This window comes from Ylistrum balloti, unplaced genomic scaffold (genome assembly GCF_031769215.1).
Source record: "Ylistrum balloti isolate Yb309-2 unplaced genomic scaffold, AGI_CSIRO_Ybal_v1 Utg370042, whole genome shotgun sequence".
NCBI classification, from domain to species: Eukaryota; Metazoa; Mollusca; class Bivalvia; order Pectinida; family Pectinidae; genus Ylistrum; species Ylistrum balloti.
The window spans coordinates 1,900,198-2,044,376 of NW_026782099.1; the positions used below are offsets into that span (position 1 = coordinate 1,900,198).

At 36.7% G+C, this 144,179-nt stretch overlaps 8 protein-coding genes and 1 pseudogene across 8 annotated transcripts in view; 5 read left to right on the plus strand and 4 right to left on the minus strand.

Moving 5' to 3' along the window:
- Positions 1–1,361: 1,361 nt before the first annotated feature.
- Positions 1,362–10,208, plus strand: LOC132549091 (ankyrin repeat domain-containing protein 17-like). Its single transcript, XM_060213008.1, has 2 exons — positions 1,362–1,460; positions 6,472–10,208. The coding sequence occupies exons 1-2, from the start codon at positions 1,423–1,425 to the stop codon at positions 8,288–8,290; spliced, it is 1,857 nt and encodes a 618-aa protein (XP_060068991.1). The 5' UTR covers positions 1,362–1,422; the 3' UTR covers positions 8,291–10,208.
- Positions 10,209–15,219: 5,011 nt separating this feature from the next.
- LOC132549094 (uncharacterized) lies at positions 15,220–15,996 on the plus strand. The gene has a single exon (XM_060213010.1). It carries the CDS (start codon positions 15,220–15,222, stop codon positions 15,994–15,996), a length of 777 nt encoding a protein of 258 aa, XP_060068993.1.
- Positions 15,997–31,163: 15,167 nt separating this feature from the next.
- On the plus strand, positions 31,164–33,451 carry LOC132549093 (putative ankyrin repeat protein RF_0381; annotated as a pseudogene).
- Positions 33,452–34,114: 663 nt separating this feature from the next.
- Positions 34,115–62,400, minus strand: LOC132549092 (uncharacterized). Its single transcript, XM_060213009.1, has 5 exons — positions 61,690–62,400; positions 53,323–53,463; positions 46,718–47,298; positions 38,628–38,661; positions 34,115–36,047 (listed from the first exon to the last, which is right to left on the minus strand). The coding sequence occupies exons 2-5, from the start codon at positions 53,434–53,436 to the stop codon at positions 35,721–35,723; spliced, it is 1,056 nt and encodes a 351-aa protein (XP_060068992.1). The 5' UTR covers positions 53,437–53,463; positions 61,690–62,400; the 3' UTR covers positions 34,115–35,720.
- Positions 62,401–67,430: 5,030 nt separating this feature from the next.
- LOC132549171 (brevican core protein-like) lies at positions 67,431–72,691 on the plus strand. Its single transcript, XM_060213090.1, has 5 exons — positions 67,431–67,479; positions 67,559–67,650; positions 69,117–69,210; positions 69,672–69,894; positions 72,629–72,691. Exons 1-5 carry the CDS (start codon positions 67,431–67,433, stop codon positions 72,654–72,656), a joined length of 486 nt encoding a protein of 161 aa, XP_060069073.1. The 3' UTR covers positions 72,657–72,691.
- A 3,153-nt stretch (positions 72,692–75,844) lies between these two features.
- Positions 75,845–103,860, plus strand: LOC132549142 (protein eyes shut-like). Its single transcript, XM_060213064.1, has 16 exons — positions 75,845–75,946; positions 84,284–84,522; positions 85,714–85,854; positions 86,092–86,227; positions 86,455–86,616; positions 87,256–87,398; positions 88,199–88,351; positions 89,103–89,143; positions 90,787–90,906; positions 91,785–91,898; positions 95,063–95,176; positions 96,840–96,953; positions 97,095–97,208; positions 99,395–99,528; positions 99,660–99,998; positions 103,171–103,860. Exons 1-16 carry the CDS (start codon positions 75,845–75,847, stop codon positions 103,858–103,860), a joined length of 2,856 nt encoding a protein of 951 aa, XP_060069047.1.
- Positions 102,277–119,073, minus strand: LOC132549076 (cap-specific mRNA (nucleoside-2'-O-)-methyltransferase 1-like). Its single transcript, XM_060212979.1, has 22 exons — positions 118,996–119,073; positions 117,904–118,070; positions 117,343–117,504; positions 117,139–117,231; positions 116,670–116,741; positions 116,019–116,113; positions 114,533–114,605; positions 113,551–113,743; positions 113,264–113,382; positions 112,904–113,000; positions 112,117–112,249; positions 110,544–110,729; positions 109,739–109,795; positions 108,976–109,033; positions 107,911–107,979; positions 107,347–107,487; positions 107,086–107,214; positions 106,610–106,701; positions 106,330–106,446; positions 105,985–106,103; positions 105,183–105,291; positions 102,277–104,703 (listed from the first exon to the last, which is right to left on the minus strand). Exons 1-22 carry the CDS (start codon positions 119,015–119,017, stop codon positions 104,550–104,552), a joined length of 2,457 nt encoding a protein of 818 aa, XP_060068962.1. The 5' UTR covers positions 119,018–119,073; the 3' UTR covers positions 102,277–104,549.
- Positions 119,074–123,364: 4,291 nt separating this feature from the next.
- Positions 123,365–124,672, minus strand: LOC132549143 (uncharacterized). Its single transcript, XM_060213065.1, has one exon. It carries the CDS (start codon positions 124,670–124,672, stop codon positions 123,365–123,367), a length of 1,308 nt encoding a protein of 435 aa, XP_060069048.1.
- A 1,899-nt stretch (positions 124,673–126,571) lies between these two features.
- LOC132549105 (N-acetylated-alpha-linked acidic dipeptidase 2-like) overlaps positions 126,572–144,179 on the minus strand; it is a 19,768-nt gene continuing 2,160 nt past the window's right edge. Inside the window, exons 2-18 of the mRNA XM_060213023.1 lie at positions 140,952–141,252; positions 139,374–139,499; positions 138,969–139,155; positions 138,250–138,346; positions 136,612–136,701; positions 136,180–136,265; positions 135,973–136,092; positions 135,573–135,658; positions 135,300–135,363; positions 134,888–134,955; positions 133,895–133,992; positions 133,371–133,461; positions 132,351–132,440; positions 131,880–132,045; positions 131,363–131,444; positions 130,629–130,721; positions 126,572–127,967 (exon numbers count right to left, since the gene is read on the minus strand). Of these exons, the coding sequence (XP_060069006.1) occupies positions 127,748–127,967; positions 130,629–130,721; positions 131,363–131,444; positions 131,880–132,045; positions 132,351–132,440; positions 133,371–133,461; positions 133,895–133,992; positions 134,888–134,955; positions 135,300–135,363; positions 135,573–135,658; positions 135,973–136,092; positions 136,180–136,265; positions 136,612–136,701; positions 138,250–138,346; positions 138,969–139,155; positions 139,374–139,499; positions 140,952–141,252 (2,065 nt within the window). The 3' untranslated portion in view covers positions 126,572–127,747. The remainder of the gene's footprint in view (positions 127,968–130,628; positions 130,722–131,362; positions 131,445–131,879; positions 132,046–132,350; positions 132,441–133,370; positions 133,462–133,894; positions 133,993–134,887; positions 134,956–135,299; positions 135,364–135,572; positions 135,659–135,972; positions 136,093–136,179; positions 136,266–136,611; positions 136,702–138,249; positions 138,347–138,968; positions 139,156–139,373; positions 139,500–140,951; positions 141,253–144,179) is intronic.

Below are 144,179 nucleotides of genomic sequence, written 5' to 3' on the forward strand. Positions count from 1 at the left end.
TGTCTGGCATATTATGAAGACTACTATAATGTTTAAAATAGCATGCCATTGGTTTACTACTGGTGTCCATTCTATGTTCCTGATAACAGCTGCATTTGGTGCATAACGATGAAGACCTGGTTAAAATCTACGCACACGGTTTTCAGGAGGCGTAAGAGACGTGTACCCTACATCGCATTTTTTTAAAGACTTTGATTTTGGGTGTCAGATTAATAGAATAACAATCTTTGCTACATAAATAGAATGACAATTTGGGTGACAGATCAATAGAATGACATTCTTGGTGACAGATAAATGAAATGATATTATGGGTGACAGATAAGTAAAAAAACCAATCTGGGCGATAAATAAATAGAATGACAATTTGGGTGACAGATCAATAGAATGACATTCTTGGTGACAGATAAATGAAATGATATTATGGGTGACAGATAAGTAAAAAAAAAACCAATCTGGGTGATAAATAAATAGAATGACAATATGAGTGACAGGATGACAGATAATTAGAATAAACTTGAAAACTTCAGAATTCATTTCCTCAATGTATAGGATTATCTAAAGTTGATATCTCGTTTGAAGAACGTAAAATACTTTAAACACAATGCATGCAGAAAACTATTTCACTAATTACATATTGATTTATCAATGAAATATGGGTTCCAAATGATTTATGGACGTACATGTATTAGGGAACTCGTGTGAAAACAGAAGATAAATGACTATTAGATACTTATTAGACAGGCAAAACTGTGCATGCTACAGAAATTCTTGAAAAATAAATTATCTAAATACTTACATGAACAAGGTGCATATGTTTCTCAGTGGATGAAAATATAATTCTTCACATCTTTTATTTATTTTAAGTATGTATGAAAAATGTGTGTTTATTGATTTGGCGCAATTTGTATTGATGCCTGTATTTCTATATTCTATACGGACGGCCCATCTACACAGAGAAGATCTGTAAGGTGCAAGAACTGTTGGACAAAAAGTACCAACAAGCAGCATCATGAACAACAGATTGACTGTTCATATTTTTTTTTATCGTTTCAATGTTACCAGTCACTCTCGGTTTGCGTTCTATTTTCTAATCTGTATCGCTCATGAGATTTGACGCTCAGCAGGAACACAATGCGTTTTTTAAGTGGTGCGTTATCTAATTACATTTTATATTAAGCCCTAGGCCATGCTATAAATCCATTCCCGGTACATTATTTTTTAATGAGTCACGGTGTTGGTGTTGAAAAAAATACAGCATAAAAATCTTATTAAAAATATTGGAGTTATTCCCCTTAGTCCGCTCACGTGATACGGAAGTAGTTCTGACTGCAATAACAACATAATGAAGCAGACAGCAGAGAAATGGAGAATGTTTTGACGTATCGGCTAGATTGGAACGGATGAGGGGAGGAGAGGAGTTGGATGTGCAAAGTCTATGCTCTAAACGAAACCATGACCAGGTTGTTATATATTTTTGAATAATGCATGTATTCATTTGTATGCAGGGAAGTATTTGTTGTCATAGGGGAGCGATCTGTCAAACCAGTTACAGTACTGAGCATGTATATTTGGTATATTGTGTAGTGATAGTCTGCTGGCTAGCGTTTGCTAAATCTCTGCAGTCGTTCCCTTCCCAAGCAGTAATTCAATTTAGAACATACTTTAACTTTCCACAGAAGTGTCAGGTTTCAACAGCTATCTCGCGCGAGCATGCACGGTACAAAATATTCAACTGTATAAGCTAAAATGATTGTTTGGGAAGGGGAGCAGAGTGAGGGATAGGTGCAGAGTAGGGCATTTATTACACACAAAAATAAAAACAGCTCATTCAACTGAATACAATCAAGTATATGAAGAATTAATATTACGGTAATCAAATCTATGATTGTGGTTACTGTAGATAATATATTAACTAAAGTTGGATTCTACTTTAATATGCTAGGCAATCAATCAGTATTCCAGGATTGAATCCACAGCTGTACATAGTTCTTCTGACATTCTATCAACAAAGCCTTAAGTTGTTTTTTATCAACACCTATGTGAAATAAAAGGAGACAGAATGTCTTGGAACTAAATCTGTACTTACAGTATATTAACCAAGTTCATTTTCCCCTGTTATTGGCAATCTACAGCTTCCTCAAGCTGATTTTATTCCAAAGTATATTACTTTTCAATGTACCAGCCATAATCAACCCATAGGTATACCTCAAGCTTGACTTTTGTACCCTGGTATATACACTGGTACATATACAGTCTTTATACCTTGCGTGGTCGTTTATAACTTCGCTTAACTTTTCTGTTATGATGCATTCCTTTCATTTTACTGGCAATACCTGCATACTCAAACTACATGCACAGGAACCTCAAGCTTGAATTTGGAGTCAGGGTAAAATGTATGTTCCCTTTCAATTTAGTGGCATTGGCCAAGTACCTTAAGGTTGACTCTATCATGTATCCTATTTTACCTGGTTGATCTGTCAAGGATTGTGATATAGGTGTATCTAAGTCTGTGGATCTAGTTATGTATTATTTTGTACTTGTATCCCAAGACTGAAACTATGTATAATCAGAAAAATAGTAACATAAATGTGAAATATTCCCTTTGTCAAATTTTCAAAGCAAACTGCCTATGGTCACATTGCAAATATTATATTTACTTTTCTTTTTCTAGTTTAAACTACCAGTCATTTACCATATCCTAAAGGAATGTATGTAAAATCACATTTATGTTATTCAAGTTATTGGTCAATCTGTCCAAGGGCCACAATATACTTTACTCTTGACCTTGACCTTGCTAAATTTTGATGACATTCCTCCCAGTTGCTAAAGAATTAAACCACATGTACATGTATCTCCCTGAACTAATGCATGTGGCTGCATATATTTCATCTCATCAAATACATATAAGACAACAATCATCACTCTAATGTTTAAACCAATGTGTTTTTTTTTAATTCTATTGATATAGGTTGCCACTGGTCTGTTAAATTCTGAATTCAGACACAGCTTTAAGGATAGTTTATATATAGGAAAGATGATTAATTAAATAAAGATGAAAACTTCCAGTAGGGTAGGGACTAAAATACAGTTAACATGCAGATTTATGTATAACTATGCACATAAAACATTTCTCTCGAACAGAAAGATTTGAAAAGGCGTGAAAGCTTGGAGACTACCATTTTAGGGATTACAACAGTAATCACCTGAGAACAAAATACCAAATTTAATATAAGCTGTAGGTGATTTAGCTGAAGAATGCATGTCATAGTGGCATTTTTGATGTGAAATTTATTGATATTAGCTTGATAGTTGTTTGAATTGAAATTAATTTCTGTTATTAATTTGGATCACATGGCTGGTCTTTAAAAACATGGATACTCCATTTTCAAATGATTAAAAAATAATGATGAGTTATTCACTGGGACAGCAAATAATAGTGACAGTATTGAGTGCTATGGTCTAGATTCAGGGTTGAGTATACAGTCACTGAATTATAATGGTGTTAAAATGAGTGAAACATTTATGTTTTTATCATATAAGTGATCGCGTACTGCATGATCATGACTGACCATGGTAATGTTGATAATTGTTTCTTGTATTTTTGTATTAAGTTTTGAAAAGTAAATTGAATAAGGAAAAAACACTGCCTGAAATTTGAGAAAATTAGAATAGATTTCAATATTTGGAAGAATGTTTTACAACTGGTGATGACAATGTGTACATATTACATAGTAGTTCACTATACCTTAGTACACTGTACATTACATAATAATGAAATTCACTTATGACTGAAAAGTATTCAAATTATGTTTATAATTTCTTAATAACAGTGTTTTACATATGTATTTAAATGAGTGCCATAAACAACCTTATTCCTTAAGCATATAAGCCCTATGTTCCAAAAATGAATTTTAAAATTCTCAATTGTGATGATTGTTTAAAACTTTTGAATAATGCAGAAAAACATAATGGCAGATTTTACACAAAATAGATAAAGAGAAAGGACGTATGACAAAATCTGTTTATGCCTTATGTAAAAGTGGAATTAAACTGCATTCTGAAATTGGTAAACATCCGACTCAGTTTCCTGTATTGTTTTAAAAAGAAGGAGTGATAGTAGGGGTGGAGGAAGGGAACTGGCCATGATTTTTTTTTCTTTATTAATCCCACCACCATTAAGATTGCTCTATGTCCTTGGTCATTCCATCCTAAACAATTCATTACTTTGTGAAAATTTCATGTGTATGTGCCCCTTCGTCCCTAGTTGTGCCCTTTTTTGATCAGAAAAATAAAATGACTGACAGGTGACCATCATGGATTGTGAAAAAGAAAGTTTGTTATCACTCTTTCTTTAGAAGCACTGGACGGATTTTACACATATTTCATATGTAGATTTTCTTGGTCCCTATATGTGCTGTTTTGATCTTGGGGTAGATCAGAAGAACAAAATGGCCGGGATATGGCCATCTTGTGTTTTGATTGTAAAAGTTTTGTAATCGTTTTTTTCTTGAGAAGTATTGCATAGATTTTATATGACCAATGGTCCTTAGCTGTGCCCTTCTGATTTTTGGACTGACCGGCGGCCATCTTGGATTTAAAAGTGAAAAGATTGTTATCGCTATTTCTTGAAAGGATTATTTTTAGAATGTCGTCTAATTAAGAACACACACAATGGAAAGTAGAGAACAGAAGGGAAATATCCAACTTTTACAAAAGAAAATAAAAATGAAACGATGCTGGTCGCACCTTCCGTCGGAACACTTGCATGTATATGTATATGTACAAGACTATGCTACAGTTACCTCCCTTGTACCAGCTGCTGGAAACTTCAATACGACTAGCTAAAAATCACATTTTAACAGAATGTCGGTCGATAAATATATATACTGCATGACTAAATTCACTGTCTACTGTAACACCGTGCATGTTAATGTTTTGATGGATTGCCAAGTAGAATACACACAGCTGTCTGATCTGGTTGTCTGATATGGCTCACACAAACAACATGAAAGAAGACCTCAAATATGTACATATATATATGTATACTCATACATACATACAAATGTAATATACAGAGTAGAACACCATGTACCTACATGACTTGCATATACAAGTGGACTCGTGTCTATTGTCAATATCTGCCTAAGTCATTACACATTATTATCACCTCAATAAAATACATGTTGTTATTATGTAACAGACATTTCAACTTCCATTAATCAATATGTTTATTTAGGTTCTGGAATCAGACAGTCTCCAGTCGATATATACTTACATGTATGACTAAAGGTTTAAAGTTTTGCACAATACGTACACTTGTACGTCCAGACTATAAATGTCTGTTGCCGGCAGCGGACAGAGACATCGGAACTTGTTACAGGTATATTTGGATTAATCCCAATGTGTCCAATACATATCTAGACGTATTGGAGGGTTATGTCATCATTCGGCCAGAATGACCCTTCTATTGTGTATATAATGTTAAATGACAGTAACTGTATACAGGGATGTTGTTATCGAGTGTTGACCTACATTTTACAGAATTATTACGTAGTAACCTCCCCATCCCCTTCCCCCCAGAAGGTATACAGATGATGGATATGCGCATTAAACCTAATTGTGTTTTAGATGGTGAGTAGTGAACAATAGCTTCTTTTAAATGTTTCTTATATGTGATTCCATTACTGGTATTGTTTCGTGATAGTCTGTTTTAGAAATTGTTTTTTTAAGTTTTGTTGAGTAAATAGTATTTAGTAAGCATTCTCAATCCAGTCTTCACACAAGAAATGCGACTACCGGTCCAGCAATGTGTTGTCAGTATAATGTGTTGACAGGTGTAAATGCAATGTTATATATGACGTTCTCAAACGTGTTTAAACAAGTTTTTGTCTTACGTCTTTCTCGTCGTTGCCTCACGTTTGACCTGTTGAGTGATCGCCCCTGTGATGGGTTCTGTTCACAGACCTAGACAAACTGGTTTTAAAAGCGGTAAAAGTAGTTACTATTGTGTTCCTGTATAAAACGATTGCTGATAAGCCCGTTGTCAGTGAAAGGTAACCGGACGGGACGTTCTGCCGGGTGTCGTCGGCAGTATAATTAACTTCAGTATGATTAACTTCAGTACCATTAATCCTGTCGAGGCTTACACAACACATCGCACCCTCCCAAAAACACAGCCATTCACCAAACACATTCGCCTCACATACATGGAGGCAAGTCGTCCTTAATTTCTTACTAACAACTCTCCCAAGGTCGCATGTATGATTGTTATATCATTGTCTTCATAGTAAAATAAGTGAAGTAGTATAAGTTAAGAAGAGAGTTACTTGTCACCTGTCAGCAGGATATAAGAATAATTACGAGTGTTTGTCCCTACATTCATCCTTTGTCTTTACTAGCTATGATATTGTTTAATCCAATCCTTCAGATATGATGTTGTTTAAACTTATATGTCCATTGTTATTATTTCAGCCTCCAAGAGGCCATTGCCAACGGCAATGTGTCCACAGTGCGGCATATCTTAAAGAGCAACACATGTTCTCAACAGGAACTCAAGAACTGTCTCTTCTTTAGTTGTGGTAGTGGTAAAGTTGATTGTGCTGCATCCATCTTAGAGACAGCCATATCTCCAGATCTGCATAATGAGGATGAGTTTACTCCCCTGACTCTTGCATCCCGCGGCGGGCACAGTGCTGTAGTAGATCTCCTTATTCGATGGGATTGTGACGTTTCAATTCCAGGAGGACCACTGACCAACACCCCTTTACACTATGCCTGTAGCGAGGGTTACAACGAATCTTGCAAACTGTTAGTTGAGGCTGGTGCCGATCTGAATTCTAAAAATGCCAGGTCTGACACCCCTCTCATCCTTTCTTCTATGAACGGCCACATAAGTATTGTCAAGTACCTTCTTGAGAAGAATGCATCTGTGAGGCGACGAGGTTATCACGAGAGAACCGCTCTCCATTGTGCTACCGAGAATGGTCATCTCGAGATATGTCGTCTACTTATCAATGCTAACTCTGATCTAGAGGAGGAAGATACATTTGGAAACACACCTCTGATCTGTGCCGCAGAAAAGGGATATGTCGAGGTTCTGAAACTGCTTCTTAATCACAAATGTGAGGTGAACAAGATGAGCCATAGTGCTGCCACGGCACTTCATTTCGCCGCACAACACGGAGATCTGAACTGCTGCCGACTTCTCCTAGATGGTGGAGCGGAAATCGACGCTCCGGATATTCGTCGATTTACTCCGCTTATGATGGCATCTCTTAATGGCCATGACCATATCGTTGATTATCTAGTGGAGCGAAAGTGTAATGTGAATATGGTAGCATATAATAAAAGGACGGCTTTACACCTAGCGGCAGAAAGAGGAAATCTTCAATGCTGTATTTCGCTGCTCAAAGCTGGTTCAAATATTGATGCGCAAGATTCATTGGTGTGTACACCTATTTACAATGCAGCTATCAAAGGCCAGGCCGCAATCGTGCGATTTCTGATCGACAGCGGCGCAGATCTGAACAAGCGTCCCAGCAGCGGCAATTCTATTCTTCACTTTGCTGCCACAGGTGGCAGTCAGGAGTGCTGTCAAGAGCTTCTTAACACCGGCTTTGATATCAATGCTCAGAATCGGGATGGCGTTACACCTTTGATAGCAGCTGTAAATGGAAAGCAAATTAAGGCTGCAAAATTTCTGCTAGATAATGGATCTGATACTAATTTTCGAGATCTTCATGGTATGACGGCACTGAATGAGGCAGTCTTTTACAACTGCCCGCAGCTTGTTGCTCTTTTACTGGAGTATGGTGCAAATCCCGACTTGGAGGACTATGCGGGGACTCTTCCTCTATGGTTTGCGGTAGATGGCTTTAGCAACGAGTCGGTGAAGCTGTTACTTGGTGCTAACTGTAAATTTGACATACAGTCAACGCTTAGTAGCTACTGTGGTCCATGCAATGCCATCGAACATTCAGTACATAAGAAGAAAGCCAGAGTGCTGAACTGGCTGGTATCGGCCTACTGTGAGGAAGCCCTTAATGTTCTGAAGGAACACTTGCCCAAAATAGAAAAGATGACATCACTAAATTCAAATATGTTGGAGCTTGTGCGTGAAGTGACGTCATCACCTAGACCACTGATGGAACACGCCAGGAAGGGAGTGCGCGCAACACTGGGAAAAGGCACCGGTATCACAGAGAAAATTGAGTCACTCAAGGTGCCGAAATGCATTAAAAGATATCTGATGTTTTCTGACATGGAAAACGACACGGAATCTTCAAAATGACAACGTATTTCAAGCGCACACAATTGTAATATGTGTGGAGTATATAGATATGAATTAGAACCGAAAAAATATCTATGGTGCGAGAGGGAATTTATAAGTTAAGACAGTGCTGTAAATATTGGCAATAGTACATTGTTTAAACTTTTTTTCATACAGCTAACTGCTTATTGTTATGTATTTATGGTTTATTATTAAACAGATGTGTTTAAGACATAGAACATACAGATGATTCGGATAGATAGCAAACACATATGTAAAAGGATTGTTATGTTTATTGCGTTTTAATTACTGGATACTCAAGTAATCCTATTTTTATTTCGTTCGTTTTTAGTTTAGTACATCAGATATACTTAGCAACAAAACTATGTTAAGTATTTCAATCATAAGGCAGTTTTGGATTTCTGCCTTAACTTAAGCATAATTTATCACGGAATTAGTTAAGTGTGTATAAATCAAATTCTTTGTTCCGATTATTTATGTTTTACTAGTCACTGGATACGGTAAGAGAGAACCGTGGTTCACATGGTGGAGACTGAACAGAAAAATGCATTATTTTCTATTTCAAATGTAATACCGCAAATGCAGTTATAGAATACAACGTGTCGAACAGTACATGGTATAAAAAGTGCAAAAGTGGTAAATTAATTTCAGTTACATGATGTCACTACGAGAATTAAACAGAAGTGACTGAGCTACTTTCATACAGAAGGTAAACAGAACCTATTTGGTTGAAACAGTACTTGCTTGCGTGTTTAGGTATCATAATCAGTATAAAGAGTACATGTCACGTTATGTTCAGTATACAGATAGTATCAGTGGTATTGTAATGTAAGTCGAATTGTTTGCGTTTCCACGCTCACGGTAATATTGCATGCGGTCATGTGAACCAAATAGAGAAAACGCAGAATGCAATAGGAGTTACGACGGATTTAAACGTTGTGTATTGTTTTGTTTTTGTTTTTGTTTTGTTATTTATGTCTTTTGTATAAACAGAAATGTCTAGTGAACATTTCTATTTATTGTTTTACTCGACATCTTTTAATTGAATTAATTGCTTGTTATTCAAATGTATCAAATTAATTTGCCAATATTAACAATTAGAAAATACATGGTTGTAGGTAGCCTAGTTATGTAGAATCACGGAGTTAAATATAATTAAGTCCGTGATACAATGACGATTTACTTTATTTTTTATGTAGTCAGACAAATTTTTAAAGTAAATATTTTAAATTTTTATTTGATTTTAAAATGGTTATTTGTTTATCAACAAATGTGTCAGGAAAAAAACGATTGATTTCGATTGATAGACTTAATCTGATTACCACTGCCACTGCTGTGAGGATCCTTATCGGGCCGACTTTATAGCCCGTTGTTCTCAATCGGATTACAAACACATTTTTCTCTAAGCTTATAGCGACTTTTTTATGATGGCGATGGTTTGATTTCTGAATTTTTGAAAAGTGGTTCGGATCTTTTTTTGTCATTAAATTAGAAGTTAGAATTGCTACCTTTTCAACTGGTGATCCGGACAAATGCTGTAATAATATGTGATGTAAGGGTATGTACAGATACAGAAAGAGTTTTTGACAAAATTTATCAATTTTTGAGGAAATGTTTTAGCTCTGAATGAGTTCCAAACTATGCTTATTTATAGCCAGTAATTGGCGAATCGGTAATGAAGATGCTGGGCACAAACTTATCCTGCGGTTGACCAATGAAGGTGATGGGCACAAACATTCTCGACGGTAACCACTGAGAGTGTCGGGTTCACACTGACCCAGTAAGGACCAATAAAAAATTCGGACTCGGACAGTCCGGTAAATATGAACAAGTGTATTAACTAAGACATTTTCTTGCCTGTTATTACGAGTTAGCAAAGGATATGCAACTTTAATTAAAGCAACATATATAAGATAAACTCTTAGCATTCCTTATTTGTTCTACTTTCATGTAAACTCATCGTTAGATATGGCAGACGTTACTTTCAATTCATTATGACGTTACATAACATAACAATACTTTAACCTTGTTCCTGATATTGAAAGTGTCGGTTTATCATCAATTTTGGCTCTTTAATGCATGGCCTTACATACATACCTTTCACTTTTGTATGTCCCAAGCCTTTACATTTGTTCTGGAGCTAGGTTAAATACATTAAAAAAAACAACAGATTGAAATGCATGGAAAAGTCGTGATGTACACTTAACTTAGTGGTTGGGATTTTATCACATTTCACTTCCGGATCGTCAAATGTTGCGCCAGGTATCATGCCATTCATGCTGGTTATTATTACACAGACATGATGGGTAAAACACTGACTCGAATATTAAATGGTAAATGATTTTTATAGCAGTTGATTTGTAAATACCTCGGTATTATGAATATTCCTTAAACTAACGGTATATTAACGGTGATCATGTCGCTGATACTGACACGGTTATGTTGTATGTTGCCAATCCGTTGATTAATGTTGCTAGTTGCGTGTGCCCTCTTCATTGTAAAGACTGATAACACGGTTCCACTTCATCCTTGTAACAGTTTTTATGTTTGTGCCCACTCCAAAGTAGAAGAGCTATGGTTGATGTGAAATCACATATTTGAAACCTAGAAGATGTTTGATGCGTACAGATATATACATTGTATGTAATTATCTGACAATGAATTAATCTGCCAAAAACAGTATCCCTATTTTTGTCACTAAAATATGCACTCTAGATTTTCATTGTCTTACGCTGATGCTTGTCTGAAACGTTTAAATGATTAACATCAGTTTTTTCCTGCAAGTAGGACTTGTGTGTATTTTTGTTTTTGTTTTTTGTTTTTTGTTTTATTTTTTTGACAGCTTTCGTTGTAATTAGAATAAAAATGTAAACTGTACTAACAACGTCACAGCACGCAGTGTTGTTTATATTTATTATGATTTTAATTTGATGGTAAAATGATTGAAAAGTTCTATAGAAAAGTTATCGTGTTTGGCAGGGAAAAATAATAAATAACTTAAAGAAATCATCGCGTTTTTATTCAAAATTGAAGCAAGTATTTTTATGTGGCAACATTGATTTTATCTCGTGAAACTTGTTTCTATACTCTAGCGATCGTAGAGGCGCACTAATATATATCCATTTTAGCGAAATCATGGGGTGGATAAAATAGATAAAAATTATGCATGCATATATGATGTATGGTGGGTTTTTTTTTTTGTGAAAACTGACCCCTTACATACCGTCTTTTCGAAAAATATTTGACAAAATTAGATACAACACCTGTTGATATATAATATATTCTGAAGAGCTGCCAAACAGCGAAATGCCTTGAAAATCGGTATTCTCATTTAATATAAGTGAATTTGTATAAGTTTGTTCAAATTTCTTCCAGCAACAACGCGTCAGATTACAAAACTGCTGTCCGACGCGTGGTAAGGTATTTAGCGTAAGTTCGTTTACCTAGCTTTAGCCCACTAACATCAGATCGCCCAATATCCGTGGCCCGTCCGTCTATAAACAACTCTCTCTCTCCTGAAAAGTACCGAATGGAGGTTTATAAAATTTCTTGTGTAGATTCCTCTTTGGGGCCTGTATCCTTGCCGTGCCCGTTTAATTTTAGGCTTGATTAGAAAAACAAACAAGGATGACAGGCAACCATTTTGGATTTCGACAGTGGAAGTTTTTTATCGCTGTTTCTTCGGAAAATCTGGATAGATCTTTTCAAATTTTATATGTAGGTCCACATTGGGCCCTATTTGCGCCCTTTTAATTTTGGGTTTCCGGTTTGTGTCTAATTGATTTTAGGACTTATATGAAAACAAAATGGCTTACAAGGGTGGGGATCATCCTGGATTTTGCAGATAAGTATCGCAAGACCTGCAAGGGAATCTTTAACTTTCATATAATGAATAGCAAAAACAGTGTTGAGAATAAGATAAAAAAAGATCATACTTCAAAGAACAAACTGAAATCAAACGATAGTGAACTCCAAAATCTCTCTGTGATCTCTTCTTCTGTAGTTTAATAACAATAACAATTCAAAGAAATATCAGAAAGCCACCAGCTTAGTTGGACAGCCCTTGTCTTTCTGTCCTCTTAGCTTACTGAACTAGGCTTGTCATTAAGGTTCTGGTTGGGAAAGGACTTTGCAGCACATAAACGACTTAAATAATCGACTTAAAGCTGTACTTGCTGATAATGTCGGATTTACTATAATCAATATTTTGAGGTGTGTTCTTTTTTTTTTTTTTTTTTGAAAAAAATGCACCATGAGTGAAAAACATGGACAAATTAAACTCTCAGCATATGTCTTCTGAAGGGCAGATTGCATTTTATGATGTACGACATTACAACAGTTCGTAATGTACAACTCTTGGTTTTTCAACTTAAATAAACAACTTTTATCTAAATCTTAAAAGGATTAATATTAACATACAGTATTGATATTTGCACTTATTCGCGAATACAATCTCTACAAATCTTTCGTCCTGTAAGATTCTTCTTGAACATTTATACATAGAATGATGAAATAGGAAAAGTAGAACTTATTTTTACGAAAGCGTTGATCTGGTAACCAGTCGATTAAAAACTTTAATACTTGATGTAGCAGGTTCTTCTACTAACACACTACTTTGTTTCCTTGTTATATGTAATGCACTATAGGAGTGTGTTGATATGATGTACTTAATTGTTAACTTGTAGCAATATTACTTTGGCGTGTAGAAACAGTGACGTAAATAAGCATGTAAATAACGTCCGTATTTATTTAAGTTTCAGGATTGAATCGCATGAAACTAAGCTGACAAGGGCTTAAATGATACACAGTTGTATCATTGAGATGATGCGAATTAAGTAAGCTTGTTGCTCGGTAAAATTATTGCTGTAGTTTTAAAGTCGTTAATTTCATTGTAGGTCAGATGAATATAATGTAAGATACCAGTGGTAAACAAGATATAATATATATGATCATCCATATCATAACATCTTAATTGGTAATGACCTCACACTCACCTACCGTAGTAGCACGGTGTTATCATGAAATTAAATTCAGTTGGAAATATTATCACGATAGACCCAGTATTATGAGACAGTATAACTTTCGGTGGTCGCATTTCGATAGAAGAACCTATAGCTGTAACTGTGTTTTAGAGTTTGATGGGATTTTCTTCGATTACATGGTAGTATAAGCTGGGTAGTTGAGTGTTGTAATGCTGGTGTTGTCGGTATCGACGACATAAGCTATGTTGTAATTGGTTAGATTTTGTTACTTATTTAATTATATATATTTATTCTCTGTGTAAGGTTGGATTTTTGTATAAGCAGTTTTGATTTATATCTTATGTATCGTTTTGAGCATCAGTATTAAAAAATACCATAAAAACGCCTTTAATTAGTCGTTCCTGTTATCTTTGCCTTGTATATAACGTCCCTCCAGCACGTTTTACATTGTTAGTGAAGCTAAGGGCCTAAATATTGAAAACGAGACAAGTACCCGAAAGAAAAGTCAAACCTAGATGAAGGGGTGGACTAGCCCCATAATTCAATCACTGACACAAAATATAGATCACATTCGTTGACACGCACACTACACACACACACACACTGCACACACACACACATGCACACACATATTCACACACACACTGACACACACACACCCTCTCACACACACACACACACACACACATCACACACACACACACACACACACACACACACACACACACACACACACACACACACACACACACACAAACACACACACACACCCTCACACACACCCTCACATACACACACACACATATATATATATATATTATATATGACACAAACATACATACATAAACATACATTAATAAATGTATACTGACACAAACATACATTCATAAATACACTGACAAAAACATATCTTCATGAATTTATATTAACACAAACACATATACATATATGTGTACTGACACGAGCACGTCCACAGAAATTTATATTGACACAAACATACATTTATAAATACATTGAAAAAAACATATCTACATGAATTTATAATGACACAAATACATACATGTAAATACATTCATAAATGTATACTGACACATGTACATAGATGTATACTGACACAAACATACATTTATAAATACACTGACACAAATATAATATACATAAATTTATAATGACACAAACATATATATATATATATATATTAATTTATGATAACATGATTATATATTTGGTGAAATCTATTTTGTGTGTGAATTCTGTTCCTTTGCTGAAGCCACGGTATTTTATGTTTATGAGGTAATCCATGCATAAGAATGTGTGGCATGCGGTCAGTCCTGTCTTTATGTACATAACTTGATCAATAATTATTGATATACATTTTATCAACATGTAATTGTTTTGAATGAAATATACTAATCTTTTAAACACACTCTGTTACAAATGATTATAATCCCGATAAACAGTTCGGTGCCACCAGAAAACTATTTCTACATTGAAGTAACACTACATTATTAAACCAAATCTAATCTCCTAGCACTTAACTCATATGCTTATACACAAATCACGGGGTCAGATGTTCTTTTTTCTATTCCGAAAAAGGATTTTAGAACTCAGCTAAGACTTTGAACTCTATCGTGGCAGTGGTTATTCCTATTTCGGAAAGTGCCCTGATATTTTGATGTCGGCAGCAGGTAAGATAATACTGGTACTGCGTTTGTTTGAAACGAATAGCTATTAATATTGCTAAGTGATCTTCTGTTCCTGGTTTACATAATTATGTCGAGTGTAATAGGTCTTGGTTTGTCAAACACGTTTAAGAAAGCTATCATTTTTTATATTTTAATTTATTTTCCAGACAGAGACTTAATAAATATGAATGTGAACTTGTCCCTCCCGTTCCGTAATGGTGGATAGTCGGCATTAGCCTTAAATTTTTGGAAAGGTGACGTCATGTCCGGGGATGTTCAGAAAGTGTTGCCGAAGCTTGGAGACAGAAGGTTAGCTCTTGCTGGGAGACAGTCTCATCGTAACCGCAAATTAACATCAATTGTTAATGAAAAACTTAAACGAAAATATAAACGATATGAAAGAGTAGTAGAAAAAGATGCTAAGAGCTACGAATACAAAGCCTGGCAAAATACCATGCCCATCAAGGACACAATGCTACGCATCAGAGGCGCTCAAAAATGCCTTAAAAAGCGACGGGAATCCGTATTCCTAGAGGAAGATCCTGAAAACAAAAAGTTTGGTATCTATGACGGAGTTTCCCTGGATGCTATGAAATATGAAATAGACCAGATTCATAGGGACTCCCATCCAAGGGAAAGACGACTCCGGAAAGTAGAACGACTTCTGGAGAGTGGGAAGCATGACGGTCGCCTGGTGGATTACGATGATGTCAAAATTTCCTTAGATGCGATCTTAGAACGACCGTCACTCATGCGTAAAAACGAAACATCTCTGGCTTTAGATAGTTTCAATAATTACATGCGCCCTGCAAGTGCCCATGCCTCTCCAAACGCATACTCTCTCAAAAAAGGATCCAACGAGGCAAAATTGCGACTTCCACCTATCGTTGTCAGTCGCGAAAACTCGAATCTAGGAGCAGGCTTCGACCGGGTCAAGTCTATGTCACTACCCACCCTGTTCGGGGATGGAAGGTCGAGTACATTTGCATATGACCCCGCCAAGTTTAAAAGGAAATTTAGTAGCTTTCGTCACCATTAAATAATCTGACTCGTAAACGTGAATAAGGAGAGACAATATGAAGAGGATGGCTGACAGTTTGTTTTTTTATTATATATACCCCATTCCAACCACCAATCAGGAGGAAATTTGACATTACTCGACAGACCGATAAAATACATCAAGACACTATCGTGGTAATGACGTCGATGTAAAACAAACAACCATTGAGGATTATCGTGTCACATATTCTTGGATCTTGTTATCAATTTTCCTTATGACTGACCATGCCCCAAAACATTATAGATGGATGTCGATGTGGCCAGAACACTGTTTATAACAGAAATGGCTGTTCACCTCTCTTCGCATATATCTGCGCAAATAAGTTTAGAAATATGTCGTTGATGGAATTTTGTCATGATTTATATGTGAATCCATTGAAATGTGAAATTTTCTGAAAACTTTTGTATTACAGTTGTGAATGCTTCAATCGATCAGTCAACGTTTAGAGTTGACGTTATATAATGTATGTTATTAGTATTACAATTTCGTACTACGTCATTATATCATGTGTACTGTTAAGATTATATTTTCCACTGTTTTCGAGTATGGATAAAGACGCTTTAGTGCAATTGTTGTCTCCCTTTCATGCCTTTGGTAAAAATATGTTAAATAGAATAAGGTCCCATGAGAGTAATAATATGTGTTTTAAAAGTAGTTAAAACAATTTTAACGTTGATACCTGTAATTGTAACTAGCAGGTTAATGCAGGAATGATCACGTAAATATGGTTACTGTTACATGCAGGTTAATGACAGAACGTTCACGTTGATATGGTTACTGTTACATGCAGGTTAATGACAGAACGTTCACGTTGATATGGTTACAGATTAATGACAGGACGTCCACGTTGATATGGTTACTGTTACATGCAGGTTAATGACAGAACGTTCACGTTGATATGGTTACAGATTAATGACAGAACGTTCACGTTGATATGGTTACTGATACATGCAAGTTAATGACAGAACGTCCACGTTGACATCGGTTACTGTTACATGCAGGTTAATGACAGAACGTCCACGTTGACATCGGTTACTGTTACATGCAGGTTAATGACAGAACGTTCACGTTGATACGGTTACAGGTTAATGACAGGACGTCCACGTTGATATCGGTAACTGTTACATGCAGGTTAATGACAGAACGTTCACGTTGATTTGGTTACTGTTACATGCAGGTTAATGACAGAACGTCCACGTTGACATCGGTTACTGTTACATGAAGGTTAATGACAGAAAGTTCACGTTGATACGGTAACTGTTACATGAAGTTTAATGACAGAACGTTCACGTTGATATGGTTACAGGTTAATGACAGAACGTTCACGTTGATATGGTAACTGTTACATGCAGTTTAATGACTGAACGTTCACGTTGATATGGTTACAGGTTAATGACAGAACGTTCACATTGATCTGGTTACCGATACATGCAGGTTAATGACAGAACGCCCAGGTTGATATGGTTACAGGTTAATGACAGGACGTCCACGTTGATATGGTAACTGTTACATGCAGGTTAATGACAGAACGTTCACGTTGATATCGGTAAATGTTACATGCAGGTTAATGACAGAACGTCCACGTTGATAAGGTAACTGTTACATGCAGGTTAATGACAGAACGTCCACGTTGACATCAGTTACTGTTACATGAAGGTTAATGACAGAACGCTCACGTTGATACGGTAACTGTTACATGCAGGTTAATGACAGAACGTCCACGTTGATATGGTTACTGATACATGCAGGTTAATGACAGTACGTCCACGTTGATATGGTTACTGATACATGCAGGTTAATGACAGAACCTCCACGTTGACATCGGTTACTGTTACATGCAAGTTAATGACAGAACGTTCACGTTGATACGGTAACTGTTACATACAGGTTAATGACAGAACGTTCACGTTGATATGGTTACAGGTTAATGACAGAACGTCCACGTTGACATCGGTTACTGTTACATGCAGGTTAATGACAGAACGTCCATGTTGACATCGGTTACTGTTACATGAAGGTTAATGACAGAACGTCCACGTTGATACGGTAACTGTTACATGCAGGTTAATGACAGAACGTTCACGTTGATATGGTTACTGATACATGCAAGTTAATGACAGAACGTCCACGTTGACATCGGTTACTGTTACATGCAGGTTAATGACAGAACGTCCACGTTGACATCGGTTACTGTTACATGCAGGTTAATGACAGAACGTTCACGTTGATACGGTTACAGGTTAATGACAGAACGTTCACGTTGATACGGTAACTGTTACATGCAGGTTAATGACAGAACGTTCACGTTGATATGGTTACTGATACATGCAGGTTAATGACAGACCGTTCACGTTGATATGGTTACTGATACATGCAGGTTAATGACAGAACGTTCACGTTGATATGGTTACTGATACATGCAGGTTAATGACAGAACGTTCACGTTGATATGGTTACTGATACATGCAGGTTAATGACAGAACCTCTACGTTGACATCGGTTACTGTTACATGCAGGTTAATGACAGAACGTTCACGTTGATACGGTAACTGTTACATGCAGGTTAATGACAGAACGTCCACGTTGATATGGTTACTGATACATGCAGGTTAATGACAGGACGTCCACGTTGATATGGTTACTGATACATGCAGGTTAATGACAGAACGTTCACGTTGATATGGTTACTGATACATGTAGGTTAATGACAGAACGTTCACGTTGATATGGTTACTGATACATGCAGGTTAATGACAGAACCTCCACGTTGACATCGGTTACTGTTACATGCAAGTTAATGACAGAACGTTCACGTTGATACGGTAACTGTTACATACAGGTTAATGACAGAACGTCCACGTTGATATGGTAACTGTTACATGCAGGTTAATGACAGAACGTCCACGTTGATACGGTAACTGTTACATACAGGTTAATGACAGAACGTTCACGTTGATATCGGTAACTGTTACATACAGGTTAATGATAGAACGTTCACGTGGATATGGTTACTGTTACATGCAGGTTAATGACAGAACGTCCACGTTGACATCGGTTACTGTTACATGCAGGTTAATGACAGAATGTTCACGGTGATACGTTTACAGGTTAATGACAGGACGTCCACGTTGATATGGTAACTGTTACATGCAGGTTTATGACAGAACGTTCACGTTGATATCGGTAACTGTTACATGCAGATTAATGACAGAACGTTCACGTGGATATGGTTACTGTTACATGCAGGTTAATGACAGAACGTCCACGTTGACATCGGTTACTGTTACATGAAGGTTCATGACAGAACGTTCACGTTGATACGGTAACTGTTACATGCAGGTTAATGACAAAACGTCCACGTTGACATCGGTTACTGTTACATGAAGGTTCATGACAGAACGTTCACGTTGATACGGTAACTGTTACATGCAGGTTAATGACAGAACGTCCACGTTGATATGGTTACTGTTACATGCAGGTTAATGACAGAACGTCCACGTTGACATCGGTTACTGTTACATGAAGGTTCATGACAGAACGTTCACGTTGATACGGTAACTGTTACATGCAGGTTAATGACAGAACGTCCACGTTGATATGGTTACTGTTACATGCAGGTTAATGACAGAACGTTCACGTTGATATGGTTACAGATTAATGACAGGACGTCCACGTTGATATGGTTACTGTTACATGCAGGTTAATGACAGAACGTTCACGTTGATATGGTTACAGATTAATGACAGAACGTTCACGTTGATATGGTTACTGATACATGCAAGTTAATGACAGAACGTCCACGTTGATATGGTTACTGTTACATGCAGGTTAATGACAGAACGTTCACGTTGATATGGTTACAGATTAATGACAGGACGTCCACGTTGATATGGTTACTGTTACATGCAGGTTAATGACAGAACGTTCACGTTGATATGGTTACAGGTTAATGACAGAACGTTCACGTTGATATGGTAACTGTTACATGCAGGTTAATGACAGAACGTTCACGTTGACATCGGTTACTGTTACATGCAGGTTAATGACAGAACGTCCACGTTGACATCGGTTACTGTTACATGCAGGTTAATGACAGAACGTTCACGTTGATACGGTTACAGGTTAATGACAGGACGTCCACGTTGATATCGGTAACTGTTACATGCAGGTTAATGACAGAACGTTCACGTTGATTTGGTTACTGTTACATGCAGGTTAATGACAGAACGTCCACGTTGACATCGGTTACTGTTACATGAAGGTTAATGACAGAAAGTTCACGTTGATACGGTAACTGTTACATGCAGGTTAATGACAGAACGTTCACGTTGACATCGGTTACTGTTACATGCAGTTTAATGACTGAACGTTCACGTTGATATGGTTACAGGTTAATGACAGAACGTTCACATTGATCTGGTTACCGATACATGCAGGTTAATGACAGAACGCCCAGGTTGATATGGTTACAGGTTAATGACAGGACGTCCACGTTGATTGGTAACTGTTACATGCAGGTTAATGACAGAACGTTCACGTTGATATCGGTAACTGTTACATGCAGGTTAATGACAGAACGTCCACGTTGATAAGGTAACTGTTACATGCAGGTTAATGACAGAACGTCCACGTTGACATCAGTTACTGTTACATGAAGGTTAATGACAGAACGTTCACGTTGATACGGTAACTGTTACATGCAGGTTAATGACAGAACGTCCACGTTGATATGGTTACTGATACATGCAGGTTAATGACAGGACGTCCACGTTGATATGGTTACTGATACATGCAGGTTAATGACAGAACCTCCACGTTGAAATCGGTTACTGTTACATGCAAGTTAATGACAGAACGTTCACGTTGATACGGTAACTGTTACATACAGGTTAATGACAGAACGTTCACGTTGATATGGTTACTGATACATGCAAGTTAATGACAGAACGTCCACGTTGACATCGGTTACTGTTACATGCAGGTTAATGACAGAACGTCCATGTTGACATCGGTTACTGTTACATGAAGGTTAATGACAGAACGTCCACGTTATACGGTAACTGTTACATGCAGGTTAATGACAGAACGTTCACGTTGATATGGTTACTGATACATGCAAGTTAATGACAGAACGTCCACGTTGACATCGGTTACTGTTACATGCAGGTTAATGACAGAACGTCCACGTTGACATCGGTTACTGTTACATGCAGGTTAATGACAGAACGTTCACGTTGATACGGTTACAGGTTAATGACAGAACGTCCACGTTGACATCGGTTACTGTTACATGCAGGTTAATGACAGAACGTTCACGTTGATACGGTTACAGGTTAATGACAGAACGCTCACGTTGATACGGTAACTGTTACATGCAGGTTAATGACAGAACGTCCACGTTGATATGGTTACTGATACATGCAGGTTAATGACAGGACGTCCACGTTGATATGGTTACTGATACATGCAGGTTAATGACAGAACCTCCACGTTGAAATCGGTTACTGTTACATGCAAGTTAATGACAGAACGTTCACGTTGATACGGTAACTGTTACATACAGGTTAATGACAGAACGTTCACGTTGATATGGTTACTGATACATGCAAGTTAATGACAGAACGTCCACGTTGACATCGGTTACTGTTACATGCAGGTTAATGACAGAACGTCCATGTTGACATCGGTTACTGTTACATGAAGGTTAATGACAGAACGTCCACGTTGATACGGTAACTGTTACATGCAGGTTAATGACAGAACGTTCACGTTGATATGGTTACTGATACATGCAAGTTAATGACAGAACGTCCACGTTGACATCGGTTACTGTTACATGCAGGTTAATGACAGAACGTCCACGTTGACATCGGTTACTGTTACATGCAGGTTAATGACAGAACGTTCACGTTGATACGGTTACAGGTTAATGACAGAACGTTCACGTTGATATGGTTACTGTTACATGCAGGTTAATGACAGAACGTTCACGTTGATACGGTTACAGGTTAATGACAGGACGTCCACGTTGATATCGGTAACTGTTACATGCAGGTTAATGACAGAACGTTCACGTTGATACGGTAACTGTTACATGCAGGTTAATGACAGAACGTTCACGTTGATATGGTTACTGATACATGCAAGTTAATGACAGAACGTCCACGTTGACATCGGTTACTGTTACATGCAGGTTACTGTCGGGATGTTAATGTTAATACCGGTTACTGTTACAACAAGGTAAATGTCGGGATATCAATGTTTATACCGGTTACTGTTACAACAAGGTAAATGCCGGGATATCGATGTTAATACCGGTTACTGTTACAACAAGGTAAATACCGTGATATCGATGTTAATACCGGTTACTGTTACAACAAGGTAAATGTCGGGATGTCAATGTTAATACCGGTTACTGTTACAACAAGGTAAATGCCGGGATATCGATGTTAATACCGGTTACTGTTACAACAAGGTAAATGCCGGGATATCGATGTTAATACCGGTTACTGTTACAACAAGGTAAATGTCGGGATATCAATGTTGATACCGGTTACTGTTACAACAAGGTAAATGCCGGGATATCGATGTTAATACCGGTTACTGTTACAACAAGGTAAATGTCGGGATGTAAATGTTAATACCGGTTACTGTTACAACAAGGATAAATGTTACAACAAGGTAAATGCCGGGATATCGATGTTAATACAACAAGGTAAATACGATGTTAATGTTACAACAACAAGGTAAATAGTGATATATGTTAATGTACTGTTACAACAAGGTAAATGTCGGGATGTCAATGTTTATACCGGTTACTGTTACAACAAGGTAAATGTCGGGATGTCAATGTTAATACCGGTTACTGTTACAACAAGGTAAATGCCGGGATATCGATGTTAATACCGGTTACTGTTACAACAAGGTAAATGTCGGGATGTCAATGTTTATACCGGTTACTGTTACAACAAGGTAAATGCCGGGATATCGATGTTAATACCGGTTACTGTTACAACAAGGTAAATGTCGGGATGTCAATGTTTATACCGGTTACTGTTACAACAAGGTAAATGCCGGGATATCGATGTTAATACCGGTTACTGTTACAACAAGGTAAATGTCGGGATATCAATGTTGATACCGGTTACTGTTACAACAAGGTAAATGCCGGGATATCGATGTTAATACCGGTTACTGTTACAACTAGGTTACTGTCGGGATGTTAATGTTAATACCGGTTACTGTTACAACAAGGTAAATGTCGGGATATCAATGTTTATACCGGTTACTGTTACAACAAGGTAAATGCCGGGATATCGATGTTAATACCGGTTACTGTTACAACAAGGTAAATGTCGGGATGTCAATGTTTATACCGGTTACTGTTACAACAAGGTAAATGTCGGGATGTCAATGTTTATACCGGTTACTGTTACAACAAGGTAAATGCCGGGATATCGATGTTAATACCGGTTACTATTACAACAAGGTAAATGTCGGGATGTTAATGTTAATACCGGTTACTGTTACAACAAGGTAAATGTCGGGATATCAATGTTTATACCGGTTACTGTTACAACAAGGTAAATGCCGGGATATCGATGTTAATACCGGTTACTGTTACAACAAGGTAAATGCCGGGATATCGATGTTAATACCGGTTACTGTTGCAACAAGGCAAATGTCGGGATGTCAATGTTTATACCGGTTACTGTTACAACTAGGTTACTGTCGGGATGTCAATGTTTATACCGGTTACTGTTACAACAAGGTAAATGTCGGGATGTCAATGTTTATACCGGTTACTTTTATAAACAGGTCACCTTGATGCCGGGATGTCAATGTTTATACCGGTTACTGTTATAAACAGGTTACCGTGATGTCGGGATGTCAATGTTTATTCCGGTTACTGTTATAAACAGGTTACCGTGATGCCGGGATGTTAATTATTGGCGAAGTTCATTACATAAACAACGGTAAGCCCGGTATGTCGGTCGGTAGCTGTATCGTTTTGTTTACTTGCTTAGTCTGCCATCATTTCATGAATGTCCTGATGTTACTAATGCAGTTATCCATTATTTGTACATGTTAATATCGATAATCGTTTTAAATTAATGTCGGTAACCGTCATGTGTAGATTACTGTCGGTACTCGTAGCTGCATTATCTCTCGTTATTTAAGTAAGAAAATACAATGCATTACTATAGCGACATCAAAGTCGGTAATTTGGTAAAAAGACTGAATACATACAATATTTTATGTACAACATCATGCTTATATCATAATGTTAGCCTGTCCACCATGTCTTATGTTGAAATACGGGAATACAGATATTCTAATACACAAATATCGCTTATTTATCAGCATTTTTCTCCTCTCCAGAGGTTAAAATTTACCTCTACGAAGAAAGATCATGAAATTTCAAGTTGTAAACCCCGAGTTTGCATCCTACATGTAATAATGAAATACATTCTGCTTTTATGCTTCACGGATTTCCAATTAATTGAAAGGAAAACGTACAAGGAGTTCATTGTCATGTGACTACTAGATACAAAGTACAGACCGAAGACGAAATCCGATGTCTAAATTCGATATTCTTAGATGATGAAATAAATTCTTTGATCGACTGAAATAGACACGCTACAAAATGTTTTCACAAACAAAATTTAAATTATGAACTTTTTGAAATATTACACAAAGGTTTCAAATTGCGGGTCTACACTAGTTCAACTCCTTAAACATTTTGTAGATGCTTGTGCGTACATCTTACGCACTATAAACGTGTTAATTAATCTACTTATGTATATAATTAGCATCTCCTGTGTTTCTGATATCTTTCTTCAACATGCCTGTTGCTGATGATATGATCTTTTTGTACATCTGATCGGTAAAGAAACTTGCGTCCAACTTATATGTTGTAAAAAGTTAGCCGTGTGCATGTCACATTCTGTCAGCTTTAGTGTTATCATCATTTTTTTATAATTCTAAAATTTATTTATCTATATCCTATCGATTACATGTACATTAGTGTCTTAAAGCAATGCTACCTTCCAAGACTATTGTCATGTTGACATTTATACACCTAAAATGTACACGTACTCAGATATACTTACCTACAAAGTACGACCAAATTAACTTAATCAGGTGTTGAACATTCCACGTGCTGTGTGTCACCAATAATCGTTATGACGGAGGTAAAATGTCTATAACGTCCTGTTGTACTTAGAGTTGGGGATTAGTGTTTAAATCCATGTTATTATTCCGTTGTAAGAACATTACAATACATCTATATTACTGGATTACATTCAGGTGTTTTCTTAGGGATTATTAGGAATCATTACAAATTACAAATATATAAATAAACAAATGACAGTTATAATAAAACAAAGATCCAGAAAAAAAAACAGAGTACAGTGCCGATCATGTTAGAAAATTAATTTGAAATATGACCATGATATTTAAGATATCATTTGACGTTATCATGTAGAAATATAATAGATTTCAACAACTTTCCCAGGATTCCATGCTTTATTAACTTAATCCTTAGACTACTTCTATCGATGAGGTCAACTGCTTTTTAATCATTTACTTAATATCAACACAATCGATTTATACTTTCAAATATTCTTTCAATCAATGACTGGAATACGAAAATTGCATCTGCCGTAGAACAACCCTCATTGAAACTAAATTGAGGGTAAGAAATAATGTTATTTTCTTCATCTCACTTTAAAGCACGTCTGTTGAGAATAGATGTGAACAATTTACCTAGGTAACTGACCAGAGTTACACCTCTGTAATTACCTGTGTCCATAACATCGCCAATTTTATAAATTTGTTCTGTACAACTACGTGAACTCATTTCAGGAGGAAAAAAATCGGAATCAGATACTTTTGGAAAGAGTTTGATGATACATGGGAGAAGAATTTCCTCTGAAAGTCAAAGAAAATTCTTTAAAGATAAAATTTTCGCTACAACTTTTATCCCGTTTTAGTTAACGAATAGCAATATGTTCTCCGTCTTCTGTGAGAGGTTGATATACCTCTTGGAACACAGTAGACTCTACATTTTCGGTTAATACATTTGAACTAACAAGATTCTTGTTGTTACCCCAACCCAGAACCTGGAAATGTTGTGTAAAATTATTTATGTCGATACCCCACTGTGGTAAATTACTTCGCTTATTTGAAAAATGTCTTTATAACACTTTTGGGTTAGACTTTGTGAAATATTCGATCGTATCGCTTTATGATGTTTGTATTGCCTTTCAAGTCCAGATTCTAGTTTGTTGTACGAAGATATTTTACTTATGAGTCTAAGTTTCAACATACTTACATTTGTTACATTGATACAGAGCTTATTTTGAAATCCGTATATTTCGTTTAAATTGTTCCGAAAGCCAAGGTTTGTCTTCAGCTTTTCCTTTGCCTTTGGGTTTTTATAATGCGGAGTATCTTTCTTCGCATTTTACGTCCCAGTATGTCTCGACTTTTTCACTAATAAGGCCACAGGAAGCATTAAAAGGCAAGTCACAGGCAGCATTAAGGTTTTTCACTAAATCAATGACACTATTTCATAAAACACAATCATTATTTCCGTTCCATCTGACTTTTGTGAATAATTACCCCGTACACGGTTTATCAATACAATTAACATTAACACTAATACAATTAAGGTTAAAAGCTAATGGTGAATGATCAGACAAATTAATACACGTGACAACTGTTCACAATCGACAAGTAAATAATCAATATTACTTGTATCCATTGTAAGATTTCATTCTTTATCACCTGGGTGACGCCCATTAACTATACACTTACTGGTAGAATTGTATGATGTTGATAATCACCTCCAGTGAGTATTTTACATTTTTGTCCATGTTCTTACTTTCTCCGATTGCTTTCTCATCATTATAGTCGAAAATATTTATATATCTTAACAATAGCTTAGAATGAAATCTGACCTCGTTCCCGTACGAGCATTAAGGTCTCCGGTAACAGTCGTATTTTGGTTTGTTTCGTTACGAAAAATAGAATATTCAATGTTTTGAAAAAGATTCCCGTAAAGATTATGATAAAATGCATTATTTTCAGGAAAACAGTAACAGAAGCATGAGAACAGACTCTAATGTATGATCAATTTTTAGCTGGAATATACAGTCGTCAATATTTTCATAAAGTTGATTTTTTTGTGATAAATTTCCTTTTGTAAAAACATTCCACACCCTCTCTTTCAGTGGTAGTTCTAGGTGTAACATACACACACAGCCAAGTAAATCAACCTTGACAGTGTTCAATATCCAATATTCGGAAAGACACGTTATATCATACTTATACATGTATATGGTTTCTAAAATGTCAGAGTATTTCAGTTTGCGGGTAAGTCCTTTTCCTATTTTCCACGATAGGACTGGCAGATCACTCCCCTCATTTTCCTACCTAATAATGTTCTGTGAGCACTGTTGGTTTGCGGATGAATTCCAAAGTGTCCGAGTTCCTCTGTTGGTGTGCTGTTAATTGTTGTAACACTCGTCTGTTTCTGATTAATTGAGTGTGCGTTAGTGCCTCTACCATTCTGTCATGACGATTAACGACCAATGTTATCAACACGTGGCGGTAAACTTTTCGTTTTTGATATAACTCATTAAAACGCGTCTCAAGATTTAGCCTTGCTTCAGTGTCTTTAACTATGGGAACTGTGACTTTAAGTGTAACAGCTAAGGCTTTGAAATACGCTTACTCTTCCGGAATATCTGGGTTTATTCATTTTGTACTTTTTCTCCGTGTAAATCTTTAGTTTGAATCTGAGTTTTGATAAAGATTGCCTTAAACATGTCGGTATTTTATATTGTATTAATTCTGATAAGATTCTACAGTGACAAGAGGCAAAATAAACCAAACGGATCCAGCATCAAAGTGTTTATTTAGTACATAGATTATGTAGACTAAGTGTAGATCTGTGCGAGGTCATTAAGAATACATTCGAGTTTATGCTTTAGACATGGAAAGAAAACTGATCTATGCGCTTGTCTTATTTCACACGGCGGGTGTTGACTTTTACCCTAGTTTGCCATAGAGTAATTGAATTTGAGTTTGAATTAAGACTCTGTTGACAAGTCGATATTGTCATTATTATTCTAGGTATGTCCGCCGGTTGTTAAATATTGATATTCAAACTAACAATGAACAAAACTGATGATGCAGTCTCTACATATGTACTTAATTTTCTGTTTCAAAAGGAAAGCATGATAGGTATGTATTTTATATGTAGAATGTATAACAAAGTCTTTGTCAGAGATGAATTACTTTCTTAGTTCTACCTGTGAAGACTATTTCACGGTCTTAAATTACGTATGGTTAGGATATAGGTTTACAGTCTGGATATAAGTTGTTGATCTGGGTCTTTGTCACTACCACACTGTCTATATGATTACGGTACGTACGTGTGGGGACATCATATACATAGTAATAAAACAACGTCAGTCCCCAGTCTTCAGGTACATCTGCACGGCCAAAGATGAGCACACAGTGGGATTAAAACAACCACGGACACAAGCAGGACCACATATCGGACAAGATTTAAGTATAAAATAAAGGGACGTTAATTATAAATCGAGGGACAAGAGTTAACTACAAATTTAAGGATCAGAATTCAAAGTATGAATTGAAAGGCCGCAGATAGGAGACGTGTCTGGATGTTCTATGCGAACTAACCAGGAGACCGAGGGAGGCTACGACAGTGGGCTGTTTCATTAATCAGTCGGTAGGTACGTTAAGAGAGGAATATTCATAACATAAATGTATGTGTTGGTGAAGCAGTCATTTGCCTGTAACATTGCCGCAGGCGGAAAAGAGCTTTTGGTGTTTTATGTAAAACGGTCAGTGGTAAACACTAGCCAACTACTAGACAAAGTATAGAATCTTATGTCTAGACAGTCACCAACCTGCATATTACGATGTGTCCTCCGTAACAGAAAATTCGAAGCTTACTTCAGCAACATGATAACTATATATTACCTACTGCACGGAAAGTGTTTCCTCCTCGGGGCTCGGTAAAGGTGGTTCGGAAGTAAATCACTGTGATGGTGTGCATTTATACTTACCAATTAATTATGAACGAAGACTCTCCAGATCAACAAATATCCTCTATATCTTGGTTTTGACAAGGAGAACGACTCCAATATCATAGTACAATAAGCAGCTAGTAGTACCTGTTGTATAGACACATATGGTTTGTATTACAAGTCGATATTCGGGGTAGTGTCCCTTTCTTTTTAACGTGATGTAAAACTGTATATGGACGATGTGCTTTATAGACATATTATATAGCCGAAGATAAGATGTCAACATCGATATAGATATAAGGGCAAGCTCCTACTAAGGGAGATGTTAACTTCACCACCACCTTCACCATTATCACGTACATTGTATGTGGGACGGTATCTTTACCAAGAAAATCACGTACAACGCTTTTATCCTTTGTTGACCATAAAATTGCAATTCAACCTCCTCTTGAACTCTGTAGATCTCGCTTTCAAACTTAGGCTTTTTTATTTTTATAAAAATAGCGACATAAGATATTCATTGTGTATATATACGACAGTAAGATACACCTTTGTCACTTGACATATATTAGACAGCGTGTTATACATGAGCGAGAAGACACAGAGTTAACGTTGCGTGACAGTTGTATGCACGAATGTATTCCAAACACGTACGTTGCCCAAAGTTAAACAAAACAGTGTCATCTAATTACGCCGGGATAACTACACATATTCTTAAAGCTACGTATACATGTAAAGTTACCTCACACGTATTGTTATATGAACCACTTCCAAAACACTGCTGCAACAGGGGTTCTTAGACAACAGTAAGTGAACACAAAGAAAGTGAAACAAACATCAACATTTATAACTGGTTACTCAACCCTCATATTCGCTGCCAAATGAAATGGTAATATATTTGGAGGTATATTGAACAAAGGTAAGTGGATGTTTTACAACAGGTAACCACTCGGTACCTTTCGTTATACAATGTCTTTCAGGAAAATATGACGTTTTGGCGAATAATATGAAGTATTATTGCTTCCGGTGCTCATTGCCGCTAAAAAACGGATGTAAAGTAAGCATTTCAACTGTACGTAAGAAATGACTCCAAATTACATATGCAATATGAATGTTAAGCAATACTTACCAGATATTCCGCAAAAAAGGACATCTTTATTGGATTGTAATGTTAATTGTGAGAGATATATACCAGTATTGTGCTGATTATCTTTATGATAAGAAATGTACCTTATAGTGTGTCACTAGAATTTCTGACAGGCTTCCTACTGATGATATCACATATACAAAGAAATCTTTCAAAAGTAGCTCAGATTTGTTTATTTAAGTATTTCGAGATATATATAAGGAATAATTTGTCAGACAATACCTGTCCAAAATGATGCTATTGGTATCGCTATACTACGCCACATATTGTGGTCCTATTGGAATTGGTTTTATACAATATTTTAAGTTACACTAATTAGGTCCTCTTGGTATTGCCTATATACAATATTTTGTGCTAATATGCTTAGGTTCTGTCTACATTGACTTTATATAATATTTGGTGCTAAACTAAAAACTGAGAGAGACATCAATGAACTTTGGGAGAAAATGTGATAAATAGAATATGCCTACTTTTTGATGAATAACGATCATCTCGTGGAATGAAAACTTTCACTCGTTCAAAAGCTCAGTTTCCACCAAACTCGATGAAACATAATTGTCATCCATGAGAATTTCCTCTATATACTGGTTACATTGATATAAAATACCTTTTTTAAAAAAGCAACATCATTACAAAAAAGACACCATCATTTAAAAATAGACATCATTAAATTTATGCAACATTATAGTGTCGTTACAGATTAACGCATATGTACATCCTTATCCTAGTGTCTACTCTCAGCCATATTGTTATGTTTGCCGGTGATAAGGTCGTTTCCGCCAATGTTCACATCGTTTGGGAACGTTTTACCTGTCGACGACAGGTTAGTTGTTTATCTATTATAATGTACAAGACATGTCAAGATATATATTGTTGTTTAAAAGTAGCTTTACATACTCATAGTTTGTCAATATTTTTGACTGTAGACGGTGAAGATGCAGAAGCCTTCCGGACGCCTGGAAGTGGAGGACTACAAGCTCCTTAAAGACGATGCTGATGATGTCATGTTATTTAACGACCTGTATCGGTTAAAATTGTATCAGGGTAGTGAAGTCACATTAGAAACAGGTACATACGTAGACGTGTTCACCAGTGCCTACATGTAATAGTCTATAATCTCACCACTACTCCTTCATATCTCTGATTTTGTATTCCCTATACTTTCCTTGTCTTTTTAATGAATAAACAACTAGAAACTCAATTTATATCACCAACAATGTCATCCGATGTCAGTACGTGTTTGGTACGCAACCTTGATGTTTTCAAAATGACACTTAATCAAGATTGGTACAACGAGGACAGGTACCCTATCAAATAGCTGCCAATATACCTGTCCTTATAATGTGACGTCTATGCTTACACTTTCTGCAATATTAAATGGAATTCAACGTCTATTGTTTCCTGTCGCTGTTGAGGAGACTTTCAATAATTCCACGCGTGTTATAACTATTTCAGAAGATTGAAGACACGATTTCAGGAGTAAAACGAATCGTTAATTTTGAATAACACCTTAATTTAGGATAAAATTATGTTTAGCGGAAATTCATGACAAAGTACAGCGAACATATGATATTTATCCTTGAAGTATTTCTGACTCAGTGCTGAATTTTAATTGATAGGTCCATTGCTATTGATGTTACGTTGTAATAGGATAACTAGAGGTATGAAATTCAATCATTTTTGAATACCAGATTGATGATCCCTTTAATGACAATAAGGGAACTAAGTCACTTTGATACAGCCGTATACCTACTGCACAGCTTCAGAGTGACAATTAAGATCGTGTTGTCGATATCACTTAAGAAATAATATTGTGAAATACATTTTATGCGACTAGGAGTTTTCGACTCTAATTAGTCTGGCTGTCGGTTTCGAAGTAACTCGCCTTGTTCTAATCTGAGAGCGCGACATTGCATGTATTGAGATAGCTTTACATAGCGGTTCGTGTCGATGAAACAGAAGACGATTGTTCATTCGGAACACCTGTTCCTATCATCCTTGTACTTTATTCAAGGATCTCCGTATGGATCTTTCTATTTTCCCTTCGTTTTATCGATATTGAGTTTGAGATAAGTTTAGGTTAACACCTTGAGGTTGAGATCGATAGATTACTCTAAAGAAAACATACTCGAACCGTTATTTAATATTGTGTTATTCCTGGGATGTTCTTCATTGTGGGTATTATGAAAGTATGGTAAGTTTGTTTTGTAATATGTATTTACATAAATTGATGATACAAAGATATCAACCAATTCTGAATTTAGATCAACGAAAACAGCTACACTGTATCACATATTTCTAGTGCCTATTTCCATTGTACTCTCTCATTGTGCGTACACTCAACAGTGACTTTGTGTGATTAAGTCGAATGTTCTTTATATAATAATAGTCAGATTCCATATCTGTTTTTAGGTTGGGAACAGAAAGCCTTTACCGTACCAGAAATACATAGAGCTGCGTTTACTGGAGACATTAAGGAGTTGTCGTCTCTGGTCAAACACAAAGGAAATGTCAACCTTCAGATTCAAGATGGACCAAAGATGTTACAATTCCTAGAAAATTTCGAGAGAAACTATGTCGGCTATTTTGTTGGCACTACCCCCTTAATGGTGGCTAGCGAACGGGGCAACAATAAAGCGGTGAGGATACTCCTCCAGAATGGTGCCCTTGTCAACACAGCCGACAGCGTGGGGCTCACTGCATTTGCCTGGGCATGTTCATCCAACCGGAAGTCGACATGTGAACTACTACTTTCAAGTCGTGCTATGATCGATCTCAGAGAGGACCGTCATGGTATGTCACCATTGCTATTAGCTAGTCGTCGTAATTTGACGGATATGACGAAATGGTTATTGAGCAGGGGTGCAAATGTTCACTCACGAGACTCGAATGGAATGTCAGCTCTCCATTTTGCTGCATGGAACTACAACATACCCCTGATGGTATGTTTGGTTAATCGCGGTGCTATGCTCAACACCAAGGACCGGTCTGGAAAAACCCCTTTACATCTGTTGACCTCGGAAGATAATGTCTTCGAGCCAATGGAACTTGAACAACACATACACGAACAAGAAAGATCAAGTATTGAACAACTTCTGGAGCGAAATTATCAACTAAGTCAAAAAGGAGTTCGTATCATATTAGACTTACAACGATCAATACCTCGCGGCTCTGGACAGTCGCCTTCCTTGGAGGAATATATGGCACTCCAAAAGCTTGTTAGTCTTGGAGCTAATGTGAACGTGCAAGACAAAGTAGGACATACACCATTGCACGTGCTTGCATCTCGCCTGCCAAAGGCAGTGGTGGTCCAGGGATATGTTATATGTACTGCGCCAAAGTTAAATCAGTCTCTACTGGTTCAAATGACAATGCTTCAGCGATTCGGAGTCAACATAGACCGGGCCGATCTTCAGGGACATACGGCAGCCGATCTCTGCGCCCAAGGAGAAAATTGGGTGGCAGTAAAAATGCTGCGGAAATATTCAGATAATGTTAAAGATGTTCCAAGACAAATGAAAATTGGAAAGGAAATTTGGAGAAAGGGTATACAATATTGCGAAAAAGAACAGGAACTAGAAAAGGCGATAGAGAATATAACGGACAATATAACTGACAACTGTGCCATGACACCAAGACAGCACATGTTTGCTGACATTAAGGCCATGGCGAGAAGAGAGATACACGTGTTTCTAACAGACACTTTACCCAACGGTCTTCGTGCCTGGTTCCTCTAACAACTGATACAGGACTGTTACTACCTTAGGGGTCCCCCCTTCTACCGTTAGAAAGTTTTTTATAACTACTATAATACAGCTTAGGCGTCGTTCTTATTGGTAATAATTACAAACATTGTGTACAAGATTCAAAACAGAAAGCGTGAATATTTTGTCTCAATGTAGCTGCATTGATCCATGCTTAAAATGTACAAATACAGCAAAGTTTTTTATTTTGTAAAATGTGATATAAATAACTGAGGATGTGACATGTTCTTATGTGAATCCTTTGTCTACATGAGTATACATCTGTATATGATCTTACGTCTCAGAAGTTAGCTCTATGTTGTATCGCCAGAGCGCTATGATATATCATTGGTCCTTCTTATTGGAGAATGCAATTTAAGCAACAACAAAAAATAATAAACGCATTTTTCAGTAGATCGATTATCAAGAAAACATCTACTGTACAATCAGTCTCCAGGCATTACAGATTAATGTGATGTACAATGTTATAACAATTTAGTAATATACAACCTGTGATTACCTCTGCACCACGGACAAACAGACACAAAAGCACCAACTCCGTTATGTTCTTTATAAAAAGGGAGATAATTGGATGTTTGATTTTTTTTTCTGTGATAATCATATGAAACATAATAAGCTCAGTCAAACTTCTTCAGCGACAGGGGATTGGCAAGGACTGCAACTCTAGTAGGCAAAGCTAGTCTTTGTCTTATTCTTCACAACAATCTCTTAATAAATATTGATCAATGATTTTGTCTCTCTGGCGTACACGTAGTGGAAATAATAACTGCAACAGATCTGGCACACAAAATCTACAACACATAGGGACGATATGTTCAGCAACACATTTCAAATAATAACTACTTGTTTGCTAGACAACAGTAAAACGTAAAATATAAATTACAATTACACGTAATGATAGACAAAATACAAGATATATAAGTTTATATTACACATTCCCTATTGCTAACATAACAACATACAAGTATTTTGATTCCTTATAAACAGGCACGTGTTATTGATAAGAACCGGTTATTTAATCAGTAATTTTGGTTATATATCTAACAACTTCTTTTGCTTTTCCATAATTCATATAAGATTTATTACGTTTTCATCTACTGACATCCAAAATGCATTCTTCATGTTAACAGTTTCAAACGTAATGCTGAATGGTTATACATGTCCATCATTTTTATACAAACATGTATCATAAATCCACTTCTTTCAGGTGATTTGAGAGACAGCGTAGTATAATAGAGTGATCTCCCTTTTAACATGGCATGAAGTTCAGAAAGGACGGTCATCAGAGTGCACACAGCAATCTTACTCCAGGCCACAAGATCCTCATAATTTGGTTTCCCTAAACCCGTCTTACAAGTCATGCAACCATCCTACTTCAGATGACACAGCCCTTCTATATATATCACACAATAATCATAGACAAGGTTGCACAGCGTATCTTATCCAGATCACACAGCCCTCTTCATTCAGATCACACAGCCTCAAATAGAGGTCACTAAACCGCTCTAATCATAGTCAGATCACAGAGCCTCTCCTTATCCGGTTAATATAGCCCATCTAATCCTGGTCACATATCTCTTAATTCAGGTTAATACAGATTAACGGATATGACAGCTGTGTTCCACACTAATGGAAATTATTTGCTTTGATTGTAACACATTTATGTTTAAAACCAAACTCAGGTCACTTTATTGGTAAGTTAAATTAAACAAAAACGTTTCTATTGGGTCAGAGGTGTGACCAATCAAATTCAAAGTCATTTTCAACCAATAAACTTCTTCGTTGTATCCAGGGAGTATTTCTATATTCATCCGGTGTTTGTTCATCTGCTTCCGGAAAGTCTAGATCAAACCCAATGCCACTATCATTGGTATAGGACCCGGCTGGGTTCTTACTGCCGGGCGATGCTTCTACAGCGTTCAAGGCGGAAATGGCGACTATCTCTTCAACGACTTCGTCCTTTTTATTATCTTCATTGTTGAATCGTTCGTGAGTTGGGCATATTTTGGACTTACACCAAGACCAAAACCCTCGTGTACAGCATGACCACATCCTCTGTGAAACAACACAAACAGAAATGATAAATCGAAAAAGTTTTAAAATGCACTCTTTGTGCCAATGTTCACTGATATCGTAACTTTATTGGAGCACTGACTTGAATAATTAGGACATAAACTCTGTCAAAACTGTTTTTATTTAATAATATGTTTTCTGTTTCCAGTCCGTTCACTGGATTCCCGTCTCTAAGGGATCGAAACTTATCGCTATTGGTTAAAATTAGTCATATACAAGGAACACTTATAATAAGTTCTTCTCGAAGAGGTCTTTTATGTATTTTAACAACGTATACACCTTTGAATGTTACTTATTCATTTTCTGTACGTTTATTTGTTATCTACACAACCTATATATTGGATTTAACATTACATAATTCATCAAATGTTATATACATGTATATACACGGTTGGATCTGTCTAAATCGGGCACCATTTAGACCGAATAATTTGGCCGGTTTGTAGAGAGTTCCGGATTGTAGATAGTCCATTTTTATGAACTGTTGGAATTGGTACTTAATTATTTGATAAAATTATTTGGATTGCACAGAGTCATGTTTAGACACTGTATATAGATACTAGTTACTCATTATGCCTATCAGGTCGATATTAAACCGTTACTCGTTATTACCTCGCTTTATCTTAAGTGTCGCTTGTACAATCTTCAGGATTGCAGGTTGTAGACACTGCTGATGAACTTAAATTCCCGCAGTTTGTCGAAACCTGCATGTCTTAATTGATACACATCTACTTGACATTACTATGGAAATTGTACAAAAGACACACAAGTGAATAACATCTTTTGATATAAATATAGTTAGCTTCTGTAGAGCCAAGCAATCAATTGAATTACATCGCCCTTTGAGGACTCAACTAAGATGCTGAATTGGCCTCAAGTTTGAAGGTAAGGGGGCGACTGAAGAAAATCAAAAGTGATCGAAAGATATGTCAAAGGTCAAAATCTTGATGGGAAGGTGCACTAGCCCCATCATTAAATAAATTTCCAGATTTTCATAGATCTCAGGTTTTAAAGAACGTGAAGTGCATGTGTATAATCTGGACCGTACCGTTTTTCGACTGAATTAAATAACAGTCTAAGAAATCATGCAATCTTTAAATTTGTGGACTTTCTTGAATTTTGGAATAAGCACAACCCCCAACCCCAACCCATAACACATTTGACTTTTTATGATATTTATATTTACAGAAATAATTCCTTTTCATCTGAAAAGGTACATTATTTCAACATGCATGAAGAGGAAAAATAGCAAGGAGACACCCGGTTTATTGTTGTTGCCATAGAAGTCGCACAGATATTTGTTACTAAATGTGATCATCCGAGAGAAATAAGGACATAAGATATCCAGAGATATAATAACATTTATATACTGTAAATATTTCCATGCTTTGGGAGCCAAAATAATTGGCTGTGAACATAGGTACATTCTCTCTGTGAGAAAACCAGCGATCCAGTCTGATATATCTAGTCCTAATATGTTGGCAATCTTAACACACACATATCCACAGGAATAAAGAATTCGTAATTACGCGTCACGTAAAATCGCTGTTCAACAACATGTAACATTCACGCGACAACCTGCTGATAATTGCACTTTAATATCTGCACACATCACACCGTTCACCACGGGAGTCCAGGAAGATATTTCAAAATCCATCTTCTAAATAAATTGATCAGATTACTTCACTGCTGTCTGAATATTCAAACAAAACGTTTTTGTGTAGAAAATAATCAAAACAAACGACATTCACGAAAGAAGCTTGCAGAAAATGAGGCCACATATGTCTTTGTGATAAAAAAAATAAATATCTGCTTGTCTGGCATGCCGCCCGGGAAGGCTGGAAACAGTCGACAGTTGTAAGAGCAAAAGTAACTCATACGAGAGACGCAGCATTTGTCATGTCTGCTGATCAGGAAGAATCTCTTATTGTACAGGGAGGCATGGGTAACACAGCTTGTACTGTGAGACTAAAGATAAACCCATGGTTATTTGACATAATGAAGATGAACCGTTTTACTGGGTGGAGTGTGATAAGGGTCAAAACTGAGATGAGCTGTACATAACACACCATTGTGGTAACACTTCCGACGACGATAAAAGTGTTCCTAAAACATTATATGCGTATTTAAGATAACATTTACGAAAAGGAAAAGCTTTAGGTTGCAGAAAAGTGTGTAAAGAGACGAGATTACAAATGAAGGTAGTCCAAGCTTCAAAAGGCGATGCAGCTACTGTGCACACAGCATGTATGGGTCATAGTACGGTGTTAAAGAATGACCTCAAAATGTTGAGAAAGGTAGTTGGTTAATTCTTCACTAAAACGTGGGCGAGAGGTAGTACATTATGTAGTTAGCCTGTTGTTATGATCGGGGTATCTTAATTGAAAGTACATTTACGTGAGGTTGAAAGACAGGGAGGGAGACATGGTATCCTTCAGGACAAGAAATTTGGGGTTGGGGTTGAATATTCCCATTGGTTTGCATGTTTTCATTGAATCAACAGGACGGTTACCTATATAATGATTTTAACTGAATATAAGAAAGGAAGGTGTGAATACTTACTCCACAACAACGGGATATCCGCGTCCTGTTATCACTGAAACAGAGAGACGAAATTATAACAATACAAAGACATATTCCATACGATTCCATACGATATAAGATGGCACTTGCAATAGCCGTCCTGATTAACCTGATAATCCTATCTATACTGTATACGTAGTTTCTACAATAACAACTGCCGTGTTACAAAACAGCTGATTACACAACTGGAACAGGATTATATTGTGGATTAGAAAAAAATGTATTGTATAAGGAAAATCAATACTTGGTCGGCATTCGGTAAATAACTGAATATCTGATACAATGCAATAACACGATTTTTGACGTTTTATCTGTTATTTCGTACCTTAAATTGAGGAAACATTATATACATACGTTGCATGTTTAGAAGGTAGGAAAACCCACATTTAAAAGATGACTTTGTTAATTTGATTAACTGATTTGCTCGTTCATATAAACTAAGATCATCAATATGATATCAGTGTCACAGATTTATATTGACTGATCAATCGTGCATTATGTTAGTTGGCTTATCGTCTGTACAGCATATAAAGGTTGATAAGTCGTCCGTGCAGATAAAGGTTGATATATCGTCCGTACAGATAAAGGCTGATATATCGTCCGTACAGATAAAGGTTGATTTAGTGTCCGTACAGATAAAGGTTGATATATCGTCCGTACAGATAAAGGCTGATATATCGTCCGTACAGATAAAGGTTGATATATCGTCCGAACAGATAAAGGTTGATTTAGTGTCCGTACAGATAAAGGTTGATATATCGTCCGTACAGATAAAGGCTGATATATCGTCCGTACAGATAAAGGTTGATATATCGTCCGTACAGATAAAGGTTGATAAGTCGTCCGTACAGATTATGGTTGATTTAGTGTCCGTACAGATAAAGGCTGATATATCGTCCATACAGATAAAGGTTGATATATCGTCCGTACAGATAAAGGTTGATAAGTCGTCCGTACAGATAAAGGTTGATAAGTCGTCCGTACAGATAAAGGCTGATATATCATCCGTACAGATAAAGGTTGATTTAGTGTCCGTACAGATAAAGGCTGATATATCGTCCGTACAGATTATGGTTGATTTAGTGTCCGTACATATAAAGGCTGATATATCGTCCGTACAGATAAAGGTTGATATATCGTCCGTACAGATAAAGGCTGATATGTCGTCCGTACAGATAAAGGCTGATATATCGTCCGTACAGATAAAGGTTGATATATCATCCGTACAGATAAAGGTTGATATATCATCCGTACAGATAAAGGTTGATTTAGTGTCCGTACAGATAAAGGTTGATATATCATCCGTACAGATAAAGGTTGATATATCATCCGTACAGATAAAGGTTGATTTAGTGTCCGTACAGATAAAGGTTGATATATCGTCCGTACAGATAAAGGTTGATATATCATCCGTACAGATAAAGGTTGATATATCGTCCGTACAGATAAAGGTTGATAAGTCGTCCGTACAGATAAAGGTTGATATATCGTCCGTACAAATAAAGGTTAATTTAGTGTCCGTACAAATAAAAGTTGATAAGTCGTCCGTACAGATAAAGGTTGATATATCGTCCGTACAGATAAAGGTTGATTTAGTGTCCGTACAGATAAAGGCTGATATATCGTCCGTACAGATAAAGGCTGATATATCGTCCGTACAGATAAAGGTTGATTTATCGTCCGTACAGACAAAGGTTGATTTAGTGTCCGTACAGATAAAGGCTGATATATCGTCCGTACAGATAAAGGGTGATTTATCGTCCGTACAGATAAAGGTTGATTTAGTGTCCGTACAAATAAAGGTTGATTTAGTGTCCGTACAGATAAAGGTTGATTTAGTGTCCGTACAGATAAAGGTTGATATATCGTCCGTACAGATAAAGGTTCATTTGTTAATCCGTACAGACCGTTCATATATAAAGTATTTATCATCCGAACAGTTATAGGTTGAAGATTCAGGCTCGTGTGTAATTATATTATCAACATCTTGTCTGTAGCATGTTATACATGTGTACGACGCATGTCGGTGGCGCGCGTTCTGTCTACATACACACATAAATACACCACCAAGATTGGTTGTAAACGACCTTCTTTCTACTTCTACTAGAGCATGCTGACCACCATTTTTTTGTAATTTGCTATCTATAAAATGTTGCAATAACTTATTTTTATCCCCTTTACCCAGGAGTTCGGATGTAGGTCGGAAACACATCAATACTCTATACTCTCGATTCGTATGATCACTTAATTCAAGGCACCATAGGTAAACGATGGAATGTAAACTCACACATAAGTAGGTATTAATTACGGGGAAGATGTAGCAGTAAGTTAGGCCCTTGCTAATATAAAGAGGCACCAAACACATACCTATCGACGGGCTATCCCCCAGTCTAGTTATCAACAAGAAGCTCGTGTTTCCATATTATATATAATAAGTGCGATAATATTCATCCAAGGCTAGTACATTGTTAAGGTAAATCGGTTAGACAACCGGCTCCTAAATTAACACTAGAGCCAAATTCGTTTTCAAGCACAAGTCCAAAAATTAATGTGTAATGAAATAATGTAATGTTTACATTAAAGGGGAGATTCTAGTGAAGTATTGACACCGTGTTACTGTTTTGTCTGGGTATATTATATATATAATACTGTGTTACTGTTTTGTCTGAGTATATTATATATATAATACTGTGTTACTGTTTTGTCTGAGTATATTATATATATAATACTGTGTTACTGTTTTGTCTGAGTATATTATATATATAATACCGTGTTACTGTTTTGTCTGAGTATATATATATATAATACTGTGTTACTGTTTTGTCTGAGTATATTATATATAATACTGTGTTACTGTTTTGTCTGAGTATATTATATATAGAATACCGTGTCACTCTTTTGTCTGAGTATATTATATATAGAATACCGTGTCACTCTTTTGTCTGAGTATATTATATATAACACTGTGTTACTGTTTTGTCTGAGTATATTATATATATAATATTGTGTTACTGTTTTGTCTGAGTATATTATACACCATACTGTGTGACTGTGTTGTACCGTTTTACGTTTGTTATCAATGTTACACTGGATTTATATCATATTGAATTCAATAATCAATGGTTAGATTGTCGTACATTGTGTATTAGTTTGTCATAAATCATTCATTACTTAGTTGACCATGTATAAACAAAAACCTGCGAGACTTCCGGAAAGTAACCGGAAGCTCACTACCGGAAGGGTTATCTAAATAATAACTATAAAATACAGTCTACCACAGGAAGTTGTTGACAGCGTTAATTATCCATCGTCCCTTCCACGTAAGTGCTGATCAGTGCCACGCCACCTGGCGGTACGACTTCGCTACACATCTTCAGCGTGAGGTAGCTGCCGTTTTACACGTGTTTATCATACTGATAGTAGAAACGATACGCACGCCTGGTATGTATTAGCGGATTTAAACAGAACTGTCGATTAATCATTTACAGCATGAAACAAACATCAATGTGTATGCATCACACGTGTTGAGTCTTACAACTTTGATCAAAACAACTAACCTCTATATTTATATACTAGTACGTCCAATGTACAATATAGTATATTTGTAATGTTTACCACGCCAGATCTAAATAACGTGGGATGTAAAGGTAAACATTGAAGTAACGATCTTAAGTGACCAAGATGGTATCTCCGAGACCTGCACACTAGTCTGTCATACCATCATAATGCATCCCAGTGGTGCTGTACCGACGTTCATCAATATGACCGATTCCTAATACATCACAAAAATAAATGTTAGAGTGAAAATTATTGCAGCCTCGATCTTAATAGAAAATTTCATCTAGAAACAGTGACTGGGTATGTCGAATTTCGTGCATTTCAAACAGTAATCTTGATCAACAAACTGTTTCAATTAAAACAAACCAGGTAGTGTATAAAGAAGCACTTAACTGATTCCGACGCCGCTGAGATTCGGTATCCCATAACAACTCCCCGCTCATCTTTCTCTCTTTCCTTCCGTAAACCATCTTGTCAGATTTGGGGATAAATACAATCTCCAAGTTCTACCCACTAAACATCACGCCTAGGTGAAGCTAAATATAGAACCATCAAAGACTTAATTGAAAGTAAGCCATGTGGCTGTTTGTATCTCCTACGCGAATCCAATCGAATTAAAATATGTTGGTCAATCAACGATATAAATTTTCCACAATATGAATATGTTGGTGGTCCGTTCGTGTGGCATGAGATGAAATGGCACGGTTAGATAAGTCACTTGATGGACTTAACGATAGCTATCTTCTTTTGGGCCGGGCCCTGCACTAATGACAGCAGCAGACTCTGTATGGGTACCATCCGGGCAGAATCAGACAGCTAATTGTTACCTCGATCTTCTGCCAATCAGCATACCAACACGCTCATCGTAGTAAACAAAACACTTCAACGTAGAACTTCATGTAAACAACTAATACGGCAAGTATCCCTGAAACTAATTTCGGCAAAATGGACGACCTGCCTGGTCAGTATTAATGGGAATTTGTACAAACTAATTAAACTACACTCCGATATCTCATGCACTTTACCTAGTAAAACCGTTAAACATATATTTAACATAGTTACAACATGTACCATGATAATCCGATCTCCTGTAGTTTACCTAGTAACACGGTTAGACGTATCCTTACCATAGTTACAACATGTATCATGGTAATCCGATCTCCTGTAGTTTGCCAGCCTGGTTACAAGGTCCATGACCATGGTAAGTATACGTCTAACCTTGTAACCTGGCATAGTACAGTTACCAGTTGTCATGGTTTCAATTTCAATTATTTTATTACGTTAAGCCTTACAGTCAATCAGTCAACAAAGTTAAGAAAGCATTTTACAGCCTGGCGAATACAAAACATATAGAAAACGAGATGTACATTATACAATTAGTTTAGTTCCTTAAACAACTGGTTCCTTAATTTCTTGGTTTAACATGTACTACTTATTTCAATTTCCCCTTCATTTACCAGCTAGCATGGTAAGACGTGTTATTACTGACTATCTTGTGTCCTGGCATTGGTTCTACTATGTTAGATTGACTGTACGAAGCAGAAAATATTAAATACTATGAAATTTAACCATTGAACATTATTTCTGTACTGTCTCTGTTTCTAGATTTCTATTGAACAGTGCTATCCACTCTTTGTCTTTTGAAAAGTTCTTTCTAACATTTATTGTAAACCATTTTATGCTTTAAGAAGGAACCGACAGTCAGAATATGGTATTGGCGAGCGTACTTGTAAAGAATACTTTTGTAACAATAAAAGAGAAGCACCAGGACTCGCCAAATCAACTTTAATTTGTTGAAGTATTGAGTAGACGTCCTGGTAAGTGGCTGCACGCCCCAACAGACTATCTATATTATACGGTCCTTAACTACAGACCTGTGACGGTCAAGAAACACTTTGGATCTCGAGGAGAACCAGAAATATCTAAGCAACTCTCAATAAATGTTGGGCATTCTGATCAATTTTCAAAGATAAAATGACAGCCAAATTGCTGATGTGGGACATTTCTTGTTCCGTATTCTATAGTCGATCTTTGATTTGTTAATTCTCCTGAACAAGCTATACATCCATCACGCAGGTAGTGAGGTGGGTGTTCAAATTCAGAGCGGAGACATCCAAATTGTAAAACTAGTAGAATTCTAATGTCGAATGTGTTGAGTGTTGAGGATTCGACTTTCTAAAATAAGTCCTGAACAAAGGCGTGAACTCTGTACTTTTGTCTACCTGATTATAAATGATGCAGAAAAATGGTAACTCCCAACTTTTACAAAATATACGTTCTATAATTAACTGTTTTCATCCCATTAAATGTATTGTTGGACGACTTGCGTTTGATTACTATTTTGAGAGTTTAGATGACATATGAAAGGCTACAACTCTTCTAAATACTATATGTAGATAAGGTAAAGGTGTCGATCATGAAATATATTAAGACGAAACTATGGGTCCAACGAAAGCATGGGTCCAACGAAAGCAATACACAGGAACACGAATGTTTGATTTTCAAATCTAAATGTTTTTTTTTTTTTTTTTTATTTCTTCAATTTTGTTTCTCATTGCCATTAAAAAGATGTGTAATTTTCTTTTTTTCTCGGTTTTCAAATATGATACAGACGAGTAGACCTTGTTTGATAACTGAAATTTAATTCGGGAGTATGACAAAAATTCCATGAATATCCAAGGTTTTCGTAAAGTCTCACTCTAACCATACACGTATTGTAAAAGTTATGCAAAGCTTTGACCTAGTTCCACTTTGTCAGGCCGTCAGTCAATCCAGCAGAATACACGCACCGTCCTTATTGCTTTCTCGTTTGATAAGTTCCTATCAGCCATGCTAAGCTTCCCCATGAACATTCTGGAGTGTTTTTCCCATTTGGCCATCCTTGGCTTTGTGGCTAACATTGCAACATTTTTTTTTTCAAACGCGACCGAATCACGTTTCTTGTTTATTGATATGGTGTGTTGCGTGCATGCGTTATAATTTATGACGTAAAACAATTACATATACAGACTGTTGATTGGTTGCGAGATATTTTTTCCTTTTATAATTATTGATTAATATCTCCATGCGCGGATTTCAGCGGAAACCGTCCCTCTTTGCGCCCGAGATATATAATAATAGTTTTACCGTTATGTCGCTTTAATGCAACTGTAGGCATCCTCTTGCTTACATCAAAAAGATGCTAGAAAATACTAAGATATACAACCATGTGACCCTACAAGTTCATTAACATTAACCATGGGAAACAACCAACCAGGTAGCCCTCGGCCAAATATGACCCTATGACTTTGGGCCATATACATATAGACAGTCAATGTGAGATGTTTCGTTCCCATGACATTGGATACTATGTAAAGGTCATTCTTGTCGTCCCTGAAATATCATGATATCAGGATCCTTACAAGACCGATCATTTCTTCATAGACCCTATAAGCTCCAAAAGTCTTAATTCTACCCACTGTGAAGTACTATCAGCATGGTACTTAAATAGCATGCTGTCATTATTGAACAGTAGAGAGAAGATGAAAATACCTACATATTTACAAATTCCAAATCATAATCAATGACACGAGGGTAAAAAAAAAAACAAAATTAAATTTATATCAACACCAACAGGACATCTTTTCACAAACCTGCCAGGTAAGTGTGATGAATTGGATTTCCTCGATGTGATTTTTCTGTTTTACACACAAAGTATTAACAACTTCCAAACCTACGGTGTTTACATGCTGCAGTTTGCTGAATTTTCGAAGACTTGTTCCCATTATCATGATTCATGAAATATGTCGAGAGCTAACAGTCACATTTACAAAACAGGTTCCAGAAATAATACGAAAGAGTAAAGGGATGGTAAAATTTGTCGCCGCCATAATCTCATTGAAATTATTCCATTTCTTCATGTTTGATGCTCCTTATTTTGCATGCTGGTTTCGTTGTTGTAAATCTATGTCTCATTTCAGAACTCGACATTACTTGCTTGGATTGACAAAAATTTACATGGCGGGTGTCGTGGATGAAGCAGAAGACGCTAATTCTTTCGGAACACCTGGTCTTATTCCGTGTTAACATCCCTTTGGTTACATTTTTGCTCCTGTGATGTTGATTTGAGTTTGAATCACAATTTTTTAAGACATTGGTATTATTAAAAGGATATTCCGCACAAGGTAGCATTCCCTAAGGCGCTTTTGAAGAAAACTGTTAAAAATTATCTATTTATGTTCTTGTGGAAATCGCACACCTGAATTTACCATTAAAAACATATGGTATCTTATTTTCTGAAATTCTGTGTAGATCTAGCTAGATCAATTTTTAAACGTGCGTGTGACCCTGATTGCGTCATAATCATAGTCTTTTTTAACGACATGGTTTGAAGACCGAAAATGTTGCATTTACTTAAGTAAACCTAAAGACATATATTTATAAGGTGTTCACTTCGCATCAGTCCATGTTAATCAAGCAACAAACTTACCTGTTGAGTAAAACAAACACTTGTTGGACTAAGAAACACTTACCTATCCAGTAAAAAGTAGACGATAAGAGGAAGGAAAACAAAGCCGAACACACAGACAGCGATGAGCACGATGACGACCTCTCCCTGTAGTCTTCCGTCGTCTTTATCAACTATTACACCCCCTCCAGCTCCTGATGTAGTTGAAGACCAATCAGAACCATTGGTTGAATTTACACCATAAGAAACAGATGTCATTATAGTAGGTTTGGTGACACTTACTGACGGTAGGGTTTCCGGTATGGCAGATTGTTTAGGACAATGTAAATCCCGAACTTTAGCGAATGCTGTGCATGTAAATGGACATTTCCTAATCACTGCACAAATGTCGCCAATAGGTAATCCTTCAACACACCTTGACAGAATCTGTGTTCTCTCCTCACAAGTCAACTTGTTACCCTTGTTTGACCACGATTCACAGAGGAGCTGGACGCGTTGGATAGGTGGACAAGGCGCCGTGTCTAATAATGTGTCGATAAATACGCTGGAATTGAGAGGTAAAGTGATATGGGCCGTGGGTGTGAAGGTAGCCTGGTCAGGGTCCTGGTCCAAACTCTTCCGCTTTACAGGCAAGCCGGCACATATCTGTATGTAATAAGAATGCTAATCAAAAAAAAAATACGCAAACGCCTAGCAAGTAGTATGAACACAAGAATCTCTTGGTGTAGTAATGTTCTGGTCTTAAAGAAGAAAACAGTTTTAACACTTTTTTCTTCTTCTCGACTTTAAACATATTTTTGAAATTTACTTTATATCTAGTGCGCTCCTAGAGCTCCGATATCATAATAGAAATGATCGGTATAGGCATCCTATGTTGAACAGTTGTTGGTCTATCTTACCATCAGGTAACAACATTCACCCTGTATGGGGTCTTTGGCAACTCACGTTAACTACTAATGTGCGATAAATAGATTACTGATAAATCACAATCTGTAATCACCCACACAACTTCTCGTGCGTGCACATTTTTGCATCGGTAATCCCTGAATTGTGACCTCAGCATCCTACAGGAATGTCCCAACAAAAGATGCTGTCAGTTTCTGGACATTTTTCTTTTTAATGATATATATATAGATATATATCTTGCTCATTAATGACAAGTGATTTATCGCATCAAACCAGAAGTACGGACAGACAGGATGAATATGCTAATTAAAATGTTCAGATAGCATATTAGATTAACACAAGAAGGTAGTATTTACATTGCTATAAACATGAACGAGCCCAAGTCGCACAGATGGCTTAGTACTTAACAGTGTAGGGTATTTGGACACCGCTAAGAAGGCAGATTGTATTCAGTGGTTGACCTGCCATTGAGAGGAATGTTTGGACACAGCGGGACTGTATATATCTAATGTATGGAGCAGATCGCAGGCAGGCGCTAACATAGCAGGACTTACAATGTATGTTATATAGAGGAAAAGAGTCGGCGTGTTATTGCAAGGTTTATTATCTAGAGGGAAAGAGTCAGGCGTGGTATTATAATATATATATTATCTAGGGGGAAAGAGTCGGGCGTGGTATTATAATATATATGTTAACTAGGGGGAAAGAGTCAGGCGTGGTATTATAATATATATATTATCTAGGGGGAAAGAGTCGGGCGTGGTATTATAATATATATATTATCTAGGGGGAAAGAGTCGGGCGTGGTATTATAATATATATGTTAACTAGGGGGAAAGAGTCAGGCGTGGTATTATAATATATATGTTAACTAGGGGGAAAGAGTCAGGCGTGGTATTATAATATATATATTATCTAGGGGGAAAGAGTCGGGCGTGGTATTATAATATATATGTTAACTAGGGGGAAAGAGTCAGGCGTGGTATTATAATATATATATATATGGTATTTAATATATAGTTAACTAGGGGGAAAGAGTCAGGCGTGGTATTATAATATATATATTATCTAGGGGGAAAGAGTCGGGTGTGGTATTATAATATATATGTTAACTAGGGGGAAAGAGTCGGGCGTGGTATTATAATATATATATTATCTAGGGGGAAAGAGTCGGGCGTGGTATTATAATATATATATTAACTAGAGGGAAAGAGTCGGGCGTGGTATTATAATATATATATTAACTAGAGGGAAAGAGCCGGGCGTGGTATTATAATATATATATTAACTAGAGGGAAAGAGCCGGGTGTGGTATTACAGTGTCTATCTTTAGAGGGAGCGAGTTTGGTGTGGTATAACAATGTTTATTAACTAGAGGGAAATATCCGAGCGTGGTATTACAATGTATATTTTAGGGGAAATATCCGGACGTGGTATTACAATGTTAATTAACTAGAGGGAAATATCCGAGCGTGGTATTATAATGTTAATTAACAAGAGGGAAATATCCGGGCGTGGTATTATAATGTTTATTAACTAGAGGGAAATATCCGAGCGTGGTATTACAATGTTAATTAACTATAGGGAAATATCCGAGCGTGGTATTATAATGTTAATTAACTAGAGGGAAATATTCGAGCGTGGTATTATAATGTTTATTAACAAGAGGGAAATATCCGAGCGTGGTATTATAATGTTTATTAACTAGAGGGAAATATCCGAGCGTGGTATTATAATGTTTATTAACAAGAGGGAAATATCCGGGCGTGGTATTATAATGTTTATTAACTAGAGGGAAATATCCGAGCGTGGAATTATAATGTTTATTAACTAGAGGGAAATATCCGAGCGTGGTATTATAATGTTTATTAACAAGAGGGAAATATCCGGGCGTGGTATTATAATGTTTATTAACTAGAGGGAAATATCCGAGCGTGGTATTATAATGTTTATTAACTAGAGGGAAATATCCGAGCGTGGTATTACAATGTTTATTAACTAGAGGGAAATATCCGAGCGTGGTATTACAATGTTTATTAACTAGAGGGAAATATCCGAGCGTGGTATTATAATGTTAATTAACTAGAGGGAAATATCCGAGCGTGGTATTATAATGTTTATTGACTAGAGGGAAGAGCTGGGTGTGGTATAAGACGATAGGCTACATTTAGGTTTAAGCTGATTATAACAAAAAAAGAAAAACAAATACGTTGTGTAATTAAGTAATGCATGAACTCGACGGGAAAGAACAAACGAAACAACATTCATGTGCCTTCCTTTGGGAACTATGATGATATGCTTTAGGTTTAGTTGTGTGTGGTAACAAGTGTGATGTGTTACAGAATGACAATGATTCAGATCTGATGAAGGGATAAGCTACAAGTCTGTGTACCTTGTCAGACAAGCTAGATTACATGTAAACTAACCAGTCGAAGTGGCCTGTGTACATCAACAGTAGCTGATAGAAATTCCCTTTAAATAAAACCAAAAGTGTTGTACTCGTAGAAAACTCGTGGCCTATCACTTGTAAGATATACTCCAACGGATCGGGCCGGCAGAAGGGCATTCACAGGTGGCGATATCAAAAATCGGTTTTGTTCAAATCCATCGGGAATATCACAGAATGTTCGGTTCTGTCCGACTAGAGTTTGTTGGTTGATAGAGAGTGTAAAAACAGATGTGTAGTTACATTAGTGCTATCTTGTCAACAGCCGGGTCCTCTGATATCTCCAATGTAATAACGACTCACTCTTCTATTTCCGGCCGTAAAACTGATTTCTGTTTCCGAACAAACGGGATTCATAGCAAAGAGCCCGCATCTTTTCAGTCTCTGCCGGCTAGTTGCTACAATCGGTACCCTTTTTAACAGTAAAAAACATGTAAAACAAAATGTTTGTGACGTGTTTTCATCTTGACGTCAGAATAAAAAACAGTGTGTCACGAGACAACGTATATCTGATTGGTCTGTATTACGACAACTAAATAAATAATTCATAGGGTTAATGCATTTTTTTTGTTTTTTGTTTTTTTGTTTTTTTCTTAAAAAGCTAAAAATTGGTGTATGTGAACGTACCATACATAGTTTACCGACTGTGCACGATCCAACAGTGGAGTGTTACACCGATAGGAACACAAAGCGCCTGATGGAAGTCAGTATACAACCATTATTGCAATGGAAAATACGATAATAACATTTACTAAAGCCTTATCAATATTACATAACCAGTGTTTTTATACAACATTCCATGCCGTTTTGTCTGCAGGTGGAAGATATCAACACTGGGAAATATTCATGCATCACCATCTTCCTCTTTTTAACTTGTTTCAAATTTTGTAGCTAACGTATTAGAAGTAAAGATGAATATATGATATAGCACGTATATTCCAGCGACGAGACTTTCTAACAGATACATATCGGCCATCTGACGAGAATTCTCAGTACCACAGGCAGCAATCCAGCAAACTCGTGCAATAGATATTACTCTTCCATTTTATTTTTATTTTATTTAACTTCCAGAATAACTTGGCACGAATTCATTATTGATATCATTAATATCGTCTTTCATCACACAGAGCAGTAGCAAACTTGCAGCGCGTACATTGTTGTGTGTATCTTACGCGTGGCAATCAGATATCCGTATAGTTATGTTTCCATCGATACGTTTTCTTAATAAATGAAGGTGATTATATGATTTGTATTTTTTTATTTTTACCGATAGAAAAACATATTTTCTTGGTCATTTGATTCATATCAAAATCCTTATCATAAAACTACATAAAGTATCAACGCGTCATTCTTGGTTCGTTACAGTGTGCACGCAACTTTTTCCACGGTTGATTGGTTAAATAAAATAACTGATTCAATCTTACAATCGCCTAAATTTCACTAATTCCAACACATACTTTTAGCATTTAAAACGAAGAAACATCGATCAATTTTATTACAATTCGTTTTTTCGAAATTTTTGAAACAGATCTTTCCCCACTTTCCCGACCCGTGCAGTACTTGTACTGTACAATCTATCCCACGATATATCCGTGTAAGTTTAGATAGAGTGTGAGTTCTTTTCCCGTAATTATTTGTACTAATATAGATAAGATTTAACATAATATGAGATTACCTATCAAAAACATCTGTTGATAGTCCAGATGTATGTAATTACATTGGCCCATCACCTATGTACTGGAGCACGATACGTATAATCGTATTTCTGCAACAGGCAGTTTACTCTCCTGACACTAATTACAACTACCTACACAATTCGATGACGTTATATAGATAACAAAAAGACATTTTGGATTGTCTGTGTGTATACTGCCAAAGCATTTGGCACAGATGTCTGTGTAGCGTTTAATCTAATATCCAAAGAACGCTCGATTAAAATGTCTCTAGGACGCTTGATCTACATGTGAAAGACTGCGGAACGCTTATACTTGTATTTGGAATGTTTCGTTAATGAAAAAGGTGGAAGGCTCAATAAAGCCTTCTGAAGAGCACTGGACATGTATGTCTGGGAATGTTTTACATAATTGTCGTGGTGGCATTTAATTTAAATGTCTAGGGAACGATCGACAGACTTGTGTTAGGTATGCCTGAAATTTTATAATGTAAATATATAAGGAACGCTTCACATAAATGTACGAGGAAACTGGGTACAAATGTCTGATCTAATCTTGTCTAATCTTGATAAAAATAGCTGCGAGGAATTCTTAATTAAATTAGATGACAAACTATTGATAAAAATAGCTGAGGAACCCTTGACAAAAATAGCTGAGGAAACCTTGACAAAAATAGCAGAGGAACCCTTGAAAGAAATAGCCGAGGAACACTTGATAAGAATAGCTAAGTAACCATTGATAAAAATAGCCGTGGAACCCTTGACATTGATATCGACCATGTGTACCTCTCCCGAAAACAACAGTGGAAAGCCTAGTAATGGAACTAGGTTGATAAACAGCTTTGTTTGCTATCGGAAAGGAAGTGATCTTCAGTGATTGCCAAAAATGTAGCTTCACCTCCAGTGATTGTCCTTAGCCAGTCTCTTACCTTAACTGATTCCTCTATCTCTTACTACTGATCTGAATGTATAAGAGACACATGAATATCACAGACATCGTTTGATACTCAGTTCCTCTGGTTACATTGATATTATCCATGTTTTCAGTGATTGTCGTATCACTTGTACACTTTTCCAGTGTATGTCACAAGGATCCTCAATGGCCACCTTTAGAGATGTGTTCATAAGTCTTGGTTACTTAAGACATTATCCAACATTCTATGTGAATGTCGCATTGATATGTATATCTGCAGTAGCTATCGTTGGACATATGCTCACTCCAGAAGGGGTCATAGGATTTCCACATATTTACTGACCGTCGCAGAAAGCGGTATTAGACGGTCATTGCAAACGACATACACTGTACTTGCCTTCATTGCTGTGAAGACGACATATGACCCTCACATATATCTTCTGTATGATGATAATCCGGATTATATGTCATTCAAGGAATATGTCAGGAACGATATTTACGGTTTATACTTCATTTGTAAAACTATTTTATTGTAAAGATCTTATGGATAACAATATGAAAGCTTTTTTAACAATATATAATAAACAGTCCAAACGAAGGGAGTAGGAGGAGGATTCCTACCCATTATTCTCACAATTTGCTTTGAGCCAATTTCTAAATCTCAACATTTATCATTGACACATCTTTCAAGTAACTCATATTTCTAGACTCTGCCTATCAAATCATACTTACCTCTGAACCGCAGAAATATGTCTGAGGAATGAGAGACGCCATGGAACGTTGTAGATGAAGCAGGCTAAAGCAGACGAATGAATACAAGATGGTGGCTGGATCCGGAGGTCTCATACCCGGACTGTGTTCATTCTTTTACGGCTGGAACAAAACAAAAGTATGACATTACGTAGGGGACCAGGACGGACCTAAACAGATCACCTTTAATGAACCCGTGAATACAACTGAGGCCAATAGGTTGAATGGAGAATAACTAACCGATAGTTCGTTTGTTTGATTGATATTGTTTCTTTGTCCGGTCCATACTCACGCCAACTTGTTCGTGCATCTGGAAAGTTTTGTATAAACCATATGGCATTGTCACGTCTGTGGAAATTCTCCGCTTAATATCACTGATTACACATTGGTCTAGATATATCATTTCCTAACGTCCTTAATCTTACTACATCCGACGATATAACATTTGTTGTACATCTATAACATTTTCCAGATCTGAGGACACTACGTGTGTTTTTCATTTGTTTACAATATATATCAATAATACAAAGTGAAAGTACCAGACCCCTGAGTCGGTGTAAGTGCGCATGCGCACATCACTGTATTGCGCGTACATCGTGATGTATTTATGTACCTGCAGTCTGCATTCAAAGGTACTTTGTAAATCATCCCGCATGCTCTGGACATCCAATAGCTTTGTGATCTACTTCACAGTAATGGACATTTAAGAGCCCTCATGAATTATCTACTGCCAATTAGCGGCCACAATAGATACGATCGTATGCACTATTGAACGGACATGCCCTAACTCACATCCTCCTGTTTATATCGAACGACGTCAATTGCCACAGCACGATTAGAGAAAGTTTACATCTAAAATAGTTCAAGTTATGACAAATTACATCCCTGAAATTCATTAATGAGGTCTCACATCATTAATTACTTTCTTGGTGTAACTATCCTTCATAAGTGGTATTTCCTGTACCACGCCTTCTAGTCACGTGACTATGGCTAGTTAGACGGTAAAACCAACGTCGATGACTCTATGACTCCTTCAGGTTTTATATTGGGCCGCATGCGGTAGCTGTCATACACAGTTATAGTACATGAAACGTCTCCAGGCCGAATGTACCGAGGTATATAACACTTCGCTATATTGATCAGTATCATTTGGACTGACGGTCTTGTAGATTATTTTATCTTCACAAATATAAACCAGTTCAAGCAAGGGGCGTATTAGGGAGTGAGTGGCGTGGATGATTGCCTCTATTTTACTCAAGAGTAAAAGGGATTAGGATATATACGGTATACTTGACAGCTGGTAGTCATTACGTTTGGCAAGCATCACCATGCATCACCAATGGTCACGACACTACACCAATGGTCACGACACTACACCAATGGCTCATAAAACGAAATGAATTATTACCAAAAGTTTGTAAAGTCCGAAATTCCCAAAGTAGTTCTAGTAAGACCAGACAGCGCCGGTTCGTGTTCTATCGCAATGAATATCCAACAGACTCGCTAACGCTACCTGTAGCACATCTTGTGTTTAAACTATACCCTGTCAGGACTGGGTTCCATGTTTTTAGGGTTAGTGTGATCACAATATAAAATACATCCCTTGAGATTCTGCAATAATCTTGTTGTACCAGTAATACGTCATAAAAATCAAACATCTCAGTCCAAACAATGTTGTGGCTTGCATGACCTACAAACAACATCTGAACGCTGACTTATTCTATATTTGCGCGATCTTACTAGTGGTAACTTTAATTACTGCTATCCTTCTGTGTCGCGCCATGTGTAGTCTTCATACTTCACGTAGACCTAACAGAGACGATTTCATGTTAAATGTTGAGACATTAATCACTAACAGACACGTGTCTCCTGACTGCCTCCTCTGATGGTTGCCTTTAGCGGTGATTTTAAATCGTATTATGATGTTACCAGTGGAACTTATCAAATGGATGGACGGATGCATCAACTGCTGATACAGGCCGCCTGTACAGAATACCAAGGCGTTTAGTGACTTACTTTTCTAACCACAACGGACCGACAGAGACAATACCAAGGCAACACATTTAGTGACTTAGGTGTGAAACTAACCACAAAGGACCGACAGAGATATTACCAAGGTTAAACATTTAGTGACTTGGGTGTGAAACTAACCACAAAGGACCGACAGTGACAATACCAAGGCAACACATTTAGTGACTTAGGTGTGAAACTAACCACAAAGGACCGACAGAGATATTACCAAGGTTAAACATTTAGTGACTTGGGTGTGAAACTAACCACAAAGGACCGACAGTGACAATACCAAGGCAACACATTTAGTGACTTAGGTGTGAAACTAACCACAAAGGATCGACAGAGATATTACCAAGGTTAAACATTTAGTGACTTGGGTGTGAAACTAACCACAAAGGATCGACAGAGATATTACCAAGGTTAAACATTTAGTGACTTGGGTGTGAAACTAACCACAAAGGATCGACAGTGACAATACCAAGGTTAAACATTTAGTGATTTGGGTGTGAAACTAACCACAAAGGACCGACAGTGACAATACCAAGGTTACACATTTAGTGACTTGGGTGTGAAACTAACCACAAAGGATCGACAGTGACAATACCAAGGTTACACATTTAGTGACTTGGGTGTGAAACTAACCACAAAGGATCGACAGTGACAATACCAAGGCAACACATTTAGTGACTTGGGTGTGAAACTAACCACAAAGGACCGACAGTGACAATACCAAGGTTACACATTAAGTGACTTAGGTGTGAAACTAACCACAAAGGATCGACAGTGACAATACCAAGGCAACACATTTAGTGACTTATGGACACAAATGACCAGTCTAATGATGTTAATATGACAGTAACACTATAGTTATAGCTGGTGATGTCGTTATTTTAACAGAAATACGTGTCTGTCATTGAAGGCAGTTACTAAAAGACAGAAATTATGACCAGAGATTGTTGCCACCTGGCTATTGGGGATTGTAGACAGATGTGTAATGACCGGAGTTGACCAGGGTTGTACATTAGATGGTCCAACATTGACCAGCGCTTCTCTCTGGTCCAGTCTTATACGGCTGCCTCTCGGGAATGGTGTCATACTGGAGTATTTCCACGCTAAGGCGATGGAAGGGGCGGCAGGCCAGGAGTAGAGTTGTAATTAAACATTGGCACCACCAATGGACGGAACCTTAAAATAACTACAGAAGCCATGTAATTTATCGCCGGAACAAGACGGCGAACCTTCTACTCAATTAAATCATCTCGTCTCACAGGGGTTTATCAGTACTACAGATACATACGGTGTGCCAGCTACAAGTAATCACCACATCAATATTTAAATTAAATCTCTCGATTGTTCATTGTCAGATCCAGTGATTAAGTCGCCTTGTAAAACACATGTAAAACTGGTTATTAAAGTGTGTGTTTTAATTGAATGTTCATTTACGATATAAACTAGCGTACTAAATCTCTGGATATGCCACAATTCGGGAAAGTATTGTTCTTGGGATAATTAAATCAGTCTGAGCAGGGTAAATGTCATTAAGGACAAAGTTTTGGTATTACGTACGTTGTACTTCCTTTTTAAATCCAAGTTCAATGTTGCCAAAAGTTTTATTCTTTTGACACATCATTACTTCTTGAGAGACGTTTTAATCTGTTATCAAAGACAGGATGTAGATCAGTTTACGTTAGGTTTCTTATCAAAGGGGAAACATAGCGTCGTCAAGAATGTAAGTTTGATTTCTGATGAGTGACACCATAGCATCAGTCCTGCACCCCCGGCCTATGGTTATTCAAGAGCTTGTTCCCAATTTCACGATTTTTGTGCAAGAGATCGAAAAATCTGATGAACAAACTCACAACATATGGTTTCAAAAGATGAAGGTTGAGTGAAATTATTGGTAAGGTTTACCGTAGTCATAACGATCTCAATGACAAATATTTTATTTATTTTTTATAATCTCTTTGTGCGTAGGAAGATGGACATGTTTGATGCTCGTTACTTTTCCTATTGTTTCCGCGGTTGTATACATTATTGTCGTTTTTACCCAATTGGATTGACAAAGATTTACCTGACTGGTGTTGTCGATGAAGCAGAAGACGCTTACTCTTCTGAAACAAATGGTCTTACACTCCTTGTACTTTCTCAGGATTCTCGGTGTAAATCTTTACAAGACAATCAGATACCGGAAATCAAAAAATCATAATTACTCTAAAGGTGATGTTGACAATGTATTAACAAAGAGTCGCAGCTACAGAGTCAATAACGGTACCAATCAGGCTCTGTTCTCCGCAGGTAATTACTCTCTAACGAGGGATAAAGTGGTGTTATTTCAGGACCCTAACGGGTTTACCGTCGTTCTGTTCATCCACATAGCTTTATTTCCACGTCACTTTTACGTCTCGTGTCCATGAACCTAGTAGTCCCCAGCGTGAAAATATTAATGTGATAGGACATTAGCATGTTTTATTTATCACGCGAATCGACTCGGATTATTGGTGTAAACGCGACAGTGACACAAGTTCAACTTCCAGGGCAGACTTAGGGGGAAACTCAAACGTTTTGAATAATTTACAAGGAAGGACAAGACGGCATCTTTGATTTACAGTTAAATTCCACACATCTGCCATTCAAGGGACACATGCGCGATAACTTGACAAGCAAAGACCGATATTTCAAAGTTTGCCAGTATAATTGGTTAAAACTATGACTGTAAATTTTAATAAAGGAATGTATTTTACTAGAGGAGATGGTATAACTGTCTTGCTCTCCATCAATATTTAAACACTTGCTATAGAGTCTGATTTTTTTATTCATTACTGCAACGAAATGAGGTGATATTAAAGATGGCGCTGTTGGACTGAAAACATTGACAAGAGGGCGACCATCTGGCTACACCAGTAATACAGTTAAAATCCTATCTCCTAGTAATCACGCCTGTAAACTGAAAACCAGCAACTTCGCGCTACTTTATTGATCGTTGGGGCTAATTTACACTGAATGGTTTGATGCACTTTAGAATTATGCGGACATAAGTTACATATACGGTTCCAAGAGGGGCCACGAAATTACGAGGACTTCTGGGAGAAATCTCTGGCAACAAATTTTATATATGGAGGTGAAAGCTTGTCTTCGTTTACCGCCATAGTAAGATAGAAAAACTCCACAAATTTGTCAAGAATCATGTCATTTCAAACAAATCTTTGTGCTTCTTTAGAAGTTATGCTATAGAAACATGATGTTTTAAGACTGAAACGTGTACTTTCAATAATCGTCATTGTAGTATGAGTAACTATTGTTCGTTGTGTGATAGGGTAGGACCCATCCACGTAACTTTTATGAACATGTTGGTGACTCATACTGACCAAATATAATGGAAACAAGGACTTTGATAAAACACATGGTAGTCAGTTAATATATTCCAATGGTTGTGGTGAGATGCTGGTCATTCCATTTTGAAGCTATGGAAGTAATTAATTGTGGCACGTTATCTTCCCCAGTAATGGCTTGCTGGCCAGCACGGCACGTCTTAGTCTGATAAAGTCTTCATACTTTGCATAATAATGTGATTTGTTGATTTTCTCGAGCTTCTATGTTCACACATACAGATTAAGATGATATGTGTCCACAGGAGATTTATAATTGGATGTCTCGTTTGACCAACAAAGAACTATCGCACGCCTAAGGACACTGTCCATTAATTGTACCCACGTCACCTCTTGCTGACCTATACATTTGCAGGCCATGGACACAAAAACATTTTTTCTTTAATTTTCTGCTGCCGTTTAATAACTCTGTCAATCTCCTTTTTGTTTACTAATGCTGAACATGTAATTGCAGTTTATAAAGTATCTATAGAATTACATTATATCGGAATTAATGGCCGACAAACAGTATAATAACAGTTTACAAGTATCTACAAAATTACAATGTATCGGAATTAATGGCCGACAAACGGTATAATTACAGTTTACAAGTATCTACAGAATTACAATGTATCGGAATTAATGGCCGACAAACAGTATAATTACAGTTTACAAGTATCTACAGAATTACAATGTATCGGAATTAATGGCCGACAAACGGTATAATTACAGTTTACAAGTATCTACAGAATTACAATGTATCGGAATTAATGGCCGACAAACGGTATAATTACAGTTTACAAGTATCTACAGAATTACAATGTATCGGAATTAATGGCCGACAAACAGTATAATTACAGTTTACAAGTATCTACAGAATTACAATGTATCGGAATTAATGGCCGACAAACGGTATGGGTACAGTTTACAAAGTATCTATAGAATTACAATGTATCGGAATTAATGGCCGATAAATGGTATAATTACAGTTTACTAGGTATCTTTAGAACTACAAACAGTTTCTTAACCAATACCTCGGGTGTGTTAAGTTTACAAGCCATGTGTTTTGGTTGATATGTCGGTTATTTTGAGTAGGCTCGATGTAGGAATCCTTCCCTTAACAATATACGGGAGGTCTGCCACTAAACAATTTACGGGAGACATAGTCATATGCCATCCAGAGCAATATATGTCTTAACCAATAACAAGAACACTGAATGGTCCTGGTTTGATAAACACAACTCATCCCGACCTGGAATCGAACCTTTACACAAAGGTTCTTTACTCGAGATTATACAAGACGATGGCCAACCGACAGCTATCGCGGCCCTTCTAGGATGTCAGTAACAGTACCCTTGCTGGCCAGTGTAAACACGCGTACAGTATCATTGATCAGTGTATACACACGTACAGAATCATTGATCAGTGTATACACACATACAGTATCATTGATCAGTGTATACCCACGTACAGTATCATTGATCACCGTATACACACGTACAGTATCATTGATCAGTGTATACACACGTACAGTATCATTGATCAGTGTATACACACGTACAGTATCATTTATCACCGTATACACACGTACAGTATCATTGATCACCGTATACACACGTACAGTATCATTGATCAGTGTATACACACGTACAGTATCATTGATCACCGTATACACACGTACAGTATCATTGATCACCGTATACACACGAACAGTATCATGAATAAGTGTGTACACACGTACAGTATCATTGATCACCGTATACACACGTACAGTATCATTGATCAGTGTGTACACACGTACAGTATCATTGATCACCGTATACACACGTACAGTATCATTGATCATTGTGTACACACGTACAGTATCATTGATCACCGTATACACACGTACATTATCATTGATCAGTGTATACCCACGTACAGTATCATTGATCACCGTATACACATGTATAGTATCATTGATCAGTGTATACACACGTGCAATGTCATTGATCAACGTATACACACGTACAGTATCATTGATCATTGTGTACACACGTACAGTATCATTGATCACCGTAAACACATGTATAGTATCATTGACCACCGTATACACATGTATAGTATTATTGATCAGTGTGTACACACGTACAGTATCATTGATCACCGTATACACACGTACATTATCATTGATCAGTGTATACCCACGTACAGTATCATTGATCACCGTATACACATGTATAGTATCATTGATCAGTGTATACACACGTGCAATGTCATTGATCAACGTATACACACGTACAATATCATTGATCACCGTATACACACGTACAGTATCATTGATCACCGTATACACACGTACAGTATCATTGATCACCGTATACACACGTACAGTATCATTGATCATTGTGTACACACGTACAGTATCATTGATCACCGTATACACACGTACAGTATCATTTATCACCGTATACACACGTACAGTATCATTGATCACCGTATACACACGTACAGTATCATTGATCACCGTATACACACGTACAGTATCATTGATCACCGTATACACACGTACAGTATCATTGATCACCGTATACACACGTACAGTATCATTGATCAGTGTATACACACGTACAGTATCATTGATCAGTGTGTACACACGTACAGTATCATTGATCAGTGTATACACACGTACAGTATCATTGATCAGTGTATACACACGTACAGTATCATTGATCACCGTATACACACGTACAGTATCATTGATCACCGTATACACACGTACAGTATCATTGATCAGTGTGTACACACGTACAGTATCATTGATCAGTGTATACACACGTACAGTATCATTGATCACCGTATACACACGTACAGTTCGAATGATCTAAATATACACGTACATAGTCTTTACAGGAGTTCTCTCTACTGCGCCGATAAATTACTGTTAATTAATATGTCGTCTATTGATTACATCCCAGTGTATAATACTTACGCAAATAGATTTCCGACACATAGTCACACGGGCATGGTTTACAACTGTTATTCTGTCTGACTTCATTGTTTACAGTAGTCCAGGCTCGCAGGTAGTAACAGCTGTAAGTACATCCAGGCCTGTTATAACATTACAGTTGGTTTTATTCCGACAGGTTTCTGGTCAGCACAGCTGTGGCTTTCTGGTCAGAGTAGCTTACTGCACTATATTTTATAGGGACTTTTAAGTATGTCGCTGCTCCGATTATCAAATCTCTTTAGATGTACACCAATTGTGTCCTATTATCATTTTTATAAATAGAATAGGACGTGATTTACCGATACGTGCAGTGTCTGACATTTTTTTTTCTGGTACTGCTGTGATACACAAGAACACTCCCTCTGTGACTGTTAGGATCCTACTAGATGGTAAATCTTCCAACTTTCGATTTCCCTTACCGCACAAGCGTCTGTAAGGGAAAGCAGCCTGATCGGAATTCCAGAGTTAACTGCTGAGGCTGAAAGGTGACAAAGGACGATGCGCAGAAAGACATAGAAATCCAAGTTCTATGTTAAGCGTTCTGAGAACTATACACGTGTCAGTGATAACGGCAATGCGGGAGTGACACCACTGTACAACATGTAAGATCTTTACATGTTCTCTAAGAACACAAGTCTGCAACATCATACAACATGTTGTAGTATGACAGAGTATCTACAGACACTGTCAAAATGATACATTATCACCTGAGTATATCGGATCCAGTTACAAGTGGTCCATACCGATATACTGACGTGCCGAGCTAGGGTATAGATTTTAACCGTTACAGTTGTACACGCATGTGTAGTTTCTCAGGTTAGATATCCTGTGACACAACACGCAAGTGTAATATCTAAAGTTAGATATTCGCCGATAAAGTGCTGATATCTTATATCTCACGTGAGATATCAAATGGTACAACGAGTATGTGTTATATCTTACGGTACATTTAGCTCTGTGATTATATATCTCAAGTTAGAACCATGGTCAGATATTTCAAGTTAGCTCTATGGTGAGAAATCTCAAGTTAGCTCTACGGTGAGACATCTCAAGTTAGCTCTGTGGTGAGACATCTCAAGTTAGCTCTATGGTGAGACATCTCAAGTTAGCACTATGATGAAACATCTCAAGTTAACTCTATGGTGAGAAATCTATTTCCAGCTTGATCTATGATGAGACATCTCAGGTTAGCTCTACGATGAGATATCTCAAGTTAGCTCTACGATGAGACATCTCAAGTTAGTTCTGTGGTGAGACATCTCAGGTTAGCTCTATGATGAGACATCTCAGGTTAGCTCTACGATGAGACATCTCAAGTTAGCTCTACGATGAGACATCTCAAGTTAGTTCTATGGTGAGACATCTCAGGTTAGCTCTATGATGAGACATCTCAGGTTAGCTCTATGATGAGACATCTCAGGTTAGCTCTATGATGAGACATCTCAGGTTAGCTCTATGATGAGACATCTCTGGTTAGCTCTACGATGAGACATCTCAGGTTAGCTCTACGATGAGACATCTCAGGTTAGCTCTATGATAAAGTTTGATCTACTCTACCTTCTCCTAAATTTGTATTAAATTTTTAATGATAATTTTATATTCATTCGTATGCGTTTAGAACAATGTACGCTGATAAAACACACATATATATAACATTTCAAATTAGATGTTTCGCGAAAACGCGATATCAAGTTAGATCTACACACACACAACTCGTATGTATCATATATCAAGTTATATCTACACAAACACAATACTTATGCATTATATGTCAAGCTAGATCTACACCAACACAACACGTATGTGTTATATCTCAAGTTAGATCTACACAAACACAACACGTATGTGTTATATCTCAAGTTAGATCTACACAAACACAACACGTATGTGTTATATCTCAAGTTAGATCTACACAAACACAACACGTATGTGTTATATCTCAAGTTAGATCTACACAAACACAACACGTATGTGTTATATCTCAAGTTAGATCTACACAAACACAACACGTATGTGTTATATCTCAAGTTAGATCTACACAAACACAACACGTATGTGTTATATCTCAAGTTAGATCTACACCAGCACACCACGTATGTGTTATATCTCAAGTTAGATCTACACAAACACAACAGGTATGTGTTATATCTCAAGCTAGATCTACACAAACACAACACGTATGTGTTATATCTCAAGTTAGATCTACACCAACACAACACGTATGAGTTTTATATCTATGTTTTGTTTTCTTGATTTATAGAAAGTCACTCTTGATTTATCTTGTATTCTACGTCAGTATTCTGTCCGTATTCTACGTCAGTATTCTGTCGGTATTCTGTCCGTATTCTACGTCAGTATTCTGTCCGTATTCAGTCCATATTCTACGTCAGTATTCTGTCGGTATTCTGTCCATATTCTACGTCAGTATTCTGTCCGTATTCTGTCCATATTCTACGTCAGTATTCTGTCCATATTCTACGTCAATATTCTGTCCATATTCTACGTCAGTATTCTGTCCGTATTCTACGTCAATATTCTGTCCGTATTCTACGTCAATATTCTGTCCGTATTCTGTCCGTATTTTGTTTGTATTCAACGTCAATATTCTGTCCGTTTTCCACGTCAATATTCTGTCCGTAAGGACGTTGTAATATTGAACTTGTTATTTCGTACTACTTCCTAACTATCTTTGGTTGATTGTTCGACTGTCGCCCGTTGGTTTACTTAGATAACGTTTCACAACGTGTTGTCAATATTCGAAACAATGTATCTTCATAAATCGTTAGAGTAGAAACTGACTGCTGTTTTCAACATAAAAAAGCGATTGTAATTTTAAAGAGACAAAAAACAATCAATTTTCAACAAAACTAGGTTATTCCAATATTATAAATTTACATAAATAACAATGGTAATTACCCACGGGAGCGTTCAGTTTCTATAATTACCCTTGGGAGGATTTAGTTCATGATACTGACAAAGGACCTTCGATGTTTCTCGATCCATTAAGTCAAAAAGATCTCTGACAATGTTGAACGGCAGGCGATTGTTACGCTGGATGGTTGCCACGGGACAATTACGCGTGACGTTCAGGGAAAGGCAGGGGTGATCATTATCCACGGATTTATCCATTGGAACGGAAAGACCATGTTCTGATTGAAAAAAAATTGCCCCTAAACATTCCAAGTAACGGAAAATGAAGTACCTCTTGTTGGATTTTCTACCCCGTACATGTATATATTGGTCAATACAGTGTCATAGTGATGACAGCTGAGTAGTGTTCCTTGTGAAGTTTTAAATTTGTCACATTCCACATTTATCTGTAGTCTATGCAGAAACAAAATGAGATTAGCACACAAACGGATCAGATAGGATTTGTACATTTTCTCTGTGTTACTTTTCCGTTTCGTGCCATTTCGTTGTTTCGTTCTTTCCAGTAAGGCTCTTAAAGGACGATTTAACGAAATGGCACAAATTTGCGACCGTAAAAGCTGTTTCCTTTTTGAACTTTGTCATCGACAATAACAAACATTAATGTATGTGTATGATGAACAGAAGAGAAAGTAACAAACATGCGGAACAGATCTGACCCCAAGAATATTTTGTTATATGGTAAACATAATTTTATTTATAGAGCACGAATAAAATTTTGAAAGCGTTAGTCTATTTAATACTTGGGCTCTTTACAATGAAACTTCTTTACATTCATCTAATATACTGTATATTCATGTAGCACAGAGGACAATCCTTCTCCTAACCACTATGTACTAACATGTTATTTAAGGGGAAATCCGGAAGCGAATAAAACTACAATGATACTGCGGAAAATATGAACTGTTTCCTTATCTGAAACTCTCCGGTGCAATAATACCCAAATCAGCATACATGAAACATGAAATATTTAAAACGAAAATAACCTTACCAGTAAAATGTGTTCACCCCTGACACGGCGCTGTGATCGATACCCGTGCTGTGTGGGACCTCTTATGTACAATGTACTAAAGATCGGCCCCTTCCGCTCACATCCGTGGGAACCAACAACGCCGCATCGATTTTATTCTTGGAACACCGAGATAATTCAGGAAATCCCAAGTTTGTTCTAAAACCAAGAATCTGCATCATTCATGGTTTTATTTCGGGAGAGGGCGGTTTCTCCTAGATTGATCTATTTTAGAAGCTGAATCACATGATTTCGCCCCAATATGTTTATCAATGCTTCTCAAATGTACACAATGTTTTTTTAAATCAGTTTAGATGTATATTGAACACTGTTTTCGTTTTACGATTATAATTAATGCGCACAAATTAACACACACGGGTTGGTACCACGGGTTTTTATTCCGTGATGGTATTATGTACATGACGATGTGGTACCCTAATCACATGTCGTTCTGTCGTAATTTCAATGATACATCACGTGAACCAAGTCGTTAGGTACAAAGAGATACCGTAGACCCTGTATAACAACATACGCACTTGACAGATGCTCTCTTTCTCCATTATTGATGACGGGAAGGCTGTGATGGTAAGATCAATAGAGTTAATTCCCTTTACATTAGACCCCTACTCCTGCTGACTGTACATATGTAGCTAGAACAACAAATCAACTCCGGGAAGTTTAGCTGGTTCAGGTCCTATTTTTTTTATATAGTTCACATAACCGCGACACAGTTGCAAGTTTCTTACCAGTTTCTCAATGTATATTTGAATATTATCTTTTTAAAAAATTTTGTACTGTGTTAAGACTTTAAGACTTCCGGTTGCCTTATATTTACAGAAGTTAATCAGCCCGGGTTACATAGGTTTTGAAAGGCTGTTTCAAATCACTGGTACAGACCTACTGTGTATATACAGATACAATGTGCCGTGTCACACGATAATAATCACTAGCTGATGGTGATACCTGCATTTGTGAACCCGGATAAGATCTTATTAGCCGAAGACTTAGTCCGAGGTCAACGTGATTTAGTTTTGAGTGGAAAAGTTTCTAGTATTTTACAATTACGATCATTTATACGAATTAAGTTATATAGATGGAACACTACTAAACCACGGTTACCATTTTGCATTTTATGTCTCCAGATGTGAATTAGGAGCAATGTAGATTTTGAAGAACTTAAAAGAGATTTTGATAATTTTGAACTTCCTAATATGAAAAGCCATCAGAGCCTTATATATTAGAACATGTTATCCATTATGTACATTTTCATTTTCTATTCCAAACTAGAAAAACAGACTAAAAACATGAAGCGTTACAACACACCAAGAAAGCAAGAACTAATTCAGTTGCGAGCAAACGCGGACGATTTTTATTTGTATATTTGTTTGCTTGTTTCGTGACTAAATCTAAATCAAGCATAGAAGATCAATTTTAGGAAAGCGGAGTGTTTATCAAAAACAATAAATGACTTGGTACAATTGATGACTTTTTTAAACAACGTTCTTTTCTTTGGTTGTCAATGTGCAGTTATGGAAACAGGGAATTCCACGACGAAATCAAAAACACATCGGTTTGTAAACAAAAGGCGACCTACTTGTCCAAGGTCGATCGATGGCTAGTATATTCAGATAAAGTCGGTGATCTTACGGAACTTAACAGTTCTAGATATGACCGAAGTCTCAGAGTTGACACACATGATATAGAATATACATCCAGATATAGGAAGTCATGTTCATATCTTAGTAGGACTTTACAGCGATCTGTACATTACATACATCTTACAGAAATGTTGTTAAGCGTTGCCGTATGGGGAATTTTACTGGTTTATGTTGACGGTAAGTATAACATTGACATAAACCCCGAGATCTCTACGACAATGATAAACTTAACATTTGACTATATTTACTATTTCAGCACAGTCCTTCTGTCAAGAAGGTTGGGTTGGTAATGCAGAGTCGTCATGCTACCACATCAGCAGAGACACAGAGGAATGGGTGACAGCAGAGGTAGGAGGTGTTTTAATGTCAATACACTAATATTTCACCACGTAGCGATAGCTTGTGTAATGTCCACGCTATGCCAATAACCAATTCCAATGTAACACCCCACCATTCTACAAATTCAGAGACACACCTAGCATTGCCTACAGTTACACCATACTCACTGCATCCAAACGTTTTTCGGTTACTAACAAATGTTGCAGAAACTGAATGAAGATGACATAGGCACTAGAGCGTACTCTATTTGCCGCCTAGTTAAACCAAACCTTTACCAATGTTTTAAAGTTTCAAACTAACAGTATCATTGTGAGACTGTTAAATGTAAATGACTTCTTGTCTTTAAATAATAAAAGATTTATTGACCATGTTCATTATATACATCCACCATGGAACATTAGCCGCTTACATCGATCAAAAAGGACAGATTTCTATCAAGATACATTATAAGCGTGATGATTTGGATTTCCCTAATGTGAAGTTTCCATTTCTGGATTGCCACATTTTTGCATCCCCAACCAATGGTATTTACATGTCGCAGTCGATTCGATATTCTTGGGCTTGTTTCCGGTATCACGATTGCCGTGCATGATGCCAGCATAAAACAGATAAACTTACAACACCGAGTTTCGATAGACGCCAGTTGATGGAGATCATAATGTGGGGAAATTTTACAATCGTCATAATGATTTCATGGAGAAATATTCTATTTCTTTTTCGATATGAAGATAGAGGTAAACTGTTAGTATACATGGTGATTCTGATGTTGTTTACCTTGTTCTCACTACTTACTTGAACCAATATTAACATGGCGGGGATTGTCATGAGTTAGAATAAGCCTCTCACTGTTTCGGAATATCTTGTCTTATTATCCTAGTAATTTTTCACAAGCCTCCATTAAAACTTTTATTTTGTTCATAATTTGCCATAGTTTTCTTTTTCAATTCTGTAGATAAAAGAGCATTGTACCAATACAGATGAACAGATGTGAACTCTGTCAAATATGTTAGTATTATACATAGTATCATGTCAGTCATAGTGTTTTGTAAAAATATATTTGATTTTTTACACTAACAAGCACATTTTCTTTTTTATCAATGACGCATATCATTTATTTTGACGATATGCGTTCTGAGACAATCTTTCAAATAAAGAATGTTGTTTGCATAATGTATTCCTATGAGAATGATAGACAACAAATGAATGAATCACACAAAAATCCGTGTCTTTTCCAAAAAAAATCAGTAATTTGAGTATGACGACAATAGACCATATTCATAGGTTCACGGCCTATCTTTTAAAAGACGGATCAGAATAAGCTATATAACGAATGTAATTTACAAATAAAAATCAATCATAGTGCTGGTAACTACAGTGTACCACAATTGTTGGTTAAACTGACACGTCAGGTGTGTTTAACTGGTGTATAGAATGTACTGAGGAGTTTGTGTTAATGTTGAGGATTGATTCTACAGGAAATGTGTAAACTATATGGTGCCACTTTGGTGAATATTGAAACCCTTGACGAGGACAGGTTTCTCTCCGAATATCTAAGAAATTTCAGTAAAGGTTTGTAACTATAATTAGTCATTTTATTCCTATGTTAACTCCTCTGTTTCCCATCATTGTTCCAATAATGTAATGGTACGGAGTTATAGTTCCCTTTCGTCGACAATAAGTGTATTAATAAAGAGTTGATTTCATCGAGTTGTTCCCCTTTAATGAGTAATAAATATATTAATATAGATGTGTTTCTTTCGAGTTGTTTCTCTTTAATCTACAAAACCTGTATTCTTATGTATGTGTTTCTATTAAGCTGATTGCTTCTAATGTACAATAACTGTATTGATAATGAGTTGCTTCCCTTTAGAGTACAATAACTGTATTGATAATGAGTTGCTTCCCTTTAGAGTACAATAACTGTATTGATAATGAGTTGCTTCCCTTTAGAGTACAATAACTGTATTGATAATGAGTTGCTTCCCTTTAGAGTACAATAACTGTATTGATAAAGACGTGTTTCCCTTTAGTGTACCCTAGCCATGAGTTTTGGATAGGCTTGACGGACTGGGAGGTAGAGGGTCACTTTCTTTGGGTCCCCGAGCGTTTGACACCATTGTATTACAACTGGGGCCCTTCGGAACCAGACAATGATCACCTAGACCAACACTGTACCATTATAAACACACGAGAACATTACCAGTGGTACGACCGCACGTGTAACCAACAGTACAACTACATTTGTGAGAAGACGTGAGTGATCAGTCCTCTCCTATGATATGAGTAGATTGAACCATACAAGTGGTATCACTGTGTCGTCTATTTTGTCTTACTATAATATCCCCATATGTCTCGATTTATATACTAAAAGGATAAAGAACCGCAGGGTGAACTTTAAACCAGAAATTAAGTATGATATCGGGCTTCATTTAAAACGAAATTTTGTATACTTACAGATGAATTAAAGCTTAAAAATTTCCAAAGTCTGTATTTTGTATCTGACAATTGGTTTAGAGGTACTAACGATTAAATTGAATGGACCCATAGAATTTTGAAATTGAAATTGAACTGAGTCATCAATATCTTGTATGTCCGCCGTTTGCTGTGGTCTTCTGGTCATAGAGTTCATGAGAGCGTTAATCCGTCATATGGGGATGTTGTCCCACTCTTCAATCAGAGCTCTGGTCAGCTGCTCTCGAGTAGCAGGGGGTGGCTGGCGCTTTCGAACCTGTCTATCCAACTGGTCCCAAAGATGCTCGATCGGGGACAAATCAGGGATATATGGCGGTCAATCTAGTGGTTGAATGTTGTTGTTGGCCAGAAAGACTTGGCAAATCCTTGCTACGTGGGGCCTAGCATTATCCTGCTGGAGGGTTAGATTATGCTGCTGTAAGAAAGGGATAACATGGGGTCGGAGGATCTCATCTCTATACTTAGCTGCTGTTAAAATGCCAACAATAACAACCAATTGTGATTTTAACCCGTGTGAGATTCCTCCCCACACCATTACTGAACCGCGCCCAAACCTATCCCTCTCTACAACGCAAGCGTCCGTAAAACGTTCGCCACGACTTCGGTAGACACGTTGACGGCCGTCAGATTGATAAAGACTGAATCGAGACTCGTCCGTAAAGAAAACTTGTCTCCACTGCCTCAGTGGAAACCGTCATGGAGCATGTGCAGTGACCCAGGCCATACGACGCTGACGTCGAGCAGGGGTAAGGTGTGGACCTACGTAGGGGCGACGTGCTCTTACACCAACTTCTCGTAATCGATTCCATACAGTTTTTGAACTTATAGGACGTCCATGATTTCCACGAACACTAAGTGCACTCTCAACGGCAGTAAGGCACCGATTACGCACATGAGAGACGACGATATAGCGATCCTGACGTCGTGACGTTACGCGCGGACGTCCTGACCTAGGTCGATCGCCCAATCGCCCAGTTTCCCGAAGACATCTTACAAGACGTTCTATTAACACCAAAGTGCCTAGCAACCTTATTTTGCAGCTGTCCTTGCATCAGCATCTGAACGGCCTGACCCCTCTGAACTTCTGTGAGTCGTGCCATTCTTAAAACGAATCAAATTCTCAATTAATTTTAGGGAAGCAGTTGGTCTGTATAAAGACTAACGAAGAGTGACTTGACCAACGCTGCATGAGACCAGAACAACACGGTGCACGAGATTCTTGTTTTTCCTTCCTCCATTTACCAGAGCTGCGCACTGTACCGTGACTAAATTTTCGATACATGACAAGGTGTAATATGACCTAATTACTCAATCCACAAAGTTTCCCTTTATTTGGAGATTGCGTTTTCAAATTATCGGAATAAATATTACCCTGCGTTTCTTTATCCTTTCAGTATATATCATACATAAGTCTTTATCGAAAATTCATGCTGTGTTTATGTATTTTCTTTGTACATGTATTGCGATAGGCCTACAAGTATTTTTTTAATTGATTCTCGGATAACACAAGTTAGCAAATTTAAGTTTCATCATCAGTCTGTCGCGTGAAATGGTTTCTTCGACTATTTGTCCGAATCTGACAATTCTAGTGTAGTCATCGAAAAACCATCCATAAATTCTTCAACTATTTGTTATGTATACACACATCTAACCAGTATTGTTATCTATTTCTATCACACGTGGTCTTTAATCCTTTTTACAAGGAAATATAAATTGATTTGACCTACCTGCATAACGAAATCCTCGACAAAACGTCATTATCAAGCAACCTTCAGCAGTGGTACGATAGCAGAAAATAATCCATCACTTCTTTGTTAAGTAGACTAACAAAATTCTAGATAAGATTCTAGATCAGATGCCAGATGTTTGATACTCAAATCCAAACTATCATAACAAAGATTGGGATTTCTCTATCTCACGCATGAGTGATAAATTAAAGTTCTGTTGACGTCCTGTTTGAACTGTATCCAAAATATTTTATCAATTTCTTTTAAACGTTTATCACTACTATCATTATTTAACTACCCTGTTACCATTGTTTTAAAGCCTTATACATAACTACCCTGTCACCATTATTTAAAGCCTTTTACATAACTACCCTGTTACCATTATTTAAAGCCTTTTACATTTGTCTGTCTGTCATGTATCTAATAACAAACATTGTTATGGGTGTTATCACTTTGATAACAAGGTAATTATGTGATAAACACGGATATAACCTGGTATCGAGACGTTATTACACCAGAACACCATCGCCGTGTCGCCATACATGTATGACGTCACATAGAAAATATTAATATAATATGCATTGGTAATTATAGAGGCAATGATTCAGTCTTTAGTGTCTTTAACAGAAAGTATTTTCATTTCACTTTTTTTTACCAACCAAGATTTGAGAAAATCATTGGGTTTTCAATTTTAACCAGCCAGAGACAGTAACTGTTCTGTTTGTTAGACTAAGTATAACATATCTCTTTGTTTTCTCTGACTAGTTTTAAATGTACTTCCTTTACAGAACCAACCCAGGGATTGTCATCGGATGATCACAGAGGAGGACATGTTAAACGGACTTTAGGAGAGAACCATATATCTGAAATGTTATCCAGATCATCATGTTAATCTCGACCTGATATTAATTAAATTATTATTTATTGTTTTATCTGATTGTATCTGTCTTTCTGTCATTTATTTGAAGATTTTAAGAACTTCCTTATAACAAAAACAATGGGACTTCCTTGTGCGATGTGAGGATTTCCAAGATATCTGTCGCAGACCAGAGAGTGGTGTGTTTGTTATAAGGCGATGACGTACAATACCGTTAATAACAAACAGATCTGACATTACTTATCAATACACTAAGGTTTCAATAAATACAGTATCAGGAAGTGGAGGGCAGATAAGTCAACTCAAAATATTCAACCTCGACTAGAACTTATATTGATTTTTCTGAACAACACTATTGATAACTTACATGACAGCTAACAGAAATTTTTAAAGCTGGGAAGTAATTTTTCGAGAGTAAATCTTGTTCAACATCTCCATATATTCACCAAAGAACGAAAATAACTGGTAATATGTACAGCACAACCTGTTAATACGTACATATGATGTTTACACCATATCAAAAACACACGCATACAGTTTAATACTTCTTCATCTATACCCCAAAAAGGATGGTCTTACTCTACATGTTTTGTAAAGATGGCAGCTGGTTTTATCTTGGTGTTAGTTTAAGAGATCTCCTGTTAATTGGATGTGCCTATCTTGCCTTCGGTCTATCGACGTTTAGTTAGATATACAATTGTGATTCCATCAATGTTCTGTTATATTATACATATATAATGCGAATTGTCAACTGCAGCTTTAGGATAAAGGAATTGAGAAGGGAATCGACTGGGATTGATATCAAACAAAACGTTGTTGAAAGTGATCATGGCCTGAGTATCTCATAAATCAGTTACAGAACCGTTATCAGAATTATGTCTAGACTACGTACATAAATACATTTTGTAAACAAATGTAACAAACACAGTTTGTTTGGCGTACTTTTTGTCCTGAGACATGTCGTGATATCACATAGGTGTAGACTTAACACCTTGTCATTACAAATACGAAAAAATGTCATGTCAATTATGTTAGGGTTTGATAGTGTATAGTTAGAACATGTTTCTAAACACTTGTATGAGTCTCCTTTGGCTTTGATGGCTATGAAACACAGAATCGTAACGAGACTTCATTGGACATTCTAACTTCTACTTATTGTCGGACAACACACACCAAAAAGTCAATTTATATCGAAACAACAATGGAAGAAATAAGGTGTTGAAATTTTACAATATTTACCCATTTTTTAAAAACATAATACAAATATAAGATAATAGACTATTGCTTCGTCTTACTTATCTGTGTGGAGCTAAAAACAAAGGTTAAACAAGGCACGTGTAGGGTAACCAGATGTATCTCATGGCTTTTCATAATCTTGATAAAGAAATTTTAGAAAATAAAACAATTTTACTTATAAAAAACTGAAATACGTAGAATAAATTTTATATGACCCGTCAACACTTAGGTCTGACTAGTTGTGTTATACTCGGGTTTTGTAAGGGTATATGGTCAGAATGGCCAATTTATATCGATATTTTCATCACATCCAGATTGATATTTATCACATTCAGATTGGTATTTATCACATTCAGATTGGTATTTATCATCACATTCAGATTGATATTTATCATCACATTCAGATTGATATTTATCATCACATTCAGATTTCTATTTATCATCACATTCAGATTGATATTTATCACATTCAGATTGATATTTATCACATTCAGATTGGTATTTATCACATTCAGATTTCTATTTATCACATTCAGATTTCTATTTATCACATTCAGATTGATATTTATCACATCCAGATTGGTATTTATCATCACATTCAGATTGGTATTTATTTCAGATTTCTATTTATCACGTTCAGATTTCTATTTATCGTCACATTCAGATTGGTATTTATCATCACATTCAGATTGATATTTATCACGTTCAGATTTCTATTTATCACATTCAGATTGGTATTTATCACATTCAGATTGATATTTATCATCACGTTCAGATTTCTATTTATCGTCACATTCAGATTGATATTTATCATCACATTCAGATTTATATTTATCATCACATTCAGATTTATATTTATCATCACATTCAGATTTATATTTATCATCACATCCAGATTTATATTTATCATCACATTCAGATTTAGATTTATCATCACATTCAGATTTATACAGATTATCGTCACATTCAGATTGATATTTATCATCACATCCAGATATATCATCACATTCAGATTGATATTTATCATCACGTTCAGATTTCTATTTATCATCACATCCAGATATATCATCACATTCAGATTTCTATTTATCATCACATTCAGATTGATATTTATCATCACATTTAGATTTATCATCACATTCAGATTTATATTTATCATCACATTTAGATTTATCATCACATCCAGATTTATATTTATCATCACATTTAGATTTATCATCGCATTCAGATTTATATTTATCATCACATTTAGATTTATCATCACATTCAGATTTCTATTTATCATCACATCCAGATTTAGATTTATCATCACATTCAGATTTATATTTATCATCACATTTAGATTTATCATCACATTCAGATTTATATTTATCATCACATTCAGATTTATATTTATCATCACATTTATATCGATATTTATAATCATATTTAGATCGATGTTTATCACTCGAGCGAAATTGGTCAAAATACAATTAAATACTAACTGCCGCGTTACTATCGTCTTAGTCCTGAACACCCAATAGAGAGAAATAAGTTATTAAAAGTACGATATGTTAGATAAGGATGTAACCATGATATATATTAAGATATATGGATCTGTTCATGAAGTCGTTCTACATCTATAAATTAAATATTTTATTGACTGTGTACACAGGACTTTTGTTTATGTCAATATCAACCAGGACGTCTCTTCTGATTGGATAATATTGTTGGGTAAGATTATATATGATTCAATCATTTGCATATTGATATCGAACTATTTTTGCATTGATATATAAAGGAAATATTTTCTTTACAAAAAAAGAAAGACGATTACAATATCTCCTTGTACATCTATGTTTCTCTAGAAGGAAAACTTCTTTGTTAAGTTTTATAAGTATTTACTACAGTTATGCGTTTTGCTGTGTTCTACTTGTTGGCAATGTGCTATGCTGATGCCAACCATTTTCGCGGAGGCACAATAAGTTGGCAGCCGACAAGGAACGGGTTTGAGGTAAGTAAACGAGAAATAGATTTTTTTCTATCGTACAAGGCATACATATATGACAAGTATTAGTTCAATAAATAAAGAATGACAATTGCTTACTGCAATCGAAATGGTCAATGGTGTATGTCATCTTCTGAAACCCATGGTTTCCCTTTCCTGGTACCGGAAACCTTGGTTTCCCCTCTCCTGGTACCAGGACCCATAATTTCCATCTCTTGGTACCGGAACTACCAGGTAATTTTTTACACTGATAAAATGAAATATTTTTTTCTACTAAAAGCCATCATTTACTTTAACTTCAAGTGAATGTAGGTAGTGCTGCGTTGAGTTGTGTTATGTTGATGTTAGTGTTGGAACTATAAGCTGGTAAGTGACAAGGAAAAATTGTGAAGTAACGAAAATCATTGCCTTTATTTTTTTAACCAAAAAAGTAGATTTATAAAATAATGAAAGCATAGTTCATATTGCAAAGGATTTGGAAAAAAATATGAGACATCTACCAGACCTCATGGTTTTCCTTGTTTTCCTTCAATTTTCTACTTTATATTGAAATTAACACCAGCAGTATTTATTTTAATGATGGCGCCGTCACCTGTGCAGTGGTCATCTATCGTACTGTGATATTTGAGGATTTCTGTGGATATTATGGACTATGCATGTTGAAAGCAGACACAATGACTAAGGTCTGATCAGTGAATGATATGGTTCTGAATAAGACGAAGTTTGGTTTGTAATTGTGTTGCATTCGGCAAATATTTTTGAATTAACTTTGACTTTTTGTGATGATATATTAATGTATGTATATATATATATGTACACACAATCTACCTGTGACATGCACTCGATGTACCCACGGTCAACGACTCGTCACGGCCTATCGCATACCAGGTGTGAAAGGTAACTACACAATCACTGTGTGGGATACGTGTGTCGGTTTATATTGAACTCCATACGATGGCTTCAAATAGCGACAACGTAATCGAGAAAATAGGCGATGATGAAATTAGTATGACATCTACGCAAATTGATAAGGATATTTTCCGCCTTCTCTTAGATTCTGTCGGAACTTTGGACAAGAAAGAACTCAAGTCGAAAGTAAAATCAATCTTTGATAGTGATATAGATGAAATTTCACATGTACGCCAATCGTTATATGATATAGCACTAGTTAAACGCACCGAAACTCCTCAAAATGTTCTCGTGAGACGAACAAACACAGGGAACTCTGCAGCAATTGACAAGTACATTGATGATATATACATACTCTTCCACTATATTGACGGCGGTGTCGATGTCGGTGAACTAAAGAGTTTATTTCGTCACAAAAACAGGTTCAATTCTACCATAGATATGAACGCATCATTGAGAAATTCCTGCACAGGTATACCAATCAGTGATTCGTCTCTAGTAACTGACGGCTCAGAGGCACCCAAAGGAACGCAACGATAAGCCCAGACATCAGTGTAAATGGTAAAAATGGCAAATCATCGCTCCCAGCTACCCCGGGAATATCGGAACTATTTGTTTTAATAGTAGGTATGCGCGAAGAATTGCTAGACCAACTGTATTATTTGGCTCGAGTTAACAGAGAGGAAATAACTAATCTGCAGGATGAAATCAGACTACTTCAAGCGGATGTGCGAAAAAAAGACACTATCATATCGGGTTTACAGAAAAAAGTCTCAGATGTAAATCGAGATCAGAATAAACCAAACATACAAAGCAATTTCAATGATTCTGCTGGAACAGCTAGAAGCATAAACAAACATGTTACTACACGAGACGTAGACAGTAATACTGTTGACGTAATGAAAACGGGTACACATCGCGCTCCAATAACAACATACAACAACAAAGATAAAACAAAAGTAAAGCCAACTTACAAAGATATAGCAGCAGCAAATCAACAATATTCTGACAAATCGAGTGATTCAAGCGACATACAAGTACTAAGTGATCTTAACGCGACAGCTCAATCCTATACCCCAGAAGCGAACGTCATGTCCGTAACTGTAGAGGCTACCAAGCAAATGAATGAGCCTAAGCAACGTAAAGTAGCTTTTTATGGTTATAATACACAACAGCAAATCGGCGTTAATTCCCAACCTGCAAAATATGAATTTCGCGGTGTTAAAAGAAAGCCCAAGATCAAGAGACTCTTGATGTCACGAATAAAAGCTGACGCTTCAGAGGAAGACGTGATAGACAGTATCGTTTCGTATGCCGCTGACAGATCTGTTAAAGTGACCTATATGAAAATCATCAAGTTTTGGGACGGTAGATACCCAACGTACACAGCAAGGCTAAATGTGAGGGAAACTGATTTCGATAGAGTCAATCTGCCTAGTTTCTGGCCAGAAGACGTGTTAATTAGAGAATGGGAAGATCGTTCGGGTGAAAAATACGAGCATCAGCGGTCGTCATGGTGAATGTATACTTTGTCTGCTGTATCTGCTTTATGTACGCGACCTTTCTTTGTCTTGACATTAATTTACTAACCTGGAACACACGGGGCATAATGTATGGTACCCCCATGCTTTCAGAGCTGTTGAATGACATAGATATAGCGGTTATAACTGAGCATTGGCTCCTTCCGGAGCAGATGGAATTTTTGAATAGTGTTCATAGCAAGTTTCAGTCTTTCGGTAGAAGCGACGAACGTATTTCGGCAGATCCTGAGCTACGGACACAGTCACGCGGTTTTGGTGGTGTTGCTATTATGTGGAAGAAACAAATGGCAGTTTCACCACTTATTAATGATGGATCTGATCGTGTTATTGGCGTTGCTGTACAGCTGGAAAATAATTCGACTTTGTATGTCCTGGGAGCACTGTTGCCGTCCACTAATCTTCCAATCCGTGTGTACAAAGAAACTCTTGAATGTCTATCGGATGTTCATGAAAGATATAGCGAACAGGGCCAAGTCCTAATTCTTGGAGACTTTAATGCACAGATCTCGAAAATGTTTGGTGCTAAAAACACTCAACAAGCTAATGAAAGGGGTTTACTTCTAGAAGAGTTTCTCAGGAACAACAACCTTGTATCTGTTAACTCTCAGAACTGGAGCTCTGGAGAATGTTGTACATATGTTTCAAATGACGGTCACTGCTCATTAATAGACCATATTTTTGTCGAAAATAGTAAGCTCGACTGTGTAAGATCGTCCTATACACACGATGATCACTACCTAAACGTGTCTGATCACCTTCCCGTGTCAATATGCTATGTTATACCTGCTGCACATAAACGGAAACAGATCCACAAAAAGTCGATAAATTGGAAAAGAGTTACCACTGATCAGAGAGCGGAATACGAGGCTCGATTGAATGTTTTGCTTCTAGACAAGGAAATTAACGAAAGAACAATACGTGATGCTATTGATATTGATAAGATTACCAAATGTATTGTAGATATCTTGCACGAAGCAGCTAATGCAACTCTACCTATGAAGCAATACCGCCCATACCTTAAGCCGTACTGGAACGCAGGGCAAGTGAAGGATCTTCACACTACCATGCGACAGTTTCGGTTAAAGTGGATTCATGCCGGTCGACCAAGGGGACCCAGGTCGGAAACATACACAGCATATAAGCGCTCCAAGCGCGTTTTTCGAAAATCCTTAGACGCTGCGCGCGAAATCTATGAGCTACAACAGCTGGAGGATTTACAAGAGGCAGCCAATGTAGATATAGGAACATTCTATAACATTGTATGTAAGCGAAAGTGGAAAGGTTTCGATACGATGGAACTTTGTGTGGATAATGTAGTCAGCCGTGACCCGGACAGAAATAGGAAGGCATGGACCGATCACTATAGTGCGCTATCGAAGCCCTCTGAAAAAAACACTTTCAGCAATAAGTTCAAGGACGAAATACAGGACAAGTTAGCAGACATGTATCGACAGAGCAAACAGAATGATAATACTATATGCAAGAAACCAATAAAGTCGCATGAAGTTAGAGATGCCATAAGCGAAATGAGAAATGGCAAAGCAGGAGGACACGATGGTATCGTAACTGAACATCTACGTTACGGCGGAGACTGTATCATAAATATAGTGACACACCTATTCAATCTTATCATCAGTAGAGAGGAATACCCGAAACATTTAAAAAAAAGAATTGTTATAACGTTATTTAAAGGCGGAAATAAGGACAGTCTTAACATGAACAACTACAGAGACATTACCCTAACACCAATTTTACAAAAGTTATTAGAAAAAATTCTGTATAAACGTATTTTGAAAAAGTGCACGGACATAGGATTCCCTCATCCTTTGCAACAAGGCTTTAGACCACAATGTGGTAGTATAACAGCAGCATTTACCGTTAAAGAATCTGTATGTCAATACTTGGAACTAGGATCAAATGTCTACACGGCGTTTCTTGATAATGCCAAAGCTTTCAATAGTGTTTGGATTGATGGGATGCTCTACAAAGTGTATAAGCTAGGATTAAACGGAAAATTTTGGCGCATTCTAGCAAACTCATTTTCAAATGTTACCGCGTGCGTACTATTCGATGGAGAGAGAGGAGAGGAGTATCCTGTGCTACAAGGGGTCGGTCAAGGCCGAACGTTATCCGCTTGGCTATTTTTAGTCATGATCGACGACCTCGCAAAGCAACTAGACATAGCTGGCCACGGGTTGGTAATAAGCCAGTTACATATACCGTGCGTGTTTCTGGCGGATGACACCCTTCTTCTTTCGGCTTCCATTGGGAAGTTGCAAAAGCAATTGGGCATCGTACAAAACTACGCCAATCTTTGGAGACTTAATTACAATTCTAATAAAAGTTCAGTGATGCAGTTCAACAACAAAAAACGCAATCAGAAAACACCAACTGCACAGTGTTATGTAGGAAACGATCCTATTTCATGGGAAACATCCAAAGTATATGCTGGTGTAATGTTTTGCTCCAATCTTGCCTGTAATGAGGGTATACATCAAGCGTGTTCTAACGGAAGGAAGTCGCTCAACTCTCTCATCAGTGTAGGTATTCATCCAAATGGAATGAATCCATTGCTGAGCAGTAAAGTGGTAGAAACGGTCGTGATTTCCAGTATCCTATACGGTTGCGAATTATGGTCCGACCCAACAAAATCCTGTATCAGTGAGCTGGAAAGAACCCAGCGATATGCCGCCAGGCGATGCCAAGGGTTCGAACAGAGATCTCCCTCACTCATTACAACAAGGGCGTTAGGAATGCGCGATATCTGGGGAGAAGTGGAGGTAAGAAAGTTGTTCTTCTGGAACAAACTTTGTCGCGCTGATACAGGTTTCATTTGGAAAACGCTGTTTTTAATTCGTTTGTGTGGCTTTGTTTTGTGTAATAATTACCTGAAAGAAGTAAGCTTCATACGTGACATATTTGACATAATGGTGACACAAGGCACTGGAAAATGTTCGTAAAAAACTGTGTTGAGAATTACTATGATGCAATTTGGATTGAAAGAGCAAATAACATTGATGCTCTCAGTAGATACGTATCGATACATCCACAGAGAGGCCCTAATCCCTTGTGGAAACTTACCAGGAAGCACCCGAAATCAACTTGGAAAATTGCCGAGCTGATCAAATTAGCATATCAATGTGAGTCTGAAGAAGTTCTGTGTAAATTATATGGTAAAAGAAGCAAAGACATAGCTCTGCATTTTTTATTGTTGTGTCCAAAGCTCTTTAAAAGTAGGGATAAGCTACTAGACGGTGTTGTTAACGCTATTGAAGTCCAAAATTATATTCAATTTTCGAACGCTCCTGAAAAGGTACAATGCAGTTTTCTTCTAGGAGATAGAGGTAATATATATGTGACGGATTCTGAATGGGAAGCACTTGTGTTAAATATGGCTTCAAATATTCCATGCATGATGTTCGAAATGAATGAACTCTTATAAAGGATTATGTCATCACGACTATGTTACCACACATGTGGTATTGCGTGATATGCTGTAATATCTATAGTCATGTCATTGTCCATATTATTATTATTATTATTTCTATACGACTGTCCTGAATATGTTATGTCCATACAACTTTTCATAATATTGTGTTGAAAATGCTAAGACTAATCTCCGTAAGGAGGAAATAAAGAATGTCTGTCTGTCTGTCTGTCTGTCTGTCTGTCTGTCTGTCTGTCTGTCTATATTGCAAAGGATTTGGAAAAAAATATGAGACATCTACCAGACCTCATGGTTTTCCTTGTTTTCCTTCAATTTTCTACTTTATATTGAAATTAACACCAGCAGTATTTATTTATCTATCACTGGTAAGTGTGATTACACGTGACATATGTTTCTAAAACATGATGAAAGCAGTATTTATATTTATACGATATATCGAGACTCTTATGTCACATGTATTTGATGATTAATACGAGAATCCAGTTTTCATTTGTAATAATTTAACAAATGTTTAGTGTTACAAATAATCACAATATCAAAACGTATTTTATCGCTTGCTAAATAGCCGTTTCTATTTTGTCGATTCCAAGCAGCTGCACTGAAATTCGCCTATTCGGTTCGGAGACAAACGGAGAAAAGTCGGAATCAGTAGATTTTCGCCAAACTTTTGATTATACAATGCATTTTTTCATTGAATTCAAATTAGACCTTTTTGATCGACTCTAACTGATAAATGTAGAAACCGACAGAATAAAGCATGTATTGGGGGCTTCAACGTGGCGTCATTTTGTGTCCAGTGCAATATATATATATAATACTTTCTCGAACAGAATATATCGATTTATTCTATCTGGGAATTCATTTAATCTTCTTATATTGCATTTTTAAAAATTACACAAAGGACCAATTTAAACAAAAAATACTTTGTGCTCAAGAAAGGAAATATGAGCACAATCTGTAACGTCGGAGAGTGTTGTTACACTTGACAACAAGACGACGCCATTTTAAATTGGACGCTTTACGTGCCCACGCTTTACTTGAGACCGAAATGAAAAATCGATGAATTTCAATGCAGTGACTAGAAAGCACTTCTCTGATTGGTTAAAATTACACAATCAAAACATCATTAAAATTGTGACGATATAAAATTCTCATCCGTTTTTATCATATCTATATATTCCCGTATTCCAATAGCAAATATGTTATTAACTATCCCTATCACTAGTAAAGTAGCTTATAATGATAGTTTTATTCGTTTTTTCCGCAGAGGTGAAACATGACAATATTCTGACATTCAGGAAGTGTCGTTATCACAGCATAGACCTATGTATTATAATTATGGACAAACTGTTAACCAATACATCGCGAGAACCAAACCAAGCCATCAAAATCTCCTCATACTGACTTTTCATTACAACGTGTATGTGTTATGTAGATCACATTCCGCTGTGGCAGGTTGGGGGTGGACGAACAATTACATAATATATATTAATAGATCCACTTCATTGCAGCTGAAATTGCCTTTAAGCTGATGTCATAGGAGGCGTGGTTCGCTACTGTTTGCTTATTGATTCTTTTTTTAAGCCAAGCACGCGCAGATGGAAACACCTGGTAAGTTTTAAAGGTAGACACATTTGATATTAAACTACTGACATAGAAATTTATATCTAAGTCCGTAAATAAACAAAACACTGGCGACATATTATCATCTCGCTAAACCTGTCGTTAAATGTAATGCAGGACACATGTGTTCATATGTGTGTTGCAAGTGGTGCTGTTTATATTTAGAGTTCAGCATCGGTATCATGAAATCTAATATTGGGAAAAAACTTTCACTTCTAATTCAATGCTTCATACAAATGCCATCAGTTGGAGATGAATATGGATGATGGGAATCAAATGAAGATTTAAACCCCGCTTTAAGGAAATCGGTCACACCCGTATCCATCCATTCACTTTTTTTTTTTTTCTGCGATCGACGTGTTCCAGTAAATATTTCGCGTAAATTTTTCCCCGTTATTTTTCCTGGGGAAGAGAATAAAAAGAAACCTCTACTGATAAGATAATGAAGGTGTGTCTACAATTTGGATGAGTCATAGCCAGAATTACAAGACATGTTATCCTATTGGATTCTTGTTTATTGGTGGTTTTTGCGAACCGCAGCGATCCAGTTTTGATAAAGTATCGCTAAATCGCAGGACCATACTTTGACTGGGGATATAAATCTGATCATGGAAACGGAGAAACAATGGTCAACTAGAATTAACCGTGGGCTAGCCTGTCGGTCATTGTCATACAAGCTGTCATTTTCGCCGATTCCTATTTGGGCGGTGTCCCTGTTTCCGGTGTCGACTTCGGGCTCGAGTTGCAAATGTGTGTTGACACTGTGATATTTGTTTCGTTTCTTAGCAACATGATAAATATTTGGGTTTTTTTCTTCGTGAGGTTGAGTTCAAGTTCAGAATGGGTTGGACATATGGTAATGGACCGGGCTGTACTGTATCTAAAATTGGACAGTTGGTAACGGGTATGTCGTCTTCATACTGGATGTGTGATAAATGCTCACCAAATAATATCGCGAATCTGAACTACGTGTGTACTGCTGCCAGTAGCTCTGAGAACTGGGAACAAGGCGAACGGACATTCAGATACACTTTCCCGGGGCCCGGACCATTCACCGTGTCGTAAGTATAAATCTTATATGTACATATTCACTGCTTATCACCGTCACCGCGTGTGTTTGTTAAGTGTAAAAAAAAACCCTGCAAGATCTCATCTATATCTGTTGGATATAAAATCTTCGTGTCTTATTTGTCTCCCTTACAATGTCCATTACCAAGTGGAAAGATTGCAAAAAACGTATTGTCAAGTGAATTGGACATTTTAATGATATAGTATCGTGTTGTAATACTTTGATGACTTGTGTTGTGTTGCATAGTCTATGCATACTCACAATGCTGTGACGGGTTGCTACAGTTGACAAGCAGTCTGAATGAATGAAAAATCAAAATATGCCGTTGATGAAGTTTTAATAAATATAGCGTCTCCTGAAATATACAAGCTAAGTTCAACTTTAAAGTTTCCCTTGATATTTAGGAGGTAGAATTCGTATGCATTGAATTCGTCTTGAGACATTTTTTATGCAAAAGAAAATACCTACGTGTCAACAGAAACATAGTCTAAAACTCAAATTACGGACAAAAGGTTTACATGGGTACTACAGACCAAATACAAGGAGAATAAGACCAGGTGTTCCGGAAAAGTAAGCGCCATCGACGGCACCAAGCATGTAAATCTTGGTCAATTCAAGTCAGTAATGTCACGTTCCCAATGAGAACACGGTTTTAAAAAACTGACTGTTAAAAAAATATTTTCTTACACCTACGTTTCACAAAACATGAAGATTCTTTTAGACTTTTAATAAAGGTCCGATTAGTTTACTAGAAAAAACATCAAGGAAATACCAACATGTCAACATAATTATAATCCAAACTCAAATTCAATAAATCTAGGGCAAAAAATATGAACAAGAGAATAATTTACAAGGAGACTACTCACCTGAAAAAGTACAAGACGAATAAAACTGGGGGTTCCGAAAGAGTAAGCGTCTTCTATTTCATCAATAACGACCGCCATGTAAATCTTGGTCAATCCAAGTAAGTAACGTCAAATTCTCAAATGATGAAAAGGTATACAACAATGGGACCAATAAGTATTAAACATGTCCAGCTCCATATCGCACAAAGAAATAGAATATTTCTCAATGAGATCACTATGGCGACCCTGTGTTACGAGTTAGTCAGCCAGTTGACTTCTTGCACGACAATCGTGATAATGGGAACAGGCCATTGAAATCACTTTCTGTTTGCCCTCAGATTTACCGGAAGTGCTTGGATGGCACTAGATTTCGGGAGTGCTTCCGGTTGGAACATCTATACAACAGTTGATTTGAGGAAACGGAGCGATACGAACCAGCCAAACCAGAGTCCAATCACAGCTAGCAAGCCTCTGTATAGGTAAATTTTACAATTACCATAATACATCTATTGTTAAAAATCTTTGTATTCATGTTCGACTTTTAGAATGTTTTGATGCTAGTTATTATCGATACATCATTATCAGAATTACATATATATTTTGTACATGTATTTTCATTAGTTAGTTAAGGCACACCGTATCCCTCCAAAAGTACAAATCACAACATGAAAACGTTACTCTACAGATCTATTAAAACCAGTATGATTTTGTTTCAGAATGCAGAGTGATTGTTCGCACAACTTGAAGATCCCTATGATAGACGCTGACGGGGATGTCGTCAAATGTCGGTGGTCCAGGGGCACCGAGTGTGCTTCGGTGTGTCGGTCGCTCCCAGACGCCACCCTCGATCAGGTAAGGAATCGAACTACTGGAGAGATTCTGCGCATCTGACGATAACGATTAAATGCTCAAGTATTTTTTTCAAACACCATATATATTGTACAGGTGTGACCATTGGAAAAGTATGCGGTACTGAGCAGTAATATACTGTATTAATCAGTTTTGGAGACTACATATTCCATGCTTTAAGTAATTTTACATTCACGTCTTAACAATGGTCTATTCTTCTCGTCCTAAAGGACACCTGCACGATCCACTTCACTACAGATACGTCTAAGAAATACAGATCAGGGGGCTGGTATGCTGTGGCAATAACCGTGGAAGACTTTCCCTCGTCTAGTATTACGATCGGGGGTGCTGTATTTGGTCCGTCTCGACCTCTGTCTGTTGTTCCTTTACAGGTAATATAACATCGTTTTGGATAGTCCATCATTGTATGATATAGACGAACAACATTTCAAGGATTAGGCCGAGTGATTTTCTAATGTCTGTCTTTACTCAAGGGGTCCGATTTTCCAGAGGTTTATATGATATATCCTCTCTTATATTTTCCGGGACATTGAATTTGCCAGCTGTTGTTGTGAATTGTATCATAGTGCCTTAAAAAGATAGTCCGTAAAGTGTGTCTCAAAAAGGATGAGCAATCGAGGCGTTGTTATGGTACTGTACATACACTTTGTATATACATACTTGAGAACTCTCTGGTTTTTTTTTCGTCCCTCTCAGAGAAAAAAAACTGTGCCAATGTTGCTGCGATTTTTTTAGAATGAATTAGTATTCCTACTCAACGTTCTGGTTAGTTCATAAATATCTTATTATTTGTCTGAAATACAAAAATATTAATTATAGAATCATTATCACGCAATACTTTATATCCTTTATAGTACCTTACAGCATTTTCAACCAATATTTGCTGCATACAAAGACATATGGAAATTATTTGATGTTGGTAAAACACATGAAGTTAACCTCATGCCAAGTAAGCGCAAATAATCTCAGTTAAATCAAAGAAAATTGTTGGTATAAGGTTTCTTTTAAAGTTCCTGATTACCGCCCCTCAACTAAGCGGACCTTGTAACAGGAGACCTGTGTTTGTGAACCCAACACCACCGGAGGGACATGTTATTTCTATAAAGGAAAGACAACGTTTGAGTATCCAAATTTCCGCCTCCTCAGCATCTAGGTAAACTCCTTATTGACAATTAATTCGTATTTTTGTATAATGGAATTTAATTCATTGCTTGGCTCTACTGTGTCTTATCTAAGCATGTACTTAATGGTGCTATTACTTGCGTGTCTTTGTTATCTGTGTTTGAATGAAATGTTTGCAACAGCGAAATATGGACAGGATTTTAGTGGGGTATCTAAAAACAGGAAGACACCAAACTTCTTGTTTGACCTTAGCAGTATTTGAAAAAGCGAAAAAAAATCCAGAATAACTTCAATAGCTACTATTCAGAGGAGATTTCTGGCAACTGACCATTTTGTAGCTCAATTATCTTTTATCATTTTATATGAACACCTCGATCTGGCACTAGTCACTACAGTCCCGAGTATTTGTGTATACAAATGAATATCTTAGACTGAGACCTTACAAAGCCCGTGTGCACATTTATGTAATACATAACAGAAATTGCAGTAGCTTATTGTCATGCTTTCAAATAAGAAGGTGTACTAAAGTGCATCGAACCATGAATAGGAGTGTGGAAACCAAACACAAGGCGACTGATCAACAAAAACTGAAAGGTGGAGATAACTCTAGAAAATAGTTCAAAACATTTACAGACATCTTTTATCCTAAATCACAAATAAAAAATTCTGGTCCACTGATATGATTGTATAGTTTTACGTATGAAGACATTTGTAAGCTTACAGAAATAAGAAAATTGGGTTGTTAGTTGATGTATGGGATTTAAATTGTTCATGAGATACTGATGTAAGAGGTGATGGTATTAAGCAACGTTTTTATTTCTTGATTCACAGAATAACTGACATCCAACTGACGGCACCATCTGGTCTGACCAAATCGTCTCTTACCATCAGTAATGGGGTAGGGTACATCACAGTCACGTGGGTACCTACTTCCGCCCAGAAAGGCACACACATACTGTGTGCCATGGCAGACGACAGCCAAGGGTAAATGTGATACTTATGTCATCATAGAAATATGTATATCACGTTATGACTCATTAACTACGTAATAAGTATCACAGAAACTACATCGGAACGCTAATAAACAAGCAAAGGAATAAACGGATACCGTAACAACATAGGATACAAAGAAAATGTCAGTGTTTCTTTGTTATATCACAAACTATGTGTTTCGTATCTTGTATCAACAGCCTCTGTTAAGTATAAACTCAGTGTTTCTTTGTTATATCACAAACTAAGTGTTTCGTATCTTGTATCGACAGTCTCTGTTAAGTATAAACTCAGTGTTTCTTTGTTATATCACAAACTGAGTGTTTCGTGTTTTGTATCTTGTATCGACAGTCTCTGTTAAGTATAAACTCAGTGTTTCTTTGTTATATCACAAACTGAGTGTTTCGTGTTTTGTATCTTGTATCGACAGTCTCTGTTAAGTATAAACTCAGTGTTTCTTTGTTATATCACAAACTGAGTGTTTCGTGTATTTTATCTCTGTATCGACAGTCTCTGTTAAGTGGTATAGAGGATGAAGTCAATACACTCCACGGAATACAATTGTGTTCACCATTATTGAATTTTTATAAAATCAGCTTACATTTAATCCACTGCATTGGTGATGTAATCACGCCCTGTAGCAAAAGTTAAATGAAATGTTTTTGAGGATCCATGAATATTGTTTAGCAGTGAATGTATTTTATATATTATAACATATTATATTTTAATATTTCATGTTCCTCAGAAAGACGAGCGATCCAAGATGTCTGACACTCCTGGCATGGGGTAAATATACCATCATTCACATTGCCCCTTTTCCGAATACATAATATACTGATGTTCAAGGCAATTAAGTAACCGCAATTTGCATCTTTATAGTATCATAAAAAAAATTCAGTCTCCATCATCGATCATTTTTCAGAATTATTAGATTTCACATATCTGTTATTGGAGTATTTTGAGAAAAGGTATGTGTATACCCTCGGTCAGGAAACAAGCATGGTCTGAACGGCTTTCGAATGGCTGTAGTGTATCGGATAATCATGTGACGACAGTTGGTAAAATGAATGCTTGAGATCTCATTCTAGATCTTAAATTTTATGGCACACTTCAACAGCCGGACAAAGCCTAACATTTGGTTTCAAAAAACGCAGGTTAACGAAAAATATTCGGAAGTTTTATGGTTGTTCGTGGTGATCACAGCGACAAACATTCTATTTCATTGTGCAATATGAAGCTGGGTGTATTTGATGCTCGGTCCTTTGCGTGTTTGTTTCGCTGTCACATACCTTGTTCTCTTTTGAGAACTTGATATCAAGTACCTGGATTTACCAAGATTTTACATGGTGGGTTTGTCAATGAAGCAGCAGACGTGCATCCTTCCGGAACACATTTTCTTATTTTCCGTTCTCCTTTTTCATATGTCTCCGTGTTAATTTTTCTTTTGCTCATATTTTGCCCTAGTTTTATAGAATTTGAGTTTGGATTGTGATTATGTCGACATGTTGGTATTTTCCTGTTGTTTTTTAAATCCTATCATGCCTGTTTAACTTCTGTACAATATATGGTATAACATCACAGCGACTTATGGTAACTGGGTATACATTCTCACTAAGTTTGCTGGTTGCTGTTATTTTAGAGCAAATTCCTCCGAACTTTCAATTTATCGAGATGACCGTTCAAGGATTCGAACTATCGTTAATCAATTGTATTCACTAGTTAGCTTGGTTATATTGAAATGATTACTAACAGACAGAAAGTATTTCCGTTATAAACGTATTAGTTGGTAATGCAATATATAAATAATCAACTTCTCTTGTCTGTGGGGATGTCCGTGGACTAAATATATTACTACATCTTTATCACTATACATTAATACACTGCAGTTAGAAACACCATTGATTACTGCTAAGATTACGTAATCATAAAGACGTTAGATCATGCCATGCACGTCGATAGAATTGATTACTTGTGCTCAATTCACTGCATGTTTGATCTGAACACGTACTGAAGATAAAATAAAGAGGCGACACACTCGATGTATTCATTCATTTGACATTGCGTTAAAAAAATATATATATATATAAACTTTATTTATTTTACAACAATTGCGAAACAAGTTATGTCAACTTATACTAATCACTCTTGTTGGCCCGGATGTAAGCGCGCCAGGGGTCTTATTGTGGGAGGAAACCGGAATACCCGGGGAAAACCCACGTGGTCGGGGAGGTGACCCCTTACCTTTTCACGTCCGTTCCGGGAATCGAACCCCGGTCGGCTTGGTGAAAGGCGAGTGCGTTAACACTGCGCCACCGGACCAGTGCGTTATATATTACTGGGCGTGTACAGGGGTGTATGATATCTGCCACTCGGAATCCGATTGATATCCTTACTTTGTGATGTAATACAATGTTTACTCCTCGTGACAGACAGAGATCCATGTGAATCTTTCCCGTGTGAGAATAATGGCACGTGCTCAAGGGTTGGCTTTACGGAGGACTTTACCTGCGCATGCGTACCAGGATTTACTGGAAAGCTGTGCGAAATCGGTAATCATAGAATTTACAAACATACAGATATGTTTCTTTATTCTACTTAGCACAAACGAGAGAAGGCATTTGTAAGTTGTGATAACGTTTGTCTAATTCTGTTCGTTAGATTTAGATGTGTCAGATACTAATGAAGATACCTTAATAAGTTTGAAAATTGTTTCCGTTGTTTATCACAAAATACAAAAATCCACGACTTTTGTCATTTTAACTGAATTTACCAATTGAAGCAAAATAAATTAAAAAATAATAATCTTGACATGGATATGCAAATATGAAAAACATGGAAACCATTTTGATTGATACAATTAAGAACTCGATAAGGCAATAATATGACATCAAAATACGATAATAATCACATAGGGGTCTGAGTGAAAGTGGTCTTAACAGCCGGGTAGTATTGATACTAGGGTGAGCTTAATACTACGGTTAACCTGAATCACTTTAACTATTAAGAGAACCGCACATGTGCCACTTGAAATGTATTATTAAATTACCATTAATTGTACTTGCATTGTATAGTAACGATGTAGATAAAGATAGGTTTGACTTTCATTCTGATATGAAGTATCACAACTGTAAACCATCATCAAACATTAAGAGAAAAAAAAGAAACATGGGATATTATCATTCAAACAATTATTTAAAATGAAATCGGATCTAATAAAAAGAACAAAACACAGTATACGCCAAACAAGATCAGCAAAAATAGCATAAAAGAAAACTTCATTTTGGAATTATCACTAATTTTAGAACAGTGGAATTCAGATCGACATCTTTTCTACAGAAAAAATTAATTTTCCCCTGACATGTTTCCCGAATTCTTCTAATACTTGCACGTAGACCTTCCAATACATGCGTACTTTTTATCTATGTAGATATAAACGAGTGTCAAAGTAGCCCTTGTCAGAATGCTGGTTATTGTCTGGACCTGATCGCCAAGTACGAGTGTCGCTGTGACGCAGGGTATACTGGAGTGAACTGTGAGATAGGTAAGTACATCCGGTTACGAGTGTCGCTGTGACGCAGGGTATACTGGAGTGAACTGTGAGATAGGTAAGTACATCCGGGTACGAGTGTCGCTGTGACGCAGGGTATACTGGAGTGAACTGTGAGATAGGTAAGTACATCCGGGTACGAGTGTCGCTGTGACGCAGCGTATACTGAAGTGAACTGTGAGATAGGTAAGTACATATGGGTACGAGTGTCGCTGTGACGCAGGGTATACTGAAGTGAACTATGAGATAGGTAAGTACATACGGGTACGAGTGTCGCTGTGACGCAGGGTATACTGGAATGAACTGTGAGATAGGTAAGTACATCCGGGTACGAGTGTCGCTGTGACGCAGGGTATACTGGAGTGAACTGTGAGATAGGTAAGTACGTCCGGGTACGAGTGTCGCTGTGACGCAGGGTATACTGGAGTGAACTGTGAGATAGGTAAGTACATCCGGGTACGAGTGTCGCTGTGACGCAGGGTATACTGGAGTGAACTGTGAGATAGGTAAGTACATCCGGGTACGAGTGTCGCTGTGACGCAGCGTATACTGAAGTGAACTGTGAGATAGGTAAGTACATACAGGTACGAGTGTCGCTGTGACGCAGGGTATACTGAAGTGAACTATGAGATAGGTAAGTACATACGGGTACGAGTGTCGCTGTGACGCAGGGTATACTGGAATGAACTGTGAGATAGGTAAGTACATCCGGGTACGAGTGTCGCTGTGACGCAGGGTATACTGGAGTGAACTGTGAGATAGGTAAGTACGTCCGGGTACGAGTGTCGCTGTGACGCAGGGTATACTGGAGTGAACTGTGAGATAGGTAAGTACATACGGGTACGAGTGTCGCTGTGACGCAGGGTATACTGAAGTGAACTGTGAGATAGGTAAGTACATCCGGGTACGAGTGTCGCTATGACGCAGGGTATACTGGAGTGAACTACGAGATAGGAAAGTACATCCGGGTACGAGTGTCGCTATGACGCAGGGTATACTGGAGTGAACTACGAGATAGGTAAGTACATCCGGGTACGAGTGTCGCTGTGACGCAGGGTATACTGAAGTGAACTGTGATATAGGTAAGTACATCCGGGTACGAGTGTCGCAGTGACGCAGGGTATACTGGAGTGAACTACGAGATAGGAAAGTACATCCGGGTACGAGTGTCGCTGTGACGCAGGGTATACTGGAGTGAACTGTGAGATAGGTACGTACATTCGGGTACGAGTGTCGCTATGACGCAGGGTATACTGGAGTGTACTGTGAGATAGGTAAGTACATCCTGGTACGAGTGTCGCTGTGACGCAGGGTATACTGGAGTGAACTGTGAGATAGGTAAGTACATCCGGGTACGAGTGTCGCTGTGACGCAGGGTATACTGGAGTGAACTGTGAGATAGGTAAGTACATACGGGTACGAGTGTCGCAGTGACGCAGGGTATACTGGAGTGAACTGTGAGATAGGTACGTACATTCGGGTACGAGTGTCGCTATGACGCAGGGTATACTGGAGTGTACTGTGAGATAGGTAAGTACATCCAGTTACGAGTGTCGCTGTGACGCAGGGTATACTGGAGTGTACTGTGAGATAGGTAAGTACATCCGGGTACGAGTGTCGCTGTGACGCAGGGTATACTGGAGTGAACTGTGAGATAGGTAAGTACATACGGGTACGAGTGTCGCTGTGACGCAGGGTATACTGGAGTGAACTACGAGATAGGTAAGTACATCCAGAGGACAGAGCTATAACAGCGGAAAACTAATTCTTGCATGGAATAAGTGCTTAGGGTGCTTGTAATGTCAATGTATAATTCGTGTAAAATTGCAAAATTCGTCGAATCTTAATGCACCTCAAGGGCTAAAATACTGAAACAACAACAAAATGCCAGTTCGTTTGATAACCGCACAAAAATATTTTTGCGTAGGCGTATGCATTTCAGATTATAGGAATTATAAGTTTCAAGGACACGGGGTCAAAAGCCAAGGATACGTTGAAGTTGTAAAACTGCCTTCCTTCAAACCCATCACGGTTTTGCTATACGTATTATATCACATCCCACGAAACACCACGTCCTTAACAACTCTTTGTCTGAGTGCAACAATGTCAGTTTTAGGTTTTGAGGAAATTCGATTACTCACAGAGAATTACCTGTAGACGTTAGGATTCGAACTCTTTGCTTATTGAATTCATGTGACCGTCAACCATCTTGCGTTAAAACATGTCAAGTAGCTTTTTCCTGTACTTATTGTTCTATTGAACATTTTTACAAGGAAACCTGGATCTTTGATATCTTATTATCCAATAAAACAGTTTCAGTCAGGACATTATGCACTCATCCATAATTGTACCTATATTCTCTGCAGAACTTATGATCAAGGTCACGGACAGAGACAACTTCAAATTAGATGTATAATTTGATGTTGTGATTTAACTCCCCCTATTGTGAACACAATTCCGCTACCTCTGATGTTAACATGTCGTAATTGATTCTAGTAGTTAACCCATATATCACAAACTGTAAACAAAGTTTCCAGAGATGAGTACCGATAAAAACTATCGGAACTATCACCATCATGATCCCCAGGAAAGATATTTCATTACCTGGCATGTACTTAAAAGCCAAAGACTATTAATAGGTCAGTATGTCTGTAAGTTCTGTTGTCATACAAAGTTAGATGTATTTCATGCTTGTCAGTATGCCTGGTGGTTCTGTCGTGTGATACAAAGTTAGATATATTTCATGCTTGTCAGTATGCCAGATGGCTCTGTCGTGTGATACAAAGTTAGATGTATTTCATGCTTGTCAGTATGCCAGATGGCTCTGTCGTGTGATACAAAGTTAGATGTATTTCATGCTTGTCATTATGCCTTGTGACTCTGCTCTGTGATATGGAGCTAGATGTGATTGATGCTCGTTAGTATCCCTGGTGGTTCTGTAGTGTAGTATGTAGCTAGATGTATTTTTGTATTCGTCACTTTAACGAAATTACACAAGCTGCATACAACCTACTTTGAACACCCTGATTCGGGTCGGTGCCGTGTAGAAGTGTTAGGCGGATTCAGTATTACACTGAAGAAAACGTGTTGGCATTGTTTGTGTCTAAGATCATTAAGTACCCTTATAAGGTCGAATAATGAATTATTGTTTATTTCAGATATTGATGAGTGTTTAAGTCAGCCATGTCTGCATGGCGGGACCTGTGTCGACCACGTAAACCACTTTACGTGTACGTGCGGTGGAGGCTACACAGGAGCGCTCTGTCAAACGGGTAATTATCAAACTCCTGAAATCTAGAGATATCACCATCAGACATGGTAATCCTGTCTGGTAAAACCATGTGTCAAAGTTATAAACATCATAGAGGAACCTCCTGTATCAGACCTTGAAATATGGTATTACCACCATCAGACAGTTTCTGGGTCAATCTGGTAAATTTTAGAAATCTTGGAATCTACAAGTACCCCTATCAGAAAATAAACGATCCCCTGTGTCAATCTGGCCGTACCACCATCAGAAAATAAACGATCCCCTGTGTCAATCTGGCCGTACCACCATCAGACAGTTAACGATCCCCTGTGTCAATCTGGCCGTGCCACCATCAGACAATTAACGATCCCCTGTGTCAATCTGGCCGTGCCACCATCAGACAATTAACGATCCCCTTTGTCAATCTGGCCGTACCACCATCAGACAATTAACGATCCCCTGTGTCAATCTGGCCGTGCCACCATCAGACAATTAACGATCCCCTGTGTCAATCTGGCCGTACCACCATCAGACAATTAACGATCCCCTGTGTCAATCTGGCCGTGCCACCATCAGACAATTAACGATCCCCTGTGTCAATCTGGCCGTGCCACCATCAGACAGTTAACGATCCCCTGTGTCAATCTGGCCGTGCCACCATCAGACAATTAACGATCCCTTGTGTCAATCTGGCCGTGCCACCATCAGACAATTAAAGATCCCCTGTGTCAATCTGGCCGTACCACCATCAGACAATTAACGCCGTCAACCACCATCAGACAATTAACGATCCCCCTGTGTCAATCTGGCCGTACCACCATCAGACAGTAAACGATCCCCTGTGTCAATCTGGCTGTACCACCATCAGACAATTAACGATCCCCCTGTGTCAATCTGGCCGTACCACCATCAGACAGTTAACGATCCCCTGTGTCAATCTGGCCGTACCACCATCAGACAGTTAACGATCCCCCTGTGTCAATCTGGCCGTACCACCATCAGACAATTAACGATCCCTTGTGTCAATCTGGCCGTACCACCATCAGACAATTAACGATCCCCTGTGTCAATCTGGCCGTACCACCATCAGACAGTTAACGATCCCCTGTGTCAATCTGCCCTTACCACTATCAGACAGTTAACGATCCCCTGTGTCAATCTGCCCTTACCACTATCAGACAATTAACGACCCCCTGTGTCAATCTGGCCGTACCACCATCAGACAGTTAACGATCCCCTGTGTCAATCTGCCCTTACCACTATCAGACAGTTGACGATCCCCTGTGTCAATCTGGCCATACCACCATCAGACAATTAACGATCCCCTGTCACAATCTGGCCGTACCACCATCAGACAGTTAACGATCCCCTGTGTCTATCTTGTACTATCATAATCCTGAAATATGGTAGTATCACCATCAGATGGTTAAAAATCAACTTTGTCAACTAGGCACTATCAATGTCCTAACTGCGATAGCACCAGCTGCGGACGGTAAATTGTGTCAGATATTATAATCGGAACAGACAGTGTCAGATAGAAACATATTATCACAAGTAATATTCATACGTACAGTAATTAATGTTCGCCATGCTGAATTTAACTATATATTTCACTTCCTGTTTCCAGGTACACATAAGTTAACAACTAAAAATGATATTTACTGATTAAGTGTTGTGACTTCCAGAGATTGATGAATGTCTTAGCAATCCGTGTCAGAACAACGCTACGTGTGTTGATTTACTGAATCAGTACTACTGCGCATGTGTCGACGGCTTCATTGGTGCAGAATGCCAAACAGGTCAGTTGACACATCATTGACTTTATTTTTTTAAATTGTAATATCTTAATTTTCCGCTCATAAAATCACTTTCTATCATATGTTTGCAGCTGAGCATGCGCTACCTCATCGAAACTCCTGGTATCAATGTTTTATTTACAGACGTCGATGAGTGTGTCAGCTCCCCTTGCCTGATGAATGGGACTTGTGTTGACCTCGTCAATGGATTTAAGTGTATCTGTCCGGGAGGTTGGACAGGAGAGTACTGTCAAACAGGTAAACTGTTAAGGCAGATAGAAGGGGGAGTAATGTCAAACAGGTAAAGTGTAAAGGCTGATAGAAGGGGGAGTAGTGTCAAACAGGTAAACTGTAAAGGCTGATAGAAGGGGGGAGTAATGTCAAACAGGTAAACTGTAAAGGCTGATAGAAGGGGGGAGAAATGTCAAACAGGAAAACTCTAAAGGCTGATAGAAGGGGGAGTAGTGTCAAACAGGTAAACTGTAAAGGCTGATAGACAGGAGAGTAGTGTCAACAAGTAAACTGTCCAGGCTGGTAGACAGAGGAGTAGTGTCAGACAGGTAAACTGTCCAGGCTGGTAGACAGGAGAGTAGTGTCAAACAGGTAAACTGTCCAGGCTTGTAGACAGAGGAGTAGTGTCAACAGGTAAACTGTCCAGGCTGGTAGACAGAGGAGTAGTGTCAAACAGGTAAACTGTCCAGGCTGGTAGACAGAGGAGTAGTGTCAACAGGTAAACTGTCCAGGCTGGTAGACAGAGGAGTAGTGTCAACAGGTAAACTGTCCAGGCTGGTAGACAGAGGAGTAGTGTCAAACAGGTAAACTGTCCAGGCTGGTAGACAGAGGAGTAGTGTCAACAGGTAAACTGTCCAGGCTGGTAGACAGGGGTGTAGTGTCAACAGGTAAACTGCCCAGGCTGGTAGACAGGGGAGTAGTGTCAACAGGTAAACTGTCCAGGATGGTAGACAGAGGAGTAGTGTCAACAGGTAAACTGTCCAGGCTGGTAGACAGGGGAGTAGTGCCAACAGGTAAACTGTCCAGACTGGTAGACAGAGGAGTAGTGTCAACAGGTAAATTGTCCAGGCTCGTAGCTGGTAGACAGAGGAATGTGTCAACAGGTAAACTGTCCATGATGGTAGACAGAGGAGTAGTGTCAACAGGTAAATTGTCCAGGCTGGTAGACAGAGGAATGTGTCAACAGGTAAACTGTCCAGGATTGTAGACAGGGGAGTAGTGTCAACAGGTAAACTGTCCAGGATGGCAGAAAGAGGAGAAGTGTCAAACAGGTAAACTGTCCAGGATGGTAGACAGAGGAGTAGTGTCAACAGGTAAACTGTCCAGGCTGGTAGACAGGGGAGTAGTGCCAACAGGTAAACTGTCCAGACTGGTAGACAGAGGAGTAGTGTCAACAGGTAAATTGTCCAGGCTCGTAGCTGGTAGACAGAGGAATGTGTCAACATGTAAACTGTCCATGATGGTAGACAGAGGAGTAGTGTCAACAGGTGAATTGTCCAGGCTGGTAGACAGAGGAATGTGTCAACAGGTAAACTGTCCAGGATTGTAGACAGGGGAGTAGTGTCAACAGGTAAACTGTCCAGGATGGCAGAAAGAGGAGAAGTGTCAAACAGGTAAACTGTCCAGGCTGGTAGACAGAGGAGTAGTGTCAACAGGTAAACTGTCCAGGATGGTAGACAGAGGAGTAGTGTCAACAGGTAAACTGTCCAGGATGGTAGACAAAGGTGGAATGTCAAATATGTAAACAGTCGTGTCGGTCAGACAGAGGAGTAATGTCAACATATAAACTGTTCGGGTGGTTGGAAGACTGCCAAACAAATGAACTTTTAATGTGATTGTACCGGGATGTTCTATCAAAAAAGTGAACTGTCCGGCCGATTGGACAAGGCAGTACTATCAAAAAGGTACAGTAAACTATCTGGGAGATGTGAGTGAAATAACTCAAACAGGTAAACTCGCTTAGTCTCTACAAGTAAGATTTTTACACACATAATCCTATACCAATACTCAAAATCAAAGTCGGTTCTAAATGACAGCCAAAATGGCATCAACGGGAACAAAGATACATGTGTTCCGTAAGGAGTGTTAACACAGTGATGTGTACGATATCATACAGAAAGGACCATTTAACCTGACTATATTTAGAATTGATAAACCAGTGAATATCACAATTGTGTTGTTCCTTTCTCGGAACACTTACCGGTGACAAGAACAGCATCAACATCATGTTCCAAACAGAAATCTAAATAAATCATCTGAATGTCCGACTAGTCACTGAATAAGGAAATAATAAACAAACGGAATGGTATTTTGATGATGTGCGTATTCTAACATACTAAATACATCATCGAACACATTCATACAATAGGACAGAAGGTATGAAGGAGATATGTTAATTAAGTAGGAAAAAAATAACCATAGTTTGCTTACAGGCCTCCCAAGCTGTGATTCTGCTCCCTGTCTTCACGGAGGCTCCTGTGAGAATGTATTTCCAGACTTTATTTGTCACTGTCCGACTCCGTGGCAGGGAAAAATTTGCGAGTCCCGCCCATCACCAATGGGCAAGGTAGGTAGTCATACAGGTACATATCGTATTTAAAATTCAAAATTGCACTTTTCCAATTTTCAATTTTCGACATATAACCGATTTCAATGTCTTGAATGCGAAGAAATCCTATCACTGTTTTATGTACACAGAAATGCACTGGCTTGCAGTATACGGAGTGTGACTGCTTCATCAACTCCAAAAAGCAGAAACGAGAGGTGAACTACAAGCTGGAATTCGGAGCTGGTGGGGCGGCTGTTGGTCTGGTAACCAGTCTATTAGCTTATGTCGTGTATAATTTATGTCATTCGTGTGAACCAGGTAAATTAGTACGTGGTCCAATCACGCGAGTACGTCCTTTGTCTTCGGAGGATTCGGAGACGTCAATAAACACACCCAATGATTCCATCAAACCAACAAAGAGGTCAGCATCCGCCAGGGCAATGTCGCCAACGCCATCAAATCATAACGAGACTTCACGTCAACCTCGGGTCAGAGTCTCTCTGGAGGAGAAGATTGCGTAATATTTTCCACAGTACTTATCCCCATTTTAATTAGCAGCTATGATCATGGCATTAGCCTAATACTTTTAAATATAATTATATTCATAGAAGATGTCTGGTACGTCTTAATTGCGTCTGTATATCTACATGTAGTATTAACCACCATTTCATTCATGTAGTTTGTTACAGTAGTCTGACTTTACGAAAGTGTCTGTGACCCTGAATTTGTTTTTATTTATTCATTCAAGAAAATTTCATTGTACATAACCATTGTAGTGGTTTATGAGGAAAACTTTGGCACTCCCATATGTTTCTGTTCACGACAAAAATAGAACCATGCAAGATACCATCTCCTATTACTGATGTGGTCGGATATGTTTTAATGTGTCCTCGATTTCAGCTGTCACACAGGGATACATTTTATCTGAAATACCAGTTCAATAATCGATTTGTAGTGAATATTTCATTTCTTAATCTAACGGAGCCAAAACGGCGTTATACCGCAGTGTCTGGAGAGATTTGTTGATAAAAACTGTGACAGTTAGATGTGTTCCATGGTGGCTTTCGTCAATAAAGCAGACGACGCTTTACATTCCGTAACATGTGATGTTTTGGTCTTTTATTCGTTTTTAATTCACTCTCATTTAACCAATCTCGAGTTTGAATTATAATGTTGTTGACAGGTGCGCTGAATCTGTAGAAACAAAATACCCGGTTGGCGAGAATGTGAACGATTTACTTAGGATAGAAATTGTTCATTGAGATTTGTGGTAGTTTATGAAATTTGTTCATTAAGACTTGTGGTAGTTAATGATAACGAGAAATATTGGGTTGTCTTTTGATTCGTTCATGTTGTATTCATCATATAATTTTTTTCTTGTTGTGTGTTGATACTTATCATTCGATCGGTTCTTTGGTTATACCAATAAACAAAGATTTTTGTATTGTCCCTTCAGTTGTTATGTTTGTTTATTATCACTAACAGCTGTTTCGGTTTCTACCATATTAAATATCACCACATGACCAGCAACATGACCGGCACGTAGCTTTGGATACATAATGTATCTATATTTCTAAACACATTGGAAATCGTACCTACATCATCCAAAGATATGTATTTCTAAATACATTAGAAATCGTGCCTTCATCGTCCAAAGATCTGTATTTCTAAACACACTAGAAATCGTACCTACATCGAGCAAAGATCTGTATTTCTAAACACATTGGAAATCGTACCTACATCGCCCAAAGATCTGTATTTCTAAACACACTGGGAATCGTACCTACATCGCCCAAAGATCTGTATTTCTAAACAGACTGGAAATCGTACCTACATCGTTCAAAGTTTTGTTCTTTCATCCAAAGATCTTGATTGTATTTCTAAACGCACTATAAATCGTATCGACATCGTCAAAAGACAAATACGTTGATTATAATTAATGTTGGCTTGCCCCTACTACACTGTACCTTTTTGGTTACTACCGAAAAGTACGCCACAGCAAAATATGACTTGAGTTTCTGGCTGATAATATCTTTGTTGAGTTGGGCGATCATCTAACAGTCTGTTCACATATCCATAGGGACTTCAATATGTCAATATTTCCCTTTCCTTGCTGATTTGTTTTTATCTTAATACGAGGATGAATTTATCGACGAGCTGAAATCAAAACTCTAATAATATACTGATGTCTTGTTTATCATCCGTTTATCTCCATCTTTACCTACAACGAAGTCAACAGAGACAGTCTTAGCTCGTATGATGATAGAAACACACCTGTTTCACTAACCAATGGTTTTCACATGTTCAAGTTGCATTTGATTTGATATTAAAGTGCTTTAAACTGTTATAATTACCAGCATTCCTATTGTGCGTATTTATGTTCTGCCTTTTTTCGACGATACTTAATACACAATATATATCTTGTAAAGACATTTATGTAGCATAGCTAACATAGATATTACCAAGTCTTCACGTTATCGATCATTTAATGAAACGGTCCCAGTATCAAGATTTCCGTGAAAAAAACACATGACAAACAACACGTTTTCTAGTACCGAATGTGTAGTTGTAAACCTAGTTCTATGTTCACACATGGTACTTCTTTTTTATGTTCTGAAAGGTAGTGAGGGTTGCAATGTGGTTAAACTCGATTGGCCATCATACTTAAAACATGTCAAATGAGATAATACTATGATACACTTGTTAATGTGTTTTGATGAGTCGCGCTGACAAATGAGATGCAAAAAAAACTAATGAAGCCCGATGAAGAATTTAACATTTCATTTATTTTAAAACTCAAGCTAAATGTATTAAAGGAGATCATATTTCAATTGTTGCTTTATTTTTTCTGATATCCACACGCACTCATATTATTTCCTCTCTTCTTAGACATCTATTTTTCAGTCAAAAACAAGACCACATTCTCACAACTATGGGTCATCTAAAATTATTTGCAAACTTACACAACTAGGAAGCTATATTTGGTATCTGTAACCACATCCGCATTCTCATAACTTTAGGACTGCCTTCTAACAATATCTGCAGTCTCAACGCTTTAGGATCACATTTTAATTACGTCGGTAGTCTCACAGAATCAGGACACATTCTGATATCGTTCACAGTTTCACAGCTTTAGGATGCCTTCTTAAAACGTTCGCAATCTCAACTACAAAGTTACCTGACCACAGTCACAATTCAAAAGCTTCAGGATAACTTTTTAATGACGTCCGAAGTCTCACAGATTCAGGACCACATTCTAATGTCACGAACAGTCTCCTAGCTTTAGGGTAGCTTTCTAATGTCGTCCATAGTCTCACAGCTTTAGAATCTCAACACAACGTCAATGAAGCAGAAGACGCTTTACCTTCCGTAACATGTGATGCTTTGGTCTTTTGTTCGTTTTTAATTCACCCTCATTTAACCAATCTTGAGTATGAATTATAATGTTGTTGACAGGTGCGCTGAATCTGTAGAAACAAAATACCCGGTTGGCGAGAATGTGAACGATTTACTTAGGATAGAAATTGTTCATTGAGATTTGTCGTAGTTTATGAAATTGTTCATTGAGACTTGTGTCAACAGTCTGACAGCTTTAGGATAAACTTTAAACGACGATGACTTAAGGACAATCGAAATCCGTCTACTGTCCCAAAACTTTAGGGCAATCTAACAACATCTGCAGTCTCAGATTTAGGACCATCTTCTAACAATCATAGCAGTTCAACGGTTAGAGGACTATCAACGTTGTCTGCAGTCTCCAATTCAGAACCTGCTTCTACCGATGTAAGTATTCCTTCATCTTTAGGACCAACTTCAAATGATGTCAACAGTCCCTCATCTTCAGGACCACCTTCTAACGATGTCAACAGTCTTACAATTTTAGGACCACCTTCTAACGATGTCAACAGTCTTACAGTTTTAGGACCACCTTCTAACGATGTCAATAGTCTTACAGTTTTAGGACCACATTCTAACGATGTCAACAGTCTTACAATTTTAGGACCACCTTCTAACGATGTCAACAGTCTTACAGCTTTAGGACCACCTTCTAACGATGTCAACAGTCTGACAGCTTTAGGACTACCTTCTTATGATGTCAACAGTCCCACAGCTTTAGGACCACCTTCTAGCGATGCTAACACTTCTGCAGCTGTAAGACCACATTATAATGACGTCAGCAGTCTCCTAGTTTCTAATGACATTGACACAGAGCATTATAGCTGCCTTCCAATGTCCTCTGCAGTCTCTGCTTTAGGACCACCTAACGACATCCTTAGCGTTACAACCGTGGTGCCACCTAATTGTGTCTATGTAGCAGTCTTACAGCTACGTGATCACCTCATAACTTAGGAATTCACTCCTAAGCCATCTAATAATATCTGAAGACAAGTTAAGAAGCTATATCCGCTAACAATTACAAAAATCGGACATTGGTCATCCTCCGAACAACGTTTGTATTCCTACTGGTATGGAACTACATATACATGTAATGTCTAACACTGTATGATTTACTATCTAAATGTAAAGCTACATTCATCCAGCTTCATGAGGAGCTTCATTATACCGATATCTTGTGACAAGTCTACAGCTGCACATGTAAAGTTATGTTATCTTTTAACTAAGTCTGTTGCCACAGAGCTACCGATTGAAGACAATATCATTTAATGCCTTCCGTGGTCACACATATACCGATATAATCATAAAATACCTCCATAATCATAAATAACCTGCCTACAGAACTAAATATGTACCTAATCATGTTTCAAAGTTTTAAAATAAAATTACTGATAAAAAGTAAAGTTTCTACACCAAACCAATGTATTTGATATTCACAGCATGTAGCACTGACACATTTCGTCTGACCTAACAGGTTCCTAATGAATGAGTACAGTTTCTCCCCAAATGAGTATTCATTTCAGATTTTATGCATGTGCTCCCATGGCTGGTCATCTGTAAGCACTGGGCTGGCTAGTTTTCAGCACGGTCCAGTGAATGTTTTACCATTCATGTTCAGTTGTCAGCTCTGACCGTTGGATGGATCATCGATGACCAGTTAGTCTCTCTAATAGTCCGTGGATGACATTGACAAGTTCTTCCTTTGACACCTTGTCTGCATGTGGATAAAACGACTGGCTGTCATGGATCTTCACTCCCTCCTCCCATACCCACCACCATGTGTTCAGCTTGGTGTCCCTGCAGATCAATCACATACCAGCTTACACATAAATACAATGTAAACTAAACAGCACCGTAAGACTTGGTGCCCCTGTGTAAGTATGCTAAAGAATTGCTCAGAGAACATCAAACATCCAAAATGTAGGATCACAAATCAACTGATCCGAAGATCGCTCTGTTGTGTTCAACATCTGGAATATGTTTACATTACAGGAATCTTCAGTGAATACTACACTGTAATAAGTCTCGATAAACTATACATTGTATCCATTTAAGTGAAAACTTTTTGTAAATACCATTCAATATTCACAGAAATAATGATAATTTTGTATTTAATGGAGGACACTTACACATTACATGTTTCAAAATTGAAGAGGTTTATATCATGGCCCTGTTATTTACACAAGGTGTCTTATACAGACACATATATATAAAACAATGCTGTAAGGATCAGAAGATTAAACGTGCTGTTTACAGCTTCATAGAAATTCACTTACCTCACAGAGGCTATGCTTTCTCTTGGAATTTCAAACTTTGATTCTTTGGTGAGAAGATTATAGAAATATTTCCTTCCTTGTGATCTACTTAGAGCTATTGTCCATGGATCTATAAACAGAAAGTAAAGTATGATCTGTAAAGAGGATGTAAAGTCCTTATAATCTATAAAAAAATGTAAAGTCCTTGTGATCTATAAAACAGAAAGTAAAGTACATGTGATCTGTAAACAGAACTTGAAGTCCTTGTGATCTATAAACAGGATGTAAAGTCCTTATAATCTATGAAAAAAGTAGTCCTTGTGATCTATAAACAGAACGTAAAGTACATGTGATCTATAAACAGACGTAAAGTCCTTGTGATCTATATACAGACGTAAAGTCCTTGTGATCTATAAAAAGAAAGTAAAGTCCTTGTGATCTATAAAACAGAACATAAAGTCCTTGTGATCTATAAAAAGAAAGTAAAGTCTTTGTGATCTATAAAACAGAACATAAAGTCCTTGTGATCTATAAAACAGAACATAAATCCTTGTGGTCTATAAACAGAAAGTAAAGTCCTTGTGATCTATAAAAAGAAAGTAAAGTCTTTGTGATCTATAAAACAGAACATAAAGTCCTTGTGATCTATAAAACAGAACATAAAGTCCTTGTGGTCTATAAAACAGAACATAAAGTCCTCGTGATCTATAAACAGACGTAAAGTCCTTGTGATCTATAAACAGAAAGTAAAGTATGTGTGGTCAACTCAAAGCAATCATCTGTCAAGTTTGACGAAGCCATGTTTTCTTCGTTAACTACCTACCTTTACAAGTCTTGACAAAGCAGACACCTGTAGGTAGAAAACTTCGGCCATCTTGTCTGTCCGGAGGAGAGTAACACAGTCTGGGCTGACTCGAGCCCTTCACCTTCTTCATGGCTAATCTACATGTTATTAAGACAAGGTTGTTTCAGAATCTCTTCATGGATCGTGGGAAAACAGAATACAAGCAACTCCAAAATGAGCAGTATTTTTCACAGTGTATCTATGTATTTTCTTCATAACTTTACAACTTATACATATATATGTACTGGATAAAATATAGATCAACTGGCAATAAATTAAAACTCAGCATCAGATAACACAATAAATTTAGGTATCAAATTTCACCTTTCAAATATCTGTTCAATGTGTTCTAGTCTGAAGATGTTGGGCACCACAATCTGGACCAGGTCTGACCTTGTAGGTTTGTTGATGGACTTCACAAATTTCTTCAGCTTTTCCATTCTGTGGAATACAAATTACAACAAACCTTTCTGTAATTTCAAACAGTGCAGAGCGATACATATGAGCATACAGCCAAAGAATTAATGGTCAAATTTCCATATCGTTATTACATAAACAATCACATGGGTTGCAGTGATAAATTAATGTCATGGAGTTTACATACCGCTCATTGAAGTGCAAGTTCCTAACATCCTTCCCATACAGAAACAAGGCATCTAGTGCATGAAGTGTCATCAGTCTCTTCTGCCCCATACCCTGGCAAGGTCAAAGGTCACATATGCTTAAGTGATCCAGCTATATACATGTAAATCTATCACTCTTACTCTTAAACAGCTAAATATAGAACAATCTTTATACTGGAGTCTTATACGTTTTACAGTACAGGTTTTTGTACCATATCCTTTACCAATTCACTCTATACTCTAGTACATCAACTGATTTACTGAAAAATGATTTGATCTTCTGCATATAAAGAAAATCCTAAGTACGTCAGTTTGATAAAAAACACATCTCAGATAATCAAGGTTGTACTTTAGACTTGCATAAAAGAAGATTTTAAGTAAAACTCACTTTTTACTCAACTTTATCTGTAAAGTGATAAGTTTTTCTGACCAAATAATGTCAGTCAGATCAACTTACCTCCCCTTTTAACTCCTGTACAAACTCTACTTCAATGAGAGTCTTGTAAGGAAGCTCAATTCTCATATTTTCTTCCATCTTCCTCCATTTAGTTTTAGGGTTTCCATCCCATTTGAACACATGGGACCTCTGTAACAACAAAGTATCCTTGTCATTGAGTTGCAACATAAAAATTGTTTGTACACAAGTGAAATAACATTTACCTTACAAAATCATGCTGACTGCCACAAACCAGTGTGTGCTAATAACACAAATACGTACCCCTAGCCCTAATATATACCATCGCTTCCTCTCTAGTCCTCCAACCACATAACATCTGTAGTCATAAGGTGTTTTTATAGCTGCCAGACTTTCATGTGTTAGGTGGGTGACCGAACGCTCGAAGAAATCTTCATCTTCATCCTTTAAACAAACAAGAGAATATTGTGAATTACAGTCCCCTACCAACACAAATGCTCACAGAGGTGAACGCATACACTAATCTGAAAATCCGATGACTAGTAGCGTAAGAGACACAGCTCGAACGAACCTTCTCTTTCAAGGTCAAAGGTCAAAATGTAGGTTAGACAATCCACATATGAAACACCACTTCACCAAGATAAACCAATAACCAATGTATGATGTTCTAATTACCAGTAGTGTAGGAGATCAAACCCGTACAAACTTTTTATTCGATGTATGTTTAAGGTTAAGACGTAGGTAAGAGTGACCTGTGTGATTTCTTTAACTTTTCTAATTGAGGTTTTGTCTGTGCAATTTCCTGTTGAATGCTTCCATTTAAGTGAAACTAGCAGGAATTCCTGAAAGTTTATGTCAAAGTTTTACCTGTGTGATTTCCTGAAACTTTCTGTAGGGGTCCTCTTTACTCGGAGCTGATCTGACTTCATCAGGTACCTGTGTGAGAGAGAATAAAAAAAGCAATGCCAGTGATCATCATTTACAAGTAGATTCAGTTTAAGTTTTAACCAATACTTAAAAGTATATATCTAAGGACATTTCCTAAAACTTCATACACATATATACATGACAGATTGTGTCCATCAAGATGTTTACTTCAGAACTGTTTTGTTTATTACTAATTTGAAATTCATGTGAGAAATTCATGAAATGTGATAAAATGAAAGTCCTTATTTTTAATTACATTATCATAAATATATTATAGATATCATAACATTCTTGATCTACTTTCAAAAGTTATCAATATATGGTTTCAGGAGTTAAAACTAGATATGGTTTAAGGAGTTATAACTAGATATGGTTTAAGGAGTTATAACTAGATCTGGTTTAAGGAGTTATAACTAGATATGGTTTAAGGAGTTATAACTAGATATGGTTTAAGGAGTTATAACTAGATCTGGTTTAAGGAGTTATAACTAGATATGGTTTAAGGAGTTATAACTAGATCTGGTTTAAGGAGTTATAACTAGATATGGTTTAAGGAGTTATAACTAGATATGGTTTAAGGAGTTATAACTAGATATGGTTTAAGGAGTTATAACTAGATATGGTTTAAGGAGTTATAACTAAATCTGATTTCAGAAATTATAAGTAGATCTGGTACAAGCAGTAATAAGCACATCTGGTACCAGGATTTATAACTACACTGGTACCAGGACTTATAACTACACTGGTACCAGGACTTATAACTACACTGGTACCAGGACTTATAACTACACTGGAACCAGGAGTTATAACTACACTGGAACCAGGAGTTAAAACAAGATATTGTTTCAGGAGTTATCGCTACATTGGTACCAGGAGTTAAAACTACACTGGTACCAGGAGTTAAAACTACATCTGGTATTAGAAATTATAACTAGATATTGATTCAGAAGTGATGAATATGTTAAATGTTAACTTGTGTATTATGAGGGTGATATAGAAACATACCTCCCAGCGCTCCAAACACTGCCGTCGAATGTCTGATTGACGTCCCTCATACAGATCACTGAAATATCACAGCTGACAATCTTAGATACAATCAAACAGGAATATTATTATAACAAATTCAAATACCATCACGGAAATTCTACCAAAGCACACATCACCGTCACAATTTTGCACTTAAATGATTAAAAATACAGTTTATGATGGCTTTGTCAAAAAACAAATATTTCAGAAACATCTTTTACATGTTGACATTGTATAGCTGTATGATCTAGTCTAAAATAGACAAATGTATGTATGTAAGTATGTATGTGCGTGTGTATGTATGTATGCATGCATGCATTGATTGATTGATTGATTGATTGATTGATTGATTTGATTGATTGATTGATTTATTGATTGATTTATTGATTTATTGATTGATTTCAATATATATCAAACTTAGGTACAATTACGACAAGTAATTAATATAAGGAACCTTCGAATCAACAACATTACTGTATATGATGCATTGTGTTGATTTATTGTTATTTTTGGCTATTGTTACACAATTAACAATAATGTAACATATGTACATGTATGTATGCACTGGGCATTAATGAGGTTCTCATATCAACAAATAATTTATTTAAAAAGAAATATACAGAGAAGAAATTCACTAAGATCTGTTTGAGTTATAATACGTATGGTTCCAGTATAGAGAGCTGAAAACAGGTGTTGATACCAATCATCACATCATTACATCATATATTAAAACATGTTTTACCTGTTCTGTGTAAATGTCTGTATCTTCCTCAGGCTTGTGATCTGTACTCTACCAAGTCTAAACACAAATGTATACAATATGTACACTAAACCATCTAATATCATTTTTTTTTTTTCATTTTTTAAATTTCTTTTACAAATCTACAAATACTTCTTTGTAAAGTCAATTACAATGTGCTCTTTAAACCAGGTGTTTAATCCAGCCTTTTTTCTCACTGGACAAATTCTTCTGTTCAGGCTATGACAACTTGCAATAAGTTGTCCCCATACTGACAAACTCAATACGGTTAGAAATATAGGTAGGTTAGTTAGTACATATATAATATATTCTGGGTTAAAAGTCACTACAATACTTAGGTCACAGAGCCAGGTGTTATTGGTTTTTTTTCTATTTTATCTACAAATTAGCCACATTTTAATTTAAGCCTCACAATTTTCTTACAATATGGTAACCACTATGTAGACTTCAGTTTGTACAGTATTACAAAAAAATTCTCTAAAACATGAAATATTGCAGCATAAAATGTAGGCCAAATGCAGCATCTGAAACAAACAGTCAGTAGTACAGCTCTATACAATGTCAGTTGTAGCTTTATCAACAGTGTAGCACATACAGAGATATTAAGCGGGGGTGATGAAGGGAGGGAAGGAGGGAGGAATGGAGACCCTATCTTGAGATTCCTGATCTACTCTGTTCAGCAAATGATACCTACATCCTCACAAAAAGGTTATACCTGTGAAATAGAAGCATTGGTCATAATCTGTGGTGAACCAACAAAATTTGGCGTATCAAGTAATATACTTACAGCACATTGGATTCATACATGTACTGGAAAAACTCCGCATCCTCCTCCAGTACTGAATCTGGTACAATCTCATTAACATCCGCCACTGACAAGGATGACATCAACTTGTTAAGGTCAAGGTTGATCTCATGCATGTATTGCCGAACAGGTTCTCGGTCCTCTTTCAGGTTCCGGCATACAATGTACCTAAAACAAGTCATATATTGTACCTAAAACATGTCATACATTGTACCTAAAATATGTCATACATTGTACCTAAAACAAGTCATACATTGTACCTAAAAGATGTCATACATTGTACCTAAAAACAAGTCATACATTGTATCTAAAACATGTCATACATTGTACCTAAAACAAGTCATACATTGTACCTAAAACAAGTCATACATTGTACCTAAAACAAGTCATACATTGTACCTAAAACATGTCATACATTGTACCTAAAACAAGTCATACATTGTACCTAAAACATGTCATACATTGTACCTAAAACAAGTCATACATTGTACCTAAAACAAGTCATACATAGTACCTAAAACATGTCATACATTGTACCTAAAACATGTCATACATTGTACCTAAAACATGTCATACATTGTACCTAAACAAGTCATACATTGTACCTAAAACAAGTCATACATTGTACCTAAAACATGTCATACATTGTACCTAAAACATGTCATACATTGTACCTAAACAAGTCATACATTGTACCTAAAACATGTCATACATTGTACCTAAAACATGTCATACATTGTACCTAAACAAGTCATACATTGTACCTAAAACAAGTCATACATTGTACCTAAACATGTCATACATTGTACCTAAAACATGTCATACATTGTACCTAAACAAGTCACACATTGTACCTAAAACATGTCATACATTGTACCTAAAACATGTCATACATTGTACCTAAAACATGTCATACATTGTACCTAAAATATGTCATACATTGTACCTAAAACAAGTCATAAATTGTAACTAAAATATGTCATACATTGTACCTAAAACAAGTCATACATTGCACCAAAAATATGTCATACATTGTACCTAAAACAAGTCATACATTGTACCTAAAACATGTCATACATTGTACCTAAAACATGTCATACATTGTACCTAAAACATGTCATACATTGTACCTAAAACATGTCATACATTGTACCTAAAATATGTCATACATTGTACCTAAAACAAGTCATACAAAAAAACATACATTGTACCACAAACATTTCATACATTGTACTTATAATATGTAATACATTGTATCTACATAATGCCAAACACTGTAACTAAAACATCTCATACAATGTACCGAAACATGTCATGTTGACTGACTTTAACAAATACTATGTTATTCAAACTTCATCACATTAATTCAACACCATAAACTGGGTATGATCTAAAAGCTCCAAAGATTTCAGTGACTGTAGAAGGGCAGGAGCCTGAGAGCATTTAAAATCAGAAGGATCTACGACTTGGCAAAGGTGTGTGGTGGACACCCTGTTTTATTTTGGTGATTCCACGGTCCTCTCAAACATGGCTTACATTTAATTTTTCTACTTACCTTTCTGAGTTGGCTGGTCTGCTGGTGACAGGTTTAAAGATTGACACACGGTCAAATATACGATACATCAAATATACCAACCCCATACTAAAGGGGGTAAACAGGTCAAACAGCTTACACACAAAGTGTCCACCTGGAATGCATTGAGAGTAACTACTAGTTAATAAATTCATAATTGTTGTCATTTTTTATGAAAATCACATCCATATCTATAGACATTCACTATAATCAATATTAATATTGTAACAACTTTTATTGTATAAACCTACCAAAACTTAAAACATTTAAAAATTAATGAGAATTCCATATTTTTACATGGAGGTTAAACAATTGTTTAAATTTCTATCATCTCATTCTAGGTTAAGATGGAACTCTCATTCACTGAATGATTGTAGCAGAGACTCTATAGGCATGTTTTAGCTCCCACGTCCCAATGTAATTAGTGCAAAAGGCGAATATCTCCTTCTTTCCAATTTTACTGTCTGTGTTTATTCGATGTGTCTCTTTATGTCAGGGAATAATTTGAGACAATACATTTGACAGCATAATCAGAACTTGTACATTAAAATTGTTGTGGAGATGGCCAGATTTAAAGGCGAGCATAGCATCAAAACTTGTGTTAAACACCATCAAAAACAATAATCATTTTTACTGTCACTACCAAAAATACTGACTCTCTTACAGAATATGAAATCTTATTTTCAATTAAAATTTTGAGACATGAAACAGTCATCCTTTGAGTATTTCTGTATAGTGTTATCTAGTGATGTACTATCACAACACTTACCTGTTCTAAGGATTGATATTGCCACTAGGAACTGACATAAATACAACTGCTTTGACAGAATTTCCTGTATGTTTTCTTGTCCCTCCACTGAAAAACCCTGAAATAACACAACTCACTTAATTGTTCATTTCTTTCACTTTCCATAACAAATTTCCACATCCTGAATATTCTTTAATAAAACATCAATATGATCAACATCACTGTATTACTGGTGAAGATTTCAAGCTAATTGGTGAGTTTCTTTAGAAAAGTTTTGAAACATTTAAGTGATAAGATTTTAGGATAATGTCAATTTAAAGATTAATTTTACAAATGATCTATATCAAAGAAATGTACACTATTGTAGATTAAAAAACTTACTCCATCTGCCATGACAAAATGGACGCCTAGTCCCTCTGTGCTCTCATGTACAAACTTGATGAATTCTGCCTGATTAGCTGGGTTGAAAATGTCACCATCTCCTTCCATCCCTCCTACACCTAACAACCAATAAAAGTAGCCATGTGACAGAAATTGCATTATTTTATGGACATTACTTTTGATAGTTTGTGTCAGAAGTTTTTTTGCTTACTATTTAATATGAAAAGTGAGCTGCAACTTTAAAAATACCCTATTGAAGATATGTCATTAAAATATGATATATTTACCATAGTGAGGTTCAAACATCTCAGCTGGACCAGCAAAGAACTCTTCTAACTTAAAGTCACAGGCGCCTTTAAGGGTCATTCCAAAGCCTTTAGCATCCCCTTTAGTCCTCCAGAGAATGTACTCACTGAATCCTCCAGGTCCTGCACAGATGTCTGCAAAGTACAGCAGCTCACCAGGGTTGATCAGAGATTTCTAGGAATATTGAAACAATTTATCTATGACTAACAATATACAAATGTGTAGCAGATTTAATGACAGAGTTCTGCTGTCCATACAAAGTTGGTCTTCTAATGATATAAGACTAAATTACACATGTTCATGCAAATAACAAATATCTGACTCTCACCATTTCTCTGTTCCACGTTTCACGAACTAACAAATATCTGTCTTTCACCACTTCTTTTGTCTCAGGATTTATAAACTAACAAATATCTGACTCTCACCCTTCTACTGTCTCAAGCTTTATAAACCAACAAACACCTGACTCTCACCCCTTCTACTGTCTCAGGATTTATAAACTAACAAACACCTGACTCTCACCCCTTCTACTGTCTCAAGCTTTATAAACTAACAAACACCTAACTCTCACCCCTTCTACTGTCTCAAGCTTTATAAACTAACAAACACCTGACTCTCACCCCTTCTACTGTCTCAAGCTTTATAAACTAACAAACACCTGACTCTCACCCCTTCTACTGTCTCAAGCTTTATAAACTAACAAACACCTGACTCTCACCCCTTCTACTGTCTCAGGATTTATAAACTAACAAACACCTGACTCTCACCCCTTCTACTGTCTCAAGCTTTATAAACTAACAAACACCTGACTCTCACCCCTTCTACTGTCTCAGGATTTATAAACTAACAAACACCTGACTCTCACCCCTTCTACTGTCTCAGGATTTATAAACTAACAAACACCTGACTCTCACCCCTTCTACTGTCTCAGGATTTATAAACTAACAAATATCTGTCTCTCACCCCGTCTACTGTTTCAGGTTTTGTAAACATAAAATCCAGTACAGCATCCATGTTTGCCATCTTCATAGCTGCCCTGAAACATACAAAATATTACCATGTTATTACAATGATGAATTATACAAGACGATATGTTAAACACATATATATCAGCATACCTAAAATGTAGAGGAAACGTTTAGTATAGATTATTGTTGTCTATTAAACTTATATCACATGTTCTTATGACAAACTGAAGCAGTGGTATAATATTTCTGATAACAGCTGTACTGTATTATATATAAAATCAACTTCAGTATGAACCAATGTTTAAAGAATTACACAGAATCCAAGAGGAACCGTAATGGATGAAAACATGGAAGACCTCTGAAGTAAGGAGACCTGATATCATGTTGACAATTAAAATACAGTAATTTACACCCAATAAAAACACTTTTAACAAACAAGAGATCCCTGAGAGATATGGTCTACATTACTTCTTTTTAAGTTGGATCTTTTCCCTCCTTTTCTATTATTTACATAGATGTGTTGTATTGACAGGTAAATCCATCATAAGGAAGCATCAAAAAACAAGGGAGACATGTCTGCCATTTGTTTTTTTCTGATCAGGCACTAAAGGACTGATGCTGACGGGAACCTGTCTGCCATTTCTTTTTTTCTGATCAGGCACTAAAGGACTGAAACTGACGGGAAACTGTCTGCCATTTCTTTTTTTCTGATCAGGCACTAAAGGACTGAAACTGACGGGAACCTGTCTGCCATTTCTTTTTTTCTGATCAGGCACAAAAGGACTGAAACTGACGGGAACCTGTCTGCCATTTCCTTTTTTCTGATCTGGCACTAAAGGACTGAAACTGACGGGAACCTGTCTGCCATTTCTTTTTTTCTGATCAGGCACTAAAGGACTGAAACTGACGGGAACCTGTCTGCCATTTCTTTTTTTCTGATCAGGCACAAAAGGACTGAAACTGACGGGAACCTGTCTGCCATTTCCTTTTTTCTGATCTGGCAAAACAAGGGCTGAAGCCAATGGAAACCTATGTATCAAACTCGAGAATGTCCATTCAGAAGAAATACTAAAAGTAGCAATAATTTGAGAATTATTTATTCAGTACTAAAGAAATAGCATTAATAAGATTTGTTTATGAAGAACAGAAGGACAAATGACAGATGATGGATGGAAGATGGACCAAGGATAAAGGACAGTATGATCAGCCCATTATCTGATGATTATTCTAAAAAAGACCTGACGATCAGATAATTCAACAGGACAAAGGATTCCTCTTTGTAACTTTAACATGAAAATCTTGCATGATATAGTATTAATCTAACTAACCAAGTGATAATTCAGCAATAATGAAAATCTGCTAAATCCTCCATACATACAAACTTATTGGCCTCCAAGGTTTATGATTTTAACAGAACTTTTTGTGTATACAGAACATCAGCTGACATTTAATTTCTTACAAGATTCAGATACATTACTAACCGGTTCTGGAAGAACACTCCTCTTATTGTTTCATATGGGTTGGACTTGGTTCTGGCTCTCCTCATCTCCTCTGGTTCAAGTTCATCAAACACAGACTGTCAATATAAATTACACACTAGTAGAAGTACTAAACTGATGAATAGACCCACTTCCTTTCCATCAAATGTAAGAATATGTAGACAGAATGTACATCAGAACCTAGGCATCTTAAATTTGACTGACAAAATACTCACACAATTCTTTACCAATATCAATAAATAACTTTTTTTTTGGAATGATAATCTTGGGAGAGAACACTTAAATAAAAATTAAAGTTCTGCATCATTAACATAAGGGAGATAACTCATATAAATTACATGCAAGAGAAAATATGTTGTGCATAACAACATCACCTTCATCAGCTGAACTGCAACTGTAATAAATGAGTATTACATTGGACAATGTAAAAGGTACACTAAATGTCAGCCAAAGTACATGTTTACACCCAATACCCATTACACCTTTCTGGGATAGCTGTACTTTATATATTGAATTATTTCATTTGATGATAATTATGCCAACAATGGTCCAACTATTGCCAAATGATTAGAAATTAAATTCAACCATGGTTTAAATACAGTTCATACATAATTACATTTTGTAACTACCCACCTTGCTATTCAAAATACCTCTCAGAACATCTTCATCACAAAACTTTGTTTCATCATCAATGGTTCGCTTTTTCTATGAAAGAAAATGTTTAAAACAAATATTATTTAAAGTCAATGTATTATTTACTGTCACAAATCAATAAAATCAACTGATGAATATCTGAAAGAGACAAGTACATACAAAAATAAACTCACTATCAGAACAAGTTATTATCAGTTACGTATGCCATGATTTCTTTTTTGAATAGATGAGTAGATCTTCAGTAAAATATCTAGAAACTTTGTGGGTGACTTGAGCAATCATGTTAACTTAATCTTCCAGAAATTATCTGTACAATATTCTTGATTATCATCTGAATAGGTAAAACTTCCAATATACATACAAGCCTATATAACATTTGATAAAGTTTTAAAATTATACACATGATAGTCTATCCAATTTTAAAAATAAGTCAATATCTTATACTTACAGGACCAATAACTTTCCAGTCTCTCAGTGTCTCAATGTCGGGTACTGCCTGTTCACAACGTGGGAGCCAGTCAGCTGTTTCCTCTATAGTTATCTACATATAGAGCAGAAAAAACTCATTTGTTTCACAATTACTTAACCTGACATGTTATATTATGTATATATTGACTAACAATTGTAGACAGATTTTGACACTTAAACTCACAGATTCTGCCTCAAAGTCCCACTCTGCATTCTCATCGGCCTCAAGAGCTGCAAGATGGAGACCCAAACCTCTGCGACCCTTTTGTTTAGATGCCTCTACGATTTCTGTTCTACCCTGTTCATTTTTACCCAAACCTTTTCCTGCTTGGTATCCCATCAATGCCTAAAATTAAAAAGAAATATTTCTTTTACTTGAGCTGAAATGTAATCAACAATTATACTAAAACAGACACCTTTGTACACATATTCATGTATGTATCTTATACAAGTACAGTATCTTGGTATCAATATTTTTTCACTCCTATTTTTTTCTTTTCACAATTGACATTTTTGTCCTTTTTCTTATGTACCCTGTCAAGTAGTGGTGAGGCTCTTAATAAGTATGCACTGAGTATAATATAAAAATTGTGGAATAGAAACTAGACCAACAAGTTTCTGTACAAGGAAATGTGATGATAACCATTCTTTAAGATGAACGAAACACTGTAAGTATTCAGACACTCTGTCTACATAAATCAATAGAAATTCTGAAGAATTTTCCTTTCTTATGACATTTGCTCACCATCATCCTTTTAGCTTTTTCTGTGTAGCTACTGCCTTTGTCTTTTTTAGTTTTTTTCTGAGGAGGTCCTTCTGCATGAAATATTCCCATGTCTTCCATTTTGTGTTTTTTCGATGAGACAAATGAATTACCACCCAGCATTGGTCTCTCATCTTCACTGTCAGAATCTTCAAGTTGATATATAAAAAATTCATATGAAAATTAAGTTTCTAAGGCATAATTGAATGCCACATTTATGTCTACATATATACATCATTAGTAAAGAATTTAACAGATACAATCTAATCTACATGTGATGAAAGTCAGGAAATGATATCATGTATGTATTAAATGGGTTACCAGCTTCTCCTTAATCAAAAATTCTGTCAGAATTGTGTTGCCTATCAGTTTCATTAGACCTCATATCATGTCAATACATGTGTAAAGCCAACAAATGTAATGTATGTATTCTCCATTTTTGCATGTGTCTCAAATGCATATTAAATTTAATTCAGATATCACAAATATCATACACCATGATTTGTAAATTTTCTATGTTGTTTGAATCACCTCGTTTAAGACAGTGGCATGGCGCATATGTCAGTAATTATCTATATAGTATGTACTTGTGTAAAACATGATGATATCTACACTTGGTTGAAAATGTACGTGCAAAAAGAGCACACCACTCTGGCTTATGCATAAGTGTTGAATGCGGCCTCTGGCACCCATCTGACGGAGCATACTCCTTTGACTTATTGGTACTACAGTAAAGCCGTGGATTACGAACCATGCGGATACCCAGATTTGATTTCTATCGGGCCACTTGACAGAAATGTGCATTGATCGTTCTTTCACACTGGCGCCTTACGTGTACATGGAATAATATAACTGTCCTTTTAACATAAGTGAGTAAATATTTTCCAAACTCTACCACAAATTATGAAATTAGGAAATATATTTTGGCCTGTTGTGGTATGTACATATTTGTAAGTTATCAACTGAGAAAGTGAAACCGAAAGTAAGACCACCCGTCACATGTAAACATACTATATCAACAAATGGGAACGTAAATATCATATGTGTCGGCTATTAATTAATATAAACTTTTACCTGATAGGTTTACACTCGCCATTGCTGCTAGCACCGATCTATGTATCCGCTGACTTCATTAAAATCCTGTAAAGGAAGTTTCACGCGCCAAATGTTTTCATCAGAGGTTGAAAACCTCGAAGCGACGTAATTCTAACTTTAAAGTAAAAGAACTCCATCAGGGGAGACTATTCAACTCTGATTGTTTTCGTTCGGATTCCGCTTGCTCAGCTTGAGAAGACATTAAGTGCTTTCCCCTACTTGCATTGTATGTCTTTCCGTACTTCCAATGTACGTCCGAAAATTAATGTTAATATTTCTCTGGTAATCTGCATTAATACGAATTAGGTCATACCAGAAAAGAGCGCAGCGTTTGAATTTTATCAGTTAATATATCAATAAAAAAACACAGAAAATACCGTGCATCCGGTAGCCTACTGTACACAGTACAGTAGCTATATAGGAATCATTTGGACTGGTTGGTACCAAAGTAGGTGCTCGACTGACTAATTACCTTAGAGAGTCTAGCCGGATTTTCCGGTGTTGTAAACGATTATATGTTTTGGATATACATCTGTTGTATAAATGTTTTGTAAAACGTAAAACTGTAAAGTTTCAAATTATTTGGTAGGATTTAGGCTCCCCTGCCTACATAGATTCACACTGTCAATGGAACAATTCACCGGGATTAAAACAAATAGAACATATATTTCACGGGCACGTGCATCCGTGTTGATCAGTACAAAAACGGTTTATATCAATTAGTAGCCTACATGTCCGACCTGGTTGGGTGGTGGGGATCTGACTTCAGCGTTCATTGCGGTTAGATTTAGGATTATTATTTCTGAGTTATGATTTGGTCATTATAACTTGTGTTTTCGACCTAGATTTACTTAAATTCATGTGCCATGCCTTAATGCCGTCCTGATATAAGTCCCTCTCTGTTTCCACGAAAAGGTTTTATTCTATTCAGCTTAGTCTCTACATTTTGTAGGTTGTTGTCAGAGTTTCCAGGTTGCTTCGGTATGTTTTCTAATTCACTGACCTGGATGTTGTCTTTCAGAACACTCGCTGCTTGTGTAATAAGTTACAGACAATGTCTTGATCCAGATGTTATGTTTAGATATTTCTGAACAAGCATAAGGTCATATCATCACATGCTTGTTTCACAAACCTTTCCTAATTTTCCTGTTGATAAGCTGGTTTGGACGCCAAATTATAAAAAAAAATGAGGAACACAAATCAGCTGATTATTTAAAATAATGAAAATTAGACGATAAACTGTTGTTTTAGAGACAGAATATTCGGCCTAGGTGTGACCTGTCTGATAACATTTGTCCATTTGAACGTCATGATACAAACTTGGCGGACCTTGTGATTTTATTCAGCTTCAAGGGCTGTAATAACAGAGGCTCCTGAAAAAAGAAAGCAGGTCTCAGATTTCTAAACAGATATATAAAACATAGAAATTTAAAATACTGCTTTCTTCAATTATACTCCTGTCGGTAAGTTTGTATCGGTGTATTCACATTTGAATTACCATATGTCCGTCCATCTGTCAATCCATCAAAGCTTATAAGTGCTGACAATTGCCCCCAACCTGTTGATGAACTTTTCATAGATATATTTATTATATCACTTGGGTCAATGAAATACCATTATACGTAGATGTAAACATCAGAAATAACATGTACTTTATCTCAAACTACTTTTTATCTAAAAACTTGATCTCAAACTACTCTATATCTTTAAACTTTATCCCAAAATACTCTATTTTAAAACTTCATCTCAAACCTCTGTGTATTACCCAACCATCATCAGATGGTGGGCTATTCAAATTGCTCTGCGTCCGTGGTCCGTGGCCCGTCCTTCCGGAAACAATTTTCGTTATCGCTATTTCTTGAGAAGTACTGGATGGACCTTTCTCAAATTGTATATGTAGGTTCCCCTTGGTCCCTAGTTGTGCCCTTTTGATTTTGGGACTGATAAAAAAAAATGGCCGATAGGCATCCATCTCGGATTTTTTCAAATGAAGTTTGTTATCGTTATTACTTGAAAAGGAAGAGACGGATCTCTCTCAAATTTCATATGTAGGTTTCCCTTTGTCTCTAGTTGTGTCCATTTGATTTTGGGTGTGATCAAAAACCAGATAAGCCGACAGGTGGCAATCTTATATTTTAACTTTTAAAGTTTGTTATTGCTATTTCTTGAAACGTACTTGATGGATCTTTCTTAAATCTCTTGTATATGTTCTCCTTGTTCCCTAGTTGTGCCAGTTTGATTTTGGGTCTGATGAGAAAAACAATATGGCTGACAGATGAACATCTTGAATTTTGATTTCGAAAGTTTGTTATTGCTATTTCTTGAGAACTGCTGTATAGATCTTTGTCAAATTGCATGTGTAGGTTTTCCTTGTCCCTAGTTGTGCCCGTTTGATTTTGGGACGGATGGAAAAAACAAAAAGGCCGACAGGCTGTCATCTTGGATCTTTTCAATGAAGTTTGTTATCGCTATTTTTTAAGAACTACTATATAGATCTTTCTCAAATTTTATATGTAGGTTCCACTTAGTCCCTAGTTGTGACCATCGATTTTGGATCTGATCAGAAAAACAAAATGACCGAAAGGCGGCCATCTTGGATTTTGACTTAGAAAGTTTGTTATTGCTATTCCTTGAAAAGTATTCACTGGATCTTTCTTAAATTTTAAATGTAGGTTCCCCTTTGTCCCTAGTTGTGCCCATCTGATTTAGGGACTGACCATAAAAACGAAATGACAGACAAATGGACATCTTAGATTTTGACTTTGGAAGTTTTTTATCGCTATTTCTTGGGAACTATAGCATAGAGCTTTCTCAAACTTCACGTGTACGCTGTCCTTGTTCCTTGTTTCTGCCATGTTTGATTTTGGTGCTGATCAGTAAAAGAAAATGGCCCACAAGCGGCCATCTTGGATTTTGACTTCGAAAGTTTGTTATCATTATTTCTTGAGATCTTCTCTCTAGTTCGTTCTCAAATTTCATGTATAGGTTCCTTCAGGTCCCTAGTTGTGCCTGTTTGAGTTTGGGACTGATCAGAAAAGCAAAAGCAAAAAAAAAAAAATGACCGACAGGCAACCATGTTCGATTTTGCCTAATATAGATTGTTATTGCTATTTCGTAAGAAGTACTCAACGGATATCTCTCAAATTTCATACGTATATTCCCTTTGATCTCTCCTTGTGTTCCTTTGATTTTGGGACTGACCAGAAGAAGAAAAATTGCTGCCAGGCGGCCATATTGGATTTGGCAGGTAAAGATTATTATCACTATTTCTGCAAAGGAATGTTCAACTGTCTTATCAATAAGATCAAAAACAGAGAGGAGAAAAGAAGGGAAAAGATCCAACTTTCAAAGAGCATATAAAGATTGAATAATGGTGGGAGCCAAGATCCCACTGAGATCTCTTGTGTAAACGTTATATCAACCTTTTGTTTATTTCAAACTTTATCTCAAACTACTGTTTATTTTTAGTTTCATCTCAAACTACTATTTATTTTTAGCTTCATCTCAATCTTCTGTTTATCTTAAACTACTTTCCGGTCCAGTCATAGACGTAGCGGTTCCAACAAAAATGACACACATTGTACAACTAATTTTCAGTGAAATTCAATTAGCAATGATTTGAACAAGGGCTCTAATTATGTTTTTGACACAACTTATATTAAATACATTTCTAAAATACTTATTGATTACATCCATGTTTTTAATCTTTAAACCACCAGTGCATCATCCTACACGCTTTAAATGAGTTACAGGAAACCTATATACAAAATGTAACACGCACATCTACACGTTAAATCTAGGCTTATCAAAAATGTCATTTCGAGTTCTTCTTTTGCAAACTAATTTTGCTGCAATAGAACTTGCAGGTTACACTTTAATTTATCCAAAGATTGGACACGGTTCAGAATATACACAAGTATCTTGTTTTTTTTTAACTTTGTAAACAATGTTGTACATGATACTTACTAGCGTTGTTTAGAATAATTACAATTAATCCACATACGATATCAAATGTTTGATCAAAACAATTTACGATGTGATGAATTTGAGGACGATATATACTCTGGTCCATGAATTCAACCTGACATTGACGATACATCCTGCGACACTCATCTCTAAACGTCATAATATCTCGCACTTTTTAGCCCTGCAAGCACCAATTATCCTCGCGGTCCTTGTTAAAGGGGTTTTCTCTACAACCATAACGTTATCATCACAGTCTACAAGCACACTATTTACTTCAAAGTGTCTACATTTTTCATACCGTTTCCTCGCCAACCGTCATTCTTTAAGTGTTCCCTCTAAAAAAAATCACCGTTTCCTCGCTGGCTAGCATTGTTTAAGTTTTTCATCTACAAGTACACTGTTTCCTCACGATTTGCTGAAATTTTCGATCAAGGAAACCATATACAAACGGATTGACGATAAAGTTGACTACAAAGACACAGTACAAAAATCTAAACCAGACGAATTCCGACGGAGTCATTGTAATCCAGAAGTTTTCCTTGGCAGATTCAATGGTCATTAGAACAAGTTTTAAACCGATAGTTATAGCATAAACGATAGAGATAACTAGAAAAACTAACGTTAGTCGCAAACCCTTGATTTTGAAGCGTTTAGTAGATTTCACAAGTTTGGCATCCTGTTTTTGTAATCCTGGAATATCTGATGCTCTGTTTTGGTTAGTTTGTGTATCTACTGTATCACTCTTTACCATCAGTCTACCTCCATCATCCTGACAAGACACGTCCAGACTGTAGTTGGATCTATTATTAGTTACTGGTTCCATTTCACCTCCCGGGAGATTTCCTGGGACCATCATCCCGTCACTGATAGTCGCTATGGAATAAGAAGAGGTGTGTCCAGGTGTATCTGTAACACAGTTCTCTCCTGCTCTTTTGTCTGATTGTGACACTATTTTCGTTTGTTCTCGGACTTGTGTCCCACGTGTAGGACGCTGCCACTGGCAAGATTGTAGCCGATGACGTGTTCTGCTTTGGATGTATATGGACCTTAACATTAGTATGTATAACACAACTAACGCTAGAAAATGAACGGACCCGTATAAAAACATCACTGTTTTGTAAGTCAGATGCCATATTCTTGTCTCTCCTGACGGGACATTGATACACAGCCTTCCTGTAACGTTCCCTTCCCACATCGTCACGGCCACGGACCCGTATAATCCTAAAGAAGGCAATGCCACAACAGTTCCAGCAAAGACGATGAAAACAAGAGCGATTTTTTTCCTTCTGAGTGTCATCTGTGACTTAAACGGTGTACAGATCTTGAGATAGCGGTCGATGGTGATGAGGAGAAGAAGGTGAGAGGACATAGTCACAAATGCTATGCTTGACAATGCCATTAGTCTGCACACGATATCACTGTCAAAACGTAAGGGATTCACTTCCGTTATAATTTCAGAACCAGAGCACACTGCATTTGCACAAAGATCAAATAAGGCAAGAAACGGTATAAAGAAGCGGTCTTCGCCTGATGTTTTGTTGCCGAACCAGTAAATATACATAACAAACACGTTCCCCACGGTACCAAGAACTAAATAGCCTGAAATTATCATTAAAACTGGTCTCAGCTGCTCAACAAGAAAATCACTCCAATAATCCAACTTATCTACGTCTGAATGATTTCCAAACATTTTAGTAACACTTTTACAGGCTTAAACAAAATAATGTATCGCTCAGCTCAAATGTGAAAGGGCACAAAAGCGATACCTAAATATACAAGAAAACAGAGGCGGAAACCTCATACACTGGTCTATGTGTGGAGATCCGGATACGACCAGCAACCACGCTCTTATTCCTGTTGACATTCCACAAGTCAGTGGGAAAATTACTATAAATAACTGGGTTCTATAAATTTCGCAAAAGTTCTTTTCCTCAGAAACCCACTGTAATTTTTATTTTCCTCTATAGTGCAAATGTCAGGATTCTGTCAAAAGTCGGATTACTTGTAAATCTTATGAAATAAAATTTAGTATGAAATTAATCATCCATTACCACAACAACTTCAACTTTTACACGCATACCCAAAGTGTTGTAGACAGATGAAGAATTCATGCCCTTAGCATCACTGACCAGTTCTAGAAGGACGAAAAAGCTGTATGATTGAGTTCAATTAATTGTCTGGCTCCACCGTATCGAAATCTAAATTTGTATTAAAAGGTTTTATTCACTTGTATGTCTTTCGTACAATCTTCATAATGGTGGCCTATGCAGTTAACGTGACCAGCAAAACATATATGTATTTATTGAAAATCAGCCGTATTTGCTCACATTTGTCTGTGATCATGTGCCTGCAGCTTCATTTTGCAGAACTGTACTATAGGAGGCATGCTTGTTCTTTCTGTCGGATATCGTAATCAGTACACACAGAAAGAAAAAGAAATACAAAATCATTGCACTCAAACAACATGAAAATATCAACATGTCAACGCAATCATAATCCAATTAAAACTAGGGCAAATATGAATAAACGAATTATATACATGATTCCTTCTGGAAAGGTACATGATGAATAAGACCAGGTGTCCCGGAAGAATAAGCGTCTTCTGCTTTATCGGCGGCACCTACCATGTACAATCCAAGAAAATGATACTACGTTCTCAAATGAGAACAAAGTATACAACAACAGAAAGTATTTTCTGCATCGGTGTAAGATGATGTTAGGAAAACAGGTTTTTGTATTGTTCTGCTTTGGAGGGATATGTGTGGACTGGGTCCTCAAAATTGTACACGCTGCCTGTAATTTATGTGGGCGTCCGAAGCATGCCGAAAATATCCGACCTCGTACATGATGTGTTATTATATACGGTGGTTGATGTCAGGAATGTTCGATCGACTTCACCCTCGGATGTGGTCAGCCATGCACCAAGGAGTCTGCATTGTATAAACCCACAAGAGTTTATACAGACCACCGAACATCCCGAAATCTGCATTTCATACATAATTTTGTGTTCGATTGTTTATGTTGTCCTTTCTTATGGAATGTAGTATATGGAAAAACATGTGTATTTATAGAATTTTTTTATTTATTTCTGAGCCTAGTTTCAAACATGACACAATAAGTTGTATCATATCAATACAAATTTATCTTAACGTGTGTAAATGATATCTTGCTAAAAAATAGTTCGGCTTTTTAGATTGATGTCGCAACCTCGAGAGCCTCAACTGATACATTATACAAACATACATGCTTAGGTAGTTGATTTTTATCTATTTTTGTGAGAGTCATTAACGCTTGAATTTCTTGCTTTTAACTCTGGAAGGAATATGTACGATATATTTAGCAAACGGAGAAAGGATAATGCCGGTCTTAAGCCTTAGAGTTATCACAGTGATTGTGGTTTGTCGTGTCTACTTAATATCAACCATTGGCACATTCGTCGGATTTCCATTAAAACACGCTGTTGATAAATACAAAATTCTTTAGACAGAAATCCATCCAAGGCGACCAAGAAATGTATCTACTGCAGGTCTCCTGGTAATAGATAACTAGAAACGTAACTCCTCATGAAATTTTATTTTGAAACGGGTCATCACATATTTTTTACATACAGGACTCAATCATTTCCCTTTGTAGGTTTCTGCTAAATGCTCGTTTTGCTTCAATAGCATCAGGTTCTTAGCTTAAATAATCACACAAAAACCAGTTTGTATTGATAGATAACAGTGACAACTTCATAATTCTAAGATTTCAAAGAAAAAAATGTAATTATAGAATTACAAACATTTTAAGCGAGAGAATTATAATCAAATTTTCAAGAAGTGAGCAAGAGTGACGAAAACAAAGCAAATACAAGGGAAAAGGGAAATAAACTATACACGAGACAATTGAACGCGGTAGCTTACATGTACTCTAAAGACGATATGTTACCTTTGGTTGTGATCCGTTTACATACTTATATTTACAGTGTGTTCACATCCTCAGGCTGGTTACAACGCAAGCAAAGTAACGGAACAGATATGATATTACTCCAGGCCTCACTCAGGCGAACCTAAACAATTTTGTGATGTTACCGAGGTTTGTACAACACAATAAACAAATAATACTACAGAGAAAACATATGTAGATGTATGCAAGATCCGTGCTCTCAAAACACGTATTCACAATATTTACTGTCCTGTACTGAAGCAATGATATCGTGACATTTCATATGAATCGTGTTTCTCTTGTCTACAGAGCCAAGGTAAGCGTTTAAAAAATATAACATTACTATTTCACAATACTTTTACGTCTCTCGTTTTTATCACGTATCAACATAAGCAACACACAGGAGTGGAGTACTTCTTGTCTGTCCGAATCTCAGAACATGTCTTGCATATTCTGAGCTTACTGATATCATAAAACAAGAGGAAGAACAAGTGAAGGAAAAACAAGAGAGACAGTTAATGTGAAATACTAATTAATATTCTCCTCAGTTACCTGGTTAGGGTTCATCGTCAGTTTATGAGCTTAACGGTGTTACACAAGACTGGTTAAACATGAAATCGGTGTTACGTGTGTATGATAACATTTTTTTGAAATGTATTGGTATTATTTGGTACAGTGTTTGGTACAATATTGAAAAAAGTCGTCTCGTAAATATTAGATTTTTGAAAGTGCAACAGAAATAAATGGAAATTAATTAGAATAAGGATCACTACAGGATAAAAAGTATGCCTTACATAGGTTCTGTTTCATTACTGCGCTTGTGACTTTAACAAAAACATTTTTACTGTAGGTCTTGAAGTTCTGGCATAAATGTGGACACTTCTCTGAGCGTTGACTGTGCTGAGTTAATTGTAAATACGATCACTGAAAAATGGTGCTTCACAATCTCCCATCGTGCCTCTGCTTCCACTTTCGACTCTATTTCAAATAAAGCATCAACCAGGCCTGGAAAGCTGCTTCCCGCATAGGTATTCACACTACTCTCCGCAAATAGGATATGTCTAAAGTCAAGGAGATGAGAGTAAGTAAATACACACCTATCACGGGCAACACATATACAAGAATCAGAATGAGTATAACAAATGTCCGTCATTGTGACTCAACACAATTACTCAATGTTTTTCGAGTATAACAAATGTGTCATTGTGACTCAACACAATTACTTAATGTTTTATCGAGTATAACAAATGTCCGTCATTGTGACTCAACACAATTACTCACTGTTTTAACAAGTATAATAAATGTCTGTCATTGTGACTCAACACAATTACTCAATGTTTTAACGAGTGTAACAAATGTCCGTCATTGAGACTCAACACAATTACTCACTGTTTTAACAAGTATAATAAATGTCTGTCATTGTGACTCAACACAATTACTCACTGTTTTAACGACTAAAACAAATGTCTGTCATTGTGACTTAACACAATTACTCACTGTTTTAACGAGTATAACAAATTTCTGTCATTGTGACTTAACACAATTACGCAATGTTTTAACAAGTATACCAAATGTCTGTCATTGAGACTCAACACAATTACACAATGTTTTAACAAGTATACCAAATGACTTAATGTTTTAACGAGTATACCAAATGTCTGTCATTGAGACTCAACACAATTACACAATGTTTTAACAAGTATACCAAATGACTTAATGTTTTAACAAGTATAACAAATGTCTGTCATTGAGACTCAACACAATTACACAATGTTTTAAAAAGTATAATAAATGTCTGTCATTGTGACTCAACACAATTACACAATGTTTTAAAAACTATAATAAATGTCTGTCATTGTGACTTAACACAATTACTCACTGTTTTAACGAGTATAACAAATTTCTGTCATTGTGACTTAACACAATTACGCAATGTTTTAACAAGTATACCAAATGTCTGTCATTGAGACTCAACACAATTACACAATGTTTTAACAAGTATACCAAATCACTTAATGTTTTAACGAGTATAACAAATGTCTGTCATTGAGACTCAACACAATTACACAATGTTTTAAAAAGTATAATAAATGTCTGTCATTGTGACTCAACACAATTACTCACTGTTTTAAAAAGTATAACAAATGTCCGTCATTGAGACTCAACACAATTACACAATGTTTTAAAAAGTATAACAAATGTCCGTCATTGAGACTCAACACAATTACTCACTCTTTTAAAAAGTATAATAAATGTCTGTCATTGTGACTCAACACAATTACACAATGTTTTAAAAAGTATAATAAATGTCTGTCATTGTGACTCAACACAATTACACAATGTTTTAAAAAGTATAATAAATGTCTGTCATTGTGACTTTACACAATTACTCACTGTTTTAAAAAGTATACCAAATGACTTAATGTTTTAACGAGTATAACAAATGTCTGTCATTGTGACTCAACACAATTACTCAATGTTTTAACGAGTATAACAAATGCCGTCAATGTGACTTAACACAATTACTCAATGTTTTAACGAGTATACCAAATGTCTGTCATTGTGACTTAGCACAATTACTCAGTGTTTTTTAACAAAATGTGACTTAACACAATTACTCAATGTTTTAACGAGTTAAACAAATGTCCGTCATTGTGACTTAACACAATTATACAATGTTTTAACGAGTTAAACAAATGTATGTCATTGTGACTTAACACAATTACTCAGTGTTTTAACGAGTATAACAAATATGACTTAACACAATTCAATGTTTTAACGAGTTAAACACAATTAACACAATTATACAATGTTTTAACGAGTTAAACAAATGTATGTCATTGTGACTTAACACAATTACTCAGTGTTTTAACGAGTATAACAAATGCCGTCAATGTGACTTAACACAATTACTCAATGTTTTAACGAGTATACCAAATGTCTGTCATTGTGACTTAGCACAATTACTCAGTGTTTTAACGAGTATAACAAATGCCGTCAATGTGACTTAACACAATTACTCAATGTTTTAACGAGTTAAACAAATGTCTGTCATTGTGACTTAACACAATTACTCAATGTTTTAACGAGTATAACAAATGCCGTCAATGTGACTTAACACAATTACTCAATGTTTTAACGAGTTAAACAAATGTCCGTCATTGTGACTTAACACAATTACACAATGTTTTAACGAGTTAAACAAATGTCTGTCATTGTGACTTAACACAATTACTCAATGTTTTAACGAGTATAACAAATGCCGTCAATGTGACTTAACACAATTACTCAATGTTTTAACGAGTATAACAAATGTCTGTCATTGTGACTTAACACAATTACTCAATGTTTTAACGAGTAAAACAAATGTCTGTCATTGTGACTTAACACAATTACACAATGTTTTAACGAGTATAACAAAAGTCTGTCATTGTGACTTAACACAATTACTCAGCGTTTTAACGAGTATAACAAATGTCCGTCAATGTGACTCAACACAATTACTCAATGTTTTATCGAGTATAACATTGTGACTTAACACAATTACACAATGTTTTAACGAGTATATCAAATGTCCGTCAATGTGACTGAACACAATTACTCAATGTTTTAACGAGTATCACAAATGTCCGCCATTGTGACTGAACACAATTACTCAATGTTTTAACGAGTATAACAAATGTCCGTCAATGTGACTTAACACAATACGATCTAAACCATACCTAGATTGAGGTCGACCTGGAAGTCCAGAAGGATCCGTGAACGCTCGCTCCATCAAAATCAGTTGATCGTTAATTCGCCGAATGGCGAACGGACTGTAAAGAAATATTTTGCGTGAAAATGCTGTCACTGATAACTTTACAGTGGAATTTATTTAATGAACATTTTCAATAGATATACTTAAACACAATTGAAATCAAGGTCATGCAGGCCCTTCTACATTAGCTGTCAACCGCAATTTTTTCTACAACGAAACCAAGTTTTCCACCGAGTTTAAGTGTGATGATTTGAATTCCCCTACTGTGAAGCTTTTATTTCTAAACAGTAGCAACTTAACTTCCTCAATTTACAAGGGATTATTCTGATTTTCATGAAACTTTCGACAGTCGACATATTATCTCACTATATAGGGATATTCCGTTGATAAGACTATGTTATGGTCGCCATGGTTAGGATATATCCTGTGCCCAGTAAATGTGTGTGGTGGTTTTCTTTGTTATAAACCATAATTTCATTTGTTGACATGATATCATTTATTAAGATCAGAAGTCTGCCGATGTTGCGGACGCCTACCCTTATGGATCACTTGATTTTTGTAGCTATCAAGGATCTCTGTGTAAATTCTTTGATCATATATTGTCATCGTTTCATTTTTTTTTACAGTTTTATTTAACATTTTGAAAATACCATATCATCCTATGTAGAGACCGGGATTATTAATAATCATTTATCTTACTCGTTCTTGTTGACATTATCAATCAACGTCTTGAATGTCGCTGCTTCTGAAGAAAAGTTGTCTGCTGCCTGCTTTATCCATTCTGGAGATACAAAGACCTCGATATACACATGTACCAAAGACGAAAATCACTTTTTGACACTCCCTTATAACGAGAATATATTCGGAATGAGTTATTTGAAGCGCCCTAAATCCATTGTTCGGGTAAGTAGAACATTAATTTGTATTTAAAAGAAACAAATGTAATTTTGTTTCATTTTGCGAAAGGTTTTTTTTTCATTTTTTAACTTTTATTCTTAGTAATTTGATCTAAACCGCTCGCACATTCCCTGATTCCAAACTGTAAATCTTTAAACTAGAACTAAAATTAAAACCAACAACTTGGTCTCACTCATTATTGTTTTGTAATTTTACAATAATTTAACTTTAACCTTCTACCGGTTACTGCTTTCATATCGACCCTCGCATGTGATCTGCGGATAACCAACAACACGAATTTATTACTAAGAGAACCTACCAAACTGAATGCCATGATTTCTGAGGAGTGTTCCATAATCCGCATCCAGTGTGCTAACTAATGTCTGAAGATTGTTAGCAAAGTCCATTACATCGAAAGGAATGATGAGTGAGTCGGCAAGATTCCTGACCATCTCTGCTGTGGTTTGAGCCATGGCTTGGTGACACTACAGGACAACTTTATAGTTAATATGTTTGTGCACAAACAATGCATGACCAAAGAATTTATCGCAAATAGACTAATTATATATTACTACACTAGTATCTAATAGCGTTTTAGACGAATGGTATTTATGAAGCTCAGGAATATTTTTACAAAACTTGCCTTATTAAATTACATTGAAAACATTGGGATACATGTATCTGCACTCGAAGTAAATTAAAGATATTAACAGAAATGAAATTATAAGATCGTTATACACCAAAAATACAAATAATTAATAGTGTGGTAAAAACGGGAACATAACTTTACCTTGAAGCCTCTATCAATAAGTTGATCTACAGCGTAGAATGTCTCGTACACAGTGTGATACAAGGGATATGACCCAATCTCATAGGTATTCTGTAGAGAGGAAGTGTTTCAACACAAACATTCAGAATATACTAGAGCTGCTAGAAAATGTATTTATCATATGTCTGTAGTTTTACATAGACAGTTTATTAATGAACTGTTAGACACTCTCATTCTATAAATATTTTACAAATATGCATATTTAAATCGCTGTAGCGCTAAATCAGAGATATATAAGTTGTTTTTACGTGCTGAGAGAACTGTTCTAGTCCCATATCTTCGAATGGATATATTATTTTATCGAGTTATGATTTGATGTCCTTGAGATAATACAACAAAATCATTAAATACAGACTGTGCTTTGTTAAAATATCTATATAATTCATTTTTATCTTTTAGCTGCCTTTCCATTCTACATGATGCAATAAAAATCCAATCACTAATTAATTTGGTATATTCTTTCCTACGGTGAAGAAATTAGGCTTGCATTGGTTCTGAGTTTAAATCCTTCTCCGGAATTCCCTATAAAAACATACTGCGTTTGATATGTCAATTCAGGCCCTTAGCATCACAGACGTGTCCAAGAAGGACGAAACAGCTACATGTTTAATTCATTATGTGGCTCTTGTATCTAACTCTAAATGTGTATTCAAGTAAGCTGCAGAAGATGTTTTTATTTATATTCGAAACAGAAAGTTAAACTACCAGCTGTTTATATATATATATATATATATATATATTTATATATGTATAATATTACACTTAAATATTTTGAATTAATTATATCTGAATACCAATGTCAACCATTAACGATTTCTCTTTATTTGGTTTCTCAGTGGTCATTAAGTCGGGCACTGCCAATATTCCTTGAAGTGATGCATTCAAATGCTCAATACACTTATAAATGCAAATTCTAGCGTGTTTTTATAATTGGTTTAAACCCCTTTGTACTTTAGGCAGGAGAGCGTAAATTAAACTTACACTGTCGTATGAATACTGAATGCTCACACACGGAATGCCGACATGTTGTACAAACACGGCGTGGTCACTACCTGCCCCAAGCGTCCCCATACTGCTCCGTCCAGAGATTCACATGTTGATGATAAAACGCCAGCAATGGTTTACAGACCCAGGAAATTTAGCAAGGAATCGGAGACGGAATAGAAGTAACGATTGAAAAGTAAACAAATAGTAACATTTAGGTTGCATTGGACGGACTTCGGTGTGTAAGTTCCAATATAACATGATATAATATCGGATACCTCTCATATACGATAATACAGATGTATTTAGTGAGGTGTAATATTGTCTCGGGGTACTAAACCAAACAACAAATAATTGCACGGATCGCTTAAATAACAATCTAATTAACGTATCAAAAATCATGAAATACAATGTACAACCTTCATGAGGAAACCACTTTTACCGGATACACAGACCATTTGTCAAGATGTTCCTAGATACAAGTTCAGTGATGTTGCTTACATATTTGAATGCCCACTTACTATGGTTTGGTGTTGTCCTGGGCGGGAAAGCTTCTGAGCCATTTGTCGTAGACCGTGTTTAGACCTTGTTGTACGTCTCCATCATCAGGATTGGCTACCTATCCATCAATCAATGGTTATATATGGCTCTAATGATGAACTGAACATCATTTACAAGTGTATGGCATTAAACATAACTGGTATTTTACCGGTAGATCTAAGTACCTATGTAATATAAATATCTAATTGTATTTCTTTATAATACTAGCTTAGAAGACCTTTAGTCGTAATACAGCTCATGCCGTGATCAAAAAGATACTGCCGACCACCATGTATCTATGACTATCTTCGGACACACTTACCATACTTGATATGATTCATACAATAATAGCATTCCTTACAAGTTCATTAGATGTAATAACACAAGTATACAGAAGCTTGTTTGATATCCAAGTACTTGTTCCCACTACCACTATCGCTATTCCGAAAAATAACTCCCAACACAGGATTCGAAAGGTGCTGGTTGAAGATTTCGACCACATTTGGAAAAGTTCCGTCTCTTTGTGTGATATCAGTTGGATATGTTTGATTCTCGTTAATATGCCTGGTGGTTGCGGGAACGTGACATTATCTACTTGGATTGACTCGGGTCTAAGTATGAATAAAGATTCTGTGGTGATGTCGGTATTTTCTTAATTGTTTTAATATGAAAAGAAGAATTTAAGCAATCGTTGCGCGGATCGACATTCAAACAATATTTATAACTTAAATAAACTAATAAATTTACTTAAATAAGCACGTAATGGAGTCAGCGAACGTCCACTGTTTCGAACTTATAACTACAAAATTACTTAATTATATGCAACTTTGTCCGAATGTCGACATAGGCACTGGCCTCTAACATTCCGTGTTGTTACATATGCATACAGATGTATGTTCTGACTATTGACAGCGTAGCAAAGACAGATAGTCAGAACTCTTCTGACTTATCTTTTGTTTAGTCGTCCTTTCTACCTGTTTAGTGGCGTCGAATATCGACTGATACATCAAAGGTGTCCCGGAGGCTTGAAATGAATAATTCCCTGCAACACACGGGGACACAATTAAAACACATGTCATTTTATCGAGGAAATGTCAAAGACGTGACCTTGATTTTTCCGAATTCAAGAGTATATATTTCTAAAGACTATACCTAAGTTAGCAAGAGAGTGCTTATCACCGTACAAGACTTGTCGATACTGACTTTGATATAAAGTGATACGTACAGTTGTTTATACTTGACTAAAACGAAGTCTGTCATACAACAGGAAATGTAGTCAACAACGAGACAATAGAGGAAGGTACAGCGCAGAATTTAAGAGTATATGTACATTACGTATGTATGGTTATAGTAACTCTGTAGTACATGGTAAATAAGGATACGTACCATTCACGGCGGTGTCTACATTGATATAAGCAACTGACCGTGAACCTAGGTTCTTCACATATTGCTGTAAACAAAATGTTGCGCATTAACTTTCGCTACTTAACTATATTATTGTAAGTAAAATAACTGAAATAGAGAGAAAAACAATTAATCAATATAGTGTAAGACTATATATGAATACACATATCGAGAAGGGAAGTTGAGATTAGGAAAACGCTTTAGATTTATAGAAAGGAACTTCATTTCCATGGACTAGTTTGTGTAATATCGTACCTCTACCCATTCGTTCGATCCCAAAAGTCCATACTCCTCTGAGCCCCAACTGCAGAAAATAATGGTTCGTCGAGGTCGCCATCTTCCTTAAATAAACATTTTGTAAAATCCATCTGATATCCATTTATTTACCATGATTAATTAGTTGATATCTGTAATGAAGTTTCGTGTTTGAGACAACTCTGAAATGCATCTATAACCAGTACATTTACGTTTGCTGTAAACCTGCAGGCAGCTATAGGTATCGGTTAGCAGTATAATAGTGTGGATTATGCATTTTGTACTTGTACTCGTGGCAAAAAGGACGAAAATCATCAGCAAACAAATGATGGAAGGCCACTAATACAATAATTAAACCCATTTTTGGTCGAAATATTGTAGACGATTAATTAACATCTACCTTGTTTCACCAGATTACCCATCGCCCTAGAAACTTCCTTCATCACAGCAGTACCACTGGACGGGTCCATAGCACCGAACACCCAGGCATCTCTGTGATTACCCACCAACACATAACGGTCTGTGGAAAATAGAAGAATCATTTTTATTTGTAATGAATTTGTTATTGTTATTGTAGATACTTAGAAGACTAAGAAATTCAACCTACCCGGTTCTATAGCCCCTCGTATGATTCCAAACGCATTGTATGTCCTCCTCATAGCATTTTGTGTTGAAATAAACATTCTGATTTTCCTACAGAGAAACAGAAAAATACAAAAATTGATGTAAAACGTTTGTACCGTAATACAACATATACATTTACGCATGTCATCACTACCACACGAATTTGTCTTATATGTAGATGAGGTGCTGAATGCTTGCCAAGGAATTACGATATTAGTAAAATTTTAAAAAAAAAAGGGGGGGGGGGGCTTGGAAGAGTAAAAGAAATGTAGCAAGAAGAGAAACAAATCTGTAATGTTTCGTAAGTTATTGAACACGGGTGCGTTTAATTAGAATCACGGCCAGCATGTATCAACAAAAGAAAACGATCGTCCCAACAATTTACGGTCACTGTTCTTGTTATCGAAATACTAACCAGCCTGGTGTATTGAGCTCTCCACCAATGTAATAGGTAATATTCAATGCTCCTCTCCAGTCAGCTGGTGCCTCCTCTCCTGCCATAGCGCTGTAATGATAGTAATGATAAAAATATACAATAAAAAATATATAGTATAGATTTTCCTAACTTTCAAAGTCAACAGTTAATAAGTCTACAAAATCAGCTAGGTTTTGTTTTTGTTGTACAAATAAATTCTGTATAAAGGACAATAGCTAACATGAATTGTTATGAATCTAAGAAAAAACCAATCTAAGGCAATTAAACTGGGGGAAAAAAGAGTGATACTGAGGTCGGGATTTCATTAAAAGGGATGTAACAGAACGAAGGGGTGGAAATCAAACAAGAAACATAGGAGTTTAACACTAAGCTAACGCATAATACAGAAGTGGTACTACGTCCATTGAAGAATCATTGGATAAAAAGTTCAGTGAAGAACGTTAAGTGAGACATGAGGACGTGAACGTATATATACTGTAAGAAGGAAGTAGGAGATACTGGCAGAATCCCTTGTCATTGCTGCATGTTCACTAGACGGGAATCAGTAAGATTCCATTACCGGAAATGTGAGGTGACAGAGCTCCTAGAGGCAACGAAAGAACAGTGCTTGAGAAAGGATTGAATAGCAGTTTTTGATACAAATTTAAGAAAGATATTGCATTATACATTATACATGTATATCTGTTTCATCCTTCTAAGACTCATCAGAGATGCTAAGGACCTAAATTTTAAACCTAAGGAGCGACTGAGGAAAATCCATAGGCGAGGTATACTAGTCCTATAATTCAATAAATATCGTAAATTGCTATTTTCTTACTTTTTAAGAACGTGAGTATATTCACAAGCGTGTCGCTATTCAAGTGAGCTATAAATAGTGGCAATTGTAGTTTTATCTCATAATACTTGGTACACGAAAACATGAGTACCGCGGGGTGGTAACACATTCAGGATTTACTATATCGGAAACAATACAGCTATGGAAACGGTAATGATAAGTTACAATGATAATAGGGGCAACACTGCTGTATATCGTAATGATAAATTAAAGCATATTTTTTCAAATTTTAAAGAGGTGGATGGAAAACTGAGAAAAATATCTGGACAAAATTTCAAAATTAACATCCTAAAAAGACCAAAGGGCAATAACTTTTTTTTAATTAATGCATCACAATGCAATTCACAGGAAGATATTTCTGAGGGAGGAAATATGTTGAAGAAAACGAGGGCCATTACTCTTTCCAAAATTGTAATATCACAATGTCAATAAAACACAATTCCATGTGATAGATATACAACCCACCCAGTTTCAGAGAAAAAAAGATCATTTGGTTGTAAAAGTCACGTGAAGCAAGGAGTGATCCGGTATATGTAAGAATGGAGGGGAAGGTTAGCTTTTAAGTATAAGATTGTAAAAGATAAATTCCAACAAAGTCAAAACTGAGTAAACACATAAACCTTGAAGACTGTGCATCCGGTCCTGGTCTAGAATTCTGAAACACTATCTGAAGGATTAAGCGGCAACTTTTATCGAATACGGCTGTACAAAACAAAATATGTTAACCAATGTTTTTTTTTCTTCATCAGGGCCGAACGTTTTGTCTCTTTGTTATATCTTACCTGAGTAGATTCTGTCCTATACCGTAACCTACAGGGTGGGCGGGAATGGTAGGTAATTGAGCTTCGCTGCTATTTTCTGCGTATCTGTATGACGTGTCTGAAGAAACGTTATCAATCAGTTAGTTGGATAGTAATGAGATTCTTTATGGCCGTGTTATTGGTTAGATATTTCTTTTTCTACTCCATAACTTCTCATACTGAACCAATAATAGTGCACTAATTGTTTTATTTCATTTTTTTTAACCATCCATCTCACATTTAACAAACATTACAGAAATCCTTCAGATCCGATTGAATCCTTGACTTATTGTTATGCGTGATTTAAGACAAACCAAAAATGTGCATTTTACTGTATTTATAAATGGTTTTCTTTGGAAAGTGAGGCAAACCGCTTCGTGTTAGCTTCTCCATCTTGTCGGCCGTCTACCTCCATGTCTATAATCACAAATGATGGGCGCCGAACAAATACTTTTTTTTAAATAAAGATGCGTGGCGTGAACAGATATTCCTTTTTATTAAAAATAGAACGAAGCGGTTCGATATGATAAATTATCCAGTTTACAGTGCAATAAAGATAAAAATTGTAGAACACGTGACTGTGTCTCGACAAATGAAATAAATGTAATAATAATAATTACAAGCTGGCGATATTTTGAAAATAAAGAAAATTGTATGGCTGTCATACGAACTTTGACATGACATAGCCGATACGGATGTACCTGTGGCAGGATAGCCTGGAGTCAGTGGGTCCCCGAGTCCGCGATACACAGTGCCCCGCTGTGCTCCAGACGGAGGGAGCCACCAGTCGTCCGGATACACATGTGACGTACTTCCGTTCAAGGTGTAGTCGGCAGGGTCAGAGTAAATAATAATACCGATTGCGCCATATGCGCTAGCCAGGTGAACCTGTAGGACGCGAGAAATATTAAATTATTGTCATCTAATTAGACGCAAGCTTTGTCTAACATGATTATAATTGATTTACAGGCACAAAAATTACTCCTAAACAATCCATACAATGTGAATCACACAATTAACATCTCACCAGGAAATAGTTTCCTAATCGATCTGAAAACAAATAACAACAAAGAAAATTCTAAGTGTCAGACACAACGGTCACCAACCTTATCACCTCGGAAGATTTTTCCATATCGGGCTATTACAATGGCTCCCGTGATGTTGACAGAGGTGTTGTTCCTCAGCCAGCGGTAGTCTTCCAGTCGCCCGTAATTAACATAAACCAAACGCTCCTGTAAAATATTATCATAACCTGCATGACACGTCTTTATTTATTCGATTACAGGCACGGTCAAAATGCACACATGTATATGGCGTTCTATTGAAACTAACAATGATTGAAAAGTATTGAATTTAGGGATTAGTGCACCATTCCATCTCGTATTTGACATTTCTTTCCACGCTTTCATGTTCCTCGGTCGATTCCAAGGAGGCTGCAACAAGTTTGACCCTCGGTGTCAGAGGGACGAAACAGCTGTGCGCATTTTAATGTGTAAATTAAGATACGGTGGTATGTATTGTGAAAATATTTCAACATATAACCAGATCATGAGTCATTATGAAAAGAAATATATATGAATACTAAAACCACTAGGAAATGCCGACGGAATGTGAACGGAATCATAATCCAAACTCAAATTCAATAAAACTAAAGCAAAACATAAACAAAAGGGAACATTTACACGGAGACTAGAAATACGTACAGTAACTGTTTCACCGACGACACCTGCCAGGTAAATCTGGATCAATTCAAGTATGTAATGTCATGTTCTCAAAGTATACATCAACGGAACAAACAGACAAACTAACGAGCATCAAATATGTCCAGCTTCATATCACACAAAGAAATAAAAATCATTCCCAGTAAGATGATAAAGACGACTGTACTTTCTCATCATTTCCACCAACCTGTTTCTCTTGAAACCCTGTGTTATGAGGTTGTCAGTCAGTTGACGACATCTTTCATGAAAATCGTAGTGCGGGGAACAGAATCTTGAATATCGAATAAACTGCGACAATAGGACAGTTTAATGAGTCATGTTATGTCCGCGAATCGAAAGACCGGGGTATATTGTTTTTGTGCTGTCTGTTTGTGGCTCGATCTGTTTGTTTGTCTGTTGTCAACGTTCACCCATAATTATTGCACCGTAAGAGGTAGGGCTTTCTTATTTAGCGTGTGTATTCCTTGTGATAAGACCTTTCTGGTTTTTTGACAATGTGGGTTTTTTTTTAATTTCGCTGCAACCGGGGGCATGGTGTTTCATAAATACATATATTTCTTTTATTTAAGGGGTAAGGGATGTAAGACTGATATAATTCTCATTCTCTTCATCCTTATATATTTTGTCACAATGAAAGAAATGTTTAAAACACGTTCAAAATTTGCGCTTGGTTAGTGAGATACAATATCTAATAATTTTCTAAATTATTCAGATAAAACTAACGTTTTAAAAACAATTATTACTGTTATCCACCATAATTGAAAATAAAACAAAATGGGGTATATTTTCATATAATTTTTTTTTTTATATATTCATAATTTTTCATGAGGATGCCAAAGCTATTTTTAAAACACAACATCTGTTTGTACACAACAATAATGACCGAAATGGAAGAAGAATCAATACAAAACAAATCAGAATCAATAAGTATGCCTTATATGGTTACCCGCTCCTCTTACGTACCGATACTACGTCCCCTGGGGCAGAGTAGGCATTGAAGGGAGGGACAACGTTACTCTTGTTTTCAGACGGGTGTAGTATTGCTTCCCTTAAAGGGGAGTGGTACACTATCCCATCTGTATCGTTTAACAACTCTATCCGGTTCATCATGTCGTCATCAGTGACGTTTGGATAGGAAAGTAACACGTCATAAGGAGTGAGGTAAGCCTCATCCAACCCTTCGTGCTTCCAGAAGTCGTGTAGTTCTTTCGCTTGGCGGTAGTCAGCATCAGTACCAGCAAGATGGGGAAACTCCGACAAGGCTCTGTAAACATGTATTAGAGATAAAGATCGTGCACACAGGTGTTTTATACTGTATTGTATTAAAGAGAAGGATATTGCCTTTGTCTACACTCAATTGTGATATTTTGTATTGCATTCTATTGGAGGTAAGGAGGTTGTGATATGACTACACACAGCATAGCTGTGATGTATTGTATATGTGGCAACACACAGATGTGATGTATTGTATATGTGGCTACACACAGATCTGTGATGTATTGTACATGTGTCTACACACAGATGTGATGTATTGTATATGTGTCTACACACAGATGTGATGTATTGTATATGTGACTACACACAGATGTGATGTATTGTATATGTGACTACACACAGATGTGATGTATTGTATGTGACTACACACAGATGTGATGTATTGTATATGTGACTACACAAAGATGTGATGTATTGTATATGTGTCTACATACAGAGCTGTGATTTATTGTATATGTGACTACACACAGATGTGATGAATTGTATATGTGACTACACAAAGATGTAATGTATTGCATTTATGACTACACACAGATGTTATGTGTTGTATTTGTGACTACACACAGATGTGATGTATTGTATATGTGACTACAAACAGATGTGATATATTGTATATGTGTCTACATACAGAGCTGTGATGTATTGTATATGTGACTACACACAGATAAGATATATTGTATATGTGACTACACACAGATGTGATGCATTGTATATGTGACTGCATACAGAGCTGTGATGTATTGTATATGTGACTACACATACAGACATGATGTATTGTATATGTGACTACACAAAGATATGATGTATTGAGTATGTGACTCCACACAAATATGATGTATTGAGTATGTGACTACCCACTGCTGTGATGTATTGTATATGTGACTACACACAGATGTGATGTATTGTATATGTGACTACACAAAGATGTGATGTATTGTATATGTGACTACAAACAGAACTGTGATGTATTGTATATGTGATTACACATACAGATATGATGTATTGTATATGTGACAACACACAGATGTGATGTATTCTATATGTGACTACACACAGATGTGATTTATTGTTTATGTAACCTGGTGTACGTAATTCTCTATGTCTCCAGCGCACGCGAAATTAGCACGAGCTGTGCGAGACTGTGAGAGTTTAACATGCGCGTGTCACGAAGCATATGTCCTCGGGTTCAGGTCACGTCATTCCGCATCTGGCCGGCAACATGTGCACATGCACTTTTTCCCCCTGGTGAGTATTTGTCCAATATGTAACATAGCGTTGTAGGCAAATTATAAGTAACTGTCTTATGTTATGTGTAATTGTAATGCATGCACTGTGCATTGCAGGCTCCTGTGTTCCTGCAAATAAAGTGCGGAACAAGAATCCCCTACGTCTCCGTCTTTCTGTTCAATGACCCTGCAGTGAGTATTACATGTGTATGTGACTACACAAAGATGTGATGTATTGTATATATGACTACACACAGATGTGATGTATTGTGTATGATTACATACAGACGTGATGTATTGTATATGTGACTACACACAGATGTGATGTATTGTATAAGTGACTACACAAAGATGTGATGTATGGTATATGTGACTACACACAGATGTGATGTATTGTATATGTGACTACACACAGATGTGATGTATTGTATATGTGACTACACACAGATGTGATGTATTGTATATGTGACTACACACAGATGTGATGTATTGTATATGTGACTACACAAAGATGTGATGTATTGTATATGTGACTACACACAGATGTGATGTATTGTATATGTGACTACACACAGATGTGATGTATTGTATATGTGACTACACACAGATGTGATGTATTGTATATGTGACTACACAAAGATGTGATGTATTGTATATGTGACTACACACAGATGTGATGTATTGTATATGTGACTACACACAGATGTAATGTATTGTATATGTGACTACACAAAGATGTGATGTATTGTATATGTGAATACACAAAGATGTGATGTATTGTATATGTGACTACACACAGATGCGATGTTTTGTATATGTGACTACACACAGATGTGATGTATTGTATATGTGACTACACAAAGATGTGATGTATATGTGACTATACACAGATGTGATGAATTGTATATGTGACTACACAAAGATATGATGTATTGTATATGTGACTACACAAAGATGTGATGTATTGTATATGTGACTACACAAAGATGTGATGAATTGTATATGTGACTACACACAGATGTGATGTATTGTATATGTGACTACACACAGATATGATGTATTGTATATGTGACTACACAAAGATGTGATGTATTGTATATGTGACTACACACAGATGTGATGTATTGTATATGTGACTACACACAGATGTGATGTATTGTATATGTGACTACACACAGATGCGATGTTTTGTATATGTGACTTCACACAGATATGATGTATTGTATATGTGACTACACACAGATGTGATGTATTTTAAATGTGTCTACATAGAGCTCTGATGTATTGTATAAGTGACTACACAAAGATGTGATTTAGTGTATATGTCACTACACACACAGATGCGATGTATTGTATAAGTGACTACACAAAGATGTGATGTATTGTATTAGTGACTACACAAAGATGTGATGTATTGTATATGTGACTACACACAGATGTGATGTATTGTATATGTGACTACACACAGATGTGATGTATTGTATATGTGACTACACAAAGATGTGATGTATTGTATATGTGACTACACACAGATGTGATGTATTGTATATGTGACTACACACAGATGTGATGTATTGTATATGTGACTACACAAAGATGTGATGTATTGTATATGTGACTACACACAGATGTGATGTTTTGTATATGTGACTACACACAGATGTGATGTATTGTATATGTGACTACACAA

Excerpts from the sequence above, each read along its gene's own strand:
- LOC132549091 (XM_060213008.1), top strand. The coding sequence starts at position 1,423 with ATGTGCAAAGTCTATGCTCTAAACGAAACCATGACCAG. Across the intron at positions 1,461-6,471 it reads CTAAACGAAACCATGACCAG|CCTCCAAGAGGCCATTGCCA; the intron begins GTTGTTATATAT and ends TTATTATTTCAG.
- LOC132549094 (XM_060213010.1), top strand. The coding sequence starts at position 15,220 with ATGTCCGGGGATGTTCAGAAAGTGTTGCCGAAGCTTGGAGACAGAAGG.
- LOC132549092 (XM_060213009.1), bottom strand. The coding sequence starts at position 53,436 with ATGAGACCTCCGGATCCAGCCACCATCTTGTATTCATTCGTCTGCTTT. Across the intron at positions 38,662-46,717 it reads GTCTACTTTTTACTGGATAG|TGATAACAGGACGCGGATAT; the intron begins GTAAGTGTTTCT and ends TCTCTGTTTCAG. Across the intron at positions 36,048-38,627 it reads GGATATCCCGTTGTTGTGGA|AGGATGTGGTCATGCTGTAC; the intron begins GTAAGTATTCAC and ends GTTGTTTCACAG.
- LOC132549171 (XM_060213090.1), top strand. The coding sequence starts at position 67,431 with ATGTTGTTAAGCGTTGCCGTATGGGGAATTTTACTGGTTTATGTTGAC. Across the intron at positions 69,211-69,671 it reads TCTAAGAAATTTCAGTAAAG|TGTACCCTAGCCATGAGTTT; the intron begins GTTTGTAACTAT and ends GTTTCCCTTTAG. Across the intron at positions 69,895-72,628 it reads AACTACATTTGTGAGAAGAC|AACCAACCCAGGGATTGTCA; the intron begins GTGAGTGATCAG and ends CTTCCTTTACAG.
- LOC132549142 (XM_060213064.1), top strand. The coding sequence starts at position 75,845 with ATGCGTTTTGCTGTGTTCTACTTGTTGGCAATGTGCTATGCTGATGCC. Across the intron at positions 86,228-86,454 it reads CAGACGCCACCCTCGATCAG|GACACCTGCACGATCCACTT; the intron begins GTAAGGAATCGA and ends CTCGTCCTAAAG. Across the intron at positions 88,352-89,102 it reads ATGGCAGACGACAGCCAAGG|AAAGACGAGCGATCCAAGAT; the intron begins GTAAATGTGATA and ends CATGTTCCTCAG.
- LOC132549076 (XM_060212979.1), bottom strand. The coding sequence starts at position 119,017 with ATGGCGAGTGTAAACCTATCAG. Across the intron at positions 117,232-117,342 it reads GGGACTTTGAGGCAGAATCT|ATAACTATAGAGGAAACAGC; the intron begins GTGAGTTTAAGT and ends CTCTATATGTAG. Across the intron at positions 112,250-112,903 it reads AATATCAATCCTTAGAACAG|GTGGACACTTTGTGTGTAAG; the intron begins GTAAGTGTTGTG and ends AATGCATTCCAG.
- LOC132549143 (XM_060213065.1), bottom strand. The coding sequence starts at position 124,672 with ATGTTTGGAAATCATTCAGACGTAGATAAGTTGGATTATTGGAGTGAT.